Source organism: Periplaneta americana, chromosome 16 (genome assembly GCF_040183065.1).
Source record: "Periplaneta americana isolate PAMFEO1 chromosome 16, P.americana_PAMFEO1_priV1, whole genome shotgun sequence".
NCBI classification, from domain to species: Eukaryota; Metazoa; Arthropoda; class Insecta; order Blattodea; family Blattidae; genus Periplaneta; species Periplaneta americana.
In genome coordinates this window covers 43,970,196-44,114,374 of record NC_091132.1, presented here as the reverse complement: position 1 = coordinate 44,114,374, position 144,179 = coordinate 43,970,196, and the positions used below count along the sequence as shown (strand labels likewise).

Here is a 144,179-nt window from a genome sequence, read left to right as displayed (position 1 = left end):
AGCATTTAATTTCACGTCTCCGCACTCTAACTCGAACCATACTTGATATTTTACCTTTTCCTTCTTCTTGCTTAGGGCGCCCGCACAGTACAGTGAACATATGGGTAACGTTTGCAGTTTTATTCCTGAATCCCTAACCTTTTGAAAAAATTCCAAGCTGCATACATTATTTGTGGAGCCCGAGTCCAACAACACACAACACTTTATCCCAAATATTTTGGCATCTATATAAGGCAATACATAAGTCCCATTATTTTCTAACTCTGGGTTAGTAATCTCGCTCTGTCTCTTCACGCTTACCGCGTTGGTGGATTCTTTTGACAGCGGCTTACTGCACTTAGCTACAGAAATCTCCGAACCCTTGAGACTTCTGTCTAGCAGTTTCCCGAGTGCGATGCAGTCGGTTCCACTGCTACCTCGTCTCTATTTCTACAATTTATAGGCTCCCGGCCCATATTCATTCTGACCGGACTTTGCTGACGTCCGTTCATGTCTCTATTCCTGCTTTGTCCCACGTTACACTGTGTAGGTGGCCTATTGCACCCTTGTGAGGCCATTTCTTGTAGGACGTCTCGCCTATCTCTCTCCTGCTCCTGTCTCCTCCAATCACCTCGATTTTGCGGTCCCCTGCTAAAATTAGGCTGCCAGAATCCCTGTCTGTAATTTCTGTTCCTAAGCCAGTGTGGTTGGGTTCTAAGCCTATTATTTCCATTTTCTTGTCTTCCCGTGTACCATCGTATGTGGTTAACCCTACGCACGGGACCAACACCTCCTCTATCGTTTCTCATCCTGTTATGACTACTCTGGTTATTCCTACTATTATTGTAAGGACCCCCAAAGGGCGGGTCAATCCTTCTCTCCCTGTTGGGACCATTCCCTCCGTTCTGACCGTGATGGTATCGACTATATGCATTGTTGGGGCTCCTATCACAACCCCAGCTACTCTGATTTTGGGCTCCTTTCCTTGGGGATGAAAAGGCTGTACTTGCCCCCTTCCCCGCTTTCTGGTCGGTGAGGCTTGAACCCTTTCCTTTGCCCTGTTCATAATCTGCCTGTCCACTACATTCATAGTGCGTAGCGTCCGAACCATCCAGCGCAGACAATAAATCCATTGTTTCTATTTCCTCGTCTTTCTCGTATTTTCCTAACTACTTTACTCCTATGGCTACGTAGTATCATCTATACGCTACTCTGTCATCTATCCGACGCTTGCTTTCCCAATAATAATCTAACTAGGCCTGTATTTGCACTCGACTCACTTCCAACAAATTACGCAATACACTTATTTCACTCTTTCCCCCAAAATATCACACACAAAAAAAATACATATATATACCCAAAATATCATACCAGAAATTGAAACATATACTCTTTATAATTATTCCCCCAAAATATCATATACATATATACACATATATTCATCTTCTATTCATACTTGCCACCGCCTCTCCGAGTCGCCTTCTCTGGTGGTCCCCGTGTTGTCTTCTCTAGTGTTGTCGTGATGTCGCGATGGCTTGGTTATGTTCCCGCCTTCCAGCGTCGTTCCTCGGCTATGCAGGGTTGAAATGCTCCGTCCGGTCCTCCGCGTTGTTTGGTGCTGTGTTCGCACCCGGGGCCGGTCACTGGAACAGCTGTCTTCCTTCGAGCCCCACGTTGGAAAGCGCCATTTGTGGGTGGAATGTCGTTATTGAGTTCCCACGTTGGACGCCATTTGAGGGTGAGTGGTTATTGTGACCACACGTTGGGCGCCATTTGAGGGTGGGTGCGTCTCGATGTTGCGTGAGATTCACTCAGGGTAGCCGAGGTACGGTTGTGGTATAGGTTGATGTCGGGAATAATACCAAGCCGGCTACTTAAATAAAAGGCAGCGTAAACTTCAAAACTATAAGTTTATTGTCCTATCCACTTGGTAAACCCTAGAATATGTATTTCCGGCTGACATATAATTAAATCGTTGATCGCCTTTTGTCTCGACTCTATGGCGGCTCTGAATAAGCTCTATCCGATACTACAAATACAATACTCTGTCGAGTATACTATGACACGAAGCGAAATAGTAGTCCTGTCGACACCAAACGAAGTAGTTATTCTGCCCTGTATGTAGGGCCGCCGACACGATGTAAAGTTGTTTTGATGATCTCCGCTCCGAAGCGGGATACTCGTCTTCGTCACCAAACGAAGTAGTTATTGTGCCCTGTATGTAGGGCCGCCGACACGATGCGAACTCGTTTTTATGATCTCCGTTCCGCGGCGGAATAGTAGTCGTTTTTGGTCATCTCCGCTCCCCGTCACCCTTATTTATAAAAACCTATCCTACGCTAAAACTAACTATTCTATTGGTTAAAAACTACGTCACTAACTGGCCTAAAATCTATTCCCTATTGGTCCAAAGTGACCTCATAAGCGGGACCAAGATCTCTTCTTATTGGGCGCGAAATATGTCATCTCTAAATTTAAACTTTGGATTTCCCATAACATCTAGTTAGTTTGTATATCTCACAAGAATACCCGTTCTTTGGAAAACCCAAGCTTGGCAGTATCTTTCCCACGGGTCCAGTCTAACTCCGGCTTTATGCTTCATCGAGTCTCTATACGAAAACCCCGCTCAAGGTGGCCCTAAATCTGTCCGATGCTGACAAGTGACGACACACCTGTGTGGGAAGCTAATTCTAACGAAGTCGCCAGAACATCCCCGCGAATACATGTAATAGAAATATGGAGGTATCACTTCGCTAATAAATCGGTCTCTCCCTCTCCTAATTACTGCTTCACCTTCTGTATTTGTAATATTCTTTTACCCTTAAATCTAAAGAAAAAAGGTATTTTACTAACAACTTCAAATTAGTACAACTATGAAAATATTGAGATTAGGACACATGTTTGTATGACTATTTTGCTCAGAATGTCTTCGGAAATAAGCTCCGTAAGTGGCGGTAAATCCTCGTGAATCACCCTGTATAAAGATAAAATAAATGTAACTTCTAATACTCTTGATGTTACTAAGATCTTATAATATTAAAACATAGTAATAAATGAAGAAGCAGAAAACTATATGTGCATTTCTACAGGAAACTCAACAACAAATGAACTTGCAGAATGTCTCCTTTCTCCAAATCGAATAAAATTACATTCATAGAAAACAAAGATAGTAGGCATAGACAAAATTACTAGCTTATCAAATCCAAATATTTCCGAAATTTTACCACCATTCATCATACACGATAGTACTCGTACTAAACTTTGTACGATACCGGTGTCTATTTTTGGTTAGCTCTGTCTTTAGCGCAATGTTAGAGAGACATTGCTGAAAGTAGGCCTTTTAAAGGAGGGATGTGTGAAATTGGTCATTTGAATAAAAAATCTCATTTTCTCTTTTTTTAATGAATAGGCAATCTCTTATTGACATATTTAGCAAGTTTCAATGCTCTGCGGTGCTTGAAAATATAAGAATTACGTCATATTAAAATGGCTGCATTCTTGAATTTTAATGGCATCCATACAGTACTTTACAAGCCGCTTTCTCACACTTTTTTCAGCACAATTCGTCATGTCAAAAGTGTAAATAAAGCCTCTTAAAATTTAGATGGTAGGAGCATTAAATTTTTGCTGAATATTCTATACAATGTGATTAAAAAACAGTAGCTTTTTGATATACTAAATATTTGTGAAATTAAGAAATAGAACATAGCTAATGGAAACTAAAAATTTGAATTGTGATGTTACATATGTATATGTTTTTCTTTAATTCTCTCCATTTACAGATGTGCATTTAAAATTCTGAGTGCTTAGTTATTTTTCTAACCATTTGAGAGATGTTGTAAAGACGAGACATGAATAAAACTTGCATTATTTTGTAAAAAGAGAGAAATTTTGAAAATGTGTAAGTTTTATAAAATTAGGAATGGAATATCTCAAAAACCATTTATCTGACCAAATGAAACTTACATGCAAAAATACTTATAGAAAGGGAGTGAAGTTTATAAAATATGAAGTCTCTAACTATAAAATAGAAAATACAAATTTCATCCATTAACCTCTTTGTAGTATATACACCATCTGAAAAGTTTACTATTATTGGGGAAGCGTGATAAAATTATTATTTTTAATAGCTTTAAAAATTAAAAAATTTTCAACCGTTAAAGATTTGACATATGATTAATTACATAGTTGACTTATTTTTAATCCATTTTATTATATCAATGAAAATTTCGACAGTAATGTAGCTCTAATTACATTTTAAGTGTTATTTTTGCAATAAATGTATTTTAATTGTATTCATTCTATTAATAATGTATTTTAATATTTGTGTAGCTCAGTTGTTAGAGCAGCTGGCTACGGGCTGGAAGGTCCGGGGTTCGATCCCAGGTGGTGACAGGATTTCTTTTTCTCGTTGCCAAACTTTCAGAACGGCCCCGAGGTTCACTCAGCCTCCTATAAATTGAGTACCGGGTCTTTCCGAGGGATAAAAGGCGGTCAGAGCGTGGTGCCGACCACACCACCTCATTCTAGTGCCGAGGTCATGGAAAACATGGGGCTCTACCTCCATGCCACCGAAGTGCCTTCATGGCATGTTACGGGGATACCTTTACTTTTTTTTTACTATTATTTCAATGAACATGCAGGTTTTCCTTGTAAATTTTATATTCGTTATTATATATTGTTACACTTACTACTAATGACAATGTCCATAACAACACTTTGTTTGTTTCATGTCAATAAAGTATCTTGAATCTTGAGGTTATAATTCCGTCTAGAGGAGATATCGGAAACCTTTCAAATATCAACGTGGCATTCTACGAAGTCTTGGGCGGCTGTACTAATTGCTCGTCACTTGACTCTTACTATTCGTTAGTCAAATGTCAGCTATAGTCGTTGGGAAAACCTGATGTTGGTACATAAACTCCTGATTGACAGATAACGGCAATTTGTATCGGCCCTTCCTTTTTCTTAATTTACATGGTCGCGCCCCTTCTTGTATTTAATATACACTTAAACGCCTCCTCCTACCGAATGTACCCATACTCAAACATGGGTTTAACCTCCACGTTAGAAAAATCGTAGCACATGCAACAAGATAGCCGTGATCCCTGGTCTATTGCGCAATTAATCGAACAGAGTGTATCGTAAAGGTAAGTGGCCGCTGCAATTACAGCCCGTCTGATAGTTATCTTGCAGAGGTCACGCATGCCTTTTCACTTTCGTTTGAGTAGTCAAAAAAACGCAATGACGTCTCTTGGTGTAATTAGTCTATTTATTCCCACATTGCGTACAAAACGGAAGAATGACGCTGCGAAAAAAACCTGTGCAGAAATTTTCGATAAAATACGGGTATTCATCATTCTTTATACCAAAAGAATAATATCTAAGGGCCCTATTCATAGACATTCTTAGCGCGGGCTTTCGGTGGATGATCAGCGAACTAACGTTTTTCGTATTCATAAACCAGTGTTACCTATATGATATGAATCCTGTTTAGCACGCTCGTAGCGCGGGCTAGCGAAATGTCTATGAATAGCACCCTAAGTGTGTAGTGCCAGTGGATTTATGAAATTCTTTAGATTGCGTGAAAGGTCTTTATTTTGGTGTGTAATTAAGTTCGCAGGTTTCAGGTCTTGTTCGTAACACAGCCTGTCACAGACATTACAAAATATGTACCAACAAAACTTATTGTCAATAAAATGTTTATTGAAATCTCGGAGAGGTTTTTTTTACAATACAGTACAACTCCGAATCTGTATAAAATCCTTCACAAACCGAACCCACCTCTTTGGGTTCACTAAGATAGCTGTTAAGCAGGCACACTAGGAAATGACCCATAATCACGATAGTACCACAAATAAGTATGCAGTGTTATAATGTAACACTTGCTTTAATACTAAACAAAAATTACATCTTCATCTACAAAATATACAACTATTTTGACTTTATGAGATGTAATAATACACTCAGGGACAAAAAAAACCGGACACTTCTATATTTGCTTGTATTTTGTTGCCAATTATTTCAAAATGAAACAAAACCCATTTAAACAAAATAATGTTTCATTTAGCACCTTATACGACAACATTTGAAAAAAAAATCTCTGATGAGAAAATTTACAAAAAATTACAAAGGGCGTATAACTATGGCATCGTTTGGTCTAACTGTTTTTTTTTTCATTTTATGGTGCCTTAAACATTAAAAACTCTTTTTAGTAACGGGTATAACCCCCTCTGGCTTGAATAACTACATACATACGTCTTGGCATGCTCTCAATTTGGTTAGCAATGTCTTCTTGAGGAATAATTTCCCATTCTTCGCCAAGTGCTCGCCTCAACTCTTGTAACGATGCTGGTCTCGGTCGTCTATTCTTAACACGCCGCCCAGCATGCCCCACACGTGTTCAATTGGGTTCATGTCTGGACTCCTTGCTGGCCATGGAAGAACATGGATTCCCACTTCTTGGAGATAATCTCCGACCGCATGGGCAATATGCGGCTGTGCATTATCATGCATTAAAACAAAATTATCGCCCACAAATTGGCCAAATGGCACAACATGATCAGCCAAACATTCATTTATATACCTATCAGCTGTTAGTCTTCCATTTTCAACAAAAACTAATTCTGTACGAGCATCCGTACACACTCCTGCCAAAACCATCACTCCATCACCTCCATACGGCACATTTTCGGAAATGCAACACTGTGAAAATCGTTCTCCCCTTCTTCTCCAAACTCTTTCACGTCCATCAGGTGAGCACAGATTGAAACGGAACTCATCGGTGAACAGAACACAGCTCCACTGTCCATTTCTCCAATCCCTGTGATCATTTGCAAAACGCAGTCGTTCAACTCGACGCATCCTGAGAAGCCTGGGACCAGTTGCAGGTCTACTTGATATCAGTCCACTTGCTTTCAACCTCCTTCTAACTGTTTTGGCCGAAATTGGGCGTCCATGCAGGTTAACAAAATTGCTGGGCTACACTAGTAACTGGCAGGTTGCGCTCCCATATACCTGTCTTCATTAGGATTTGTAGCTCTTGGACGACCCGAACCTGGTCTTCTGGTATATTCTAGGGTCTCTCTATACCGTTTTATGGCATCATGGGTTGTGCTTCTAGCCATATTCATAACATCTGCAATGTAACGTACACTGCGTCCATCATCGTAAAGGGCTACAGCTCGAGCCACATCTTCAGGTCGCATCTTGTTTTAAGACAAATGTTACAACCCCAACTTAAACTCAGAAAATGTAAAAATAAAGAAATAACGAATGATAACGATAATGAAGCACAAAATGGTTGAGACAAAATTGTTATAGCTGAGACTCCGAAAGCAAAATTGGAATATTTGGTTGTAATGGCTTGTTTATAAAACAAAAAAAACAATCAACAATGTATACACGTCTCCATAACAACAGATGGCTACCACAATATTGCATGAGAAGATAATGTTTTGCAAAATACCAGCAAATATTAAAGTGTCCGGTTTTTTTGTCCCTGAGTGTATTTTTAGACTAAAAGAGTTTTCAACACAGTTACTATTTTTCTGAAAATCCTTGGATGCCAAGCTTCAAAATGATAGGTCATTCACTACAATTCGTTCAACCATTTTTCCGTAATTTCCATTACCAGTTCAAATTATAGGAGTCGGGTAGTATCGGACATCGGGTAGTGTCGAACAGTGCGTTTCTTTCATCTACCACCATATGGTAGTACCTGAATGACATGCTTCCGTTTTTCTATGCGACATCACAGAAACGTAACCATGTCAATCAGGTACTACTATTATCGTGTGGTAGATGAAAAAAACTCACTGTCCAATATTACCCGATGTCCGATACTACCCGACTTTCCCCTATATATAGATATGGGGAAACGTAGAACCCCGAGAAAAACCTCAACTGTGACCTTGTCCGCCACAAGTGTCATTATGGAATTTTCAATGAAAAATTCCAGACCTGATCGGTACTCGAACCCGGACCGCCTGCGTGACAGATCAGAGGTCTGACCACTCAACCACCGCAGGATCGTCAACCCAGAAAGTAGACCGACACATGATGATAGACATTAAGATAAATGGATCATATGCGGAGACAAAGAGGAAAGCAGAAAAAAGGAAATACTGGTGAATGCTGGGTTTGCAGTGAAAGACCTGCCCTCGGGTAGAACACTATGAATGAATGGCTGACAAAGCTGATCGAATGACAAAATTTTACTTGTGACTTGGATTTCGATATGCCACAATATCACTATCACAAAAAGTCAGTGACAAATTATATCCGTGTTACGTTTTGGTTGTGATAAAAAAAAAATCCGGGAATCCTTTCCTGTAGGCTACATTGAACATCAAAACACATATTCTTAGTTTTCTTAGTAAAAATAACCTTACATTTCGAGCAGTGAGTCAATAATGACGACAGAATTGCTGGGCAACTTCCGCCGTTGGACCTCGGCCCACACTGAAATTTTAAGGATCCATTTCTAAAACACGGACGAAATCGTGGTTCCAAACCTTGACTTTTAAACTGCGATCGAGGTCTGAATCCTTATGCGATTTCTAAAACGAAGTCGAGACGCGGCTTGAGAAGAAACCGAGGTTCCTGGGTTTTATATATGGCAAAGCAGCTAAGAATCGATTTTTATTCCTATAAACAGTCGATATTATAAAGAAATGAACATCGGGATTAATATTTTTATTGAATTGCAGTAACTCACATTCTTTTGTTTTCAGCTAACGTATTGTTACATTTACTAATTTACAGATTTATTATGTGCGTTTAAAATTACTTAGTATTTAATAGGGAACGGACTTTTAGGTACCAGAATGATATTGACCAAATAATTAGTACAAGTCGAGCGTTTATATTGTAGTTTATCATTTGTTTATAACTACTACAAACATTAACTACCGGTAACAGAAAACCCGGTTCTAAGGAATTAATAACCTAAATATTAACTGGATTAAAATTTCAATTTAAACTAAAATGTAGTATGGTTCTATTTTCACATATAATAGGCTAGCACTACGTGGAAAGCCCTAGCAGCATAAAACTTAAAATAAGAAGACAAAATCAAGTTTGCTTCATATTCTTCTAGGCCCGCATCATTTTCGAGTATTAAATAAATGTCCAAAATTACTGTAAATACTAATAATTAAGGTATATCGTCTTATAGACATAAAAGTATAATTAATATAAAATATTATATCTTACTTTCCTCAAAGCAACAAGGTGGTGTCAACCCGCCGCCTCTTGCATTCCGTTGCAGATTATTATTTAGCATTCTTGCTAAATTTTGCGTTGATTCCTTCGAAAATCGAAATATTCGCCTGAAATTATCGTCGTTACATAGTTACAAAGGATTATTCCTGACTCTCATCACTCTAATCCGGGGATTTAATACTCGTAGACACAAATTTTCCTTGATAATCATCCAGCTGATCTACTATCTCCATCTTGCATACATGAAGCCGTGGTTTTAAACCTACCCCAGCCGTGGTCTCTGCTTCAGAACATGATTTCGAGCCATGACTCAGAAAAATGAAAAATACCTCGTTTTATAAATCCAAACGCGGTTTAAAGCCATGGCCGTGGTATAGACCTCGTTTTAGAAATCGATACTACGTGTTCAAACAACTGTTTATAAATATTTAACCATTTTAATGAATATTTTATAATCAGGGAAAGGATTTATATGTAAATACATATTTACTTATAAAGCTAATATAATTTATATTTTGCATTATCTTTATGTTTCACAATGTGTAGGGTTGAAAAATCCTACTTTTATTTTCCATATTTTTCCATATTTTAGAGTTTAGTACATATTTTCGTTAATTTCCATATATTTTCCATATTTCATATAAAACAGTCCATATTATATTAGGTTTAACAATAAAACAAAACAAAATTCCATTAACTTTTAAAAATACATTTCAACAATAGAGATTTAAACACATGTTCAGTAATCCCTTTAACATCAGAGTTATTTGAAAATTAGCAGTCCTATCAACAATGGGAAAGTAAGTTACAAAACTGTATTAATTTAATTTAAAATTTTTAACAGACTTCAGTTGTGCAGCTCAACAGTTAAATGCCAGTCAGAGTACACATAGGTTCAGTTTTGTAAATCATACTATAAAGACGGTAAATATGCCAAAAGTACGTCATTCAGTCAATTTAAAATCAAAACTAACAAGTTACATTTCAGAATTTAAAGAAGATGGTTTATCAACTGACAATAAAATATTATTTTGTAATTTGTGTCAGTGTGCAGTATCATCTACACAAAAGTTCCTGGTGCAACAACACATTACAACTAGTAAACATCAGGCCAACAAACAACTAAATTCCAAGCAGAGACAATTGTTTTTAACACAACCAACAACATCGAATGTAAGATCTGAGTTTAACATCGACCTGTGCCGTTCTCTCATCTCTGCTGATATTCCTCTCTACAAACTAAAGAATAAGGTCTTCAGGGAATTCCTTGAAAAATATACTCAACATACAATCCCGGATGAGTCAACACTTAGGAAGACGTATGCTCCATCCATCTACGATGAGACAATACAGAAGATAAGAGATGAAATTAAAGATAGTTCAATTTGGGTTTCCATTGATGAGACTCCCGACAAAGAAGGTAGACTTGTTGGTAATGTAGTTATCGGTTTGTTAAGTGAACAATATTCTGAACGAATTCTTTTACATTGTGATGTTCTAGAAAAGTGCAATAACAAAACTATAGTTAAACTGTTCAACGAAGCTATGGGTATCCTGTGGCCAAAGGGTATTATGTACGATAATGTGTTATTCTTTATTAGCGATGCTGCCCCTTATATGGTCAAAGCTGGACAAGCATTATCTGTTGTATATCCTAAATTGACTCATTTTACTTGTGTGGCGCATGCATTTCATCGTGTGGCAGAAGTGGTCAGAGACAATTTCCCTAAAGTAGATTTGTTGATTTCATCAGTGAAAAAAGTATTTCTCAAAGCTCCCAGTAGAGTTAACGTGTTGAAAGAAATGTACCCTGAAATTCCATTGCCACCAAAGCCAATTTTAACTAGATGGGGTACATGGCTAGAAGCAGTTGAATATTATGCCGAACATATAGACTCTATTAACAATGTTCTCCTTGCATTGGACTCTGAAGATGCAGTCTCAATTGATACTGCGAAAACAGTTACCTGTGACATAAGTGTGAAGAATGACTTAGCTCACATTCAGCATACATTTTCATGCATCATAAAAACGCTCAAAAGTCTCCAAAATAGGCACCTTTCACTATCTGAAAGTTTTGAAATTATAAATAGTACTGTGGAACAACTGAATCGTGGTAGAGGTAAAGTTGCAGATGCAGTAAGAGCTAAGGTGGACACTGTACTTTCAAAAAACCCTGGATATGAAGAACTACAAAAGGTTGTTGCTGTGATGAGTGGTGAATCAACAGTGAAGATTAACTTGGACTTATCCCCAGCAGACATTGTGAAATTGAATTATGTACCAGTTACTTCTTGTGACGTCGAACGCTCTTTTAGTCAGTATAAATCTATCCTCAGAGACAATAGAAGAAGATTCACTTTTCAGCACTTGAAAGAAATGTTTGTAACCTATTGTTATGGTAACAGACAATAAAAATTGTGTTTTGTTGAAACTACATTGGAAGATAAGGTACGTCCATTATATTTTTTGTTTAGTTTGATTAAAATGTACCAATATTTAACGTACATAGTCATTTTTTTATAATTTAAAAGTCCATATTTAATTCCATATTTTGGTAAAAATCCATATTTAATTCCATATTTTGGTAAAAATAACTACATATATATTTACATATTTCATATATTTTTAGTCCATATAAATCCGTTCCCTGTTTATAATATTCTTTTCTTATAGAAAAAGTTAGGAATATTTTACAGGTTTCTAATTTGTTCCTGGATAGAGTATGAGTTTCCTTGAAACCCAAAGACAGACAGTCAGTTACACGTCCCTTTCATTTGTACACGACAGCATGTCCGTGATCTGTAATAGGTATGCAGAGAGCTGTATTACATGTGTTACTGCTCATAATCTCTTGCGACTGTAGAGAACGCCACTCAAGGAGACGCTGCTGCAGAAAAACAGAGCGTGCTTTCATTGAACACTTGGGAGCCATGGCAACCGGATATCGGTTCAGCTGTTTCGGTACCTAATGTATAGTCGGGGCGATATGCAACGAATCAATTTATTAGGAATTATAGGACGTTTTCAGACCCACCTTGGCTCAAATAGGCATGCATTGCATTGAATCGTGGCTATGGCAATTAGAAAATGGAATAGGTTGTCAATTCATAGAAAAATCATGCACTTGTAGACTATTTCTCCACTTAACTCATTCCAGTAACATTACTATTAAACTATCACCATCTTGGTCTTCAACTTAGCGTCGTCATCACCACCACTTTTAGTTCGAGGTTAAATACCACAATCGTTGCCGTTTTCTGTATAATATCTCTGTGTGGCTTATAATCGTCGTGGTATCATCATCATCATCATCATCATCATCATCATCATCATCAGCAGCATCATATAATTCGTTTTCATCATTATTAATCATCACTGTAGACTTCATCAATGTCTTCACATTCACAATATTTCTATCATTGTTTTCACGATCTTCATCACCATGGTAATATTATCACCTTCATCGTAATTGGAGGGTTTAATCGTATCGTTTTCTTTACTACATTATAATTCGCAACGAAAAGTATCATTTCTTCTAAACATAGATATTTGAGGACGTAATGCTTAGATCATTTCATTCATTGCTTACCCCTCTAATATTCTTATTTACTTATGACTTTTAAGAAACCCGGATGTTCACTGCCGCCCTCACATAAGCCCGCCATCGGTCCCTATCCGTGCCTGAGAATCAGTCCCTTTCCGAGGCTTATTTTGGGGTTTCGTAACAAGTTTTTTTAAGGTGATAGGTTGTTAGTCCTTCGCCCAACCTCCAAGCTGGAGGACCGCCCCTTATCAGCTGTCCGCGCCTGCTTATTCAATATATTCACAGCTACCCTCCATATCTGGAGGCCGTCTTCTCTATCCGCAACCTGAGGACGCGCCATGCCGTGGTGATAGGGATCCACAATACATGGCCTCTAATATTCTATCCAACATCTGTCCATCCACATATCTACCCAACCACTCACCTATCCTATCATTCATCCTACACAACATCCTTTATCCATTATATCCACTTATCAATCCATTCATCCACCTATTCAGTTATCCATCATGCTATGTATTTAACTATAATCCGTGGCTCTACAGCCCGTGAAGGGCCTAGACCGACCAACCGGCTGCTGGCCTCACTCCCACTTGCCGAAGCAGAGGTGGAAGATCATCCAACTTTTTTTAGTTGGTTATTTAACGACGCTGTATCAACTACGACGTTATTTAGCGTCGATTCCAGAATTCGCCATAGATTACCTGGCATTCACCTTACGGTTGGGTAAAACCTCGGAAAAAAACCCAACCAGATAATCAACCCAAGCGGGGATCGAACTCGTGCCCGAGCGCAGCTTCAGATCGGCAGGCAAGCGCCTTAACCGACTGAACGACGATCATCCAACCAGAATGGAGGTATCGTGTGGTTAGCACGATGATTCCCCCCCCCCCCAGCCGTTATAGCTGGCATTCGCAACTGGATTTCGCTACCTATCACAGCTCCCCAAGTGCATCACGATGCTGGATGGGCATCGGTCCCATACATTGGCCGAAATTTCATGAGAAAATTTCTTCCCTCATGAAGGCTCGAACCCGCGCGCATTCCGTAATGCGAGTCCTAGGTAGGATGCCGCCACGACGCGGGACTACGTATTCAACTACGCATCCAAAAATGCATCTAATCATCGTATGTAACATTCCTTCGTATCCAGTTATCCATCCTTTCTTCCACCTAGTTAGCTACCCATTATACTAAACATCCATCCATTCAGGTCGACCTGGCTGGCGAGTTGGTATAGCGCTTGCCTTCTATGCCCAAGGTTGCGGGTTCGATCCCGGGCCAGGTCGATGGCATTTAATTGTGCTTAAATGCGACAGGTTCATGTCAGTAGATTTACTGGCATGTAAAAGAACTCCTGCGGGACAAAATTCCGGCACATCCGGCGACGCTGATATAACCTCTGCAGTTGCCAGCGTCGTTAAATAAAATAAAAAAATCCATCCATCCATCCAAACAAGCAATAATCGTATCCAACATCCTTTGTATCCACTTATCCATCCATGCATCCATCCATCCAACCAAGCAAGCAATAATCGTATCCAACATCCTTTATATCCACTTATCCATCCATTCATCCCCGTACTTAGCTACTCATCAAACTATCCAACCATTCATTCATTTAATCATCCACCACATCCACTTAGCTCTCCATTCATCCACCTACCTACCTAACCATCATAATATCCAACGACCCACTAACTAATCTATCCTACATAACATTTTTTTAACCGTAATTTTTTTTTTCATGTAGCAGAAGGACAGTGCTTTACACATACCAACTTTCATTATTGTACAAGATTCAGTAAAGGAGGAAAAAAAAATTAAATATTTCCAACAAATGTTGCTGCTTTAAGCTGTACCTAACCCCATAATGAAAGAAATTATTATAATTTTAGCGTGTTAATGAAAAAACATAATTCAATTAAACCATGTTTCTGTTGATTTTAAACCATCATTTGCTTAGAAATAAGTGTCGTGCCAAGATTTCCCCCAAACAATAATAATGTACAGTAGCGGCAAAAAAAAAAAAAACCGGACCGACTTTTGTAGCTGATTTCAGAGCCTTGTTCACTTCAGAGCACGATAGACTGGTAACTAAGGCTTTCGTGGTTCGAATCCTGCCTGGGAAGGAAACTTTTTTTTTTTGTTTCTTATTCAAATTTATTCCCAATACTTTTCGATTGCAGCGATATTTTATTACTTAATTAACTTATTATTCCCAGAACATGAATTATACCAGCAATAAGGTACAAAAAAAAAGTTTCCTTCCCAGGCAGGATTCGAACCACGACAGTCTTGGGGTGGTATTCATAGACATTTCGCAGCACGCGCTACGAGCGTACTAAGCTAGCCCCGGCTATCCACTGGTTACTAGTACAGAATTCAAAACATATCCTATCGCTAACACTGGTTTATGAATACGAAAAACGCTGATAATCCACCGAAAGCCCGCGCTAAAAATGTCTATGAATACGGCCCTACCAGTCTATCATGCTCTGGAGTGAATAAGGCTCTGAAATCAGCTATTAGGATCGGTCCGGTTTTTTTGCCACTACTGTGCTGTCTACATAGGAATGCAATACGGCGTTATAGTTTTGTAAATAAGTTATTAACATCTAATCCGCCATGATTAAATAAATAATTAAGCAAGCAAGCAAAGCAAGCAAATAAATAAATAAATAAATAAATAAATAAATAAATAAATAAATAAATAAATAAATAAATGGATAAATAAATAAATATATAAATAAATAAAGTTATTAATACAATATTATTAATGTATATCAAAACGAAACAAGACCGAGAACTGTACCCTAAGAATCAACTGTAATTATACTGCAGGGTTCACTAAAACAATAATAAAGTTTTTTGTCATTAGACTACAAATCGAATACCAGACCCATTGAAGAAAATATATCAAGAACTACGAAAGGCAGATAAAAAAAAATGAGACATACCTATTACAAAGCTCCGCTATGCAAATTCTCGCTGACCTCAGCGAAACTTCGTCGGAGAACCTGTCCAGTACTCGTAATCGGTTGACACCCACTGTTCGACATTGTAACTGAAATAGTTGATGAATGAACACAGAGTTCGATATTCTGCAAGAGATAAACAAGACAATGGAGGTGTGTGACCCAGAAGGACAATATGGAAGTTGACGTAGACATAAACAAACCGCAGCTGATGACTGGCCATTCTTGTGGTTTGATTGACTGAAGAGTCTGCAAATTCTTATGAATGGAAAAGACAACTGAAGTAACGGACATTCATGGCTGTGCGAACTGGTCAAGAGTCACTCCCATTCTTCGAAAGGCCAACTGGTGGCGTATCTCTCGTATTTACATATATCGTCAAATAGTAATATCTCAAAAGCTTATATTACAGAGGGGTTTTCAAAAATGAAAAGTAATTTTAAGTCCACATCTGTGGAATAACGGTTAGCATGTCTGATAGTGCAACGACCGGACGTGGGTTCAAATCCTGGTTGGAACAAATTACCTGGTTGAAATTTTTCCGAGGTTTTCCCTAAATCCATTAACAGCAAATGCTGGATAACTTCGGCACTGAACCCTGAACTCATTTCGCCGGCATTATCATCTTATCATTCAGACGCTAGATAACCATAGCAGTTGATATAGCGTCGTAAAATAACACATGAAAAAAAATAATTCTAATTCCTGATATAGACCATACAAACTATGATTATGCCTCGTGACCAGAATATTGCACAAACTGGAAATATAAAAATGGGAAATTTGCCCTTTGAAGAGGTGGAAAAAATTGTAATATCTTGGAGAAAAAGCAACAAATATAAATGACAATCGGGAGGAAATTAAAAGCTGAATACATATGGAAAATGCGTGTTATTATTCGGTTGAGAAGCTTTTGTCATCCATTCTGCTCTAAAAAAGGATGAAAGTTAGAATTTCTACAACAGTTACATTTCTGGATGTTATGTATGGATGTAAAACTTGGACTCTCAATTTGCGAGAGGAACAGAGGTTAAGGGTATTTGGGAATAAGATACTTAGGAAATTATTTGGGGCTAAGAGGGATGGAGTTAAAGAAGACTGGAGAAAGTTACACAACGCAGAAGGCCGAAGGGAAATAAAACCTTTGGGGAGGCTGACACGTGGATATGAGGATAATATTAAAACGATTTTGAGAGAGGTGGGATATGATTGTAGAGACTGGATTAATCTTGCGCAGGATAGGGACCGATGGCGGGCTTATGTGAGGGCGGCAATGAACCTGCGGGTTCCTTAAAAGCCATGAGCATGTCAGATATAGGCCATTCGTCATCTGGTGACATTAAACGCATGCGTGCGCCGTAGCTTACAGTAAGAATGTTATGGTGGGTGTAAGTGAGTTAGCTAGCTGCAGGTAGAAGCTTCTCAATCCGCTTTTTCCTTCTCCTCACGTGCAGGTAGGTTTCACGAGATATCGAATGGCCTATATTTTCTTACACGTTCTTAAAAATTGCGGCACGAGCTTATTATATATTACAATGAACCCAAGGTAAATGGTTAATTTATGGGCGACTCCTGTCTATGAGGCCCTGTACAGTCGAGGACATATCTGGCGTCAGAAATGTGGTGGCAAGCAATCAAATTGCTTATAGATTGCATGCCATCAAATGAAGCTGGACATTGTGCCATTTTCCCCGCCATTGCTGTGTGTGTTGTATTTTTTTTACTGCTATAGTCCTATCAGTGTAGTAATAGTATTGAAAATAGAGTAGTCCAGGATGGCGGTAGAGACTCTAATTAATGTCTATTGTGAAGAGCTTCGTTTATAGGCCTATAATAATATCACCAAATTACCACAATATGCATGTCCGAAAAGAATCTCTGGAAAGAGTTTCGTCTGCATTGAAGGATACCAGGTCTTCAACTGCCAGAGACAAGAAGAGTTTGCAGACTTTGTTTGTGGCTGAAATTAATAAAATAAAAAATTCGAAAAAAAAAGAGCAGCAAAAGGGCGGAGCAAATATATAAGCCCACAATTTAATATTTTAAAAACTGCAGTTTCTGAGAGACCATGTTCTGCCGAGACGAGGAACTTGCAGTGCAGAAGTGATTCTGGTGCCAGATTGTGATGCGATATTTACATTATAACCTAATTTACTACGTTCATACTCATCCACCGGCGAGGCGTAGCTTATTGTTAGTCAGCTGAGGCGCTTAGGCCTACCTGCCGATCCAGAGTTGCGCTCGGGTGGGGGTTCGATTCCCGCTTGGGCTTATCTGGTTGAGTTTTCTTTCGAAGTTTTACCCAACCGTGAAACGAATGTCAGGTAATCTATGGCGAATCCTCGGCCTCATCCCGCCAAATATCATTTCGCTATCATCATTCCCATCGACGCTAAATAACCTAGTAGTTGATACAACGTCGTTAAATAACCAAGTTAAAAAACTACATATTCATCTCAATTTACTATTACGAAAGGCAAAATATGTAGGCACTGGAAACCGCACAGACAATTTGATACGGAAACTTAACCGATCAAAAGCGCAGTAATTAGTGGAATAAGTGTGATAATTTTATTAATCTATTGTAAGTAGTCCTACTCTATTTGCTCGTTTCACTCCCTCACTCCATCTAGAAATAGTGCCAATGTGGTGACTGCTAAAAAGAGGAAAAGGTACGACACAACTGAATAAGATACAAAACTTTTAAACCAAGATTCTTGTCTAAATCACTGCCTTCGTCCTCACTTTATCCTTCAATAGGCTGTGTAGTTCACATCCGCCTTCATCCCTTCTTAATATCCATGGTTTTGTCCATCTTCTATTCCTCCACCGTAATTTTCTTCGGCAACGTCGTAAAATTATGACAGAAAAAATTGCTTGTACGACAGCTATCATCTCTTCGAATTCGCTGTCAGCAATTTTCTTGGCACAATTTGTACCATGCAAGGCGTCGTGTGTTCAAGCGCGACCGTTACATGATATGCAAGTACATTTCGCAGGAATTGCTAACAAGAGATTGTGCCATTTCTGGCGCCAGATGACTGTACAGGGCTTTATTAGACATGAGTCACCTATAAATTGACGATTTGCCTTGGGTTCAGTTGTCAATAGAGACGGAATCCGACGTGTGTCTAGAAATCTTTTCAAAAGATGTGAAATATACAGGGTGGGCACAAAATCACGTTACCCCCATAAATACCTCAAATATGCTCACTATTTATGTAATTCCAGTTTACACTAAGTGTGTGTCCTAGTTGTCTGAAGAGTCAGTATATCCCTCATCATTGCTGGTGTAATCTGTTGGAAAGCGCGTCGCACGGGTATCCTTCAATTCATCAATGGTGTCGTACCGTTCTTGTGTAAAATGCTCTTGATGAAACCCCACCTCAATTAGACGTTTTCACAACGTTGGATTGGGCGTGGGTCACCCATCTTACCAGGTCCTCTAGATTGGCCACCTCGCAGCCCTGACCTCACAACCTGTGACAATGCGCTGTGGGGTTTCATCGAGAGCATTATTGCACAGGAACGGTAGGACACCATTGATGAATTGAAGGACGCCGTGCGATGCGCTTTCAAATAGCAATGCTGAGGCGAATATCACACTGAACCTGGCGACGCATTATTTTGTTGTGAGGAGAATGATGGAGGAGATACTGACGCTTTGCACACTTAAGACACACAGGTGTCTAAAGTGGATGTATGTAGGCCTATGCATTATGACGGGGATTACATAAATAATGTGTTATATTTAAGGTATTTATAAGGGGTAACGGGACTTTGTGCCCACCCTGTATATTAAAGAGAATGGCCTACAGTTTCATAACTTACTGTAAGGTGAGCCACTTGATTACAGTAGCCTAGTAATGTAATCTATAAGTGGCGAGATTTTAGTGTCGAAAGCTGACGAGCTGAATCATCGCAAAGTGGGCTGTTACTGCCCATGTCAGTTTTCAAACGGCTCCGTACTAGGCGAAACCTGTTTCCAGGCGTACACGCGTTACATTCTTTATAGACGCATGTGTTGCATGAAGTAGAATTCCATGCTTTCATGACCTCGACATTTGAATGAAGTGGTGTGGTGGGCACCGCTCCGACTACCTAGGACACCCTGAAAAGATCCTGTACTTAATTTTATAAAAGTCTAAGTTGACCCCGAGGCGGTTTCTGGAAGTTCCGGGAACTGAAAAGTCCGCCACTACCTGGGATTGAATCCCGGATCTTTCAATTTATAGATAGCTAATCCAGACAAAATTTGTGGATCACTTTTCGCCCACGTTAAATTTCAATCCTCAATAATCTCTGCAGTTGAAAGCTTTGTTAAAAATATTGCCAATCTATATATAGGGTGTAATAAAAAAGTGGAACAAACTTTGGGGAGAGTTCTTTACACCTAAACAACGAAAAAAATATTGTATAGACGTATGTCCGGTAATGCCTGGTATATAAATTATTCAGCGACGAAAACAAATAATGATATTTTAATTCCTACTAATGGAACAGATTTATGACACATTTCAAATGTTTTAAATTCTCAATTCATAGTAAATGCTTAAAATGTCTTCCGCCTGCTTCAACGTAAGCATGGACACGTTGAATCATGGACTGTAGCACCCTTCCGAAGACCCCAGAGCAGTGTCAAATGATTTCGCAGGCTTCTGCAATATGCTAATGAAGTGTCCTTTAAACTAGGACTTCTAGGTGTCTTAAAAGATAAAAAAAATTGAAGGATTCAGATCGGGTGAATGTGCAGGCCATATAACTGGTCCTCCCCTAACTACTGTATCTCGAATCACATTGATTGTGGTATTCCAATACTATCTCAGAAAACAGGCAGCGCATTTTCGTTCCCAAACAAGTTACGAAAGTTATCTGTTAGTATATCCTGGAGTTTCAGGGTTCAAACTGTAACCTTAAATAGTTATATCAGGATGCTACGAAAGGTAAAACCTACTTCGGTACATAATAAAAATAATAATAATAATAATAATAATAATAATAATAATAATAATAATAATAATAATAATAATAATGGAGCGTGACAACTGTAAGTGGGATTGCTACTAAAATGAAATGGTCTGTCCAGTTATTTTTTAACCACATAAACGCACTAACATTGCGAAACTAGCACTCTACAAAATATTAGTGTTATATATGACAGGAATTATAATTAGATCGAAGATAGTACTGAACTAGTATATATAATATATATTATAGAACATAATAGTAAACATGATACACATTAACTGTATATACTCTATTAATATAATATATAGGCTACATTAATTCATTTAACAAAATCAGCTCCGTTACGATTAAAAAAAAACATATATTCTGAGATTATGAAATTCGTATCTTTTACCATAATTGTCAAGAAAAATTTGTTTAAGCTAAGAAAATGTTCTTCCTACGTCACAAGACGTTGCAGTGACAATAATAACAAAAATCAATATAAAAATTAACATTATTTACATTTTACACAATATATACAAAATACAGATCAAAAAGAAATACAATATAATATAGATTGATAAGTTAAAATAATATTAACACAAAAGTCTGAATGAAAATTCAACTTACTCAGTTTTAGAATCAGACCAAAACTTGGTGTTTTACATATACAACATTGACTATGGAGCGCCTGTATTGTATTATGATTCATAGTCTATGCGTAACTGCTTATGCATCCATGGCTAACGAGCCACGTTATGCATCGACGTGACGTAATAGATGTAGGCCTACCAGAAGAAACTACTCGATCCGCTGCACGTTTGGGAACAAAAAACAAAACAATAAACAAAGTATTTTCGAACATATGTTTACATGATTTTTTTTTCTTGTTTCTGAGTGGAGAACTGGCTCCTAAAGTTTATCTCAGTATTTTTGTTACGTCTTGTACTTGCGTTGTATTACGTCATATTATTGTATTACATAACTCTATAACGAATTAAGCCATGTAGGCCTGAATGAAATCACAAGCAATAGTGACTGGTGGATGTAAATGACATTAATTGCGCTATCTAAGAAGTATAAATATTTATATTGCTTTCCCTGCCAATAACAAAGAGGAAATGTGTTGTTAAGTTGGACCTCAAGAGATGTCGAACGTACTAATATTATGTTCGGCCTTGTGCAATGTGCTGTATCTATTGTTAGCGTGTAACATTCAATAACCAGCCCTGGTAGGCCATTATCGAATTGATCACGTATTGGACACAGAAACCTAGCTGCCCGTTGTATCTAAAAATGGAGCTGTGATCTTGTGTGGCTTACAGTCTGAGAAAAATCAATTCCGCCACACTCACCAAATCACAGGTTTCAACCCACGAGCTGATCGATATTTACTGGAGCCCGGATATCAAAATTATAGCCATTGGGTACAGCTGAAATTGTGGTCAGAAGTAGCAGTTGAATTGCCATATTGATACGCATTTCACTTCAGGGCAAGAGTGCTACAAATACATTTCAAAGACTGGTCAATTCTAAAAATGTAAAAACCTATAATTATGAACACAAAGTGTGTGTGTTTAGCGTTGCGTAAATGGAGTGCCCAACAGTTCTAATAACACATGGAAAACAGATAATAATCCTGGACGAGACAGCTAGTCTCACATCCACATGTCTCAGCAGAGGTGAACGATCATTCATCGTGTGATTTGGCAATATCATCCCCTAGTCATTACAGCTGGTTTGCGGAACCGAATTTCGTTACCTGTCATAGTAACCCAAATTCATTATGTTGGGTAGGCACCGGTTCCATGCATTGACCGAATTTTAATGAGAAAATTTCTTTCCCATGAGGACACGAACTAGCGCGCAATCAGTAACACGATTTTCTCCATTGATTTAATCCACACACACACACTGGCCCTAGGATTTACTCAGAACTAACAGAAATGAGTACCGGAAACATTCTCTTAGTGGCAAAGGCTGTAAGCACCACCACCACCACCACCACCACCACTTTCTGGATTCGCACGTATGTGCTACATGCCCTGCCCATCTCAAACGTCTGCACTTAATGTTCCTAATTATGTCAGGTGAAGAATATATTGCATGCAGTTCTGTGTTGTGTAACTTTCTCCATTCTCCTGTAACTTCATCCCTTTTAGCCCCAAATATTTTCCTAAGCACCTTATTCTCAAACACTCTTAATCTCTGTTCCTCTCTCAAAATTAGAGTCCAAGTTTTACAACCATAAAGAACAACCAGTAATATAACTGTTTTATAAATTCTAACTTTAAGATTTTTTGATAGCAGATTAGATGACACAAGCTTCTAAACCGAATAATAGCACCATATTTATTCTTCGTTTAATTTCCTCCCGAGTATCATTTATATTTATTACTGTTGTTCCAAGATATTTGAATTTTTCCAGCTCTTCGAAACATTAATCTCCAATTTTTATATTTCCATCTCGTACGATATTCTGGTCACGAGACATGATCATATACTTGCGTCTTTTCGGGGTTTACTTCCAAACCTATCACTTTACTTGCTTCAACTAAAATTTTCGAGTTTTCCCAAATCGTTTGTGGATTTTCTCCTAACATATTCACGTCATCCGCATAGACACGAAGCTGATGTAACCCGTTCAATTCCAAACCCTCTCTGTTATCCTGAACTTTCCTAATAGCATATTCTAGAGCGAAGTTAAAAAGTAAAGGTGATAGTGCATCTCCTTGCTTTAGCCCGTAATGATTTGGAAAATCATCAGACAGAAGCTGGCCTATATTAACTCTGCTGTAAATTTTATTGAGACACATTTTAATTAAACGAACTAGTTTCTTGGGAATACCAAATTCAATAAGAATGTTATATAAACCTTCTCCCTTAACCGAGTCATATGACTTTTTGAGATCTATGAATAACTGATGTACTGTACCCTTATACTCTCATTTTTTCTCTAATATCTGTCGAATACAAAAAATGTGATCAATAGTCGATCTATTACGCCTAAAACCATACTAATGATCCCCAATAATTTCATCTATATATAGAGTTAATCTTCACAAAAGAATATTAGACAAAATTTTGTACGTCAACAAAAGTGATATTCCTCGAATGTTACTACAGTTAGTCTTATCCCCTTTTTTTAAAATAGGTACGGTTATGGATTCCTTCCATTATTATAAGCTTACCAAGTAGTAATGCTCATACAAAGAGGATATTTTATTTCATGAATAATAAATTGAACAAATGTTCGAAACAAGGACACGACACATCTAATCAAATCAGAGCTGCAAACTATAGGCTAATTCAACTGTTGTGTGGGACAAATCTGTCTCAAAATACTTTTATTTTAATGCTAGCTGCCGAAATGTAGAATAATTTGTCCATTTTCTATGCGAAATTTTGTCGATTCCTTAGTCTCCCGTATTTTTTTTAAAGTTGGTAACCCTAATTGCAGGTGACAGATGAAATGAGCGGAAAATGAAGAGTGTTTATGGAATTATAGGCAGAAACGGAAGTACCCCTTGAAAAATCTTCAACGTCTGCTTTGTTCAGCACAAGGTAATATTAATCACGACCTGTCCGGCGATCGAACCCAGGCCACCTGGATTGAAGACCAGCGCTCTAGCATCTGAGCCACAGATGCGACGCTTAATCCTATCTTACGAGCATCCCTAATTTCAAACAGGCGTTAAGCAGAGCGTTACCAGCTCCTTGTTCACTAATGTTGCAAGTCACTATTCCCATCCGGTTTTCAGAAAGGTGTATCGAACTAGTGATTGTCCCGGAAAATCCGTTTAGATATTGTCGTAAAATAAAATATCAAGCCACTTATGATTTCAAGGTCAGTAATAATTCATTAAATTATTGAAATGCGTGCTGTTATAGCAAACAGTACACGCTATACATTGAAACGACTGCCGAGTTTCAGCGTACTCCATTAACGAATACTATACGGTGCATTATGTGGAGTAACACGCCTTGTTTCCAAGGTGACAGCACTTTATTTTCTTCCTTAGTGAAAGTGATTTCTTTTTGTTTTATCTTAGTGACGATAGTGTTTTTTTTTCTAAGCTCTATTCTCATAACCCTTTGTGGTCAGTTACTATTATCCTTGTGCTACACGTGAATGAAAGTCAAGAGTCCTGACTTCTTTTTCTTTTCATTTGTGTTCCCCTCGACGTCTTACATTGTCTTTTTGTACGCCCCGAGGCATTACAGTTCTTGTATTCCGTTTTTAAACTATGAAAACATTTTCCGCAATTGCTTGGTAGGGAATTACATCGGAACGGTATGAGTAATATTGGAACATAAGTTAAGGTCAGATCTAGACCTTGAAAAGTTTACAGCAATGGGTGTAGCAGAGCTATATAAAGGTTTGGACCGTTTTGCATGTCAGCATCAGTCCATAGCAGATCACAGGAGCTGTAACAAGCACCCACAAAGCTAGAAACAATGGCATTCGCTCAGGTAAGTGATATATCTGAGATAGGCTTCATTGGATGAAAAGCACAAACTTTGAATTTTTTTTATTTCTTAAAGGTTTCTCTCAGAAAGTAAGAGAGAATCGATCCAGGGATTTTCTGTATGATTTCTGTAAATAAACAAACTGTAAGACAGGATTCATAATAATACTTCTCTTTCTTCTGTCAGTATGCCGATTATCGTCTTTGAATAGCATCTGTAGCTTAGAAGTCATTATTACATTTACAGTAACTGAAATCACTTGACTGTATTTAAATAAATTACGTAGCCTAAAGTAAAATTTAAAATAATGTCATTCTTTCCAAACAGTTACCGTTCAGTAAATGGGATAATTATGTCTCAACTACATCTAACATCCCATCATGAATTTATTCAGTACTTCAATTACACTTTACAATCATATCATCATCTGTAAAGGGCTTAGGAGGTTTAAAAGAAAGTTAAATAAATTATATTAATTGAAATTATATTATAGTACTGACCGATTCTGAACTGTTTTTTTATTACTAAAAGACATGTTAAATTAATTTTTACGGTTAGAATACAGTCTTCGATTAATTCTGTAATTTAACAGGGATTTTAAGAAGAAAGTTGAAATTAAAATAGTATCGTATATACAGCTGTGTTTCGAAACATATCTTGAATAATAATTAAAATTACAATCACTCAATCGCCTCTGAAAAACTCTGTGCCGAAAACAGGGACGCTAACTAAATAGTTACAATTGAAATCTTATTGTATATGAATAGCCCCTTACACTACAAAGAGAGAGATGACATGTACAGAAGAATTAAAATTACAATCAACTCATTGTCTCTTAAATATCTTACACTCCAAGCAGGTATATCATATTACGTATGAGTTACAATTATAATAATTTCATCGTCTATGAAGGCCTCTATGGTGTGTACATGAATATAGTAAAGATTTAAAATTGCATTATCTCATCGCCTCTCAAAAGCTCCTATTGTACAAACAGTGACGCTAATTACAATGATATCGTTTCTGAATGGCATCTATGGTGTGAGCAGGGACATTAACTAAAGATTTAAAATTTAATTCTCTCATCGTCTCTCGAAAGCTTCTCTTCTACAAACAGTGGCGCTAAATAAAGAATTACATTTACAATGATATAATTTCTGAATGGTCTCTATGGTATCAGCAGGGACATTAAGTAAAGATTTAAATTTATAATTATCTCGTCTCTCAATATCCTCTCTTGTTCAAAGAAAGAAGTTAAATATGTAATTATAATCGCCTCTATGATTAAGGCAGGCTCGATAATAAAGAGTTATGGTACAAATTTCACAGTCCTGAATAACCTATGTGACTGTAACAGGGACGTTAAATAAATAATTATTATAGAAATAATCTCCCTATTTTTTAATATTATCTGTGATTCTAACATGAAAAAATAAAGAATTATAGTTACATTCTCTAAAAAGCCTCTATGAGGCAAAGAGAGACGATAAATAAAATTCAATTACAATCATTTTATCCTTTCTGAATAACTTCAGTGGTTTATAGTCACAGTCTTCTCTTCGTTTCTAAATAGCTTTTTTCAGTATTATAAACCCATTAATTGAAGTGTTTAGTTATAATTGTTATCTAATTGTCCCTTAATCGTAAAAATAATTATATATATATTCTAAGAATAGAAACAAAAGTTTCTGTTATAAAATATTTCTACATGTATTTCAAATGTTTATTTCAAATTTGAAACGCATCGAAAGATGCTATAACATGGTCAAGTACAAATTTATATAATAATACAGAACAGAACATATAATACAGAATAATACATCAGACTACAGAATATAATTACAACAATAGCAATAGAAATAAAATAATACAATCAATATAAAAAGAAGATACAATAATATTAACAAAATTTGAAGACCGAATGAGCAGCGCTCGTGTTCGGTCGCAGTTCAGATATATTATTAATATAAGAGGAATATAGAAAATAAAATAAAAAAGGAACTAAAATTAAAATTACAGCTACAATGAAATTATAAAATATAATATTAACATAGAGAAGAATAATATCGTACATGAATAAAGTAGGACAATTTATGAAAAATTATAATATAGCCTGATTAATTCATATACATAGGCTATAAATTTATTTAATCAAATTGAAGATATTAACACGTTTCTAATTTTCTTGTTATATGTTGGTGGGTTACATGTTAAAAGTTCCGGGTGTAATTTAGCTAAAGAATTATACAACCGGGAGCCAAAATTAATGCTATGCTTTAAGCCAGCAGATGTGAAACATTTAGGTTCTACTAATGTTGAATTATTATTTCATCTTGTGTCATGATTATGTGCCTGTAATATGAACTTATTACGATTTTTATGATAAAATTTTAACAGAGTATATTTATAAATTTTAAATACATTAAATTCAGAATAAATTAATTTAGTTGGATAATCAAAACATTTCTTCAAACAAATTTAATTATTCGTTTATGTAGTAAATTTAACGGACTAAGATTCATTTTTGTACTTCCACCACAAACCATATTCAATAATAGATTGAAAAATGACTAAATAAACATTTCGTAGAACTCTAATGGGTAAGTAGCATCGAAGATTGACGAATTTATAAATTGTTTTACGAAGCCTCTTACAGAGTTAACTTGTTTGAAAATGAAATGTGACAAACAATAATTTTTCAATTTAAACTCACATTTGTTTTAATTTTCGCTACCGTATATATAAATAAACGTACGATTACAAAACTCGATTTTACTACTAAAGATACAATTATTATATTATAGACATAATGCATCCAAAATAATAGGCGAACCTTCAGATCTTGGGCAATACGACCACGTTGAAGGGACCTGGAAGTATTTTCAAAACTTTAGAGACAATAAATCTGAATAGATTTCATTTCAAATTATTACGGTACTTCTCAGAATCTAATTGTGAGAAAAAAATATATATATATATATATAAAAGTATGGTTTGTTATGTACTTTCGTTACTTTATTTTATTTATTTACTTATTTATTTCTTCATTTCTTTACATATTTAATTATTTATTTATTTACATATTTCTTTATTTACACATTTACTTTAAGAATTTATTTATTTATTTTATTTTTATTTATTTATTACCAGTTTAAAATAAAAATGTTCGGAAATTTCAAGCAATAACGAAAAGATAATAACACAGAATAATTGCCTCAAAGTGACAGGCTAAACTGGAGTATTCTAAAAAAAAAAGTCCAGAAATATCTACTTTTCCCATGAGTATCATGGTCTTTGCCGATTAGAATCATGACCTCTTTTGTAAGGGACCATCGTCTTTCTGACTGAGCCACACTTGAGACAGGACTATATCTCAAACTGAAGTCCTGCTTATGATGCACTTGAATAGCTATAAAGGCTGGTTCACAATAAACCGGGAACGGAAACGACAACGAGAACGAGAATGGAAATAATGTTAAAATAGACGAATTCAAAAGTGAGCAATCACAATAGTTAATTGTGAATGCGATCATTTAAAAACACTTTAACAGTATTTCCGTTCTCGTTTTCGTTCCCGGTTTATTGTGAACCAGCATAACCAGAACAGACATGCAGATGAGCCGCGGTGTTTGTTGCAGATCGTTGCTGTCGTGTGTGTAGCCGTGGCCGTTGCCGAAGCCGGTGTCATCGCCGGTTACGGCGGGTACGGCGTCGCCGGCCTGGGACACGCCGGTCTGGGCCATGCTGGACTGGGCTACGGAGTCGCCCCGGTGGCCGCCGTGGCGCCCGTGGCAGCCGTAGCCGCTCCTCATGCCTTGGCTGTTGCTGCTCCCCATGCTGCTGTGGATTACTATGTAAGTCTAACTTTCCAAAGCTGTCACCATGACAACCCTTTTCTTTATACACAAATAAATAGAATTTGGGGTAGTATATAAAATTACACCGTAGCGTCGTGGTCTAAGGCATCCTGCCTAGGACTCGCGTTACGGAATGCGTGCTGGTTCGATTCCTCGTGGGGAAAGAAATTTTCTCATGAAACTTCGGCCAATGTATGGGACTGGTGCCCACCCAGCATCGTGATGCACTTGGGGAGCTACGATAGGTAGCGAAATCCGGTTGCGAATGCCAGCTATAACGGCTGGGGGGATCATCGTGCTAACCACACGATACCTCCATTCTGGTTGGATGATCGTCCACCTCTGCTTCGGCATGTGGGCGTGAGGTCAGCAGCCCTTCACGGGCTGTAGCGCTACGGATTATTATTATTTATATAAAATTACAGAGGAAAAAAAAACAGCCAATATTTTACTTTTTTAACACAAGTTTTGAATAGTATCCACCGCTTATATTTCAACTTGAATATCCTGAGTAGAATGCGATTAAATAGCTATCAGAATGAAGATCCTCTACAATACTTAAGTTAATGGGGACGTTAAAGGATATTACAATTTGCAATAGTCTCACCATGCAAGGGTAGCAATTTCTTCCTACCTTCCTTACTCTACTTAACCTCACTTTCATCCGATTTATCACTATGGGTGGGGACAGATTTATTGTATTTCGTCATACACCAGACATCTAAAAAATTACGGGATCTCCTGATCATGAGATTAGCATTCCTCAGGGCCATAGGTAAGACATCACAGGATGATGTACAACCACCAAACCAAGTGTATAAAAAATCACTTCCACTGCTCCACCCCAGAAATCGAACCTCGGATCTCTTGGTAGGGAAGTGTACGCGCTATCCACATAGTCCTGAGTGACAGTTAAAATAATTTCAAATTGTTATAGTAAAATTGTTAATTTGAAATGAATTACAATTTAAATACGAAGTAAATTCTTTCCACCGAGTTTTCGTAGCATGTCATTAAATTCAATCATTAATTCATAGTTTTCTGCCCAAGCGCAGATCCTTCACTGCAAACCCAGCATTATCCAATCTTCCCTTTTTTCCGTCTTCTTCTTAGTCTCCGCATACGATCAGTATAATTATCATAATGTTGTCTATCATCTGATAGGGCTATGTTCTTCTGCCTCGAACTTTTCTACCGTTCACCGTTCGTTCCAGTGCGTCTTTCAGTAGACAGTTTCTCCTTAGACAGTGACCCAGCCAGTTTCTTTTCCTATTCCTGATCAATTTCAGTATTATTATTTCTCCACTCAATCTTTCTAGCACAGCTTCATGTCATGAAGCGAAAGCACAAGCATTTGCTTCATCGGGAGTGCCAACCAAAACTGTACTATTATTATCTTTCAAATAAAAATATTATTATTTATTATTTTGACTGTCCATTTCACACGCTCCATTCTTCTCCATTCGCATTTCAAATGCTTTCAGTTGTTTCTCTTCACTTCGTTGTAGTGTCCATGTTTCTGCCCAATATAATGCCACATTCCACACAAAGCACTTCACTAGTCTCTACCTAAATTATTTTTCCAAAGGTCAGCACAAGGTAATGACTTTCCTATTAAAAGTTTTTTTCATATTGCTACGCTTCCTGGTGGCATCTCGTGTTGCTACTTACAGAACACTCCAAGTATCTGAAGCTGTTCACTTGTTCTACTGCCTCATTTCGAATTCGCACGTTTACCTTCTTTATTTTTCTTCCGATAACCATGGTCTTTGTTTTCTTTGCATTTATCTTCATCCCATACTGCTCACAGCTGTCATTTATGGTCCAGTAGCATATCTATTAGTACCATCTCCTCTTCTGCTAACAACGCCATATTGTCAGCAAATCTTATACAATTTATTATTTTTCCTTCTCCCATAAACCCTCATGTTCTGAAAACATTTCTTTACTAAGTCTTCCAAGTAAATGTTGAGCAAGGTAGGTAATATATGAATATTAATGAAAATATACTTTAAAATTAATCAATTGCAATTGAAGGATTCAGAACCATAGTGGGCCAAGCGTCATTTACTAAAACCGTAGAAAACAAGGGTTAAAATGAACTTATTAGCATAATTCAATGGAAACATATAACAAGTAATATAAAGTATACATATTAAAACTAAATTATATGTCAATCTTCATTAAACTATGGTATTCACTTAACTTTAACCCTTGCTGTCTCCGTTTTTAATAAATGGCGCTTGGCCCACTATGGCTCTGAACCCGTCAATTACAGTCATCCTATACATTAGAGCAGCGGTTTAGAACCATTTCAACATGTAGCACATCCTTAAATTGGCAAAGCTTCATTTCTCCCAGTAGTTTATTAAACCATGTCGGACCGTAAAGAAAACAACTATCGCAATGTTCATATTTTAAATGTTGTAGCCTTCAATATTATAGTATTGTGGAGTTTTAATTTTCCTACCAATTTTTTTTCTATTGTCTATTAAAATTTTAGCATACAGCCTATTAACCTGTTGTATCCTATAGGATACTGTGTCTATTTAAGGGTTAAAGGAGTAATTTAAAATCCGCGGCACACTCATATAATCTAAATCAGTGGTTCGCAACCAGGGGGGAATTTTGAGGGTTTTAGAGGAAATCTGTTTACTGAAAGTTGACTTGTGCCTCGTTCACTGAATGTTGATTCTTGTGGACTCACTTTTTTACTACTGTTTCACTTTCATGTCTGCAATTTACTACGACAACATTCTCTATTCTCAGTTTCTCGCGTCAATTCGATTGAAAATGGCTTCCTTAGAGGGATATCATAGAATAGATATGTTAATAGTACATTATGCAACGAGCCTATAATGATAGTAATTAAGAAGCGAGTATGGATGTTTATGAAACGAGCGCAAGCGAGTTTCATAATTTTCATACGAGCTTCTTAATTACCATTATAGGCGAGTTTCATACGACTTTTTATGCTCGACCATATTTATAACTTGAAATTACCGGTATTCAGATGTATACATTTTATTTGTATCTGACAAGATCGGAAGTGACCTTGTTCTAGGTATTGAATTTTGAGATGCGCGCAGACGCGAAAGTATTGATTTTTTTCCGAGGAACAATAATGGCATTGACCTTGATGTAATCCCGTTAAACTTGATATAACCTTGATTATTGAAGTCGACATTGAAAAACGAGATGACAAATTGAATTTATTTGAATATTATTTACAATTAACGCCAATTATTATAGTAATAGAACATAACCTTCTGCGACAGTATTGGATTTCCAGCCTCCGTGACTTTTCGCTAATTCTCTTTCGATTGCATATCCGAGAATAATCGATACTTGCGGTTTTATAACGGTACAAAGCTGACTTGTCATTGGCTTAACACCTGCAAGCAGAGTTGTCATTGGCTGAACACCTGTACTTTAATGAGTAGGTGTACTTTAATGACATGCATTAAAGGACTGCTACCAGGTGTGTAATTACTACATTTCGGCATGGTCGAGCATAAAATTAATTGCTCTTACAGTCATCCTATACCTGAATATTCTCTGCAGTTCAAAACCAACTATGCAGAATTACTATTACAGCCTCATTCTCCTGTAAACAGCAGCGTCTCCAGTAGGCGTACAAGAGTCGTTAAACATAGTAATGCATGAACAACGGCACGGTGCTTTCTCTCTGCAGGCCTACCCCAAGTACTCTTACAACTATGGAGTCGCTGACGCCCTGACCGGTGACGTCAAGAGCCAGGCCGAACACCGTGACGGAGACCTCGTCAAGGGTCAGTACAGCCTCGTCGAGCCCGACGGCACCCTCCGCGTCGTCGACTACACCGCCGACGCCATCAACGGATTCAACGCCGTAGTGTCCAAGCACGGCCATGCTGTCCACCCCGCCCCCGCCGTGGCCGTCCACCCCGGAGTCGCCCACCTCGGCTACCACCACGGAAAGTAAGAGGGGCCCAAGCGTCAAGCATCCATCCTCCCTTACGACGACTCGACGGCCGCGCACGTGTACCATAACATACCCACCCCTCGCTTTTTATAACAAGAAATTCTGAATCCATCCTAATTTTATTATATATTTAAATGTCCTGTATAGTGCAATATTTTATCAAATAAAAAGCGTCTTTTTTTTACTTGGTGTTCAATGCTTTCCCAGTTTATACCTATCGATCCTAAGACAATTCACAAAATAAGATAATGTTGGAGATAAAATTCCAAGTAATTTGAGAAATAGTGCGTACAAAAACACACACACGTATGTACATTACTGCTGTACCTACATCTTATAAGCATAGCTAGGAACTTCGTACCGATCGCTTTCGCCCTATGCAGAGTACGTCCAGCAGTTGATAAAACTTCGTAAAATAACCGATTAAAAATAACATTGTACATACTAGTAATGGTATCTCTTAATTTATCTCTTCACTAATATTGCAAATGAAAGGTCATGGGGGGGGGGAACAAAACGTCGATGTCCACCTTTTGGCATTTTTAGTTAAGTAGTAGGCCTACACTCTGTTGTTCTTCAGAAGTACTACGAGCCTGTCGAGTCAACACGCGCTAATAAGCAACGTAGTCCTTTTAAAACAGATTTGAGTCGCCCTGGGTAGCGTAGTCGGTATGGCGCTGGCTTTCTGTGCCCGAGGTTACGGGTTCGATCCCGGTCCAGGTCGATGGCATTTAAGTGTGTTTAAAAGCGACAGGCTCATATCAGTAAATCTACTGCATGTAAAAGAAACCTGCGGGACAAAATTCCGGCACTCCGACGACGATGATATGACCTCTGCAGTCGCGAGCGTCGTTAAATAAACCCAAACTTTAAAAACAGATTTGAAGATATGTACTGTAGGTAAAGAACAATCGATGTCAACGCGTTAAAACGTCATTTTCTCAAAAGAACTTATTATTGACATCGACATTTCTTTCCCCTAGTCCTTCAAATTCTCAAATTCGGGGCTTGGATATCTTCAGATTAGCTCTGGGACAACGTTAAACCACAGTGAGAAGTATGAAGTGACGTCCTTGGATTACGACATCACGTCACTTCCTGCAGGCGTCGGAAACAAACTCACACACACACACACATACATACACACAATGTCTCCGCGGTGAAAGTGGCCTTATATCGTAACAAAGGCCTCTTGTACAGCTGAGAGAGTTTTTAATGCTTGTTACTTCATGTCGTGTTTCATTTTTATTACACATGCAATCGTAATACTTTATTAAATTACAGAACATTTGCGAGAAGAAAACTCACACACATACACACACACACTACCTCGGCAAAGAAAGTTTTGCAAAAAAAAAAAAAAACAGCAACAACAACGACAATAACACAACGTACTCTTTGTCTCATGTACAATTCGACAATACTGTCTACTTAGCAAAACTTAAAATATCTCACTGGCCAGTATCTCTTTACATTTGTGTATCAAAATGACTATGACAATGACCACTGCCTTGTTGGAATTGTTGACGACAATGATGGAGATGATGACAGTGATGAAGAAGGTTACAACAAATGATGACAACAAATGGTGAGAATGGTAGCAGTTATAGACAATGATGATGCTCACAAATGATGGAATGACAAGAGTTGCGAGCTCGAGAGGTGGCGCATGCGTTCCGCATTGGGGAGGACCGTGATTCGATTCCCGGACCCACCAATCTGACTGTGGTTTTTCCGTGGTTTTCTACAGTTACTTAGGCAAATACCGAGTTGGAATTTTTATTTCCACAGTCCATTTACCTTCCCCTCCCGTGTAGAAAAAGAATTTAGATTTCATATTACTCATCTTCTTCATCTCATTTTATACAAATATTCAGGTCAAGACGCATGTCTTCGCCCACTTACGGGGGGCGTCCTCTTTGTAACTATCCCTGGGTTCCCAGCCTTCCGCAATATCTCTCCCAGGATTCATTTCTTAAGAACACTTTCAAGGGCGCTTCGACACCTTGGAAGGGCCGTTGAAATGGATCCTGTGCTGCTTGATAACCTTGGCGGATATGAACTTAGGACAGGGGGAAACGGGGGAAAGCAGAGAGGTAGGGGCCCCCATTGGGTTAGCGGGTGAGGGGTCACATGCTACAGGTGGGCTGGTACACCTCATCCTCATTCATCCCATAAATTCGGGGTGCACAATAGGCCTCAGTATGGCCGACGTAGAAAGAGTCGTCTCTAACCCGACCCTAGCCACCATTACCTTATCTAACCTAATCTAATCTACGCGAGATGATGATGATGATGTTTATGATGATGATGGAGACGAGACGACAACAAATTATGGGGATAACAGCAGTTATGGGGATGATGGTGATAATTAATGGAGTGTACAGTAGTTATGGGCAATGAGATGATGCTAACAAATTTTTGATGACAACAGTTATGGAGATGGTGGTGAAATTCATTGCTGGTAAACGTCTTCCGAGAAAACATTCCAAAATCAGAGGATGAACGAAAGAGATCGTAGCGTGAAAGAAAGCAAACAGTGAACCGCAAAAAAATTAAAACTCGAAGGAGTTAGAAAATGTTGAACAAATAAAAAGGCATTTTCTAAACTTTCTTTTGCAGTTCAGTTACAAAGTGCCAACGATTTAGTGAATGTTTCAACATAGCCAAAAATTAACAATCAGCGACGGCAATGTCCAATTCCAGCCTGTCTTCGGGCAGTTGACTAACCAACTACACATTGACAGCATAAAAATTTTCACTTCTGCTAAGCGTACAAACTACAAATTTTACTGTTGTATTTATATAAAACCTGCTAGCCTAATATCTTTCAAGAATAAAATCTCACAATTTAAGTTCCATTCAATTAAGTGAATCGTCATATTTGACAGCCTTCCTTCTTCTTGTCTGTTTCTTGGAACGTTTTCTCTTCGCAAAATACGAAGGTTTATGATCCAACGTAAGACATTTTATGAGGCGGGATATCCATCCGGGATACAGTAACATCACAAGCTATTTCCTTCCGCAAACATGTCATATCTCAATGCCATCGTTCTCATTTTAAGGTTTTGATGTTCCTTGATAAGTACATAACGTTACAACATTGTGTTGGAAAGATTCACGTACAGAATACGTACTCACGCAACGCGTTCTGGATAGTACACAACAACATTCGTGCATCCGATATCACTTCAATATATTGTCAATCATAAGGAATCAATTAATGGCAATGGAAAATATTACAACAAATTGTGTACTACTTAATTTACTGCCGAAAATGAATGTCACTTGATTTACATAACCAAAAAATTGTCATTTTATGCACGAGTTCTCTTCTTCTTCTTCTTCTTTCTTCTAAAATTAGGATAAAATCCTGTTCAATCCACTATTCTTCCATCTTCTTTTTGACGGCCCAAGCTTCTCGTCCCACATGGAGAGTTCTCTCTTGCGATTTTTACAAGCTTTCCATCTTCCATTCGGTTAATATGGCCATTCCAGTCTTGTCTGCGTCGAATTACCCACTGGCCGATCTGTTGGATGTTACAAGTTTCACGAATTACCTCACTTCGTTCCCGATGGAATAGTGTTTTACCAGTTATTCTTCTCAACAACTTCATTTTTGTTGTCTCGAGTAGTTTTTCTGTTCTTTTAGTGTCAGGTCGTGATTCACAAGCATATGTTAAAATTGGCCTTATAACTGACTTATAAACTCTACACTTTACCTCTTGACGTAGATATTTATTATTCCATATATTATTATTTAGTGCCCCTGCTATTCTTAAGGCTTTATTTGTTTGTTCTTTCACTTCCTTGTATAAATCTCCATATTAGGTGATACATATGTCCAGGTAAGTAAATGAATTGACTTGTTCAATTATTTTATTTTCTATTTCCAATTTACAGGTAAATAAGAGTCTTTGTAGGTCATCTTCATTTTCAGCAATCAGAACTATATCATCAGCGTAACACACAACTGAAATATTTGATTGGCCCATTTTATACCCTCTTCTATTCACTTCGTATATAATTTCCTATGCTGACATTTTACTGACTGACCTTTCCAGCGACAACAAAACGAAACTTCAACGTGCTCATAATTTGTTTGTAAGCAATGTTCGTAAATATGATCATATTACTCCATCCCTTGAAACAACAGGTTGGCTTAAACTGGATAAAAAAAGAAATTTACATTCACTTCTCCTTCTCTTCGAAATCTCGAACTCTTCTATTCCTTCGTACCTGTCGTCTCGCTTCACTTACCTTTCTTCCCACCACAATCTGAACACACGCTCTCGCCATGAAACAATACTAACAATACCATCCCATCGCACCTCCTCATACTCATCCTCTTTCACAATAACAATAGCCCTGCCAAGACTCTAGAATTCGTTACCTGCTAGCATCAGGGACTGTCGAAATAAAATTTAATTCAAACGCAAACTTGCTAGGCACTTGGTCAGTAATTGAGACTCGTTCAGACATTGTTTCTTGTAAATAGTTCTCTTAATCTATCACAAAATATCTCAATATATGGTAATTTCATCACTATAGAATTTTGTTATTCTAGGTTTAATTTGTAATTCAGTAAATACAAAAATATTCTTTGTTATTAATTTCTATGATAAATTGTATAAATTAATACTAAATAACTAAATTTCAACTATTATTAGGGGAAAAAGTAACGGGCTTAATGAGTCTCCCTGTCTTATTCCATTTCCTGCATTTATAGGCCTACTACCAGCCGTTGTTTTATTCACTTTGAAGTTAATTTCATTATCTGTATATATATATATATATATATATATATATATAATTAATTTTATTAGAGATTCGGGGACATTCCTTTTATATAAAATATGCACTAAATCAATGCACGAGTGTTTATGTAAAAGACGAGAGTATTTTCCCTGAACCAAAATACAAAAAAAAAAAAAAAAATGGAATAAAATTACATTACATCTTGATTACACAATTTTTAACACTACTGTATATCACTTAGAAACAATATATATAGGCCTATATAATATTAATTTCACATGTTAATTTGAACTAATTCAATTTTCGCCAGAAGCACGGACAGACTTCAGTGACATATCACCACAGTCTAGTATATACAGTCACGAAGCTCAATATGTAGTAAATATGCATCCATAGATAGTTGCTAACCACTAGGATCACTAATATCGCCTCGTTACAGACAATGCGAAATAGTACTGGCACAGTCTAACGTTCCTAGCATCCTCACAACTCAAGCTTCGTGACTGTATATACTAGAGTGTGATATCACCTAGATCGTGCTGCAACACTCGCTTGTCTGGTTTTAAATAAATGCATCGATTTCAGGTTCCCACCGAGTAATATAGGCTTGATCAATCTCGAAGGAAAGTTGGCATCCCGTTCCTATTCACATCGCTGGAAAGCAGCTCGACTAATACTCTTGCTTTCTACTGACAGGACCCGACCTAACCTAATCTTAATGAAGCCTGTTTTGTTACTGCATGTAACAGAGTTACCTGAGAGAACAAGACATTCTAATTGCATATGTTAATTATGGAGTAAGCTTCCACACATGACAAGAGACCAGCTACATCATACTCGTATTCACATGAACACAATTATGAAGATTTTTAAGAATTTTACTGAGGATCATATAACGGTTGGTATGAAGGGAAATCGTGGGAAATTTATCATGCTGAGAAGTACAATAGTTAAATTGGAATGTGGTAGGAAAAAAAAAAAGGTGTTTCATTTCACTTTCTTATAGACAACAATGAATCAATGATGCAAGGCATTTCATACCCAGCCAGAAGTTCATAAAATATATTTTCTCTCTAATTGGATATAAATAAGAATACATGGAAAGCCCAGGATTCTTGTAAATTACTAATTTTAATGAGGAAAATGAAATTATCTCACGAGTGTCTAGAGCTCTCACCTATGCAGGCAATGGGCATTAATAGCAGTAGGAATGTTAGCTCTACGTACTTCCCTCGTTTATTCCTAAGGAAAATTCTGACGCTCAGTCGAGCCCAAGACTTTAACGTAACTGGAAGGATTAGGCCAGCAGTCATCAGAACACTGCACGCTCGGGCTAGTGTCCCTTACCCGCGAACATGACAGTCCTAGCGTGCAATCGTCGTCGCTGGCGGGGGTATGCTGTATCTCTATCTCTTGTGCACGACGGAGCAGACTTCCTTACCCTCTGTGCATTCTACCCATTTCAGCGAGTGCTGACGACCACTGGATTAGGCAATTGAAAATATCCACTGCCCCATCAGAAATCGAATCCGCGATTTTAAGCTTTGTAGAATAGCGCTTTATATTATTATTATTATTATTATTATTATTATTATTATTATTATTATTATTATTAACTTCATCTCCTTGCTTAGGCCTCATAACTGGTGCCTTGTTGGTATAATTTTTTTCTGCTAATGTTGGACAAATAGAGAATTTCCACTTTCTAAAAACCGGAGGCTCAATAAAAGCAATTTCTCAGAACACTACATCAAGTAATTTGCGGAGATTAAATTTCCAACATAAAGATTTGAGAAGATTTGGATAGAGTAAAGGTTGGTAATATTGCGATACAAGTAATATTGCGGTAGTAAAATTGTAATAAATTATCAAAAAGAACCGAATAAGAGAAGGATCAGTTTTGTGCTGAAACTTGTGCGTCAACGTATTAATGGAATATTCGTGAAGAAGTTTCTGCAAAAAACTGATCCTTCTCCACGAATATTTCATTAATACGTTGACGCAAAAAACCGATCTTCCTCTCGCTCAGTAAAATTGTAATAAATTGCCAAAAGGAACCATCTCAATATTACTCACATCACAATATTATCAACCTTTACCTTACAAGTAATATAATAGGTGGTCCACAACTGTGGAGTAAAGATTAGCATATCTGACCGTGAAACATGCTGGCCAAGTTACCTGGTTTTTCCGAGGTTTTTCCTCTCAACTAATTGAAGCAGAATCGCTCGGTTACATTTTCGGCGTTGGACCTCGGACTCATTTAAATTTCATTAAATTAAACTTCATCTATCACCTTTCAATAATTTCAGGTCAGCCAAGGAAGCAGCAGGATGTTGTATCGCAATTTACATGTATATTATGGCATCTAAATGAAAAAGCTGCAGAAGTCCCAAGGGAACGGAGGAAATTTCGTAATTGGAATCCGTGATGTCCAAATGAATCGATATATGGCACCAAAGAGTGAATCATGATACCTAGACTAACACGATCTCCAGGTCAAGATAGGATACAGCAGGATGTAGTAAGTTTATACAGTATGAACTGTAAGTAATGTATTAATTTCAGGGGGTTGTTCTTTGGGATATTTCAAACAAAAATGTTTAATAAAATTTTACTCGTTTTTGCTTCCTTTTCGAGATAAAAATTGTTTTATATGAAACATTTCATAGCGCGTTTTGGGAAACTCATTCATTTAATTCCCAAAATACTAAGTAAATTTAAGAGAGTAGTGTATTGTGATAATAAATTATTGAAATAATTTTATTTCTGTCTTTTAAATGCACTACAGAAATTTAACCCGAACAAATTTAACATTGAAAAATTTCTTTGCAGAACGAAAATATATATTATTGTTGCGATCAAATTTTTTCAAATTTAAAGGAAATTACTAAAATTCTTCAATGATTTATTATTATAATACACTGTTTTCTTAAACCGACTGAGCATATTGGGAATTAAATCAGTGACTTTATCAAAATAAGTTAAGAAATGGTTTACGTAAAACAATTTTTATCTCGAATAGGAAGCAAAAACGATCAAAATTGTATTAAATTTTTTATTTCAAATATCTCAAAGAATAACCTCATGAAATTAAATACATTACTTACGCTTCATTCTGTCATTCATTCATTTAGTGTTTTGCCCAAGGGTAGGTCTTTCATTGCAAACCCAGCTTTCTCCAATCTTTCCTATTTTCTGCCTTCTTCGTTTCCTCATATGATACATATATCTTAATGTTGTCTATGATCTGATATCTTCTTCTACACCGAACTCTTCTCCCGTTCACCATTCCTTCCAGTGCAACCTTCAGTAGGCAGTTTCTTCTCAGACAGTGACCCAAACAATTCCTTTTTCTTTTCCTTGTCAGTTTCAGTCAATCTGTGTATGAAGTTGTCAGTTGAAATGAAAAAATCATGTTCAAAAAATAAGTTGGGCTTCCCAAACCAGCACTTTATTACAAACCAAAGGGCATGAAAGAAGTGCGGATACTTAAGATTCAATGGTTGCATCAATTCTGAGTCTTGGAACAGGAGATTTCGCTTCGGGATTTTCTGATATTCGTCTTGAGAGTTGGGGATAACCTCAGAAAAAAAAACACAACTAGATTAATCAGTCCAAGCGGGAATCGAACTCACAACTGCGCGCAGTCTCATAACACTAGTCTCTCTCACTATCCTAGGTGCGCCGGCGACTGCAAGAGTACGTATAAATATGCCTATACCAAATCAAGAGTTCGAAAAGTGTCCAGAAGAGTCCGGCCTGGAAAGCTTCTTAAAATGTACAATTCATAAACTCTATATAATACTTCAATGTGGTCGAAATTCCTTGCAGAATCCAAGCATTATTCCACATAATACCTGAATTATGTGCAGGCCTTTATGAATACATAAATTATAACCTTCATACCTTCCGTTTCTTTAAACGCGAATGTTTTATTACCCATGCGGTATCTCACACGTGTTGAAATGTGTTTTTATTCTGCAACAATTGTACGCAATCCGACATTGTTTTGTTTATTACGTTACGGATCAGAACGATGAGAATTGTGTCGGTTGCGGGTACTGCTAATAGAGGAATGAGAAGATGTGGGGTGAAGTAGGGGCAATGAATGGAGAACAGATAGGCGCAAAAAGAACGCAAAACTGTGGGCGGAAACGCCCGGCTTGACGAAACTGTAGTAAAAGAAGACTGGAAACATATTCAGAGAGCAGGGGGTAACCAAAGTAACACGCTTTGAAAGCTGTGAAGTGAGTATGTTGCAGTAAATGGTTTAAAAGTTTTTAAAAGTCAGGAGTTCTCAAAATATCTGAAACCTCATCTCCCTTCACATGCCACATTTTCCTTCCGAAAAAAAAAACTGAAATTCGATTTGGTGATTTTTTTTTTTTTTACAAAATAGTATTTTATGCTCGACCATGCCGAAATGTAGTAATTATACACCTAATAGTAGCCCTTTAATGCACCTCATTAAAGTACACCTATTCATTATAATTCAGTTGTTCAGCCAATGACAAATCACCTTTGTACCGTTATAAACCGGCCAGTATCGATTATTCTCGGATATGCAATCGAAAGACAATTAGCGAAAAGTCACGGAGGCTGGAAATCCAATACTGTCGCGGAAGGTTATGTTCTATTACTATAATAATTAGCGTTAATTGTAAATAATATTCAAATAATTTCAATTTGTCATCTCGTTTTTCAATTCTAAATCAATTTCCAGGTTATATCAAGACTAATGTTCTCTAGGTTATATCAAGGTCAGTGATATTCGTGCCTCGGAAAAAATCAATACCTTCGCGTCTGCGCACATCTCACAATTCAGGTCAGTTCCGTTCGTCACTACATAACCATAACATGAAAACTTATTAATAATATCAAGTTAGAAATACTGTCGAGCATAAAAAGTCGTGTGAAACTTGGCTATAATGGTAATTAATACGCTCGTATGAAAATTATGAAACTCGCTTGCGCTCGTTTTATAAACAAATATACTCACGTCTTAATTACTGCCATTATAGGCTCGTTGCATAATGTACTATTACATAACTAGCCTGTAATCTTTTAAATTTAAAGATACAAGATGTCAGGGACTGCCGGACTTTATCACAATTCAAAATTAAATTGGAAAATTTTGTCTTGTTTAATGCTTTTTAGATATTGCTAGAAGTGTCGATTTGTGTTTTTTTTACTCCAGATTAAAATCGCAAGTTTCTTGTTTATGTTAGTTAATTAGGATACAATTAATTATACTTAATCACTCATTTAAAGTTTGTGTGACTGCAACCTGTGTATATTTTTGTGTGACTTTACTTCGTTTATAGTGTTTTTTTTTTCCTTTTTATTTCTGTTATTGTATTTGTATTCCTGGTGTTGTGGAAGAGAAGGCCTTATGGCCTTAACTACACCAGAATAAATAAATAAATAAATAAATAAATAAATAAATAAATAAATAAAATACAACATTAAAATGAAATAAATATGTACAGTAGTGGTAAAAAAACCGGACCGACACTTGTAGTTGATTTCAGAACCTTTTTCACTCCAGAGCACGATAGACTGGTAACTAAGGCTTTCGTGGTTCGAATCCAGCATGGGAAGGAAACTTTCTTTAGTTCCTTATTCAAATTTATTCCCAATACTTTTCGATAGCTGGTAAAATTCATGTTCTGGGAATAATAAGTTAATTAAGTAGTAAAATGTAGCTGCAATCGAAAAGTATTGTATTCCCAATTTGAATAAGGAACAAAAAAAAACAGTTTCCTTCCCAGGCAGGAATCGAACCACGAAAGTCTTAGTTATCAGTCTGTTGTGCTCTGGAGTGAACAAGGCTCTGAAATCAGCTACAAGGGTCGGTCCGGTTTTTTTTTTTTTTGCCACTACTGCAGACATATTGAAATTTTGCATGTTGCACTTCATTATAGCTACATTATAGCCTACTCTTAGATTTTAGTTTCCCCATACAGCCGCACTAGGGCGTCACGACTCACAGTTTGAGAACCCCTGTATAGGTTTATGTAATTTAAAACAACATAAAACGTCATAAAAGCGATTCAAAGCATACTAGCCTACTATCTTTTTTTTGCCTTAATTTAAAATAGGGTTGCCTGGTTTTACGTTTTTCCCGTATTCTTACGTTTCCTGCATGCTAATGTGGCCTTACGTTTTTCATTCCCCTGTACAACATTTTTTTCCTTTATTTCGAATTTGGAGCTGGGTAATTCTAAGATATAATATAACAGTTTCTATTACTTTTCTTATTTTATCACTGGGATCTAGATTTTGAAAATACTTTTACTTTAGTACTATTGCAGAGATCACTCCATTGCTTACAATCGATAGTCGCAGAGATCACTCATTGCTACAATTGATACTGCTATCAATGGATGTAGTACCGATAGTTGATTACTGACTGTATTGCTAAAGATGGGATGATGTGTCTAAGTGGATCAAATTCTTCACATTTATGCCTCAGCAGGAGTGCCAAATATTTCCCGACTCATATGTTTCATACTGAGCATACCTGAATCGAATGCGTTTGTGGAACGAGTGTTTTCAATGATGAAGAACAAATCACTGATGTGAGGAACAGATCCTCACCAGAACTGATAAATTCAGAGCTTCAAATTGTTATAAATTTTTACATGCACTGCAAAGAGCTCTTTTAATGTATTCAAAAATGACAGTATCCTAAATTGCTAAATGAAGCTAAATCAGTTTTAAAATATGAATGTGTCGTTAAAAATTAGATACAAGGGCACAAAAATTTGAGTCTGTGTACAATGGTTGTATGTTTAATCCTTTAATATGTAATTTCAAATAGAAATTATGAAAGCATGAATTAGGCCTACAGAAATGTGTAGATGAAATCTTCCTTTTTTATTATGAAAAGTTGGCTAATCTAATTGAAAATTTGAAACAAAAATAAATATTTATTAAAAACATGATATTATTAGTAATATTATTATTGTCATTATTATTATTATTGTTGTTGTTATATAAATTCGAAATTTCTTTCACCAGTCTCCAGATGCATTAAAAATTCCAACATGCCTGGCTGCGAATTCGATCCATTCAATTTATAGACTTAGTTTGCTCTTGGCAATGATTTATCTTTTATGTATTCTTTCAGACATAATTAATTATCATTGTATCATCACTATTATTCTCATAGTGTTCTTAGTTATGTTTTAAAGTCATCCATTATTCTGTCCATTCATCGTCATTATTATCATTTATTGAAATTGTCTTTATGTGTAATAATTATTTTTGTGCACTTTTATTATTTTGTCATTATCAATTTTGTCATATTGTAATCATGATTTGTGCTGAACTGTTATTGGCTTCTGGCTGTTGTACAGAACAATAAATAATAGTAAATAAATAAATACATAAACAAAATAAATAAATAAAATAAATAAATAAACAAAATAAATAAATAATTAAACAAAATAAATAAACAAATAAATAAGTAAATAAATAAATAAACAAAATAAATAAACAAGTAAAATTTTTATTATATTTTTATTTTTATTATTATTATTATTATTATTATTATTATTATTATTATTATTATTATTACTACTACTACTACTCAATATGCAAATTTTTGAACCTTACTTAACCATAAGGAATATTACGGTAAATGATTCAATGATGAACATGGATATTCAATATTATCTGATTATATCCGTGTTTTAAGAAAAATTACTCGACACTTACGGATGGACAGATGAACATATGCATGGAGAAAATATAGATGAAATGCTAGATACAACTTTATCAGTATCTGGAATGCTGAAAATGTGTGTCTTCATTAAATATCAAACTCGATCAGAATAGAAGAAATAACACTATCTCTTTACATTTCGAGTGATAAAAGACTAGAATTTATTATATATTATTCATCTGTGGGAAAATCTCTAAATTAATGTGCTAAATATACACTTGAGTCGAACCTATTGGCTAAAGGATGTAGCAAAGTGCATGATTTTTAGAGATATATTAATAAAATAAAAATGTACTATTCCACTAACTTCCGCAGGATAATAATGACTACCTATTTGTGACATTACACAAGACATCGTCCATACAAAAGGTGACAGTGCTAGATTGCTAGATAGTAATTATATTTATAATGATTATGAAATTAGCATCAATTACTGAGGCACTGGAAACTTTTTTAAAATGTAAAGTCATCGACGCATATGAGATGTATTAGTAAGTACAATAAAAACATTAATTCGTTGTTTAAGTCTCTTAAAATAATATGTCTCCTCCTATTACCGAAGTAGCGAAAAGAATTAATTGCGGATAGAGAATTAAAAGTCATGAATTAAGGATCTGTAGAAGACTTACTTTCTTAATTAATAATGTTTTCATATTTGATTTAATTGCGGACGTTGTTTACTTCAGGAAAATAAACTTAACAGATAACCATCCGCGGTAAGGTTCATGGGATGCACAGTCAAGGTTCCACAACGTTTTCTTGATTGACACCCCTGGACACGTCTATTGCAATCGCACGATTGAAAGAAATGTCAGAAGGAAGAGAGAAAAGGGGAAAAGAAAATGCATAATTACTGTTGCCTGTGTACGTGTAACTCTTTCACACAGAACAATGAAATGCTGGCGTAACCTCACTTAACCTTGGTTTCAGTTAGCGAAAGACAAGGGTCATTCTTCCCACAGATCGCTAGTAGGACGTATAAAAACGTACTGAAGATCTCAATTTTTCACATTTATTTGTGAACAGCGTCGAGGAGAGCGCGTACCACCACGTTAGTGTTAGTGAACATGTCTTTGTTGCAGGTAAGTTAGTGCAGTGAAGTGATCTTCATATGAAAATTAGACAGAGCGCGTCGATTTTTGCAAATGCGATAATCTAGGAGCAAGATTCGACCTTGTGTAAATTCATTTTCGTGTGACCAAAGTTTGTGCAGCCACGATACTTCGAAGAGCATCTGTGACAGTCACAATTTTAAAGGATTTATACATTACTGGAGAAAATTGCACAATAACTTAATACTGGCACAAATTCTGATGAATAATTTTGGATTATCATCCGTGGTTTCAAATGTATTTTCTCGAGCGCTTCGAAAATACAGTATTTACAAGTTCTATCACCTGAATTCTTTAGTTTAAGACCTAAAGAATAGCTTTATTTTGTTGTAACACATACACATTTGGCCTTAACAATTAGAGTATGCGTTATTTTTGTCTGTTGGGAGGATGTTATTATTTTAGACAATCTTAAGCTTGCAACGATGAAAGAGTAATGGAACGGAGAAAAATTCTCTCTGGCGCCGGGATTTGAACCCGGGTTTTCAGCTTTACGTGCTGATGCTTTATCCACTAAGCCACACCGGATACCACCCCGGCGTCGGACAGAATTGTCTCTGATTAAGTTCCAAATCTTGGGTTCCCTCTAGTGGCCGCCCTCTGCACTACGTCATAGATGTCTATGAACATAGGACCGAAGTCCACACATGTGCTGAGGTGCACTCGTTATGAGTGACTTGTTGGCCGGGATCCGACGGAATAAGCGCCGTCTTAAATCACGAAGTGATTTACGCATATCATATATATATATATATATATATATATATATATATATATATATTAAGCTAGCAAGTTTCTTTTATTAAGTCTGGTGATCATGGTGGCCAGATGTTACGAAAGCGCCTGGTTTTACTATTACTAAAAGTGTTCTACATTTGGAAGTTTTTCTGATTTATTCTTATTCTTTTTCTTCTTCTCCATAAGAAAGATTATACCTCATGACCCGTTCCGCTCTCAAGATAAATCATCTTTGCATATTGTTTTAGGTTCGTGAATGCTTCTGGTTTCTTGAGACAGTAAAACCATTAGTCTAAAATGTTCAAACCAATCTTTCTTCTGTTTAATTTGATTTAAGTTATAGATTATGTATTGAATTGTTTTTTTATATCAGTCCTTTTCTGATAACTACAAAGAGTAAAGCAAGCCTTCCCTGCAGGTTGTTTCCCTTTGTCGAATCTGTTCATTATCCAGTTTTCACAGACGTATTTTAACATAGGCACTGCCATTACATTATAACATTTAGTTTCTTTTAAACTTTTGTTTCTTAGTATTCTCCTCTTTGTTCCACATATTTATCCAAATCTGTTTAGTTTCAAATTAATTTCTTCATATTGAAAATAAGAAGCTATTAAAACCTAGATAGTTAAAATAAAACACCTGTTAAACTACCTCATTATGAGCCACCGTCTTATCTCAAGTGGGAGCCACCGGCGTAGCTCAGTCGGCTGACGCCTTTGCCTCCCGTTCCGGAGTTGCATTGAATTATTGTATTTACATGTAAAATTATTTATTTATAAGAAACTTTTAGCCATTTCAGAAGTATCCTGACTTTCTAATTATTCTACAATTACGTCAATTTCAGAGTACTACTCCGTATACAGTAATAGGCCTATGTATTATAATCAATAGAGATATTCGTATATTTACGGCAATTCACCCTGAATTATAACTTGTGTTGACATATGTACAAAAATAATTAAGTCATTTGTGACACTTTATATAACGAATTAAATACGAGAAAACATTTACAATTGCAGTAGGCATATTCACATTTAAACTTCAGTGTGAGGGTTAAAGTAGCGAGTGGTAGGCAATCCGCAGATCGATGGAGTAATATCTGTCACAGTGATATCGAAGAAATATTGGTCTGATAACTAGTGCACGAAAATCATGAATGCATTCTTTCATTAAAAGTCGTATATAAAGTTAAGTAGTCATCTGCATTTAAAAAACAGGCAATAAATATTTATCCAATACGTTTTTATTAGTTATTAAGTTTAATCTATAATTCCATATTATATATATCTATCAGAAAAATTGAAATTTATAAGCGAAATAATAATAATAATAATAATAATAATAATAATAATAATAATAATAATAATAATAATAATAATAATCTTAAGATTTTCACATCAGTTGAATATTTCTAGAGATTTCAACGCATGATAAAGACACTAATCTCCATAATAAAAATTGCGCTCTTATCTCATTTCTCACTCAAAGTTTTTTTTTCCCCCACCAAAATGTACAGTAAATAGTAACATTTTTATCTCTTCCTTAATTATTTTAAGAGATTTTAATGCGTACTTAAGACACGAACATCAGACATTATTTTCTTCCCTGTTTACACTCGATGTATATATTTCTCCACCGTGATTAAAATATTAGAATTTTAGCTTTAGTTTACAGTTTCTTAACAAAAGAAAACGTAACAGAATATTGTGACAATGATAAATTAGAGATTGAGATTCTAGCGGAAATTTAAAAGTTTTTAATATCACTGATAAGAAAAAGTGGTTTTCAGCATTCTGTCTCTATCTGTACAGCGATTTTTACGGCACTCTGGACATTTTTTTTTATATTCAGTACCTACGAGTCCATTCATCCGTGATGCACATGAAATGTAAGTTTTTGTAAATATTAACAGGCCTTTCCTATACTGTACTCCAATCACGAGAAAGTCTCTCGGGAATGAGACGCAAAGGGGCAATGCTGTGAATGAATGTTGATGTCATAAGGTCACACGTGGGTACACGCATCTCTATTGGCTAACTCTCACAGCACAAACGATAACACTGATACACACATACTTATACTATCCTAGTTACAAAATTAGATCACTGTTAATCTCCTGGTCTTTTAATTCCTCCATACAGGAAATAGCATATGCAGGAGAGCGCATGTTTTTTTTAAACTGACGTTATAACGGTAATATTATCTGTCTACTTCGCTCCAATAGATGACGCAATTGTAAGCACACTCCTTTCACGGTTAATCTCCTGGTTGGAGAACAATATGTGTCTTAGACTTTTATGGTGAATGTGACATAAGTAGAATTCTGACTATTCCACTGTGTCTTGGAACTTAATGTTAAGTTCCAGGAGGAAAAAGTCTGCATCTTAATTGCCCTTTATTTCTAACGAAAAAAATAAACTGGTCACCAACTCTAAATGTATTTAAATTACTTTATATGCAAACAAGCAACCTCGTATATATTCAGACCTGCATATTTAAGAGAAATTTTATATCAAATGCAGAATTACAGAATTAAATCAAATGTTTTCTTTTTTAATAATAACATAATTTCCTGACTTTTTCATACAATCCTCATTCTTCCTTATTTACTTTATTTCTCATATGAATAGCTGAGTTTCATGTGATTTATAAGTCTGTGCGTGAGTTCTGAATTCTATCGGCGTGTATGTACCTGTCGAGCGAGGTAACGGAGATAAAATGTAAAGTATGATCTAAGAATAAGGTTATTTATCGTAGACAAGAATTTAACTGACAATACGAAAAAGTGAACTGTTCCTGACTTCACGAAATGTATAATGTATAGAAAAATGTGCCACATTCGTAACACTTTTTGTTTTTGTTTTTAAGATTTCAACTTTTTTTCTCCATTTCTCACTCAATTTTTTTTATCCACTGTATTTTATCTAATAGCAGTTTAAGAGGTCTAGCTTTATTTCTTTTAGAGAATTCAATGTAGACTTTTTAACAAGAACTTACATGAAATTGAAGTTTTCCTACAATGCTTTTCATTCAACGTATTTCGAAGTCTAGCTTTATTTCTTTTAGAGATTTCAATGTAGGCCTTTTAACAAGGACTTACATGAAATTGAAGGTTTCCTTCACTGGTTTTCATTCAACGTGTTTCCTTCTTCATCGTGTTTCAAACAGACTTTTAGGTTAGGCTTCAATTTTTAAAGTGATTTTAACGCATGATTAAGACTGAAGCATTTCTCTATTACATGCTTCATGTATTTTCTCCTCCGCTGCTTTTCAAATATAATTTTATTTTCAGCTCAAGTTTTTTTTTAATAATTACAATGCATGATTAAGATATTAACTACTTCACTATTTCTCACTCAACGCACTTTCTGCTTCACCATGTTCCAAATACAATTTTAGCGTTCAGTTGAATTTTAAGAGACTTCAATGCATTATTAAGACATGGACCGAGTACAGTACTTCTCTATTTCTCATTAGAAGTGTTTCAAATAGAACTTGAGCTTCAACTTTTCATTTTCCTTCATAAGAAGAAGTGACCCGATGCCTAGCACCACAGTCTGAGGTTTATTGTTTTACCACTCCTGTTTTGTGAATGGTATTTGTCGCCGAACGGTCATGCTTTTGTACGTATACAATAAAGCTGCACAGTGAATTTAATCCATGCTATAGTAATGATGGTGACATGTGAATTAATGATGGTGAAATGAGTTCGAGGTCCAACGCCGAAAGTTATCTAGCATTTCTGCTTCAACTGGTTGAGGGAAAACCTCGGAAACCCCCACCTAGGTAACCTGTATCAACCATGATTTTAACCCGGAACCGCTCATTTCATAGACATGCTAACCATTACTTTACACGGCGAACATGAGCTTTAGTTAAAATTTTTAAAGTGATATAAATGCGTGATTAAGACAGGAACTGCTTCTCTATTTCTCACTCCACGTATTTTCCCATCCGCCGTAATACAAATAAGTAGAACTTGAGCTTTAGTTTTAGATTTTTTAGTGATTTCAACGAGTGATTAAGATATGAACTACTACTCTATTTCTCAGTTTGACATACTACCTCTTCTGCAGTGTTAAAAATTAAATTTTATACATAAGTTTTATATTAAGTGATTTGAACGCAGATTAAAATATAAATTACATCTTTATTTTTCACTATATTTCCTCTTCTATCATGTTTCAAATATAATTTTAACTTTAGCTCCAGTACATTACTAGTGAATTTAATGCCTGTTTAAGATATGGGCTACTTTTACTTTATATTTCTCACTCGACGTATTTAATTCTATCCTGTGATTTAAATGCAATAATTATTTTAGCTTCACTTTAACTTCAGTTTTTTAGTGACTTCAACGCATGTTTAAGACATGAACTACTTTTTTATTTTTCACTTAACGTATTTCATACTTCACCATGTTTCAGACAGAATTTTAATTTTTTTAGCAACTTCAACGCATGTTTAAGATATGGACTACTTTTTTATTTGTTACTTGACGTATTTCATACTTCACATGTTCCAGACAGAATTTTAATTTTTTTAGCAACTTCAACGCATTTTTAAGATATGGACTACTTTTTTTATTTGTCACTTGAAGTATTTCATACTTCACCATGTTTCAGACAGAATTTTAATTTTTTAGCGACTTCAATGCATGTTTAAGGCAGGGACTACTTTTTTATTTGTCACTTGTATTTCACACTCCACCGTGTTTCAGACAGAATTTTAACTTTTTTAGCGACTTCAATGCATATTTAAGACATGGACTAATTTTTTATTTGTCACATGACGTATTTCCTACTTCACCGTGTTTCAGTCAGAATTTTAAGTTTTTTAGCGACTTCAATGCATGTTTAAGATATGGATTACTTTTTTTATTTGTCACTACGTATTTCCTACTCTACTGTGTTTCAGACAGAATTTTAAGTTTTTAGCGACTTCAACGCAAGTTTAAGACATGGACTGCTTTTTTATTTGTCACTTGACGTATTTCCTACTCCACCGTGTTTCAGACAGAATTTTAATTTTTTTAGCGACTTCAACGCATGTTTAAAACATGAACTACTTTTTTATTTGTCACTAAACATATTTCCTACTCCACCGTGTTTCAAACAGAATTTTAATATTTTTTTAGCTACTTCAACGCATGTTTAAGACATGGACTGCTTCTTTGTCACTTGACGTATTTCCTACTCCACTGTGTTTCAGACAGAATTTTAATTTTTTTAGCGACTTCAACGCATGTTTAAGACATGGACTACTTTTTTATTTGTCAATTGACGTATTTCCTACTCCACCGTGTTTCAGACAGAATTTTAGCTTTAACACTAGTTTCTTTTAAGTGATTTCAAAGCATGACTAACAAGAAAAGGTTTTCAGTAGGGCACAATAGATTTAACTGGAAGAGTTAATGTAGACCGATTTATGGTTCCTGAAGATCTCTTGTTTCGGAATTGCATGTTTGTGAAAATACATAAACTTTTTAAATCTTGGATTGAATGTCGTTCTTGCACGCAGCTTGCTCATAAGCTACTTACAGAGAGCATTAGAGGCGAGAAAACATTGATTACTATGGTGCATCCTGGGCAACGTCTCTTTCAGTAAATTGGTCTATATAACTGCTTCATATGAGTGAATAACTTAAGTCAAGTAATCACCATTAGTAAAGAAAATATTATACTTCTCAATCATGGAGATATGGAACTAAATAAATACAGGCTGCCTGCTAATGAATAAGTTAGAAGTCAGGAGTCCTGAAAGTCTGTTATTCAAAGGAAAGTCCAAGACAACACGCAACGAAATCTCACCGTCATATTGCAAATAGTTTGGGAGAATCAAAGCACATTAAAACACTTTTATCATATCTCACATGTGTTATAATGCATGTAATGGGAAATAGTTTCTATAATTCTCTTTTACAGATTGTTGTTTTGGCTGGAGCCATCACTTCCAGGATGGTCCTTGCGAAGCCAGGATATGTTCCAGCACATGCAATTGATTATTATGTAAGTAAAATCCCATTTATTTACTATTTCCGTCCGTTTCTGACATTATTATGAATATTCAGTCGGTAGCAGTTGTTAATAAAATTATGACGTACCAGTACAGACTGAAAATTCGTGAAAACCAACGCATTTTGTTCAAATCCCGTAATCTCAATCCTTCACCTATGTCATAACCTGTGTTGTCTCAACTAATGTTCTGCTTATCACACTTCACGGATTTCTACAATGTCAGCCCATGATGTACATTTACGAAAAGCAAAAAAAAATATCCCTTACAAAGATCTGCGGTAAAAATTTATCAGCCATTCATGGCCTACGCTGAATTTCTACGCCCAATAACTTCTGTACCTTACAGCATCATCGTTAAATAAACCACTACTACTCCAGGAGCTGCTGCTACTGCTACTTAGGGAGTTGATATATTTTCCTGAACATGTTGATTTCGAATTTAGTTAAACATTCTAAATATTGCGTCTGATATGTCAATTTCGTAATTTTCTTTGTCAAATAGTTTACTTTTAATTATTTATTTTACACTAGTCGGACTTAAACTGAAAAACGAAACTGTGGTTGTGAATTTCCGTTACTATCAAGGACTATGTGAACTGGGATAGCATATAATCTAAATCATATCCATTTCTACGTACAGATTCTTGCGAAACAATATCAATATTTGTTTTAAAAATTGCCACAATTCATATCTCTGATTATATTAACTAGTTTTTTCTGTCTCCTTATGCGTTTTAAATAAAATACGTTCCATTAAGCATACAAAATAATGTTGACTTTCGTTTCTAGGAAAGGTATGAGAAGTCATGATATTTTTATATATAAGTTTCTACGTTTCTTTCCTCGGTTACATCACAATTGAATGAAACTTACCAGTAAAAAGAAATTACAAGATCTTTATAAAAATATTTCATATATGTAAAAAGAATAATTTTATAAGCTATCAATGACATAACATTATGAAACAGTATGGTTTAACAATTTCAATAGAAAAGTCTACAATCTGGCGTTTCGAGCTAAAGAAAAAAATTATCGCGCAAGTTAATACATTCAATTATTTAGGAAGTAAACTCTTGTATGAAAATGGAAAATATATTGGTAGGAACATTTCAAAGTTAAAAAAAAAATATCAGCAATTAGCAATATCTTGAAATCTAAAGAGCATGAAAGAGTGCAATATTAATATTATAGAACGAAATAAAAGAAGAGAACTTGGCAGCCAATGAAAAGCAGATGGGTGAATTCTGAATCCAGAATACGTGAACTGTTTTCTATAACCATAAATTATGATTATAGGTCTAATGATTAGTGTTATTTATGATATTGTATCTGTGTTTTTATGCATCTACGCTATAAATTTGTGTATATTTTTATGCTAAGGCATTACTGACAATATGTTGTTTATTGGCTCCTTAATAAGGTAAGTAAACGTACGAAAATGGAATAAAATATATTTCCATTACAACATAAAAGCTTATTAATTTATTTGAAGTGTTATTGGATAAAGTACTAGCTATTGGCCAGGACATTAACAAAAATGATTAAATCAACAAATATATTTTATTTTATCCATTTGCAATTTTTTAAATAGAAGGAAGTTTTTATTCCAAAATTAAATAAAAGGATTAATATGTATCGTTATTTCCTGCTATTAGGAAATCTGGCAAAACTATTTCAGTGACAAAGGGATGGAAAGCTGATTTTCAGACCGAGTGCGTGTGTGTATTCATACGTGAGCCGGGAATGCGATTTTTCCATATTACGCAGAATTGTTGCTTAACTTTATATTGAACCATGCACTTAATTAAAAAACACGTAATTGTTTTTATTCATTTTAATGTAGTCATCAATTGCCCCCTTCAATCTGCACAGTTAGATCACTTACAGTGTGTGTGTGTGTGTGTGTGTGTGTGTGTGTTGTTGTTGTTGTTGTTGTTGTTGTTGTTTCAATGTCAATCACATCTTCTGCTAGCCCATCTCCATTCTTCTTTGATATTAATATAAATAAAAATGTGTCGTAATAAAGCTGATTCGCAAGCTTTTATTATTCCCTTATTGACATAATTACGTTCTTCTTAACCCTTAAATTGTCGAAGTATCCTATAGGATACAACAGGTTAATAGGCTACATGCTATAATGTTAATAGAACAATAGAAAAAATTGGTAGGAAAATTAAAATTTCACAATACTAGGCCTATAATATTGTACAACATATAAAATATGGACATTGCGATAGTTGTTTTCTTTACAGTCCGACAAGGTTTAATAAACTAGTGTGAGATATGAAGCTTTGCCAATTAAAGGGTTAAGAACCAAACATTTAATTTTGTTGGTTCATGTAGAAACAAAAGCCGCCCTAAATAAGGGTTCGATAGATCGGCCTACTAATCAATTCATAAAGAATAACAAGTAAACAAAACAATTTTGTGACACTTGGAAAGAAAAAGAAAAAACATTAAGATAAGAAAACGTAGGAAATCATTTACAATAAAAATTTTGTTGGGTACAAATGATTACTAATTATAGCTAAGGATGATTTTAACACGTGAAATGCCGTAACTTTTCCTCGCAGTCGTCCCCTCGTTACGCGTTTAACTACGGAGTGAACGATCAGCATACTGGCGACGTCAAGCAGCAATCAGAGCAACGAGAAGGAGACGTGGTCAAGGGACAGTACAGCCTGGTGGAGCCAGATGGCAGCATTCGTACAGTCGACTACACTGCCGACCCAGTCAACGGCTTCAACGCGGTGGTAAGCAAGAGTGGGCCCGGGATCCACGCCACTCCAATCGTGAAGCAAGTCGCTGTGCCAGTGGCGGCTCCCGTCGTCAAGCCCATTGTTGCGCCAGTAGCTGCGATCCCAGCCCATGTTAGTTACGCCCACGCCCCCATCGCAGCCCCTGTTGGTAAGCTACACTTCCATACAATTTTACTATATTGTTTTGTAATTATTTTAACGACATTTCAGCGTAAAGGAAAAATGAAGCTTTCACTTTCTCATTAAAGAAATTAAGATTCTGCGAAAAAATATTTCGAAATGTTCGCTGATGTAACACATTTTGGCCATCGGCGTAGCTCAGTCGCTTGCCTTCCGATCCGGAGTTGCGCTAGGGCGCGGGTTCGATTCCCGCTTGGGCTGATTATCTGGTTGGGTCTTTTCCGAGGTTTTCCCAACTATAAGGCAAATGTCAGGTAATGTATGGCGAATCCTCGGCCTCACCTCGCTAAAATACTATTCTGCTATCCCAATCACATCGACGCGTCAGTAAATTTTATTTTATATTTATTTATTTATTTATTTATTTTGCTAATAATTGTAACATAAAATATAATAGATACAGAAAAACTTTAGCTTACCTCTGATAGAGTAGAACTCGTGCTCAGGAGCGGATTCCTGAATTGAAATTAAGAAGTATATAATACAATTTGTCTTATATCTACCATGCAATTAGAATATATAAATTTAAATTTACAATTTTTCAATTTTTATAAAATCCAAACATAACTTTTTAAATTTAATACTAGAACTATTAGAATTGGCAAGATTAGGGTATTTAAATATAAATTTGTTAATATATTCTTGGGCCTAAATTACTACTATGATTAAATACTGTAGCAGTGTTGCATTTTGGTTCAAACAATCTTAAAGAATTCATACCTTTTGTTTCATAACTATGAGCATACAATTTCGATTTTTATGTATGAATTTCATTAATACAATATAATAACCTAGTAGTTGATACAGCGTCATTAAATAATCGACTAAAAGAAAAAAGAAACACATTTTCAGCATCTCGGTTTTCGACATACTGTCTGTCTGTTCTTTCGTGAGTGAAAACAAGATTTCTCCCAACTTTTTGGTGGACTTTATTAATATTCAATATCTACGAATCATTTTATCCGTTAATGGTGCACAAAAAGTACTCAAATTTAACAAAAAAAAAAAATACTATAATAAAAGGTCCTCAAAAGAGTTATGAATTTCGAAATGTATTCTAAAGACTTTTTACGTGAAACGTCTATACTCGAGCTACAAGGAGAGAAAAATTGTAACGTTTTGACATGAAAGGTTTTTATGTAAACTCTGACATCACTCGTGATTCCATACAAATAGAAGATTATTGTTATTTTGTTGCATGGCCTATTATATTGCACTAAACTCTGATGTCACTCCAGGTCGCATACACGTACATGATGTATTGATGTAATGAGATAAGCTCCATCAGCCTGAACGAGTCAGGTATTACTCATAAGCTAGATGTCTGAATATGTACCTATAAGCTATCTGGACGAGTCAATTAATATAAAGCGGTGTTTACATCATTTCGAAAGGGAAATGTGTGTTAGTAATGCCATGTCATGAAAGCTAAATGTACGTATTAAATAAAATACACTGCAGTATTAAAGAAAGTTGGCTAAGTATTATATTTTATTACTTTAATTCGAGTATAGATGTTTCATGAAATCATCGAGATTTCCCTTAATTCCCTGTCAATTTATTTTAACTTGATTCTTGCATAAGAGGATTAGATGAAGGAAAGACTCCTAAATTTCGAAGAAATTAATTACTTTATGAAGATTTATTTATATTTTTCGTTTCGTATTCTCTAAACCAACAAATTCCAAGAGTACAAGAGCAAAATAGTCACCATTCTTTCCGGAGATAGAAAACGTGAAAATGATTCGTCGAAAATTGAATCCAAAATTGAAAAAGAATAGAATGGAAAGAGTGCTAGAGCGCAGAGCATTTTCTAGTCTCTTCTGAAGTTCAGTTACAAAGTGCCAATGATGTTCCTACACCACCAACAATCAACGAGTGCAATGATTGATCAAACTGGTGTCAGTGATATAGAATTAAATCGCAACTTACTATAATAGTACCTACATGAAGAATTTAAGTGAAAAGTGCTCGTTAAATATTTGAACATCAATTTACACTCCATAAGCAATTAAATTCATTATGTGTGCTTCATTTTTCCATATTTTATTTTAGTATCATAAACGAAATTCTGAAGATTATTGAATATAATAGTGTTATAGGCCTATTTTAACATTAAATTGTCGTCTCTCATTGTAGGAACATTTGAAAACATTACCGCACATTTATATCTTAAGAAAATTCACTTCTGCCACGCGTAGAGGCCATACAGTTATTACTTTTAAATAAAATATTGCATTTAATTTAATTTCAAAGATGTACAATATAAATTAGGTTTAGATTGGGCTGTGCATGTATTGTAATTATTTCCTTTATTATTTTTGTATTTATGAAAACCGACATTTAAAATTTATATGAATTTTTGAAGTTCACTTGTTATTTTTTGCGAAACTTCGAAGAAATTCTTCCCATTTCAATCTAAATCATTCTAATCTTGTTTCAATGGTAAAAACACATATAACAAATGTTTTTACAACGTAGTGATAATCTTTTTCAACTACAAGGGGCTTTTCGTGCGTCCTTTACCTGTTCGCAGCCTGACGACTCTCAAATTCTTAACAAAAAATAGGATATGATACATTTCATACGTGCTGTAAAATGCAAAATCACGAATTGTACTCGTATAACAATACAGTTGACTCCCGTAAGTTCGACTGAACAGAATTGAAAGTTCAGTTCAATAAGGGTAGTGGGTGTGGCAGGTGAAATGAATACAAATTCTTATTGGTTAGCCGTCAACGAATACAATACTGTACTTGCATTTCCTGCCCGCCCCGAGACTTGTGTATGAGCTTCTAGTACCACAGTGGGTTTCGACAGTTCCGTCTCACTAACGGCACAATTTTCAAATAGAGAAAGAAGAGTTCATTAATTAAAAATTAGTAATTTAATATGGATGTCTTAATCAATAAAATATTCTGTTTTCCTTTAACAAAAGTGCCACTACAAGACACAGAACCAATTCCCATTCAAATGGCAAACCTATTTCTTAGTGCCCGTATAGGGGCGTGTCTAATTCTCCTACTTCAGCAGTCGAACTATAGGATATCGAACTTGATTTCTGTCGAACTTAAGAGCTTCCACTGTACTTCTTTTGAGCGTTGTGGTTTGGCTTTAATTTCAGATGAAAATTAATTAGGTATAATAAACATTATTATATTCCATATTCATGATTTCTACGACGCCCGTCAAGAAGATACGTTTCCCTAGGGCAGTTTACAGTGAAAACACGGTTTCATTGAAAGATTTACTGGAGCAGATACAGCAATTGTGAGCTGTTTTTCAACATATTCCCCACCGGAGTTGAGACATTTGCCACAATATGAGACTAACGTTTGTATCCCTGTGTCACAGAAGTCTGCCGCCTGGGATCGGAACCAGCGTGCTTGACAATCATCTGTAACTCTCTATCGCTGCGAAAATACTGATCGGATAGGAATTTCTTGAGGAATATTTTTGAAAATAGTTCGAGAATTGTTGTATCTATTCCAATAATTCTTTCCATAAAATAGAGTATTTAAAATGCTTATTTTGTAAATAATGTACAAATGCTTCAAATGCTTTAGGAAATAAGATATTTAGCACTGAATTATTTACTTCATATTTTGAAAAAATCATATGAAATTTATTTTGGTAAAATTTTATTTATCTTGTGCCGGTCTCTAAACATTTCATATATCTGTTCCCGCGGACGTTTCTGGAACTAACCCACAGCTCTGCATAAGGACATGTGGTTGCTGTAGAAACAAATTGCTGGCGTCCCCTTAAGTAAAGTGTACTCATAACAAATGACTAATGCTGTACAGTTCTAATTAACCTACAGCCACTAGCACTGTTTTCATTAACTGACGTTTCCTTGACAACGCTACTCTTGCTAACTTCATTTAGATTTCCATATCTCACGAATCTCGAATCGTTACTGTTAGTAGGTCAGTGAAGTTGTCACGGTGAGTAGAGCGCTGAAGCCGACGACTACTGGCGTCCCGCTCTGAGATTCTCTTCTCTGCACACGGGAACCAGAGTGAAAACTTGATATTCACGGATGACGTACGTCCCAACTTCAAATGAAGAATATGCTTCTTGTAACAAGAATGCATTTTACCACTATTACAGAAAAAAAAGAGTATTATAAATATTGTAGGCCTAGACATAATTTTGAGTAGAATGTGTCTTTGTTCACATTCCGAATAGGGAGTAAAATTCACTAACAGTGTCACGAAATTAGAAAAGATAAGAAACTCCGACTATGAGAAGACTAACAGAGATTTATAGAGACGATCGTTTCAGACATGCGCGAACCGAGCGATGAGTCATAGCTGTAGGAGTGGTAGAAGTAGTGACAATATAATGTAATGGTCACACTGTACCCGTATTTGACAGGTTCTTTACACTGGTATACATGGCGGACTCATTGGGCGGTCAAGCTCTACCGAGCTTATGAGTACACTGCACACGATCTAGACCGAGATCTCTCACCAGTATTTAATTATATTTCATGTGGTGTGCATTACAATGGTTGAGCAATTGTTATAGTTAGAAACCCCCATGAAAATATTATTGGAGGATGGAAAGAGGCGTTGGGGTGAACAGAATTTTGGAACCAAGAGAAAAATATCGCGAGTTTCATCCTCTGTTCTAAAGAATGACGGCGCAATTATTTAAATTTTGTCAGTATTTTAGAATGGGACCCAAGACGTTCTGGTACAGCTAGCACCAGCGTTTTTGGTGTGTGACGTAGATATATAGTATCCGTTTGTGAGCATGTTGCTAGTGCAGCTGAGAATGGTACCACTTCCTATACACGACACATCAGCCATTTGTCAAACACAGTTGTCAGACTGACTGCGGCAAATGTAAAACACTCGCATTTAACGTTCCCATTACTTATTTCACACGCCAAAAACGATGACGCGGACTGTATAAAAGAAATCAGTTTATCATACGATGGAACTATGGACATGTCAGGTTTTGAAAGTTTGCTCGTCATACATACAGTATAAACAATACAGACATAACTTAAGCACTTTCAGTATTATTCAAGATTTGGTTTTAGTAACTCATCTACATTCGTCTGTTAAATTAACTATATTCCCCTGAAAAATCTCTTTGTCAGGTACTCCAGAACACTGAAAAACTTGACATTTCATAAAAAAGTTATCAAATGACAAAAACTATAGGCCTACCAAAATTAAACCGCTCTCGATTTTCATATGGTAATAAATACATCTTGCAGAAATTTTCATTAAGTAAGTTCATACCATGCTGAATATTTCATTATATGTTTTGGCGAGGCCTAATTTTTTAGGAGGTACTGAAGGGTTATAATTTAAGAAATTATTATCATATGATGGATGAGATATTTAAAGATGCTTAAATAATTCTGAGGTGGACGGACGGCATTGTTCGTGTTATTTTCTCGCAGGAGATAAAATTAGTGTAACCTCTGATGTGTGTTCATCTTGCAGGCCATTGTTTAACTTCAGGCATAGGACGTAGGGGGAAGGGGTCGTTTACAGAATGATTAATTGTTACGACGTTTTCATGGGATACAAAGACGTCAACTTGTTTCGTATGTAATTTATTGGTTTTTAATCGCATTATAATAATGGTAAAATGTGTTGCTAAAGTACCTCTTTATTACATTCTTCCGAATAACAATTTATGTCTCAATTTAATATACCAAGCTTATTTATGTTCTTTTTTCCTCTGTTTCTTCACCTGACCACTACTAAAACCATTCTCCTGTAACTTTTTCTTATTTATTTTCGTTTCCACATATTTCAATATTATTCTTCTCGTCGTCATCTTCCATTTCCACTCCTTCCTCTTCCTACTCATTCTTAATTTCTTTCTCCTTCTGATCCTCCATTTTTTATTTTCTACTTCTCTTTGGATGCTATTCATAGACACTTCGCTAGCCCGCGCTACGAGCGTGCTAAACTAGCCCCGGCTATCGACTGATTACTTGTACAGGATTCATATCATATCATACCGCTAACACTGGTTTATGAATACGAAAAATGTTAGTTCGCTGATTATCCACCGGACGCCCGCGCTAAGAATGTCTATGAATACGGCCCTTTCTGATTAATGAGCGTCTAAAATCTTCTGCCACGCACATTTTATTCCTTAGCGGCCGCGAGCCGATGTAGCCCGCTATACACTCCCGCACTTTCTTTTATTTTTTTATTTTAGTTGGTTATTTAACGACGCTATATAAACTACTAGCTTATTTAGCGTCGATGAGATTGGTGATAGCGAGATGATATTTGGCGAGCTGAGGCCGAGGATTCGCCATAGATTACCTGGCATTCACATTACGGTTGGGGAAACCCTCGGAAAAAACCCAGCTAGGTAATCAGCCCAAGCGGAGATCGAACCCTCGCCCAAACGCAACTTCAGACCGGTAGACAAGCGCCTTAACCGACTGAGTCACGCCGGTGCTTTTTTTATGTTCTCCTATCAAATAATCAGGTAAGCTTCACGAGCTTCAAATTAAAATGCTACTCTTTTTTAGTCTTAAATCATAAATTAAGTATCGTACGTAAATATGTCTCATGTTCGCATTTGCCACAACGAAATATAATGTATAAGTAATCTACAAACACCATAAAGATGTGACATTATCAACTTGTATTAATCACACCTTATTTAGGACATCAATTGCAATAGGAATATTTTTCCTTGCAACAAGTGGTCAGTTTACACAGTTTCGAAACAAACTCAGACATGCTTCGAATAAATTAATATCCTAGTATTATTGTAAATTTTGTTTGTGCATCGTTTCTACATTATAAACTACATTGCCTCGTAATTAATCCAAATAGTAGATCCAATTTCACAACCAACCCCTACTCACGTACACCACAATCCATTCCTTCAATATGGCTGACTCTCATAGGCTCCGTCCATTCGCTTCTCATCGGCTCCACCCAAATGCGTCGATTTACTTTACAGATTCCAGAAACGGATGTAGTCAAAATACTCACGCTGGCTGCCTCAAGTGCATAATGACACGGTACGTGACATTAACATTTCACCCGTTTATTTCTTTCAGCCGTTACCAAGCAACATTATGCTCAGTACCAGGCTTATCCCGCCCACACCACGGCGCAGCTCGTTCCAGACTATGACGCCTATGACGCAGGATACATTGACGCCGTGTCCGGAGCCCACGGAGGACACTACCCCAACTACGGATATTACTGATGGAAACACGCGACAACAACGATAAAGGTTTTACTTCTGTTGCATTGGACTCGACATGCCAAAACGTAGCACAATGTCTGGTATTTTAAATGCATTCCAAGACATAAAAAATATACTGAAGATACGCCTAGGGCACTATATTTAGATAAGTATGACACCAAAGGAAATGTTACCAAAGAATATAAAAATAAATTATCTACTGAAATATCAATGAAATTTTATTAAAGTGTTATTGATGAAGGTATCGAAGTTTCACATGAAAGTGATTTTAAAACTATTCTCCGTCTTCTTTGCAGAAAGGTCGTGCAATCCTGTGCAATATCAAATATAAATTTCGGTTTATATTGATGTATTTTAAATTATTTAATACACTAGAAGACTATATAACTTGTTGCACGTTTTTCGATAGAAGTTGAAAGAAAATTACAGCGAAATATCTGTAACAGAGAGTGACAAAAAGTTGTGTCAAAAGCTTAGGGAAACATCCCTCACAAGTTAGAGGATGAATATATGTTACGTGAAAATGGATCCGGAAACGCCTCATTTCCTTGTTAACTGCATTTTTCCTATAAATCTATTGGCAATGTATGATGCGCAAGCTATTTAATGCGGAATGCCATCATAGCTATCTCGTAACACTAATGCCACATGGTTACATGTTTACTCTGGTTAGAATATAACAACAAAAGGGATGGGGTGGAGTGGGGATGATGTAGCGTACATTCAATTTCTGTGTGTTTCTCACAGTTATGATGTTCAGTATTCTGGTATCGGATATAATGTACAAGAAAGCTGTGATAACATTCCACACAAAAAAATAACTTGCCCATCGTACAAAGTAAGCAGGATTTACAAAAAAAACTGTGACAAGCAAATAAGGAGTTTGTGGACCCACATTCATGTAACATATTTCCATCCTTTACATGTGAGAAAAGTGTCCCTGAAGTTTCAACATAACCTTTTTGTTACAGCTCATAAACCAGGATGGAGTACTAAAATAATCTTATATTAATATGTCCTAGGAGACTAAGGCAATTTCGCATTTTGGTCTTAACAGGTTTAGATCTGAAACCTGAAATAGAAATTACGATACTCCAAATCCAAGCGAAATTTCTTTAATTTCAAATATGTGTTGTTTTTTTTAAGAAAGTATACCATAAACCTCTTACTTCAGTATTATTTTCGTACAATTATACGAATCAATGAGTTTTTATTCTCGTTTCTTTTTCTTGTTATTGATATGAGGTCCTCTACAAAGAGGTGAAATGTATAATCAGATTCATGTGGTCTTAAAAATTTAAGTGGATAACTACTTCTGTAAAATCCTGAAACAGTACAACAATAGAAAACATATTATTAGATACTATAAATTGCATACAAGTTTTCAAAATATAAATATTACAGCGAAATAATTAAATTTGTAAGCCTATATTTATTAATATAATATACAGATTATGTTTTATCAAATATTTGCTATTCCTAACTTGCAGTTTGCGAGCAAACAAACTTTTACAACATTTCAACGTTAAGTCAACATTAAAGAAAATAGACCTACGTATGTTTATGATAAGCTTGTACGCAATTACTTCAAATTTTAAAAATATATTGGTGTTGAAAAAATATTAGTCAGTATTAATTTAATGACTTGCTAAAAAGAGAAGGCACAATTATTTAGCTATAGTCTTATAATTATTATTCCGTTGCTAAGGTGCAGTTTGAAATGTATTTCATATGAAACTAGTGAATACTATGTTTAAAATTATAACGAAAAGTATGTTTAAGATTAAGGATGCTGGTGTTTGGTGAGGTTATTTTTTTAAATAAAATTTAAGAATTATAAAGAAGAGAGTCTAGAAATTAATTCTAATGCATTCCATCAAAATGAATTGCTGATATAAAATAATACACAACATAGAATTAACAATTTTGTGAATTACTTGATTCGAATTTTATCATGTAAATATTGTTATGATAAAAGATGTCATCAAAGAAAATTTCTCTCTTAAATTATTGTAATTAAATGTCTGTAGATACAACGCGGGTATACTTATAGACAAGAGCTTTAATTCCAAATAAATTTTACTGTATATACTTTAATATATTTATTACAATGTTTGTAATAAAGTATAATATACAGGGACATCATTTTATTTTTACTTCAATTTTTATTGTATCTGAGTTTTTGAATGTACTTCACTCCCACCCCTTCTACTAATGAAGTTTCAACTGTTCTCCAGACAGAATCAAGGCCGCATATAGTAAACAGCACTGAGTTATTGAGTATAGTACGTTCCAGAAATATGTTCGTGTATTCCAGTGACGAAAGAACTTTCAATATTGAATCATATTTTCGCACAGGTACTGTCCGTTTGCCTACGTCGCATCCCGATTTCCCCCACCTGCTTCTGCACGCCCCTCTGTAAAAGCAGGGCTGTCTTAGCTCTTTTCTGAAAACATTAATTTCTGTTAGGAATTGGACGTTTACGTAATATTATACAACTGTTTAAAATAACTTAAATAAAAGGGCCTCGTTAAGTAATTAACTGTCACGTGATTTCCCCCCTTTCTACGATCCTGCGGCATAACCACTTGGACGGACAGTAGATAGCATGTCTGAGTAATTTTATCTGTGCGGGTCGGGCAGAAGTGAAGATTGAATTTACAGTACATAAGGTCTCTTTTATAGAGTAGGTACAGAATTATTTCAACATGAGTTACTAGTACGAAGGACGAAACTGGCAATTGGAATTAGATGCAATAGTCTATAGTGCGATAATATACACAAAAGAACTGAAGCCTGTATCGAAATGAACGGCCACTATTTTCAAAAATGTGTTTAAATATCCATGTTATGATTATTTTTAAATTGAACTTCATTCTCTATATTGTACGCTAATGTGCTGTAGACAGTATAATATACACTGCATAATGAATACGTTCGCAAGAATAGCTCAGTTCGTGAGTAAAAACACTTATTCTTAATACTGTACTGCATTTTGATTAAACAAAAACCTAATGAAAATTATCGAACTCAAAATCGCGATATTTCCTCATTTACGTAAATGGATGAAGTACTTTTCTTCCCTCCTATACCTAGTAAAGTGATTTGTTTGTGTTTTACGCCGGTATCATCGAACTCCAGTCGTGGAAAGGGTAGCAAACGGTGTTTCCGGTCCTCTAAAGGTATAGCCAGATTAATATTAAAAATGTTAGTAAAAATAAAATGATGTCCCTGTAGAATAGATATGTAAGACCTTTCTCACTATGAATTATGCTAATCAATTATCATTACCAGTTCCCCAGAGGAAGAATTTCCAAAACGAATCTGTAAACATAAAATCGACTCCTAGCATACAGATTATGATTTTATTCCCTTTCTTGAGGACTCGGAGGCTATCCCTTTATGTGTGTTCAATTTGACTTAAATTAAACGTAGTTCTATGTGTACTGCATATACAGTACTACACACTTACTAATTTATCTCATATAAATACATATTTCTGTACAGAATACTGTCCAAGATCAGTTGGAACATCAAGGGCCGGATTTTTACAGAAAGGGAATTTTCATGCTAGCGCCACGATGCGATAAACCTAGGAAATCATGTGGGAAAGTATTAATCAGTTTCTAGTTCAAAATTGTAAACGTAATTTGAGTATTAAGTTGGACTTAAAACCCTTAGCAAAACAGGGAACCTTACATAATAAAAACTTCATTTTATTTCATTTGTCAATTATTTTTCCTGTCTTTAATCGCACCTCTTTTTACGGGTTCCTTCTTCACTTTCAGCCTCCAATTTCTCTTTTTTTTCCTTCATTTTTTCCTCCTCATTCTTTCTTCCTCTAAATCTATTTTCTTTGTATGATAGTCTTAATCTGCATTACACGGGTCTGAAATTAGTGTTTCTGAATCAGAATTTTATACTGATTGCAACAATGACAACTGTTTTCGTGTACCACGTCAGAAGTTTTCACAATTCTGAATTTTATGTTCCTAATGTTTTTCATAGTATATTAAATCATTATTTCTCTGCGCTTGACATTTGTTAAAAATTATTTGAAAGGGACGACAGTTTATAATTTCAACTTTATTACTTAAAATGTGGAAAAATATTCTTCCTTTTATATTGAGTTAAGCTTAGTCTTACTATTTCCGTACTTTTTGTAGCTTAAAATGAACTGCGGATAAGATATCCATTATTTATTCTCGAGGATTCTTTTATGTCTCCAAGTGTTTTCAGGTCATAAAAATTTACCGAAAGAAATATATATTCTTTTAAGAGGTTACTATTGAAACAAACCATGAGGGAATTAATTTACATAGAGTCAGATATACAGATTTATGAGTGGTGCGATCCAGCCTGTGAGACTACACATTTAAAAACTTTCATAGATAATCTCCCTACATTTAAAAGTTGCTGTTTTAAACTTGGAGATTCAGTCTTGTGTTCTTCATTATCATGTGAAAGTGAAGTCTATCAGCAATTCTCATTTTCCCGCTAAGAATGCAGATTAATAGCGTTGTTTCATAGAAATGTTGAAACATGGAAATTAGGTTCAATAAAACAATTTGTGAAAGCTCTAAAGACAGTGAGTGCTTTAAATAGCTTTGTGTTAAATTTCCCTCCTTAACCTATAACAAAATTAAAGCTTGTATATTCATTTGCCCACAAATTCTAAAATTGATGAGAGACAGGCTATTCGATAATACTGTGAGTGGAAATGTAAAGGATGTCTGGAATTCGTTAAAAATAAAAAGGTCCAGATAAATTATGTTAATACAGTGAAAGTGATGTTATAAATTTTCCAACAGATTGGTTGCAACATGAGTGATCTTAACTCCCATCTAAATTATTTTCCTGATAAGTTAGAAGATTTTAGTTAGGGATGCAAGATCTTAGTTAGGGATAAGGTGAACGATTTTACCAAGGTATCAAAAAATAGAAATAAGTTATTCAGGGAAAGTGGAGTGATAATATGGTGGCTGATTGCTGGATGTTGAAAAGAGACTGCTCTGAACAACATTCGAGGAGGTCAAAAAGGAGGAAATTTGAAGTAAAATACTGAAGTAAGGCTATGAATATGATCGATAATAATAATAATAATAATAATAATAATAATAATAAATTTAATATTAATAATTTATTTATTTAACCTGGCAGAGCTAAGGCCAATAGGCCTTCTCTTCCGCCCAGCCGGACTATAATTCTAATTGAATGCAATATTGGTTACATAGTTATTACATTAATATATAGACCATAAAACAACATGAAAGTAAATAATGAAAGTTGGATAAGTAATGTTAATGAGACAATAATAAACATTCGTAAGAAATAATAATAATAATAACAATAATAATAATAATAATAATAATAATGAGATAATTTAGATATTTATGTCATATATATATACAGTATATATATAACCATTAAACATTGAGAAACCTGAAACAGCTATTATTGTTAACAAGAATTGTTAGAAAAATATTTCGTTAGCCTATTCTTAAATTGGTTTGATGTCTGACAGTCCCTGACATTATTCGGTAGGGAATTCCAAAGCCGAGGAACAGCTACAGTGAAAGAATATGAATATGAGGATGTTCGGTGGGAAGGAATGGATAATATTGAGGAGTGTTGTGATCTTGTGTCTAGGTTATGATGGGCGGATAAATTTTGAAAACGAGACACAAGACAGACAGGAGTGGAGAAATGCAATATGTGAAAGAGAAGGGAAAGACAGTGGATTTTCCTACGATGGTTAATGGTTAATAGCAAATTTTATTCCAGTTTTTTTCTCACAATGTGTTTGCTGAATATAATTTTCATTACGTTACACGACGCTACAATTTCATTTCTAGGTAGTAATTAATTCATTAGCGTTTATTCACATTTTTATGATATGTATGAAAATCTGACGTATTGGAAGAAATTGGAGATTATTTTCAAATTCAGCACAATAAATCCGTTAAGAATCGCATATCAGAAGCAAAACAACATTAGAAAAGTTTCAAAATGATTGTTTAGACTATTTTCTCATATTAAAATCTCGTTTCTCATCTTTCATCTTAATTTCTATTTGGCCCAAATTTAGCCTTTCCTCATCCACAAATAAGTAGGTATATGCTCTTCGGCTATTTAACAATATTCAGGCTCTCAACATCCCTGGCTTGGTGATCACCGATTCACTCCGAAAGACTTGCAAGTATGAATTAGCGCTGTCATTAAAATAGCAGAGCCATTACAATAACATTAACCAAATGGCAATACGCATTTCACACCATATGCTTCTAATAGACACTTACAGAAGCAAGGATCGTGTAATGAGATGAAAGAATACAAGACGAAGTTAAATAGACCTATATTACAATTAATTTAATATCGCATTTAGATACGCTTGAAACTATGCGGCTGCTTCCGAGTCACTGAGAAGTATGTTCGTGTAACAACTACTACGATGTACGAAATTATTTTCAGAAAGATTTTTCTGACATTGACAGAAGTTTAGCCAAATGACTACAGCGACATTTTTCAACGGTGGTAATACAGGTTCGAATTTCGTTGGGTCCAGGGCTAACCGTTACGTCACATCCTCCCCGGGCTCTGCAAGAATGGTCCCATCATCTACTAACGAGCCAGAACCCAAAGCCCGAAGACCCAAGCCCTTAGAGCAGCGGTGACCAAACCTCGAGCTGCAGTGATTACATGCGATAGACAGACAGCCTATGAAGTAAGAAGATGGAGAAAAGGTACTTGGCATAAAAACTACAACCAGTGGTGGTTCCTGTACTAACATCTTGATCAATTCCTCGGATAAAAATCTCAAGCTTTGCTGTATTAGTAATGTCACTGCTGTCATCAAGAGCCAGTGAATATTACACGATTTTTCTTGCTTCTTTTTTTAACCTCTCTTTTGAATATAATCAGGAATTTTCTAAATTATTCTCTCGATACTTGGTCGAGAAATTCTTAGTTTTTCAAAATTAAAAACTTCTTATGGACAAATTATTTAAGCTATTTTAATCATTACTCTTTTGAGAAATTCTGTTCTTTTAAAAGGCTTTAGAGCACGAGATATTTCAAATCCCATTAGGTAGCGGACTTCCTTACATTTATTTATAGCATGTTTCTCTTCCTGGCTATGATTTAAGACATGTCAATTCCTGGCCTTTAACAGTTCGTTGGCACATAATATTGAATCAGTTTTTCTATAATATTATTATTAAATGAATAACTAATAAAATACCAGATAGGATAATTGTATAAGTTAGCTTCTTTCAGGTTCATCACCCATGTTTCATGATCTACCACTGCCGTAAAGCCCAGTAATAAATAGTTACCGTCATCTAAAGATTAAGAAGATTAACCCTTAAATTGGCAATGTATCCTCTAGGTTAGTAGGCTGTATGTTACAATTTTAATAGGACAATAGAAAAAAATTGATAGGAAAATTAAATTTCACAGTACTGTACAATACTAATACTGTTTATAAAAAAATGATAAAAAAAATTATAAAGTAGTGTACAACATATAAAATATGGACATTACGATAGTTGTTTTCTTTACAGTCCGACACGGTTTAAGTTATTTTGAATTTTATTCAGCTTCCTCCAAGTGAAGGCTGCCTAGAAGACAAAGCTTACCACAAAATGGTATATAATGAAAAAAAAAAAACATTGGAAAAGGAAAAGAAAAAGAAATAACACAATTATAAATAATTGAAGACGACTAAACAAAAGATCATTAATTCCAGAAGGAACATAAAATTTCCTAGTACGGTATCTATTTGCTATCAGGTGATCACAGTCGTCTATTTAGCACTAGTTGCAAGACCCAACTTAAGGAGCAGATCGCCATAGAAGAGAGATTAATCTAGTGTGAGAAATTAAGTTTTCCCAATTTAAGGGTTAAAAATTAGATAAAAATAAATAATTTTATCCTTCTAGGGAGAAGATCTAAAAATATCAATATTCATGCACGTACAGATTGGTTCAGATATTGAGAAATCATTTGTATGGGAGTGATAATGGACATTTCAAGTTATCTTAACCTATGGCTGTTAATTGGTTTAGATATCAATCCCAATAAATCCGTATTATTATTTTTCTCGCGGTATATCTGATGGTTTTTTCCCCCCTTTCTTAACTGTAAATGAGCACAAACGCTACTTAGGTGTAAATTTTTCTGACATTTTGTATATTCGATTCCCTAACCGTTTCAAATGTATATCATTTTACCTTTTAGGTGTGTTTCCAAATTATATGTAACACGCTTTGTCAAATAGGGCAACCTTTTCATAAGGGAAGCTAAATTTATTTATATTTATATAGAAACACATACTTAGTGGTCAGTAATATTAATAATAATAATAATAATAATAATAATAATAATACATGATTTAGCGTGGCAATTAATGTTTCTGTATACTCATAATTGAACCGTTGAGCAAAGTAAACATATTACATTCTGTCTGACAGAACAACAAAAAAGTTCTCCTTCTCATTCTTTACCAAACCACTCTTACTGCTTGATTACACAATGTAATCACGACACACGCTTTAGTCACCGCTGCCTTAGAACCTAAATCATCATCAGAAACCCATACTATCCTCAGACATCACTCCAACCTATTTTTACTATTATAGATGAAATAAGGGGAAAGTGGAGAATGCTGGTGGAATGAGAGACGGGGCACCCCTCTGTGCCCTCTGTCTTGTCTACCACAAATTTCACTCAAGACCTGACAAGGGCGCTTGCACTGAAGTCAAACACGGCAGCCGGTCTCTCTACTTCTTAGCCAGATTATTATTGGAGGCTTACTAATTATGGCTTCAAACTGAGTAAGTAATCACACAGCACCTTGAACACACGACCCACAGAGAAAGTTATTGTGCATTAGCACTGCTGCCAATTAAAATACGTTGTACGTGCCCTTGGTACACTTTCTAACGGAATGTTATAATTTTACATTGTTTTTTCGTGAGCAATAAGGAGGTAAAAATTCACACATTTTCATGGAACAATGACTTGACTTTCTCGACGCAGCGTCAGCTTTTTGTAGCCGTAGATATGTGGGTCCAGTGAAAACAGCCTCTGCGATAATGCTCACGAATTATGTTAAGTAATCGAAGCGAGGGGGCCCAAGTCACTGGTTTTATGACTTGCAAGCTGATCTTACTGGAATTTAATGTATTACTTAATGTTCCTTACCTAGCCGCAGCTTGGTCAAAATATGACGTTTTCCTTGCAGAGGATGTGAGGATCAGCTCCGAACAAAGGCAGATCATGTTATCTTCAATGAGTGGAAAGTAAATACTTTGCACCTTCTTTAGAGTACAGTACTTTAGTTTTATTATAATTAGGAACGGCAGATTTTCGCAGTCACGATAAATGCGAAATGTGCAAAAATTCTGTTAAAAAATTAATTTTTATGTTTAAAAGCATGTTAAGTATATTAATATAGTTTTTAAATCATTGATCACAATTAAAAATTGAGTGAAAAATTCGAGAAAAGTATGTGTCTTTACGAAACAAGAGTGAAATAACGTTTTATGAGACATCTATCCAAAGGCCCCGTCAAATACAGGTTTTTACATTTTTTCAATAGTTTGGTCACCCCTCCAAGTGAGCATTACAGTGTGAATAGCATAGGAATGTGGCCCACTTGATACTAAAGTTTTCAACTAATCTGTCTGGACCTAGTTGTAGAATATATGCATTTTCGACCTTTTTTTTACTACAGATTTTATTCTTTTATAAATTAAAAATCCTGTTTCTAATTAGTAATTATTGTTTCCTACCCCATAGTACAAGAAATAATTTCCTATTGAAGATATTGATATGCCATTCCCATCTAACTTAATCTCCTGAACTGAGGCTTATATTGGGGTTTCGTAACAAGCTCTTTCTACGGTGAACGGAATATTAGCCCGTTGCCCAATCCCCAAGCAGGAGGACCAACCCTTATAGGTTATCCGCGACTGTCTATTCAATATATTTGCAGGTAGGCTATAATAATAATAATAATAATAATAATAATAATAATAATAATAATAATAATAATAATAATAATAATAATAATAAATTTCTAGATAGACAATAACACTGTTAGTAATCAAAGTGGTGTTGACTATGGTTTCGACAGAAGTAATATACTTTTTCGTGAAGTTCTATGATGGCTAATCGTTTAATCAATAGATGATATCATAGAAATATGTATATACACAAAGGTGATTTTGGAAAAATAGTAAATATTTTAGGGGTGTGGTTGTATGGACTATTTTCAGTAAAAAAATGTATTATGCATGTGTCAAATTTTCAATGTTATGCATAACAAGCCTTACAAATGATATATGAAGGAATAACAAATAACTACGTACTATTGACTTCATGCAAAGGAAAAGTACGTGTCACACTTCTGAGATCGTCTGGCGATCTTGCTGGCCATAGCATGGGGCCTTGATTACCAATTCATCTGTTGCCAAATATTGGTGTCGGATGTTGTCTTGTCGCAAGATATAAGTGCTGGTACAATATCCTGGTGAGCACTTCTAATAAAATGGGTAGGGTGTTTTCCAAAAAGTTTCTGTAATTTCCTCTCCTTAAGCGATTTGGCATGACATGTGGACCGGGTAGTGTGCCGTTAGTAACACTGACACTAAATCGCACCCGATGACATCTGACTGCAATGGAATATGGATTTACTAGCTCCCAATATCATCCCGTGTGAAGCTACTTTATCAGTGAACAACACACAACTTGCGAACTATCACTGCGTATTAAGCAAAAACCAAATGCGTGACGGCTAGTTCTCTCAGGCTGTAACGCTCCATTTATCGAACGAAGTGACTGCGTTCCGCATGGCACTCGCATTCGGGACGTCCGTGGTTCGATTCCCGGACCGACCAACCTGACAGAGGTTTTACCTTGGCTTTCCACAGTTACTTAGGCAAATGTCGAGTTGGAATTTTCATTGCCATTGCCCATTTCCCTTCCCCTTCCATGTAGAAGAATAATTCAGATTTCATATTACTCATCTTCTTTATCTCATTTCATAGACATATTCAGGTCAAGACGCAGGTCTTCTTCCGCTTACGGGAGGTCATCTCCGCAACCGTTCCTGAGTTCCCAGCCTTCCGCAATATCTCTGCCAGGATTCATTCCTTAAGAGCACTTCCAAGGGCGCTTCGACTCTTTAGAAGGGTCGATAGAATGGATGCTGTGCTGCTTCGTCACCTAGACGGGATGAATTTAGGACGGGAGAGTAGAGCGCCCCATTGGGTGAACAGGTGAGGGGTCACGTGCGGCCGGTGGGCTGGTACACCTCATCCTCATTCATATCATAAATTTGGGGTGCACAATAGGTCTGAGTGTGGCCGACGTGCAAAGGGTCGTCCCTATCCCGCCCCAAGGCACCGTTACCTAACCTAACATAACGCAACGCTCCATTTTTTTTTTAATATTTAGTCCCTGATGACAGAGATTTCAATCAATGTACCTAAAAGCAACAGCCAGTGACACTTGAACGCGTATAACAACAACAAACAAACACAACACTAAAACAAGTGTAGCGCCGTACGGGTGCAAGATAGGACTACCGGTGCAAAATAGGACAGACCTCTATCTACAATATCGTCGTTGTTCCTGCAATAACTCCTATGTGACATATTTATAGATTTTAAGATTTTTTCTCTATTAGGCCTAAATAACTTAAATATGATATGATATGATATGATATGATATGATATGATATGACATGATATGATATGATATATGATGATATGATGATATGATATGATATGATATGATATGATATGATATGATATGATATGATATGATATGATATGATATGATATGATATGATATATTTGATGTCAACATTTACAATCATGTAATGTAGACACCTCAATTTTTGTATCCGGTGCCACAATTACTTCGTAACAAATATAGGCTACCTTTTGTAGAAGCTCTTGTACTTGATTCGACCCCATTTAAATTGATCAGCATTCTCCCATTAAATCCTAACAACTTCATTTAGATCATTCAAAATTTACACTTTTACGACTCTGTTCTTGATTTTCAGTGCACTTATATCGTACACACCCTGTTTCAATAATACTTGTTACTAAAACGTACTACACCACTGTCCAATAAGTTCGTTATTATGTCTGTTTCTTGTGTACATTACATTTTCAGATCTCACTATTTTCTACATGTTATACTTCACTATCCTAGCTAGCCTCCCCCGCCATACTCCTCATCTATTTTCATTATCTCTATCGCTTTACTTAATTCCTATTACACTTCTCTAGTTCATTCACAATTGACACTTTATCACTCTGTTCTTGATTTTCAGATCACTTAGACTATATCGAGGACAAACTGTTTCTAATAATACTTGTTATAACTTAAATAGTGATACAGCAAATAACAAAATATCATATATGTTATTATATTTCTTTCTTTCGAAAATGTAAGAATTCACAGTCTCCTATGTACCACTGCCATAGAATGATAAGTGTTTTTTTCTTCCTAATGAACAATTTTATATTTTATATTTATTGCAGGAACAACGTTATTCTTCTGTAATATCAATTTTGATTCACCCTGTATATTTCACCCAGGATTCTTTGAGTATAATAATCGGGCCCAACTAATAGTCGTTTAACGGTCACTGACAAGCTACGCGAAGCGTCAACAGTGAAACTGCACTCCAGTAATTATACATCCAGGTGGATGGATGAATCATAAGCCGTCATAATTGGCTGCAGTCAATGCTCAGCTTACAGTGGACTGTAATAAGAGAGTTTTCTAATCTTTAATGCCTCTAGAGAAAATATTATTTTCAGTCTTAATGTTAAACGATTAGAAAAATTACTGCACCAGAAGTTCTTAATCTCATAATATGCATTCGAAACGGTTGGATAAGAATCGAGTGTTATGGTCAATAACACAATCTGGCCATAAAACTGAAGAAAAACTCTTGTATCACGAGAAGTAAGAAATTACCTCTGGGGTTCCCTTAAAATGTCGAGACAATTCAGAGCTGAAGCACTGATTGGAATTCTGTTTACTTTTCGTCCTTTTACTTTCTTTTCAGAGAGAGTAGCGATGCTGCATAGATTATATTTAGAGTACAACTTTTCGGCACCCCTAAAGCAGAAAAGTTTGGTTACGAGATTCCGCGTCACAATTTTTCCTTTAAATTCACACAACTCAAATGGGCTGACAAGATACTAGAACCCAACTTTGAACGCACACAAATTCTGTGTGACTTAAATTGTGGCTTCCTGTTAACGTAACTCCAGTAAAGAAATATATTGTACTATATTAACGTTAACGTACGTCCAGTAACGAAATGTATTATAATATATTAACGTTAACGTACCTCCAGTAACGAAATGTATTATTAGTACATTTTAGTACATTATGCAACGAGCCTATAATGATAGTAATTAAGACGCGAGTATGTTTGTTTATGAAACGAGCGCAAGCGAGTTTCATAATTTTCATACGAGCGTCTTAATTACCATTATAGGCAAGTTTCATACGACTTTTTATGCTCGACCATATTTCTAACTTGAAATTATTCAGAAGTATTCATTTTATTTGTATCTGACAGAAGATCGGAAGTGACCTTGTTCATAGCTCTTAAATTGTGAGATGTGCGCAGACTCGAGAGTATTGATTTTTTCCGAGGAACAATAATGTCACTGACCTTGATGTAATGTAACATGAAATAATTTTGATATAACCTGGAAATTGATTTAGAATTGAAAAACGAGATGACAAATTGAATTTATTTGAATATTATTTACAATTAACGCTAATTATTATAGTAACAGAACATAACCTTCTGCGACAGTATTGGATTTCCAGCCTCCGTGACGTTTCCCTCGTATTTCGATTGCATATCCGAGAATAATCGAAAATCTGAACTTTAATGAATAAGTGTACTTTAATGACATGCATTAAAGGACTGCTACCAGGTGTATAATTACGACATTTCGGCATGGTCGAGCATAAAATATATTAACGTTAACGTACCTCCAGTAACGAAATGTATTATAATATATTAACGTTAACGTACCTCCAGTAACGAAATGTATTATAATATATTAACGTTAACGTACCCTTAGTAACGAAATATATTATAATACCCCTAGTAACGAAATATATTATAATATATTAACGTTAACATACCTCCAGTAACGAAATATATTATAATATATTTCGTTACTGGAGGTACGTTAACAGGAGGCCACAATTTAAGTCACACAGAATTTGTGTGCACTCAAAGTTGGGTTCTGGCATCTTGTCAGCTCATTTGAGTTGTGTGGATTTAAAGGAAAAATTGTGATGGTGTCGTATATAGTTCCTGGAGTAGCTCAGTCGGGAAAGCATTCGTACGCTAAACGAAGGGTCCCGGGATCGATACCCTGCCCCGGAACAGTTTTTCCTTGAAATTATTCAAACCTGCTTTACAGGGAGCTACTACCTATATATATTGTTTACAAAATGCGTCCCGTTGCTCGGTGTATCTACTCTATATAAGGAGCAGATAGAGTGAACATTCAACACTCCTCAACAGTAGACCTACTTAAGTGACGTGAGGTTATATCAGAATGACGAAACAAAAATCCAACAAATAACAGGTACTAAGATGACTGAATTCAGAACATGAGGAAAATGTGTTTAACTTAATTGATATTAATGATATTTGTTGTAAATTGAATATTTGTTCCGAGTTAATCAATATAAAACACAAGTAATCCTGTAATAGTAATATACGTTACAAGAGCGGTATGTTGACGTTTTCATGGTCGAGGAAAAGATTGAAAAAGCGAAACGTAGAAAGACGAATTTCTAATTAGTTGCAATGAAATCTCCATCTTGGTTTCTGTTTAATGACGCCAACTTCGGAACACCAAAATATCTATCTTCAACATTGTTGCTGTAAAATGTTTTCTGTGTTTACTATACTCCAGCAGGCCGTGATATACGTCTGTCTTTCCCCCCCCCCCAGTCTATAAATGCGAACTTAAAACAAACGGTAAGGTTATGTAATGATTTATTTTTCATTTTAATATTTTAACATTATTATTTATATAACATATTGCAGTAATAACATCGGCATCTGGAATCTCGTTGATTTTTTCACGACTTCTTTAATGTTACTTGTATCAGGAATGCAAATAAGTTTCGTGGAGTAGTAGACTTTACTTAATTTTTGCAAATATTTAAAAACAATAATTAACAGTGCAATTTACGTGAAATTGCAGTGGTAAGTTTCCAATTTATAATTATTACTATGTTAAACGTCTCTAAAAATAATATGTTAAAATCCTAAAGCAGTAAAATGAATGTCGCGCTTAAGCGGTAAGAAGAGGGAAATTGTTATGTGTGTTACGTTGGGAATACTGAATGTGGTATTTCACACTTACCGCGTATTGGTTCTGTGCGGACAACAAGCAAATACGCACGATCTCGCACAAAAGTAAATTGTATATATTACGAGTTCATTCATACGGAGCGGACTGTACAAGCAACTGCTACTGTAACTAGTCGAGTGTGCACACAAGCATTTTGTAAACACAGAGCTCTATGTACGATGCAGCGTAACCTATAATTTATTTTATTTTATTGGGTTATTTTACGACGCTGTATCAACATCTAGGTTATTTAGCGTCTGAATGAAATGAAGGTGATAATGCCGGTGAAATGAGTCCGGGGTTACCGAAAGTTACCCAGCATTTTCTCGTATTGGGTTGAGGAAAAACCCCGGAAAAAAACATCAACCAGGTAACTTGCTCCGACCGGAATTCAAACCCGGACCAACTGGTTTCGCGGCCAGACGCTCTGACCGTTACTCCACAGGTGTGGACCGTAACCTATAATCAATACTTTTTTCAGCCCTATTGATTACACTAAGGTTAGCTGCGTATCCAGGTTACATCCACTCGTCCTTAAGCCAGATCACCAGCCGGCGTTCAGAGATTGCTATGGAATGATGAAGGAATGGAGAAATGTTGACGAAATTATATACAGTAGATGCTTAATATGAGGAAAGGGAGAACCTCGAGAAAAAACCAAACTGCGACCTTGTCCGCCAGAGTGGGGATATTAGTTCTGTCTCCAGAATTCTAGTATACTTTCACTGCATCAGCTCCAACACAGAGGCGTTTGAAATGCACTAAATATACAGAGTGATTCACGAGGAAAGGTAAAAAATTTAGGATACGATATCTTAGGCCATTTTGAGTGAAAAGGTTCATATGAAAATGTGCTGTATCAACATCCGTTTTCGAACGATGGCGGAGCTAGATGCATTTTTTTTTTTTTTGATAAAACGTCTCGCCCCAATGTGAATCAGACGTTACCATACACTACTGACGTGAGACAATATCACCGATGAATGACGTAACATCGGAATCTGCATTGTGAGCGATGTAGATAAGAGAAGAGAAACAAACCGGGTGGTGGGGCATTACAACTGTCACAACAAATATGCTATCACTTATCGGTTCACAGCAGTTCAGTCAGCTACCTACAGTACAGTAGTTATACAGGTACGGTTATCGGAAATGTTAAGTTGTGTTTTTCAAGATGCCTTATAAATTTTCGACTGCAGAATACGCCGATATTGTGTATGTTTATGGTTTGTGCGATGGAAGTACCTTGCATGCCGTCGCTGAATATGAACGACGCTTTCCGAACTGAAGGGTACCATATCGAAGAGTATTTACTGTCTATGGGGTTGGGTGAAAGACTTGGTATAGCAAAGGAACGGGGAAACGAGAGAAGCGCTAATCGATCGTATTTTGGATGCGGCATAAAGACAGCCACGTGCAACTCTCCCGAGCGATGAGCGCGATTCAAGCCCGAGCGCAACAGTGCGTTGAAGCAGAAGGAGGTACCTTTGAAAATGTGCGAAAACGTCGACCCCGACTTCTAGAACATTAGGTATGTATGCATATGTGAATATAAACTTTAAATTTGTCCGTTATCTGTCTCTAAATGTGAGTTAGTACAATGGAATCTCAGAAGTTTTTGTGAAATCAAAGAGTCATATCTCCGTAACCGTTCGAAAATGGATCTATATTCATATGAAATTTTTCACTCAGAATGACTTCAGAATTTGTATCCAAAATGTTTTACCTTTCCTCGTGAATCACCCTGTATAGGCCTACTAAAGATAAGATAGACTCTACCAAAGGCCATTATGAACCTAATTTAAATATGTCCACTAAACCTAATTTGCACTTGCAGAGATTTTGCTTGTGATAGCATTTCTTTTGTACTTTCTTTTACGTGTTGGAAACGATGCTCATATGGGTGTGAAATGGTACTCACTGTATCGTAGCAACGCTCGTCTCCTTGCGTGCGGATGGCACATTCGTTTCTGCAGATAAGTTGCAGTATATAAGCGGAGCATGTCTCCGTTACAGCATATCATTCACACACAAGATACAACTGCGAGAACATCTCTCTAGTTTAATTGATCCTGCTGCTCATCTCTTACTCTACTATGCTTAATTTACAGGTATGTGTGCTTCGGGATGCGTGATCGCAATAGACACAGAAAGGAAAGAGGAAGGAAGTGTGGAAGAATGGGTAGATGGAAGGAGCTATTCGAAGTTCAGGTTAGGACTCTCAGGCCGGTATTCATAGTTGAATTAAGTCATACTTTAGGCCCAAAAAAGTTTCACTTAATGATGATTCTGAAATATTTACTATACAAAGTCTGACTTCATAAATTATAACTTTTTTCAGTTCATACTCGTAGTCACTCATGTGACGAAATAAGTTCACCTTTATCAAGCCAATGACACCCTTGACTTATTTCAGTTTTAATCTAAAAATAAATAAGTTGAAATTACTGAAACGCAGAGAATTCGCGCCCCAAAAATCTTTACTTGCGAAATGTGATGGATGCCTTTTAATTTTACAATAATCTATCATTCAAAAGAAGTTCTGCTTTTCACAAAAGGACGATTTTAGAATCAATACTTCCGAAAATGGAACAAATTCTTGCAATACCAAATGAGCGAGGTTGGTAAATTTCTCCATTATCATAACTTCTCGCTTGATTGAGATTTTATGTCCCTGGAAGCTTTCAAGTACAGTAGTGGCAAAAAAAAAAACCGGACCGACCTTTTAGCTAATTTCAGTGTCACAGATTCAAATTTTGCTAGTCACAAAACACATCCATCTTGTATAATTAATTGTAACAATGAAATTTATTGTATTTGTTCGATTCTTATCGTCTTTTGTTTCCTTCAGTGCCTCAAACTTGCAGACGAAAAAACCTTTGAGAGTTTTATTTTCATCTGGCATCAATATTACATTTCTACCTCTATTCGGCAAAGATAACTGCGTATTTTTACATTAAATAGCAGTACATACTTCTGGCTTCACTATCCATATTGAAATTACCACAATTTGACACAATACACAGCACAGGATTCTTTTGTATCAGCTACAAGGGTCGGTCCGGTTTTTTTTCCAATACTATACAGTAAGTTTCATGTTGTTAATTTTTTAGTATTTTATTTTACGACGCTTTATCAACATCTCAGGTTATTTAGCGCCTGAACGAGATGAAAGTGATAATGCTGGTGAAGTGAGTCCGGGGTCCAGCACCGAAACTTACCCAGTATTTGCTCATATTGGATTGAGGGAAAACCCCGGAAAAATCTCAACCAGGTAACTTGCTCCGACCGGGAATCGAACCCGGGCCACCTGGTTTCGCGACCAGACGTGGTAGCCGTTACTCCACAGGTCTGGACTTCATGTTGTTAAAATATAGCAATAACTGTAATATATAAGGCTTCCTATATATCGATGAGGTTTGTTTTCTTTAATGTGCATGAAATTTGAATATTAGTAAGGTTAAATTTCCTGATCCGGTTATTTTACATTAAATCATTAAACATTAAAGCAATTAATGGAAAACAAGAAGTAAATAAATTGTCAATATATAAGGGATTGTACAAATATTTTCAAGACACTTCTTTTTGTATTATTTATAGATCTCTGTTCTGTTGTTAAACATAAGTAAAAATTCTTACTTTTCTTCTTTTCATTATTTCAATAAAAATTTTCATTTTATGGGCGTATGTACGTGAATGACCACAAATATTATCAGAAAATGTAGGCTCAATTTCTAAAATTTTATAAGGAAATTAACTTACAATTGGACAAAAATTACAAGGTACTACAACAAGACTTATCAGAACTTAAATATCTTATAAAAGTATAGAAAAAGGTTATTAATAATATTTTTAAGAATTCACTTTTTACTTTAAATTAAATTTTCCAAAATTTTAAAATTTCGTAACTCCACAACCATTAGAATTCTGAAATTTTGTACACTGATTTAAGCCACCGGCGTGGCTCAGTCGGCTAAGGCGCTTGCCTGCCGGTCTGAAGTTGCGTTCGGGCGCGGGTTCGATCCCCGCTTGGGCTGATTACCTGGTTGTGTTTTTTCCGAGGTTTTCCCCAACCGTAATGGGAATGCAAGGTAATCTATGGCGAATACTCGGCCTCAGCTCGCCAAATATCATCTCGCTATCACCAATCTCATCGACGCTAAATAACCTAGTAGTTGATACAGCGTCGTTAAATAACCAACTAAAATAAAATAAAAAAAATACACTGATTTAACATGCATTTCTGCAAAAGGCAAAGTACAATAATGCCCATTTCTTTGAAAATAGAAAAAATAGGTCACAAAATTATGTAAATTTTAATATATTTTATATAGAACAAATAAAGAATTAATTGTATTAAAATAAACAACTCTACATGTCTCAGAATAGTCCACTTTTCAGAAATAAGTTTTTATTACATGCAGGAAAAAGTTTTAAATGTCACTGTAGTTATAATGATCAATATTGAATACAACAGAAATTGGTAAACATGAGCTTGTATAAGAAAAACAAAACTTTCTTATAAGAATATACAATAATAAGAACGCTGTGGCTGCTCTTTGTGAATACTGCAGCATAACAAGGCTACTGGGAGATCCTCTTTCCATAGCAGATTTGAGGATCATCATCATCATCATCATCATCATCATCATCATCATCACTCTTCCCCAAGCCACTCAAAAGCTTGACATTAAGTTTCAAGTTCTCCCAAATAACAATTTTTCCGACCAGAAGTGATTAAGTACCGGTAGGTACTCACTGTTTAAATCTAACATCTATTATTTATTATATTTCTCACAGATGAGGAAATATCTCAAACTAAAGTGTGTTGAAAATTGTTCTCAGGCGGTTGCTGCCGTAGCCATGATGGCTGTACTCTCTGCCTATGTACATTCCTATCCGCAGCATGGCGGATACGGAGGCCAGGGTGGTTACAACGTTCAAGGAGGCCATGGTGGACATGGTGGTGGACATGAACATAACATCGTTAAGGAAGTCGTCGATTATCACGTAAGTCCGTAAGTCTACAAAGGATTTTTAAAAGTAGGCAAAGCTACACTTAAAATTCAATAAAGGGATTGTGAATAAAAAGCTCAGGAACATCAAACCTTCTGTATAGAATTTAAAAGACATATTTCTCCGAAAACTTAGCATATAAATAAAATAATTGTAAAAATCCTTCAAATAACCGTCTTAAAAGTTACGACGTCATCGAGAGAATTTTCAAATGTCACTTTATAGATTAATCTCATCTTTAGGTAAGATCAAAGGCCCTATATTAGCAATGTTAAATTATTCATATGACCTTCACGTCAGAAAGTATTATAAACATCTCTATGCAAATTTTATTGCTGATCAGTATCTTAAAATTGCTGAAATCTTATTTAGAAAGAGTACCTTGTGAAAATAGTAACTTATGATTAACTATAGTAATCTTACTAGAGATTTTGATTTATCTAGAGAAAATCAAAACTCGAGTGGGAATTATTGACTATTACACGATCAGAAGAAATAAAGTACTCTAATACAATAAAATATTAACTGACTTACAAAAATACTATACTATCTTGAAAATGTATTGTTGTACTATCTCATCATTATAAATATTCCGCTGGATGGCAGTAGTGCGTTAAGATCGGCTGTTCTATTTTTACCAGTTGAACCAACTATATAATCTTCATTGAACTCTATATACGATTACCAATCAAGAAGGCCCTGTTGATTCAGTTTCATTTTTATTAAAACAGTTACATTCCACTTCGATTATCAATATACTCGTATGATATTAAACAATCTCTGATACGTGACATCCATAATCTCATACAGCAGAAGCTATAACATAACCTACATAGTATAAACAAAATAAATGATAGAAAAGTTTTAATTACAGATGATGAAATAAACAAATTATTTTAAAAGACACAATTATTGAAAGTACAATGTTGGCAAACAAAGGAACAAAAGCTAGGGAGGATATAAAAACAAATACATGCTAGGGAGGTGATAAAAGACAGATGCTAGGGAGATGACAAAAGTCATACGGTAAGCAGCCATGATTGGTTGAAACATATCGTTTCGTACCGTTTTATTGGTCAAAAGTAATATCACGTAGTCCAGTGCCGAGGTCATGGAAAGCATGGGGCTCTACCTCCATGCCCCCCAAGTGCCTTCATGGCATGTTACGGGGATACCTTTACCTTTTACTTTTTACCGTTTACGTAGTCATTGTAACAGACTTATTTAAAAATGAAATTATGTTAATATTCAAGCACATCAAATGTTTTATCTAAATTAACTGAAACTAGAACTTAGCAATCAATGTAATACTGCAGATAAGCTATAAAACTTAATGCTTCTAGTTACCTTAGTTTTTGAGTAAAAGGTATGGAATGGAACTGGAATGGCATTTAACTGAGCGAGACACGGATGGCCCAGCACTGCGACCTTTTGATATCTATTGATCCAACCCTCGATATGGAATGAGTTGCGTGCCACAGATCCCCTACGCGCATCGCCCTAACCACATGACTCCCTAACAACCAGTCCCTACAGCCGACAGAATCCATATACCATTCCTGCTTCAGCAAATTCCCCCAAGGCCCCCCTGTCGGTCCGAGGCGAAACTCCTCCTCCGAGTAGGTCCGCCTCGGGTGCCATTACAGAAGCCATCCAACATCGCTGAGCTACATTCCACAGAGGCCAGTCGAGAGAGTCAGCAGCTTCAGGAGGCCGCCGGTAGAGTGATCTGATAAACCAGAAACGGGATGATAAGGAAAGGATGATGGGAAAGGAAAGGAAGTGGCGAAGATGTGTGGGAATCCAATCGCCTGATAAAAGTTACCTGATATTTACCCATAAGAGTGAGGGAAAAGCCCCGAAAAAGCCTCACGCAGGCAACTCGTCCTGACCGAGAATTGAACCCGGGACCGCTGGCCCTCAGCCACAATGGTAGACGAGTAAAAGGCATGTTGTGGATTTTGGACTTCGGAGAAAATGGGCGAAAAAGTAAACAATAGAAAAACATTTCCAAAAACGCACGACACTGACCATGTTTTGAACATTCACAACAAACCCAGCCATTACAGTCTTCTACAATGCCGCCAACTTATAAAACTAACATTCAGCTATAAAACATTCCAAATCACAACCTTTTAACCAAATAATTTCATAAATATTTATATTTTATGCAATATTTCGGATGAGGAAAAAGTAGTTTGACACATAAAAAGTATTATGTGATTAAAAGCACTTATAGTAATAGAATATTTCAGTTAATTATTTATCAAATTACGTAGAACATTTTTAAATAAATACTTTGGACAAAAAAAAAATATTTGTATCTCCAAATTTTTATCTCTGATATTACTTATAAATGCATGCTTTATGCACTACACTACTTTTTTATACAGAATCACTATGATTATGGTTATTATGGTAACAATTAAATTATTAATATATTTTGTTAGTCCTTAAGTTACGAAAATATTTTTGTTGATGGAAATCAACATGAATCAAGGTGTTCTTAACAGAAAATAAGATATTTGAGAAACAGATGACCGGTTTAAATTACCTTCGTTAAAAACTATACATGTATTTTGTTGTGTACCTCTTCTGTCACCAAATAATATCATCAACTCTCCCATTTTCTGTGAAGAACATTTGTTTCATGTTGATTTCGCCAATATGACTGCTTTCATACTTTCACAATAAGACAAATAAGTTTTTTTCAAAAATGTAATTGTTACCATAGTGACCATAAGCATGGTGCTTCTGTATAAAAAGAATGAAGTGTTTGCATACCGATACAAAATATATTTTTTTAGATGATATTAAGAAACTATAGTGTATCACCTAAAAACAAACTTTCTATGACGTAATAAATAACACAAAAATAATCGCAAAAATATTTCGTTTCTATAAAAATATTTATTTCTAATTAGGCTATAAGGTCTGACGTATATGAACTTTTTGTTCAAAATCTCTTTCTTTCAATTTTGAATTGCAATTATGAGATACTTTTGACAAAAATATGTAGTAAATGTTTTATATTAATCAATTTCAGATTATAAAGCCGTGATCGGGGTGCCACAATTACATGGGATTCTAAATCAAGCATAACTTTCAGATTTTTCAAATGCAGTTCATCTTTAGCGGGGAGTGTAAAAGGCTTTATGTTCAATTTAAGTTTGCGATGGAAAATTATGGTGTAAAGAACTGGTAATTTTATTTTGCCATGAAAGGAGAATTGAACTACGGACATTTTGTAGATAATCGGACAACGGAACCATGAGTCAATCAAATGAGGAAAGTGATAGGAATAACAATTAAAAAGCAGGGAAGCGCTCCTCCTTACAAGTGAATTTGGAACTGCGGTAAGAATCTATGTGAGCTGCAAGCTTGTAGGCCACTTGTCTCACACTGTTTTTGGCCGTTTCATTGAAGGAACTTTGAGAAATTTTGTAGAGGGAGCCGAAAATGGACGTAACGTACTCGGTACCACATAAAGGGAAGCGGTATCGTAGACCACCGTTCAAAACATTGCTCAACAGTAGCAGGGTAGAATCGTTTAAGAAGTTAAAAGCCTGGGCAGAGTGGTTGAAGGTAGACGCCGCTATCCTCGAAGAAAAGGATATTAACTTCTTGGACTAAGCGAGGGATGTCCCAGTAAGTTGACACAGAAGTATCCAAGTCGCTGATTTGTGAAAGAATTCATTTAAAAATTGCCATAATTTATGACGGGAAATATTCATATGTAAATCCGTGACCAATTTATTTTAGAGCTCATCCTAACATTTGTCTTCGAGAACAAGAATGAATTTGATTATAATTTTCAATATGTCCGTTATAGAAGTAGGAAATATGTTACATTTTGAACAAGGATGAATTTGATAGGATGCGAAAACTTTTTGATTTTTCCCGTTTCAAAGGCTAGAAGCGCTAATATAGAAATTGGACGGAGTTGCGAAATAAGAGACCAAGCGCCAAAAATCTGTTTCGAAATATTGGTCATTGAAATATATCTGTTTTCTTTTTAATAAAACATTTTATGCAAAAAGTATTAGGCTATAACATTCATACTATTACAAAACGTAGCACAAATAATACCAAAAAAGGCTAACCGATTTTTAATAAGAGACCAGCAGTTGAATTAATATTTCAAAGCAAAGTAAATAAATGAATTTTATGCAATAAACGAATTTTTGTTTATAAATAGCAAAATGCAGATATCGCATTCTTGATATTTTCCGAGTTAAATTAGTCTACCATCAACAGATTTGTGCAAATATCTCATTTTTCCCAAATTGTCGGTTGGTCTATTATTGCGTAATTTGGTCCAATTGATCTTGCTGTCACCTGTTTTTGGCCGGGAGAATTAATTAATTACTCCATTCATGTAGTTGCACACCAGGTAGCGCAATAAACAAATAAATAAATACTCCAAGCATTTAGGAGCGCACCAAGTGGCCAAAAGTATAATTACAAGAATAAAACATTCCCCGCCCCTTCTAAGAACAACTAATTTAAAATAAACCATTAATATTTTCATTTCTCCCATCTTCTACTGAAAATTCATATTATAGCCAACAGCAAGATGAAAGAGACAGTCTATTTTAAACCACCTTCTAATACAACTTATTAAAATGTAACCAAAAACGGACAAAAATTAAGCTAAAAGTTTGATAATTGAAATTGTATTTTGTGTACAGTGGATTGGAAAGATCTACAAAAACTAGTTAGTAATATAATAATTTCAATTAACTGTCTAATATTTTACAATACATTCAAAAATATTATTTTAACAAGGTTCATGTATGTCACTGTTTAACATAGACTGTATATACACAAACGTACCACTTACATTCACGCACAGAACATTTGTCTCAATTTTATTTGCACATTTCTGGCTTCCATCTTGTATTCTCATCTAGCTGTCCAACACTAACGGATAAGTGGAGAACTCTGGAGGTTCTACCCAGCACGTAGTTCTAATGTTCACCACCTACAACAGTGGACGCTAGACTTATTACTTCGGCCGGGCAAAATTAGATAGCGCTGACAGTTTCGCATTCTACTATATGCATCCATGCTTTCAATATAAATGCTTTCCATTCATTTGAATCATACGAAAATAAAATCGCTGTAAGACGGTTGTGGGAAAATTAGATATTCGCATAAGCTTCCGAGTTCGAGCAATTTTGTCACAAATATTTTGGTCTCCATTTCCGTTCATGATTAATATTACGTAATTCTTGTTGGTGAATTCTGAGACATATACTGTATGGGTTTTCAAAATTAAGGGGTAACTTCAATTGAAGGGTGGGTCAAGCGTCATTTATTAAAAACGGAGAAAGTAAGAGTTAAAGTTAAGTGAATACCATAGTTTAATGAAGATTAAGATATCATTCAGTTTTAATGTGTATACAGTGGACTCTCCTAAGTTCGACTGAATAGAATTGAAAGTTCAGTCCAATAAGGGTAGTGAGTGTGGCAGGTAAAATGAATACAAATTCTTATTGGTATCCATCAACGAATGCAGTACTGTACTTGCATTTCCTGTCCGCCCCGGGACTTGTGTATGCGCTTCTAGTACCACAGTGGGTTTCTATAGTTCCATCTCACAAACAGCACAATTCTCAAATAAAAGAAGAAGAGTTCATTAATTTAAAATCAATGTTTAAATATGGATGTCCTAATCAATACAATATTCTGTTTTCGTTTAACAAAAGTATCACTACAAGACACAGAACCAATTCTATTCAAATGGAAAACCCATTTCTTAGTGCCTGTATATGGGGGTGTCTAATTCTCCTATGTAAGCAGTCGAACTATGGGATGTCGAACTTGTTTTCTGTCGAACTTAAGAGCTTCCATTGTACTTTATATTACTTCTTATATGTTTCCATTGACTTATGGTAATAGCTTCATTTTAACTCTTGTTTTCTACGGTTTTAGTAAATGGCGCTTGGCCCACTATGGTTCTGAACCCTTCAATTGCTTGTATTTTCTTCAATTCCTAAACAGTCTAAAAATTCTAACACTGGCATAACACTCAAGAAATGGGATTTTTGGCATCACCACCCATTGAGGTAACTTCATTGTAGATGTTGTATGTGTCTACCATTTTGTTCTTGTACAAGTATAACAGTCTCTCTTGAACGCTGTATACAGCAGGTGTGAATTCGTTTTCTGGAATATATGTAATAGTGTGTGCGATGGAATCCTTCAACTCATCAATTATAGTGGGTTTGCTCAAGAACACTTTTTCCTTCAGATAGTGCCACAACCAATAAAATCTGCTAAGTTAATATCTGGCCATCTTGCAGGTCAATTTAGAAGGAAATGTCTACTGATAACACGACCACCAGAACAAACAAACAAACTCATTTTCATGGTTTTATGTGTCATACACCAGTGCCAGAAATTTTAAGATTGTGTAGAAAATAAAGAATATACTAGTAACTAAAGTTACCTCTTACTTTCGGAAAACTCCAATTTAAATCATTCTTTCTCTGCATTATTTTTATATACAGTATAAGTTATTCGCTCGAAGACGAATTTTGACATGGTGCGGAAATTTTCTGTAGTAATGCGACATTTATTAGGACTATTTCGTGAATAAAATAACCATGTAAAAATATATCCCTAAAATTCGATCACAAAATGTTAATAATTGTATATTAATAATACTTAACCTATTCAGACATTGTGAAGTTGAAATACTCGTAGATGAATATCGATTACTGCAATAAAGAAATTCGATTATTATAATTCAGTAATGCCAATTGCGAAAAGCGAAATATAGGTTTAACAATGTTAATTACATGTACTGCACTTTTCTCTTATTTTTATAACATAAATACATTTTCATTATCTCCTGAAATCATAATTTAATTTAACAGTAACAGTGGGGACAGCTATATACCAATACTTATGTATTCACAGCGAGGCATGTTGTTACACAGTGAAGCCATCTCTGTATAGAAAGGCCTAATTAAAACATGAATTTTATTACGCCATATGGAAGGCAGTTTGATCAAAGACCTTACTATTACTATGCAAGGTCTTTGGGTTTGATATGCGATGATGTTACATAAATTTGAACATCTGACTTTCTATTAATTGTTTCATTTTATTCACAAAATACAAATTTTATAGGCTACAATTGTAGATTAAGTTACCTGTGGGAGGAGGACCAATGTCAGCTGTGTCTTATTTCGACCGTTACAATTAGTGCTACACGAAAACATTTTTTATAGCTCGACAAACGCATTCTCGCTGTAGTGTGTAACGGAACTAAAGCTGCATCTACACCGTTCAATATTCCAATCGCGTATGCGTGCAATCCGGGAAGAATATTGAAAGAACCAAGTTTAAAAGGTACGTTCAATTAAGATGCATGAAGATTTTGTGTCTATATGGTGCGCCGTTTTGAACGTCGTCTTCACTGCGTAAATATATTAATTAATATTAAATATCAATCTTGCATTCATTGCTTTAAAGTTGAAAGAAAAGTTTAACCGTGTAGTTGCATCTTAATGTATTCATGATCATCAATTTACGGGGAAATAGTTGGCGACAACGACTAAACAAAAGAACGACCATGCGACAAATTGATAGCGATAAATCTAGCTGCAAAAATTATCGCAAAGTGTGATTGTGATTAGTTGGAATTCAAAATTTCATTACACTTCATTGGTCGAAAATGGAATGACGTCATATAAACGAAATAGTCTGTAATACACCTATAAAACAGCATCGTCCCTTAACTCTGTTTCAGGCCCATCCCAAGTACAAGTTCGACTACGCTGTACACGACCCCCACACCGGAGACGTTAAGAACCAGTGGGAGACCAGGGACGGCGACGTGGTCAAGGGCTCCTACAGCGTGATGGACGCCGACGGCACCATCCGGACGGTGGAGTACACAGCTGACAAGCACAACGGATTCAACGCGGTGGTCAAGCGATCGGGCCACGCCCATCATCCGCAGCTCAAACACGAGCCTGTGCAGGAGCACGGCGGTCATTACTAGTTCCTCTTCTAAGTCATTGTTATACGTACCTCGTTTGTTTTGAGTCATCTTCATTGAATGCAGCACTTGTTGTTTTCGCATGATTGTGCAAGTTATTATAAACTTATGTCATAACATTATTTGTAAATATGTTAAAGAATTTAAATTTATTAAATATAAAATAAATATGTTTTCATTGTTCTAATTTTATTGCAATTCGTTGTTGGGTACATCATTAAATAAGGAAGCCTTCTACCAAATCTTTGAACAAAATGCAAGGAATACTTATTCTATCAGACGATTCAGCGTCACGCAAACACAGGAGATGGCTTATTTTAAAAGTCAGAAATAATAATAATAAAAGGGTAATAAATATGGACAGTGTTGGTGAAATCACGAGTAAAGAAAGAGAGAATTTAGACACTGAATGTCTCCTTCTAATTGGCTGAAACTAGTTATAATGAAATCCATTGACTTAATACATATAAGTATAATAATAGTTCTGTCGATGAAACAATAAATCCTTCTTCTTCTTTTTCTTTAAAAAAAAGTGTGTCCATTTTGCATAAAAACAAGAAATATCTGTCTGATCGTAACACCAATTAAAACATCATCTATTGGCTTGATAGCTTGAATGACTAATAGTTAAATACCATTTTAATCACATGACGAGTCTTTGGTCTCATCTTCCCAATTCCCATCTCGCTATCAACAATTCCATCAACTCTAAATAATCCTGTAGTTGATACAGCGTCGTTAAGTGACCCAATATATAGGCCTACTGTATGCACAGAAAATAGGCTACTCGATATTAGCCAAATTATTAGAGTAATTTATTATCTTCTTCTTCATTTGCGAATATTAATCCGGCGAGGTAACTAGTTTTGTATTATTTGTAAGGGATTGATTACATATTTTGGTCTTGTCTAACTTTCAAATTACCTGTGGCAAAACAATAGATATTTAGAACTACTTATTTAAAATGGGAACATTTGTTTTTCTTTGTTTCCTTCTGTTACGATGATATTACTAACAAGAAAGGCTCACCAAGTGGTAATGGATTTTCACAACAATTCTTCGCCTATACTTTCAATTTGAAATAAGAAACCTCCTTATAAATTTCTACTTCGGAAAGGGTCTAGTTTTCAAGCTACGATTTTTTCAAATTTTTCAATCCAGAGCCATAACAGCTAATGCAAACAGTGCTATGTGCTAGACATATATCAGGCAACAAATCTCATCTAGCTGCATACCGCACTGTCAAAATCTCTTTTTAAATAAGTTATGAAAATGACATGTCAGATACATGCCATTATGCATTGTGACTATAGAATAGTCTGTGAAGAAATGATAAGGAAATGTAAGCATAGGCCTACTTGAAATTACTCACTGTACTGATTAATGTCGTGAATTTCAAGCTCTATGTTCGGTTCAAGTTTGTCGAGCGTGACAATAACCGAAGTCTGCTTTGAAGAAGTGGATGTGTCTCGGTCTTGCCTCTTGTATGATCCGTGCCCTTGAAGTTTGCTGGCTCCTCCTACCCTCCCTTCCCATCTTATCATGCCTTTAGCTGAGTATGGACTTTAGAACAATTCTTGTGAAATTTTATTTAGATATGATAGGTAATTTTATAATAAAAATATGATTAAAGAGCGACACAAATATACGTAGATATAAGTACAGTAGAACTTGGTTATAACGACATCCAAGGGACCTTAAAAATTATGTTGTTATAAACGAGTGTCGTAGTAACCGAGATTCACATTATCAATCTAGTGAGGTGGAAAAGAAAAATAACAAACTTAATTAGACTTCTTTTAGATTTATGTATTGACGTTTAAGCCTACAATGACCACATAATAAAATACACATAGGCCTACAATTATAAATACAGTATTCTGTATTAAAACAGTTTGTTCAGTACTCACCAAACTACTTTACTTAGGAGTGAAGTAATCAGTCATTTTACTCTGTTGTATTCTACATGCCCAATACACACGTTCTAGAACTAAATTAAGTTATATGTTCATAATTTCAGTTGCAATTTCACTGCTCCCTTCCCTAGCTTCATAGAACATGTTCATAATTCTGATGACTTCTAAAGCGTCACTCACTTCTTTTAGTGGCCATACTGCGTTAAAATGCGTGCACTTAGTGAAAACTTCCTGTCGAAACTGATCTAATACCGCATGAATTCGGGCAGGTTACAATGGGGTGGGGAATCCGCCTGCATTCCAGAGGTCTATGACAGAAGGAGACTGTAAAGTATTTGTCAGGGTCAGATTTCAACAAAATACTTCTTAAAATACTTTGGTTGTTAGAAAATCTTATTCCAAACTGAGGTTGAAAATGACGTTATATGCGAGGTAGACGAATATGCGTTTGTCATATTAAGTAAGGTAGGAAAGCATATGTCTTATGGGGAATTAGTTGGGACCACAGAATATTTGACGTTATAGGCGAGGTGTCTCACAAAACGAGGTCGCTATAACCAAGTTCTACTGTACATCACATTATATTTAAAAATACATGACAGCTGTTACTCCGACAGAAAAGTTATAATTACATTCTTAACATAATATTCAAATTAATCACAGTTGCTCGGACACAATATTTGTGTAACTATACGGATGAGGAAAGCATTAGCGACGTGCATTATAAGCACTATGTTATATTCAAGTTAGTATAGTATTAGGAAATTCGTCGAAGCTCGCTCTGTAAAAGGAGACCTGTCGTGTTTGTTCCACTGTTATAAAAATATTCGGTGTTCTCCATTCCCACCCCTTCATGTTTTAGCATAGATCTTCCTATTAGTTTTTCATATTAAATACAACGTAAGACGAAGTTTATAATGTCTTGGTTGTCTTTGTTATATTCGACCATTACAGGACACTATTTTAAACCGCTTAAGGATTTGAGCACATATCCTGCGATTAGTTCTTCATATTGAAAAAAGACGAAATTTGCAATTTCTTGGTTTCCTCTCTCATGTTTGAACTTTGCACAATATTAATGCGTACTATGAACATACGCGTTTTGTAAATGTAATTTGTTTAATTTATTTATGCTCGACCATGCCGAAATGAAGTAATTATACACCTGGTAGTAGCCCTTTAATGCACCTCATTAAAGTACACCTATTCATTAAAGTTCAGGTGTTCAGCCAATGACAAGTCACCTTTGTATTGTTATAAAACCGCAAGTATCGATTATTCTCGGATATGCAATCGAAAGACAATTAGCGAAAAGTCACGGAGGCTGGAAATTCAATGCTATTGCAGAAGGTTATGTTCTGTTACTATAATAATTAGCGTTAATTGTAAATAATATTCAAATAAATTCAATTTGTCATCTCGTTTTTCAATTCTAAATCAATTTCCAGGTTATATCAGATTAATGTTCATCTTATTCTCTATCAAGGTCAGTGACATTCGGCCTCGGAAAAAAATCAATACTTTCGCGTCTGCGCACATCTCACAATTCAGGTCAGTTCGCACATAACTATAACATGACCTAATTTTGGATAATTTCAAGTTAGAAATATGGTCGAGCATAAAAAGTCGTATGAAACTTGCCTATAATGGTAATTAAGACACTCGTATGAAAATTATGAAACGAGCCCAAGTGTTTCATAAACAAACATACTTGCGTCTTAATTACTACCATTATAGTCTCGTTGCATAATGTACTATTATATGTACATTTCTTTTAGTACTTATTCGTATTAATAACAAGAAAAGTTACCTATAATCCTTACTATGCGTAAGTTCGCAAGATATGCAGCTAAAGCATAAAGGCAAAAGGAGAAGATGAACTACAGAGGAAGGCACCGAACATATGTAAGGAGAGGGGGAGATTGAACAAACTCAAAGGGAGCTTCGCTTCTACAGAGACTTGGCAAACATGAATCGGTTATTTCATTTTATATGCTTCACTTCCACGTATTGTTGGGATGCCTATGAAGTACGGAGAAGTTTGTAGTATCTTGACATTCCCTTACATGTTCGAAAAATGTACGACACTACTGGGTGTTCATTTCAAAGTGTGTCATGACGTCACTGTTGTGAGTCAGCAATTTGAAGCGAGTTTCAACTTTTATGTCAGAGAAGTTGCCTATTAATCAAGGCGTTCAATCTGAACTTGAGAACGTGTACGGTAAAACTTGAACGTCGTAGCAACAGATGGCGGTTTGTACGGTCTGTGTGCTACCATAACCTATTTCGAACTGTGTTTTGCGCGAGCAAGTCGTACGCAGGGTATTTGTTATCATCGGTTGCGTACGGCAACATTCCACAATACAAATCAAATGCTCCGTGTCAATGTTGACCGTCGAAGTTAATGTCAACAAATACTGTACATAAGTAATTGTCTTAACCCTCTCCCTATATCCCGACAATAAGGAAAAAACTCACCTCCGTACGTGTTTCCAAACAGTTCACATTCCTGCCACTACTGGCGTTACCGTACGTATCGGTAAGTACTCTTCAGAATGAACGCCGTACTTGCTAGGCAACTTCTCTAGCACATAGGTAATACGCCTCTGCGGAAGTGTAGGAAGATTGAATTCTCTAGGCTCATCGGCTAGCCACATGACGGCATACAGCGAGCCATGACACACTGAACTGAACACGCAGTAGTACTGATCACAGTAGTGGAAGTCGTTGTAAGAATACTCAAAACATAGTGGAACTTTGCGCCACGAACATTTCGGAAAAATAAGTTTCTCACAGTCAGCTTTAGAGCAATTCTGCATATCAGCGTGAAAACAGAATTCTACAGGGATGACGAATTTGCCAAGTTTGTTGTCAAGGTACCCGGTACATGCCAGCCATATTTAAACATATTTGTGCGAGATCGTGCGTATTTGCTTGGTTTCCGCACAAAACCAATCCGCGGAAAGTCTAAAACTCCACATTCAGTATTCCCAACCTAACACACATAACAATTTCCCTCTTCTTACCGCTTAAGTGACATATTGATTTTACTGCTTTAGGCTTTTAACATATTATTTTTTAGAGACGTTCAATATAGTAATAATTATAAATTGGAAACTTACCACTGCAATTTCACCTAAATTGCACTGTTAAATATTGTTTTTAAATATTTTCAAAAATTAAGTAAACTCTACAACTCCACTAAAGCTACTGCATTCGTGAATTAGGTGTCAAAGATATTTTCCATTTCTAAACATCTCCTTGGCCGGCAAAATTAAACTTGCCGATGTTATTACTGCAATATGTTATATAAATAATATTGTTGAAATATTAAAATGAAAAATAAATCATTACATAACCTTACCGTTTGTTTTAAGTTCGCATTTATAGACTGGGGAAAAAATACAGACGTATATCACGGCCTGCTGGAGTATAGTAAACACAGAAAACATTTTATAGCAACAATGTTGAAGATAGATATTTTGGTATTCCAAAATTGCCGTCATTAAACAGAAACCAAGATGGAGATTTCATTGCAACTAATTAGAAATTCGTCTTTCAGGTATGTAATAAACGATCTTCGCACAAAATAATGTACGATACACGAGCGGTATGTTTTCTTTCAATTCTTGGAAATTAAAAAAGCTCAACTACGTTTCGCTTTTTAAAACTTTTCCTCGAACATGAAAACTTCAACATACCGCTCTTGTACCGCATATTACTATTACATATCTAGGAGATGAAAACTGATTATGTGTTAAAGACTGCGATTTTATTACGTTATCTCTCTGATGCAATATAATATTCGTGCCAAGTTTAAAAACACTATCAGTGAACTTACGAATGAAATTTTTCCAGGGCCAAAGGCCGTTCACGTTAAGAGGCTTAACAATCCGAGTCGTGTGCTTTGGAATTGTTAACACTTCCACCGTAACTTCTGGAGTTATTCTTCCTATAGCCTGTCTACCTCGGTAACTGGTCCACTAGTCTAAGATAAGAATACTATGATCGCCGACAGATGGAAAGTATACTTCTTGAAACCAATTAAAGAGGTGAGTTTTTATAGTTTTCTTTATCATTAGGGACCGTACTTTGTCCCAGGAAATTATTTACATTATGCACACTAGTACAAGCTATTTTTACTGTTTACGTAAACTATAATAAAGAATGTAGTAGTAGTAGTAGTAGTAGTAGTAGTAGTAGTGATAGTAGTAGTGGTAGTAGTAGTAGTAGTAGTGGTAGTAGTAGTAGTAATAGTGGTAGTGGTAGTGGTAGTAGTAGTACTAGTAGTAGTAGTGGTAGTAGTAGTAGTGGTAGTAGTAGTGGTAGTGGTAGTAGTAGTAGTAGTGGCAATGGTAGTAGTAGTAGTAGTGGTAGTAGTAGCGGTAGTAGTAGTAGTAGTAGCGGTAGTAGTAGTAGTAGTAGTAGTGGTAGTAGTAGGTTTATTTTGCCTGGCAGAGTTAAGGCCATGAGGCCTTCTCTTCCACTCAACCAGGTTTCAATAATATACATGAAATACAAAATTAGATTACAAAACAACACAAAAGAAAATACCTTAGAAATTACATAAAATATAGTAGATAATTACAAGTAGTCAAGATCAGTTACATAATATAAAATTACAAATAGTCGAGATCAGTTACATAATATATAAAATAAAGTAGAAAATTACACATAATCAAAATCAGTTACATAACATAAAGGGAATATACACACTCACACACACACACACACACACACAAACACAATTTATAAGACCTAAAATGCCCGAGATAAATTCGACGATTAATTCACTTGAGATATATTATACAGTTAATATACTAATAGGAGAATACATGTGGGTTACAAGACATAAAATGTTGATTAGCAAAGTCGTACTAAATGGCATACAAACACAAATGATTAATATATCAAGGTAATAAAAAAAGAAAAGAAAAGACAAAAAAAAGAAGAAGAAGAGAGAGGAGAAAAAATTAACAACTTGGTCATTTGAGACTATTTAGAAACTTCCGCAAGAGTCTAGTTCTGTTCAATAAAAACATTTCTAAGTAGGATGTACTTAAAAGATTTAAGACTCCGACTACTCCTGATTTCCTGTGACAAGGAATTCCAGGAACGGGCTGTGTGTATTGTGAAGGAAGCAGAGTAGAGAGATGTTTAATGGAATGGGATTGATAGAACAAGGTTATGCTGTGAATGTGTATCACGGTTGTGGTGGGATGCTAAAAGTGTGAAGCGAGAAACTAGGTAAATAGGTGTAGAATTATTTAAAATCTGATACAGCAAACAGAGTGAATGAACTGACAATGACAAAAAATTCTGTACTCTATTAAGTTAATGTACAGTGTTATGAATTGTAATGCAAGGTGTTTTATTTCATAGTACTATAGCCTACTTATTTTGTAAATTGTATATAATATTGTAAATAATGTTTGATCAATATAAGCCTTCATTCTTTATGATAGTTTATTTTTAGTGTGTATTGTGTAAAGGACTACCAGACAATGACTACTTTAAAAAGTCTGTTGAGAGAAAGATTGCTTTTCGTCTCTAGAATATGATCTTTCTTCAAATATTACTTTCGTAGAATATTTATTTTTAACTAGCCGTACCCGTGCGCTCCGCTGTACCCGTTACAAATAAATATAAAGTAATTACATATTTAAAATAGGACGTTTGATCCAGGGAACATTCGTGTTTGATAGAAGGATAAATCGTTTAATATGTTACTTAATTTAAATTGCATCCAAATAATTAATTAATAATTTTGGTCCAGAGACACTCATTTGGTGCAATGACAATTCCTTTAACCTGTTTCTTAATTTTTATTACAAGCAACCATAGTTTAATGAAGATTGACATCATTTAGATTTAATGTGTATATTTTATTTTACTTGTTATAGGTTTCCATTGAATTATGGTAATAACTTAATTTTAACCCTTGTTTTCCACATATTCAGTAAATGGCGCTTGGCCCACTATGGTTGTGAACCCTTCAAATAACTTAAATTATATTATATAATATTACATATTATAATATATATTATATTATATTATATTATATTATATTATATTATATTATATTATATCATATCAGAAGTTACTGTAATAACATTATAGCATTATGTCCATCTAGAGAAACTACACTTTCCAATGGTGAAATAATAATTCATTATACAAATCGGTTAATTTAGCTTCCGATATTACTTCATACAAACACAGAAACATTCTCTGTAGGCTGTCTTTCATAGCTTTCGATTGTTGCTGTCCAAGGCCCGTTATAGACGAAGTCATTTGTTTAATTCATTACACGGCTTTAGATGGCAGTTATTTTAATTTTAAAACTCGTTTACCTCATTAAATATCAGTCCTATCAAATTTTTCAAGCAATAAAACTTATCACAAATTATTTTTAAAGAAACTTTTGTTATGTAACATTGTTCACAAAAATCAATAATAAGCGAGATATTTCGATTTGTTTAATTCATGCCCCCTTATAACCCGCCTTTTAAATAATGTATTTTGAATGCCATATAGCCTAAAATCTAAGTTACAACGAACTTAATTTATATTCCAATTTTCATCGAAATCCGTTCAGCCATTATCGCGTGAAAAGGTAACAAAAATACAGACAGACAGACAGACAGACAGACAGACAGACATACAAACAAAAATTTCAAAAAAGCGATTTCGGTTTCAGGGTGGTTAATTATATATGTTAGGACCAATTATTTTTGGAAAATCGAAAATTACCAGAAAAATTTCGGCTACAGATTTATTATTAGTATAGATGTATCAATTTTCATTCATTAATAATAATATTTTCTAATCAAATGTTGTCTTCTTTAACACTAAATTGTAATTGTTTAACTCTTAGAATTACATGCAACTAAATATCTATATTTCGCTATTATTATTATTATTATTATTATTATTATTATTATTATTATTATTATTATTATTATTACATTCCTTTCTGAATTGATGCTATTTATACTGGGTGTTCATTTCAAAGTGTGTCATGACGTCACTGTTGTTGGGTCACCGATTTGAAGCGAGTTTCAGCTTATATGTTAGAGAAGTTGCCTATTATATAAGGCGTTCTTCAATCTGAACTTGAGAACGTGTACGGTATAACTTGAATGTCGTAGCAACAGATGGCGGTCTGTAAAGTCTGTGTGCTACCATAACCTATTTCGAATTGTGTTTTGCGCGGGCAAGTCGCACGCAGGGTATTTTTTATCATCGATTGCGTACGGCAACATTCCACAACACAAATCAAAATGCTCCGTGTCCATGTTGACCGTCCAAGTTAATGTCAACAAATACGTAAGTAATCGTCTTAACCCTCTCCCCATATCCCGACAGTAAGAAAAAAAAAACTCACTTCAATACGTGTTTCCAAACAGTTCACATTCTTGCCACTACTGGCGTTACCGTACGTATCGGTAAGTAATCTTCAGAATGAACGCCGTACTTGCTAGGCAACTTCTTTCGCATTTAGGTAATACACCTCTGCGGAAGTGTAGGAAGATTGAATTCTCTAGGCTCATCGGCTAGCCACATGACGACATACAGCGAGCCATGACACATTTTGAACTGAACACTCAGTATATTCTAGCGTTTATGTTTATTTCCAAATCAAATCAATTTAAATTCAAATATAGTTTCCATAAGTTTACAACATTCACAAGTCACCACTCAACCGACACATTGAGTGACTGTCTCTACAATGACGTTACAAGGATAATGTTTATTGGCTTAACTAGCTTTGAGCCAGTCGCCGTTTTAGGGTCTTATACGCGAAGGACGCCCTCTCCAGCCATTGTACATAAATAATTATAAAAAATATATTTACATATATGACACTATTTCTGGCATAAGTGCCAGTAGATGGTGAGTGCAATGATTGGTTCCTTTTATTTTGGTGTAGGCCTAATTTGTTAATTTGCGATACTTAAGGAATGGCGAACGGGACAAGAGCTCGGGGTAAAAGATATCAGTTGATAGACAGCATTAAGGTATTAAATGGGAAGATTAAGAGGAAAGCAAGAAAATTGTACATACATACATACATGCATACTTTTTTTTAAGCTTCCCCTTCCGGTGGCAGAAGCGTCTGAATGGTTCTGGAGACTTTCATGGTGTGGTGTTATGTTATTGATCTGCCTCTCTGTTGCTGTCGTGTGTCCTCTCAGACAGCATTCAAATTTCCAACACGTGTATGCGGTTTTGTTTGTGTGTTTTAGTTTGGTGGTTAGGGCTGGTGGTAGTTGTAGAGGAGTTTATCCAGTGTTGTTCTGTTGTTTGTGTTCGGCGGATTTGCGAAGATGTGTTGTGTATATACGCGATTTACTGCCGTATGTGTGTATTTCCTGTTTATGTTGTTTAGGTGTGTGAAGAGTGGCAGAGAAGCAATGCATATATAAGTGAATGTTATTGTCATTGGCGGCAAAATTCGGAATTACATCGCATGCTATACAGCCCGGTCGGCATTGCAGGTAATCATTATATCGGCAACAAATTTATGATCATGAGTATATAATAATTTATTTATTTATTTATTTATTTATTTATTTATTTATTTATTATTAATATTTGTGTGCTGAACAACAGCCAGAGGCCAATTATAGTTCAGCACAATACACAAACAGAAGATACAAAGGTGCAAAACAAAAATAAATAATATCATAAATAACAAAAACATACATGAATACAATTCAGTACAAACAGTAAAAACTAATAATCAAAACGAAACTAAACCTTAAAAGGATCTAAATTGTGCCCATGCAAATTGGCATATTTTATGCATCTACAGACTGGAGAAAGAGATTTTGAATTTCGGTTATAAAATTTTTTTTGAAATCTTAAACCTTTTGTAGGAATACGAAGGCTGATATTGTTTATGATAGACTCACAATCAATATCACCCTTGATAACTTTGCAAAAAAATTGATAATCAAGATTTAGACGTCTAGCATAAAGGCTACAACAGTTAAAATATTTACAGGTAATATCATAGTTAAAGTCAGTGGAATTGAGTATATATCGAAAAGCACATAAGGAAATAAATTTTCTTTGAATATTTTCCAATTTAACCGAATCGGTTGAAGTAATGGAATTCCAGGCTACAGATGCATATTCAAGTTTAGAGCGAACCAAAGTAAAGTATAGAATTAATAGTGACTCAGGAGTAGAAAAAGAATAAGTTATAGACCTTATTAAACCAAGCATTCTTATTGAATGATTATAAATATATTGAACATGATCGTGAAAGTATAATTTAGAATCGAGCAGTACACCAAGATCTTTTATAGAATTTTTCCTAATAATACAGGCGTTATTAAGAGAATAATTAAATTTTATGGAAGTAGTTTTTCGAGAGTACGAAATGACAATAATAATAATAATAATAATAATAATAATAATAATAATAATAATAATACTTCCCAAAAGTAGAGCGCGCAATGATTTATCAACAGTAGGTAAACTTACTAGAGGTTTTGATTTATCTATGAAAAATTAAAACTCGAGTGGGATTTAATTCACTATTACACGATTAGAAGAAATGCAATAAAGATTAGAAATAAAGTACTCTAATACAATAAAATATTAATTCACTTACTATAATTCTATTTCACTAATGTTAGTTTCACCAAACGTTTAAACGGAGCCGCCATTTTCTATGCGGGAAACAAATGACGATCGCAAATCACGTTTTATAGTACCGTAAATAATTTGCATTTTGAAATGTTTGTAAACAAAGAAGCAAATGCCTGGAAGTGATAAAAAACAAATGCTATGAGAGTGATAAAAACAAACAAATACTAGGGAAGTGATAAAATTGTAGCGATAAACAGTCATGATAGGTTGAAACACGTGTTTGCGTACCGTTGTATTGGTCAAAAGTATTATGACTTAGTAGAATTTAATAATTTTAATTAAATGTTTAATCACAATATGCATATCACATGTGGTTTTTGGTTTAAAAACCATTTGTAAGTATTATTATTATTATTATTATTATTATTATTATTATTATTATTATTATTATACTTATTAACATCATCAATATCCTTATTGTTACACTATTATTTACACGCTTTCCTGATGTTCAAATGTAATCAAGACTTCTTTATGTGTGTTTATTCTTAATCCTTAAATTAGCAAAGTATCCTGTAGGATGCAACAGGTTAATAAGCTATATGCTTTAATTTTAATAGAACAATAGAAAAAAATTGGTAGGAAAATTAAAATTTCACAATACTATAATATTATACAAAAATTTTATTGAATATTCTTAAGGATTCAATCCAAATATTACATTACCATTTATATTTTGGCCATTGATGATTCTATTGGGTTTGCATTTCCCTGGATTTTTTACCAAACAATTCCTGTATTTAATCTTTTTGTCTTTCTACGTTATTCTTTAGTGCTTTTATTCTGGGCCTTTATGGTCACCCTCATGAAAGGCAGATTATTTTGTTAAAAATTATATATTCAATATGGACATTGCGATAGTTGTTTTCTTTACAGTCCGACACGGTTTAATAAACTAGTGTGAGAAATGAAGTGTTGCCAATTTAAGGGTTAAATCTTAAAGTAATGGAATTTTCTTACGCGACACATAAATTAAATGAATATGAAATGCAATATTCTCAGAAAATGCTTGGACGTACCAAAATTTACATTTAAAATAAATATTTTTATGGAAACAAAATGGTTTTGCGACCAATGTCGTTCTAGTTATGTCGTTATCTATAATTTTGAACGACACACTATATTTTTTCATGGTATCTGATAGAGAATGTAATTTTTGTACCGTTTTGTAATACGGAATTTGTTTTATACTAAATCGTTGCTATTAACGTAAGCAGTTTTATTGTTAAAATCAACACAAATTAAAGAGAAATAAGATGATTATGATGATGATGATGATGATGATGATGATGATGATGGAATACATGACAGAACACATGCGTAATAAGAGGAAAGCAGATGTGACCAGTAGCCTAGATCATATATGTAACAGATAAATCATCGCTATGTTAAAATCGGCAGCACTTTGAAGACAACAACCGCCAGGATCGCCACCCGTCCGCCATAAACGAACACGAGATGGCAGTACAGTCGCTAATGCAATTAAGTGGGAATTATGACGTGACTCCTTATGTAACGACTAGATGGCAGCGTAGTAAACCTGACAAAAGTTGTTAAGGTCAAAGCCTATAAGGCCGACCTATCTGTTACATATATGATCTAGGCCAGTAGGTTGTTTTGAAAAAGATTGTTTTAATGTCCAGCTTTACATACTGCTGCTATCTGAAATCCACACGTGTCTACGTAACACCGACATACAAAATGAATTGCTAAGGAGATTCCCTGCCCGTATTGTGAAACATGGCCAATGTGTGTGACGCATTTACTTCCGCCACAGCGTTTCACTAATTTACACGCAACCAGAAATAGAAATCACGAGTGAAATCTGAGAAAGAAGACGGGACAGTCACTTGATGTATTAAATGTTTCAACGTCAAGTAAAAAAAGAAGCGATACGATAAAATTGTTATTTTATACTTACTTCGAAATAGTAATATTTATGAATTATATGTTACTGTTACAAATAATTTGTAAGCAAAAAATAATAAATGAACTAATTAGTACATCATGAGCGAAGGAACGTTTGAATGAGTCAATTAGGAAAGGAGAGCAAGAATAAATGCAAGAATAAGTTAAATAATAAATTAATACAATGGAAATGAATTATTTGAAACGTTCCGCAAGACATGGTAGACTGCAAAGAATAAAAAAAAAAATGAGGTCACCAGAAAGGAAACGAAGGTTCAAAATTTCTTTTCAGACCTCATAAAATACAATTATAAATACGGAAAACTAAGACGAATGTCAGAGAAATAGCTACCAATAAAGATCTTATAGTGAGCTGTTTTATGGAAAGGCATAGATAATAAAGGGTCATTTTTAGAACGAGTACCTTGGCTGTGGTAAGAGCAGAAGAAATTAAAACTCACCGAGAGATAGTTAGGCCAGGGCTGGGCGGCAAGAGCGGATTCTACTCTCTCTCTTTCATATGATTTCTCTTCATCCCCTTACTTCCCCGCCGAACACCGCGCAGCGTTGATTTAGTAATGGATGAATATTAAGCTTCCCCGTTTAGAGTCTGGATCCGCTCCCGATGCCCAGCCCTGAGTTAGGCGAAGAGGTATTGATGTTGCGATATAGGAAAATTTGTGAATGGATATATGTTCGGTCCTGTAATCTTGCCCATACCTCATGGACTTGTCACAAATAACATAAAAGTTATAGCTTATAACGAAATGTAACAAATTTCAACAATAAACAGAACACTGGTCGAGCTAACTCCTAATTTCTTGTCACTATTCATTTGTCAGAGCCATTATTTTGTCTCTGTGTTTAGGAAAAATAAAGCCTGATAATTTTGTACTTATCACTTTTATCATATGACTAGTGGTCGAATGTAAGATGATGATGATGATGATGTTTGCCATATCTTTTTCAGTTCTTGGAATTTGTTCCGTCAGATGCTTACAAATACCTTCATTTTCAACGGAATAATAGATAGTAAAAACAATTCTTATTCCACGTGCTGCAATTAATATTTGCTTGAGGCAAGCGGTATGTACCGAATCATTACTTAATTAGAGACGGTGTTACTGTCCACAGTATGAATGGAGAAATTATTTTCATGTCGGTAATGAACAAATGAATTATATGACACCTTGGAGCTTGTAAAATATGAGCGAGATAACGTCAAGAATGCTGAAAATAATAGGATTTATAGTGACATACACGCAGTACAGACATCAAGGTTTCAACGCTGCTTCTTGTAATTCGAAAGCTCCAAGGAAACAATCGTGAATTTCTCTGGAAAAGAGACCTGACTGATAATTACGAGAAATGGTCATCTACATTCTCAGGAAACAACTGGATTCATTATAGTAAAGTCTTTCCCTCTTTAACAATGGAGAAGAATTTTGAGGTATGTCCCTATAATTAATTTTTAGTCAGTTATTTAAGGACGTATAACGTAACAGAGGACAATGGAATAAAGTTCAAGTGAGAAATAAAAATCATTAGCTCTTAAAGGACAAGATTCAATAAAGAGCAAATTAGCAATAATAAAATTATTGACAAAATTAGGATTACCTAGGATGTTTACTGACCTCTAACAAATCATAATAAAATAGTTCGATATTTTTAAAATTAATAGACATTATTAATAAGTAGTTATTACTTGTTCAATAATTTACCAGTTCATCAGAAATTATATTCTATTTTGTCTTGGAGTAGATACGTCGTTATAACGAATTCCAGCATAACAAAATATTCAATATTACGAAATTATTTTCTGTCCTCTGCTTTTTAACCCCATACCATTTAATGTTTCGGTTTGGAAGTAAATCCCGAAAAGACAAAGTGTATGATTAAGTCTCCTCACCAGAACATTCTACGAAATGGAAATATAAAAAAGGAAATTTATCGTTTGAAAAGGTGGAAAAATTCAATTATCTTGGAGCAACAGTAACCTTTTTCCGGCAGGAGGTTAATACACCCATTTAACGTACAGTTGTTAGGATCACTTTATACACAGTTTCACTGCAGTCAAACATTTATATTCAGATGTAATTGTATGTTTATATATATTAGTACATTCTCTGTGGTTATTGTGGATAGATAATAGGCTAAATTTAGAAAAGGAATGGATCGAAAGTGAACTGTTACTATGGGCATTGCCACTCCCTAAATGAGTCGCCTGAAGAATGAATTTGATTATGGGATATCAGAGTTCCTTGGGCAGAAAACAATGAAACGCTAAGTGATCTCGTACAATTCCATTTACAATATTTAACGTAATATCAGGAGGAAGGACGGTGCTGTTTATGTTTCTAGCCTTATTGTCACTAAGCAACGCAACACGTGCCAAATAAAATAAAATAATGTGTATTAAATTGCTGAACTCGTAGCAAAGGAATAAATTAGATTTCGAGAAAAGAGAAAGCTATGCGTAAATAAAGTGATTTCAATCATTATTCTGTGGAATGCATAACAAATTTAACTCCAAGAATATTAGGAGAACACAATATGTATGTTTACAAATTAAAAATTCAAACCTAATTATTTATTTAGCATTAGTCCTAACTACAGAGACACAGTAGTGTGATTGTAATTTATTCATTGAACAACTGAAGTTATTCAGAAACATCGCCATGATCAAAATTGTCCTTTACTTATTTATTTTTTTGACGAAGAATGAGTCTATTCCAGCACCGAGTATGGATACCAGTTCCGGGATCCATGGTGAAAGAAAAAAATGGACATAATTTTAATTACTGTAACAATATGAGCTGAATGCTAATGCTATTAGTCGTTAAACCATGAAACAATGTAACTTATTTGATCGCGCCCAATAACACCACCTTCACTTGCTAAGGTCATGAGGGCGCTGAAGATATACCTACATATAAAATTAACTGTGCCGCACAGCCTCTCTCAGTAATATCTCGGCATCGAGGGCAACCACAAACCTGTACGAAAGCTCTTTGATTATTAATCGCGAATTCTGAAATATATAATATACAGGTACCATACACTTCGAGTAAACCATAGAAAAATGTGTTGTGAGATGGAACTTATTGCGGAATAGGCTATCGCTTTATGTGAAGAGGAAATGTCGCATTGATTGACGAGTGTGATCCCAAAACTCGCTCAGTACATTTGGAAATTTTTAATATATGTATATATATATATATATATACACACACTTACATATATATACACACACACACATATACATGCAGTATTATTATTATTATTGTTTTGAAGAGCTCTATCAAATGGTACCATATTTGGCCCCGACTCCCACTCGAAATTTCAAAGTACTACGCCACTGACCTTACTTCCCGTTAAGACTGATTGATGAAATCAAGCTCAAGTGAAAGTTCGCATGTGCTTTAGTGAAAAATATTTTTGTCTCGAAAATTTTAATGCACTAGTTTCCGAAATAAATGACAGGGTTAGCCTGAATCACCCATTGTTTTTTCGCACGCTTTCTCATTGAAAGAGTAGGAATTAATAAAAACGTTTCCTACAAAAGTTGTTTGTTTTGAAAAGCTCTATCAAATGGTATCATATTTGACCTCGACACCCATTTGAAATTTTAAAGTAATACGCCACTGACGCTACTCCCTGTTAAGGCTGATTGATGAAATTAAGCTCAAGTGAAAGTTCACATGTGTTTTAGTAATAAATATTTTTGTCTCGAAAATTTTAATGCACTAGTTTCCGAAAGAAATTACTGTTACGGGTGGTGTCAATCACCCTGTAAATTGGAGCGTGTGAAATGGTGAAGAAAGAAAGATGCTGAAACTGATCAGAAAGAGAAAAAGGAATTGGTTAGGTCACTGACTGAGAAGAAACTGCCTACTGAAGGATGCACTGGAAGGAAAGGTGAACTGGAGAAGAGTTCGAAGCAGAATAAGATATAAAATGATAGACGACATTAAGATATACCTACGGATCAGATGCGGAAACTAAGAAGAAGGCAGGAGATAAGAAAGATTGGAGAATACTGGGTTTGCAGTGAAAGACCTGCCCTAGCGCACAACAGTTATGTATGTGTGTGTTTTAACGTGTCTCAGCTTTCTGTACAAAACTCAGTCGTCCAACTTTAATCGCAATTTTATTATGTATTACTTTCCGAAAACCTGGATTTACTTGAAAGAGAAATTTTATTACTATCGAAATTCCTACATGTAACGATATTATAAAATCATTAATCACTTATGTGTACATTTATAGGCTGAAATTAAAAAAATTAAACTTCTTTAGAAAGTACAGTAATTAAAGAGATTACGATTACATCAAGGAATTAGTATTTGCTATTATCTACGTGTTTATTATGATCCATTTAATTAAGTAGGCTACCTTATCTGATTACATTCTATAAAGGTATCAAGTGTTTTGCATAACCTAATGTTGCACACTTCTATTGTTACACATTTACGTAACACAGTATTTTTAATTATTTTATAATTGCATATGCAATCATCATACGATCACTAACCGATTAAAGTCCAATTTGTTTATCTAAAGAGGATTTATGTAACACACCTTCAAGATCAATTGGTATAACTCTTTAACGAGTAGACCGATTTTATTGAATAAAAGTTTTACGAGTTCATCTTCTAGCATTCTACCATATGAGCAAAAAAGAAAAAAAAAAAACAACTATTAGTATTTTTTTTTTCAAATTAGCACAACAGATACCACACTGCGGTGCATTTACCATCAACATACATCAACATACAGGCACGCTGTATCACTGTTTATTTAACCTGGGCCCACCCCATCCAAATCCACAGCCAAGAGTGCATCGCAGCAGGCATTATTGATTTCTGAAGACAACATGTCCCCGACGTGGGACGTGGGACAGTTTTTTTTGGGTTATTTTACGACGCTGTATCAACATCTAGGTTATTTAGCGTGTGAATGATATGAAGGTGATAATGCTGGTGAAATGAGTCCGGGGTCCAGCACCGAAAGTTACCCAGCATTTGCTCCTATTGGGTTGAGGGAAAACCCCGGAAAAAACCTCAACCAGGTAACTTGCCCCGACCGGGATTCGAACCCGGGCCACCTGGTTTCGCAGCCAGACGCGCTGACCGTTACTCCACAGGTGTGGACCGCGGGACAGTTCAGCACGGACTCAATTTCAATGTTGTTCTTCTTATATACAGAATGAACCGTAAGTAATGTGATTAATTCTGATGGATGATTCCTTTAGGAAATAGCAACAAAAAATGCAAATACCATTTTGCTGTGTTTTGAGTAGTTTTCCAGAAAAAAATATGTATTTTAAAATATATTAATTACGAGACAGTGCAACGCTGTGTAATCACTAATCAGTAGGAAGTGCACATAAGACTGTGTTGCTCTGAATAACCCCTTCGCTTGGTTTGTTATGAACATTGAAGTGGAAGGTCATTGCCACAAGCAATATTTTTAAACTTGTAAAAAAAAATATAGATGATATAATGTTCAATTTTAACGTCTTCAGGCTTTGTTGGAGAGCGGAGAATGAACAATGTTCATTTCACGTTAAATAACACCTTGCAAATTTTAAAAATAAACTGTGCGGTCTAATTTTAAATAAGTGTACAAAGAACGCAGAAACAAAAGATACGTTTATTTAAGTAAATTGGAAAGATTAAGAAATATTTGTACTCTCCTGTTTCAATTGAATATTCCAGAGAATGTAAACAATAATGATGCTTATGTCACGTTATAATAACAAAATTTTAATGCATCTAAAATGATTATTGTAATACAGTAAACTCTATGTAAACTGTAAGAATTGTTTATGTATTGTCGCGATATGACTTCCTAAGTTAAAGCGACATAAAATAAATAAATTAAAAAAAAGTAACAAAATTTTAAAACATTTGAAATTCTGAAGCAAAAAATGAAAATACGATATGCTTCTTTTACATTAAACAAACTAATTTATAAATACTACTTTTAAATTTTTCAATTTAATTTTAGTTAAATAGTAGGTTATTTTACGACGCTTTATCAACAGCTTAGGTTATTTAGCGTCTGAATGAGATGAAGGTGATAATGCCGGTGAAATGAGTCCGGGGTCCAGCACCGAAAGTTACCCAGTATTTGCTCATATTGGGTTGAGGGAAAACCCCGGAAAAAACCTCAACCAGGTAACTTGCCCCGACCGGGAATCGAATCCGGGCAACCTGGTTTCGCGGCCAGACGCGCTAGCCGTTACTCCACAGGTGTGAACTTTAGTTCAATATTCGGTGAACACAGACAATAAGAAAAACTTATTTTACGTTATACAAATGTAATTATTAGCGATTAAAAAATCTCCGTTTGTCGTACAAGAATTTCCCTCCCACTTTAATTTTTAAAGTAGTAATCGGTAAACTTACATACAATAAATCAAATTTCTCGTTAAAGGAATTGTGTATCATGTTTACATTTCTCGCTCCCTCATCCATCTCTTGCATTACACGAGCTGCATCTCTCCAGGCAATAACCTTTCCAGGGTTGTCATAGTGCGTCAAGATTTAAAATTCCTTTGCAGAAGGAACATTTGTTGGGATCAAATTTCTGCACATTAAATGACGAAACTAAAATTCTTTCAATCCTTTATCACAATATATTGCTTTCTTAAATTGACTGAGCATATCGGGAATTAATTCAATAGCTTTCCCAAAACGCGCTATGAAATGTTTTATATAAAATTTTTTTTTCTCGAAAAGGAAGTAAAAACGAGCAAAATTATATGAAACATTTTTTTTAATATCTCAAAGAATAATCCCCTGGAAATAATGTTATTACTTACGGTTTACCCTGTAGATATACGTACGATTATCGAGCGAAAATTACATGTAATTATGCGTTACTTTCCGAAGATCCTTATGTACTTCAAGAAGTAATTTCATAACAATAAAAATTCCTACATACAACAGTATTATACTAATAATCACTTATGTACGCCTATATATTATATATGAAAATAAATTACAGCCAACAAAATTAAACGTCTCTGAAACGTTCACTAGGATTACATTAGGGGTTTTTTTATTTGTAATTCTCCAAGTATTTACTATGATGCGTTTAATATTATCATCATCATCATACTTCACGAATTAGGCCTCTGTAGACCTGTTACGGCCCCATCTAGCAGTCTTCTAAAAGGTCTTCCTGGTCGACGATGTCTTCTAGGTTTATACTGCATCATAATTTTTGGGATTCTTGAATTTTCCATTCTTCTTACATGATCTAGCCATTTTAATTTGTATCTGCTGATTTTTTCTTCTACTGACTCTACTTCTAATTGTTCTAAAATTTCTCCATTCCTTTTTCGGTCTAAAAGAGTATATCCTGCTGTTCTCCTGAAAAATTTCATTTCCGTTGCTTTGTATCTGTTCATGTCTTTTTTCTTTAATGTCCAAATCTAGCTTCCATATAAAAGGGCGGGTAATGCTAGCATATTATATATTTTTATTCTTGTAGATTTTTGTACTAATTTATCTTTTAATGTATTGTTTATTATTCCTAGAATTTGTGTAAATTTGGTAATTTTCTTGTTCACATCTTTTTCATTTTGGTAAGATATTTCACAACCCAGATAATTGTCATTTTATACTTGTTCGAGGCATTGGTTATTGTGTATTATCTTACTTCTGACTGGGTCTTGTCCTAAAAATGCCATTACTTTTGATTGTTGTGCTGAAATTTCCATCCCAAAATCTTTTAATATTTTATTTAATGTATATAATTCTCTTTGTAAATTATCTTATGGTATTTAATGTTAGAGCACTGGTTATTTTGATTCCTGATGTGTAGATTTGGTTCCATTTTAAAATAAGCATTTAATTATAAAGTACCTTATCTTCTACATCTATAAAGGCATTAAGTTCTTTACATAACCTAAAGTTACTCGCTGTAATTGTTACACTCTTACGTAACATATCGTAAAGGAATTTCTAATTACAATTGCGGCCATCATAGTGATCATTAAATTACAAATTCCGATCCTCATGTATCCTCTTTCCTGATTCCTGCCTCACTTCCCACATGTTAACTGCACGTGAAGCTAAGATTCTTGAACAAGGCAGGGCGTAAACTATTGTTTTCACAACATTCGGTGCCTAGCTCACTCATCACCGAGTAGCGTAACAATTAGAATCACTTTAGTGTATAAAAGGGAACAGCATCTCTGCTACCATCAGCATTCACACCTTCGCTTCTCAAAGACAGCACAACAACGCACTCACAATGCAGGGACTTCAGGTACGATTCAGAGATTCCTTATTGTGAGGCACACTTCTTCATAATCTAGAAAACTAATCAAGATTTCATTATAATTAGTTACAGTGATTAAGTTTGGATATCAACAAGTGACCATTACTAAACTAATTTAAATAAATTTAATCTCAACAAACAAACAATAATAAAATCGTATTTGTAAATAAAATCTCAACCGTAACGCATCTTTTCAATGTGGAAAAGCTACTCCAGACGTTTTGGAGCAGCAAAAAAATGAGTGTAATCTTACAATCATACATTTACATACATGGATTATTCAGAAACTATGAGATGGTTTTAAAGATGCTTATTTATTAAATATTACTGTTGAATCAAACAGAGCAGTCGTAGTTGTTTAAACGATTATTTTGTTTTTGAGGTCTTTTTTGAAACTAAAGAGAAATTACAGGGATGGAAAGCTCATTTCACCTATGATTCGTTATTTAACGTCCCTATACGTGCATACTAGCTTCTTAGGAACGATGAAAAGATTGTAATTATGTTTATATTATATTAGACCTACGTATTTAACTTCTCTTTGAACTAGGGACACTACTGAGAGGGAGGAAAGACAATTTTAAATCACTTTTTCATGCAATCTGCTATTAAATTATATAAATTAACAAATAATCCCGTTATTGCAATTCTTTTAATTATTATATAGGCTATAGCCTATTCCATGCTCTTAGTACAATGAACTAATATTAAAAGGACATTATTCTAATGTGTCTCTATTAACTATTCACACAGTATATAAAATGATTTCAATGTTACTCTCTACACAAATGTAAGTCAACCTTTCAAAATATGACTACATTCAGTTCATACTGAAGTCCAGTCTTTTATATCTCTATTAGAATGTAGTGGATATTCACGGGTAATATATGTTTTTTAATTTTAAAGCTTTATTTAACTTTGACTTTAAATTATAAAGGAATAATAGTACTAGCCTATATTACGTTACGAGGTTGGGAATTGCTTTTAAAAAATCAAGAAAAAGTTTGAAAAACAAGCAGAGTGACTTTTTCAATTTCCGAGATTTTGTTATGTACTTCACAAACGTGTATTGTACAATATTTTTTGCACGATCATATTTTTAAAACTGCAAGGCAAAATATTTTGCATTGAAAATTTAGAGCAATATTATTCCAAAGCCATCGAAAAAGTGTACTGTAATGGTAAGTAAGTAACAATAAGTTCACTGTAATGGGTCTATTTCAGTACAGTTTTATTTTATGAAGAATGGTTTCTCTAGCAACAAATTTGTGTGTGGGAATTCTAACTTTCAAGGCCTAAGAATAATAGCTGTAAATGCAACACAAAACACGAACGTGCAAAAAATAATTTAAATTAAAATCCTTTATATAGTATCACTTTCAAACTGCACAGAATATTTGTAGACCAAAATACTGTAGTATTACAATGTTAAAAGTTTGCTTAATGTCCTTCGGAATCTATATGAGGAATGAATTTATCTTAAATTTAATTTTATATAGTATGTCTATTAAATATTCGAAGATATTTACAAGCGATTACAAGATTACTGCTGTATTTATTCATTCAGTGACTCATCCTCGTTTATTCACTTGTTCCTTCTTTCATTTACTTATTCATTTGTTTATTTGTTTAATGATTCTTCTAAATTCAATATAGAGTATTCAGAGGCGTTTGTTCCAAACCGAATTGTAATAATTATTATTTATTTTAAGTCCCCTTCTAATTACAATGACTGTTTACAGATAGTTACAGTTGTAATTCCCTACTGAACGTCGTTTTACTACTATACGTAATATTCAGACACGATAGGCTATATGACTGTAGGCTTATTTCTTCAGTTAATGTCTCTCCTAATTTACAGAAATTATTTATGATATTACGAATATTGGAATAAGTAATTATTTATTTGACGACCCTCTTAATCTTCAGATATTGTTCAAGAACGATGTAAATTTGTGATTTTGATTTTACGTTTTAGTGTAACGTATTCTTCTAAAAATTGAAAATAGTCAGTTGGAACTAAGTTTTTATTTCATGTTACTCCTAGAACTATAGATATTATGAAAGGAGAACAGATTATTGTAATTTTTATTTCTCATTTAAATATATTTTTAAAATATTCATACGTCTTACCTCTAATTCATATTTTTTAAGCTACTGACAAAATGACTAATTTAATCACTCATTTAAAGTTTGTGTGACTGCAACCTATGTATATTTTTGTGTGGCTTTACTTTGTTTAAAGTGTTTTTTTTTCTCTCTCTCTCTCTCTATCTCTCTCTCTTTATTTCTTGTGTAGCTTTATTTTGTATATAGTGTATTTTTTCTGTTTATTCCTATTATTGTATTTGTATTCCGGGTGTTGTGGAAGGGAAGGCCTGATGGCCGTAACTACACCAGAATAAATAAATAAATAAATAAATAAATAAATAAATAAATAAATAAATAAATAAATAAATAAATAAATAAATAAATAAATAAAATGACTTCATTGCAAACAGCAAACGTTTTACACTTAACTGCATACTCTAACCACGACATAAATACCAGATCACTTATCTGTGTCACACTAAGTATACCTCTTCATAGAACATCTTGTTATTCATCATCTTTTACAATATCCACCTCGCGTCAATGGAATTCCTTGTCACAAAGTATTAGGGGCTGCAAGACAACAAACACCTTTAAGAACAGCTTAAAAGATAACCTTATTAGCATTTCACTCCAATCATATTGATTTAAACTATCACTGACTACATTGTTACTTTTTTTCTTTAGACATCATCCTGTTTGTGCTGTATTTTCAAAATTGTCTCATAATAATGTCTTTCTATTATCTAATATTATTTGAAATATATTAACATTCTATGTATTTTAGTTTAATTCTGCTACACAGTTTATTTCAGTGTTTAATTAATATTTCATAGTATTTTGTAGTTTAATTCGTAAATAACTCTTGTATACATGTAACTCTCATCTAAATCAAATTGTTGAATTCTTTGTAAGTTCATGCATATGTATATACACTTTTTGCTGGTTGAGTGGAAGAGAAGGCCTTACGGCCTTAACTCTGCCAGCTAAAATAAATTATTATTATTATTATTATTATTATTATTATTATTATTATTATTATTATTATTATTATTATTTTTAGAAAGGCTCAAGAGATACTACACTGATGCAGTATAATTAATATTAATTGTGAAGGAAACCTAATTACACAAAATATATGTAATTGCAGTCTAGTTTCGCATAAAACACTCAAAGGATTTCTTTGAAATCGATTACAGTAGTTTCCATTCGTTCCAACAATCATTAGATTATTGATTGAAACTATTTTGAAACTTCTCTAACGGCACAAAAAATCCATACTTTCGAACGTATTTAATAAAATGAGTGATCCAACACAAAATATATCTACATATAAAACAGATACTAATAACACAAGAATAAAAATGTATTAAAATCATTTATTACAACTAATAGCATACATCAAGAGGAGTAGAACTCCTATTGCGTACATTTATAAAAATCAGAGTCTATACAGGATGTAAACGACATAAACTGCAAAAAGAATACTGATGATAGAGCATAAATCACTGAACAAAAAAGTCTAATACAATATTTTTGTGTAACTTTTATGGTTTCTCTAAAAAAAAAAAATTATCTGTTAGTCTAATGTTTTCGGAAATGATAGTAGACCGTCATTATTTACTTCAGCTCGCCACGTACAGCTTGATTCAGGGATTTCGGTCCCTGCAAAAAGTAGATAGACTGTGAGCGAGTTACTCGTCACAACTGGCGGACTGGGTCACACAGGTCAGGCCGCGCAGTCATAACACCTCACACTTCCTTCTTATCATGTCGCGGTACACTCCGTCTTAAAACACAATATTCTTCCACACGTCCCGTTACTAACCAATACGTCTGTTGACTAAGCAATGTCATGATGATTTATATTTTCTTGACATGAGTGTCCCTCAGCTATGAGCATAGATATTATCTTCATTCTTCCTTTTTCCTCTTCCCGCCTATGCACATTTGTGATTAAATTTCTTTCTTATGACGCAACACAAAGCTCGCTCACTAGCTGAACAACCAATGACAGGGGCCAATAACGTTGATCGAGCTGTACAGTGCAACTGTGGTGATATCCTTTTTTACAGATCAGGGTAGCCTACTTTGTTGTCTCTCTATTGTGGTGGTGTTAGCTTGTGTTGGACGGAAGGTTATTGGCAATGACGTTCACATTTACTCTAACAGTAAATATTAGACTACTATCAATCCTAAAAACATGATATTTTAGGTATTACAACAAAAATAGAAGAAATAACAAAATTTCACTACACATCATATTTAGCAGACCGCGATGTACATTCCGTACAGTTTTGATAGTTTATATCGTTTACATTCTGTATATTATTATGTAATTGGCTAGTTTTGAGTGTATATTGTATTTTTGTTGCAGATCACCGTTTGCTTTGTAGTAGCACTTTTCGCCACTGCAATTGCTTACCCCGGGTTCTACGGACATGGAGGTTACGGGCATATAACTCTGGACGCTAAGGAAGAGGACCATCACGTAAGTAAAGCAGCAAGTCGTAAAAAGTATTTAATGTTCATGTAAATTGAGGGCAGAAATATTTATCGTGATAAATATCTGGTATAAATATAGGCCTAACAACCTAAAGCACTCTTCTATATACATGGAACGTATATTAAACTGTTCCAATTGCAAGTGAAATATAAAAAATAGTGATCCTAAGATTACGCATACGTTCTTCCTGTTAGCCTTTTACAAATGTTCGAAATGTTCTCCTCTTGCTTCCACACACACACACGCATGCACTCGTCGGATCATGGACTGTCGCACCTTTTCAAATACTCTCACACTGTATCGACTTGTATTGATAACATCATTCGATTATCTAACAAAATTAATATTATTATCGGTCTAGATCATATATGTAACAGATAACTCCTCGCTACGTTAAAATCGGCAGCACTTTGAAAAGAACAACCGCCAGGATCGCCACCTGTCCGCCGTAAACGAACACAAGATGGCAGCACAGTCGCTAATGCAATTCAAATGGGTATTATGACGTGACTTCTTATGTAACAACTAGATGGCAGCGTAGTAAACCTGACAAAAGTTGTTAACCTCAAAGTCTATAACCCCGACATATCTGTTACATCTATGATGATCTAGTTTATCGGTTACAAACTTAAATTAAACTATTGAAGTGTTCATTGTTATTAGTTTCTGAATTGATTAAAGTTGCAACGCTTGCTACAGAGCTGACAATATCTAATAGATGTTTCATTATGTTCTCTCATTAATAACTTAAAAAACTAAGGATTTCGGACATATGTTTATATGAACTTTTTTTTCTTGTTTTGTTGTAAGGAACATGCCCCCAAGTTTTGTCAAAGCATTTCTGAAACACCCTGTATATACATAAAGTTCTTGAAAGCATGGTTTGGTATATGTTAACAAACTTAAGCGCATATGCTATGCATAGACATTTGTTGTTGTTGTTGTTTATTGATATTTCTAGCTTTGAACCAGAGGCCGATTTAGGGTCTTATACGCGAAGAATGCTCTCTCCAGCCATTGTACATAAATAACCATATAAATATATTTACACATATGAAATTATTTCTGGCATAAGTGCCAGTAGGTGTGTGAATGCAGTGACTGATTCTTTTTTATTTTGTGTAGGCCTAATTTGTTGATTTGCTATGTTAGTAGGGGACTAGTTAGTATTAATATAATATACATATGGTACATATCAGGAATGGTGAACGGGAGAAGAGTTCGGGGTAAAAGATATCACCTGATAAGACAACGTTAATGTATTATTATGGGGAGATTAAGAGGAAAGAAAGAATTTGGGAAGAATGAAAAATGCTGGGTTTGCAGTTAAAGACCTGCTCTTGGGCAGAACACTATGTATGCATGCATATTTTTTGTTGAGATTTTAAAGTTTCTCCTTCCGGTGCCAGAAGCGTCTGAATGGTTATGGAGACTTTCATGGGGTAGAGTTATTTCATTGATCTGCCTCTCTGTTGCTGTCGTGTGTCCTCTCAGACAGTATTCAAATTTCCAACACGTGTTTGCGGTTTTGTTTGTGTGTTTTAGTTTGGTGGTTGGCACAGACATTTCGCTAGCCCGCGCTACGAGCGTGCTAAACTAGCCCCGGCTATCGACTGATTACTTGTACAGGATTCATATCAGATCGTATCGCTAACACTGGTTAATGAATACGAAAAACGTTAGTTCGCTGATGATTCACCAGAAGCCCGCGCTAAAAATGTCTATGATTATGGCCCATGTGGATTACTGGTATGGGACCATCAAATTTCTTCTTCGGAAAGAAAATTGTCGACAATATTTCTTTCTTTTTTTGGAATCCTCCACCAGGAATCGGGTTCTTTTACGAGTCTCCTCGCTTGTCCACAAACGAAGCCATTCCTAAGATTTTACTACCCCTTTAAAATTAATTTTTCTTGGCTATGTATGAACCCACGAATTTTAAATGACTATCATGATAACAGCTAAACTAACGACGAGGAAATTCTACTGAACAAAGAATCAAGGGGAATCCTGGAGCGACAGTCTGAGTCTTCGTGTGTGGCATCTAAGGGTAAGCAAGCAAGCGTAACATTATCATAAAGATCTTTTGTTGTAAACAGTGGTAGGAGTTTAGAAAGGTGATGTCAGAATGATCAGATATCTCCAGTCCGATGAAAACTTTATGGAAGTGAAAGTGCTTTACTCTCTGTCAAGCACACATGAGGCTGTCAGTTCCGCCACTGTGCCCCCGGATAATGGCTCTCGGATTACATGATCATGTGAGATCCAACTTTGATAACGGAATGTTTGTTTCACAGTACGGTAACCGAAGAAAGACAGCGAGATATCGTTGATAGGGACTTTCAGAACAGACACAAAATCTCGGAAGCACAGAAATTACAATAGAAACCATTAGGACAGACGTTTTAAGGTTAAATATCACCTCTACAGGGAAACACTTATGCCAGATTTTTTGCTTTGTAAAAAGCGTAGACTCTAAGTCTAATATTGTCTTAATTCTTATTTCGTCTGCCAATTTCACACGATCCATTCTTCTCCACATTAATATTTAACTTCCTCGTAATGTTCAATTTTCCTCCCCCATACAATGCCACACTCCACACAAAGCACTTCACTAGCCTCTTCCTTGGTTATTTTTCTGGAGGTCCGCAGAAGATTCTTATTTTTTTGTTAAAAGCTTTCTTTACCATTGCTACACATCTTTTGACTTCTTGGCAACATGATGAAGGATGGATAGAACAGCTCATTGTACTGCTTACAGTAAATCCCAAGTATTTTACAGTCTCATTACGAATTCGCACGTTTACCTTCTTTATTCTTCTTTCGATAACCACTGTCTCCGTCTTGTTTGCATTTATCTTCATCTCATACAGCTCAATGTTGTCATTTGGCTCCAGTAGCATATTCCTTAATATCATCTCCTCTTCTGCTAACAACGCCATGTCAACATTACATCTTATGCACTTTATTCTTCTTTCTCCTACTATCACCCCTCTCATGTTCCGAAAACAGTTGCTCTCCTAGTCCTCCAAGTAGTAGAGTAGACGATAAAGAGTATGATTGTCGTACTCCTTTCCCTATTCCACTTGTCTCTAACATTTCTTTTCCTAACCTCACTTTGAATCGTGTTCTCATAATAGATATTAAGTACCATCATTTCCCATAACTATGGTCCACGATACAACTATTCAAAGAACATTGTAAAAGTAACATAGACCGTTCGTAGATAGCAGTGACTTAACTTCAAACTACAGTACAGCAAAAATATAGATAATCGAGGTACTACGTTATGGAGTACAAAATTTGAATGGACCATAGTTGTGTTCCAGGACCATAGTTATGGGAAATGGCGGTACTTAATAGCGCCCTCTCATATTATATTATTATAAATGACGAGAAATAGACATTACTATTTCTTCAGGGGCCAGTCATAAATAAAACGTAAACAGCGCTAAGTTTATATCGTCACCACCACCACCACCTTCATGGTAGACATTAGAGGGCTGTTCCGATTTAAAGAAAATCCATCTATCTGGTTTTAAAACGGCCAACATCTCTACGTCTCTGTGTTGTATATTTAAAATCTATTTCGCTATTCTATTAGGATCCATATTTTAATATGAAGAATACAGAGGAAAAGCTTGATAAGTCACGTTTTACTGTTTTACAGGAGAGCAAGTTTAAATTTCAAGATCCATTACAGTGTACTGTCTTTGGGTTATCATTCTTCAAATTTCTTTATTTTCTGTACAGTTAAATTGCAGAAATCTACACTACCTGAGCTATTACTGTACATGACATCTAAAAAAGAAAATCGTTAATTTTGGACTTATCAGTTTTTTCTTCTGTGCTCTACATAGGCCTATATGATCGTGCTAATTAGGCCAACTATTATTTATAATATTTATTTTCATCTACTTTAACTACTTTCAATCTGCCTCTATTTACTTTATTATCGACTTGATCGAAGAAGGCAAGACTAGCAACTCTTCTTAGAAATTTTGTTTTAATCTTCCTTCTATCAGATTTATTCAAGGTCCTAGTTTGTGTCCAATGTCTTTAAAGTCATTACAATATGTCAAATGTGTTTATTTTCGCAGGCCCATCCCAAGTACAAGTTCGAATACGCCGTGCACGACCCCCACAGCGGCGACGTCAAGAACCAGTGGGAGACCAGGGATGGTGACGTGGTCAAGGGGTCCTACAGTCTCAAGGAATCTGACGGCTCCACCCGCGTGGTGGAGTACACCGCTGACAAGCACAACGGCTTCATCGCCGTCGTCAAGAAGGCCGGAGGCCACACCAAGCCCGAGATCACATACCACGGAGCCAAAGGTCCCTACTGACACAGCTTTTTATTGATGGTTGTATATAAGTATTTATTGCACAATAAACTTTTCAAAACTTGAATATACCTAATTTATTACTTTTCAACTCTGACTTCATCGAAGGTAGGAGTGCTGATACTTAGCAATTTGAAATTAGGAACTTAGCATTTTGCAGTACTTATATTTCCTCTTCACCATTCAGTAAAAACATTAGTTCAATTTTAAATTGCAGACGTGTTTAGTATGAATAATATATTATAATCCACGGGTCAACTTACCATTAGTGGACGGAGTCCTATTCTTCTACGTGCCAATATCATCAAGGTCAGGTTCTCCGAATGTAAAGCCTGCAATAAGAACAAATCATCAGTATTATTATTGTTCTTTGTTTATTACAATAAAAAATGGTGACCCAGTTTCTTTGTATTTTTTTAAGTGCAGTAGTAAAATTTTTACAGATTATTTCATTGAACCATCTATCAACCAATGGAGTTTAAGAATCCATTTAATTTCTAGTAATGAGGGTCACCTATCACTACAATATTACAGTTTTATATTACTGATATTTTATCGCTATTGTCTATCACTTGTTTGATTCTACGTAGACAATTAAGAAGTCCATGGATGCATATATGTAAAAATTAGTGTTGTGGGATTTAATCAATCAATTTCTGTTGTAAGTTAATCGATCAAAAATATTTAATCCAATAATCGAGTCGATTAAAATTAGTCGGTTGTAGTTGATATTAATTATTAAAAAATTCGACAATATTTCTCTCTCTGAAATTGCTTACTTAAAAGTACAATAGTACTGTTATTTTCTAACTGTAAATCAGGTAGTGTAGTGAAAATCTTTGCATAAACACTTCAGAAAGAGATGGAGATATGGGGACAGTCACCTAGTCTACCTCTATTGAAAGTTGAAAAACAGTGCGAAAACCTTATTAAGTTTTATGGTTTTCCAAGAAAACTTCCACCTTGTCAGCTCATCTTCCTTGCAAATTAAATAATACTTTTCTGGGATTCGTCCCATTCGTCCCTTATAAAATAGCCATGTCTACACTGTGTGCAAGTAAGAGCGTAACTATCTTCTTCTCTTTCTAAAATCTGGTAATTCCATTACAATAGGACCCAGTCTTCTGTTTCGACCGCTGTATTTTTGGAGTTGCAATTTCTGTACTGAGTTTGTATATATGAAGGTTGTGTGTTTAGTTTGATAAAAAAAAATCTGTTTTTTTTTTTTTTGTGGTTTGTGAAAATTGTAAACTCCATTATGTCATATGAGAATTTGATAGGTAAACTCGATTAAACGTTTGGATTTAAATTGAACGATCGTGGAGAAGTGGTTGACAGAAAAAAAGTTTTTTTCGTGTTTAATGATGCAGGAAACATTGTTACTAAACGTAGAGCGGCACTTAATTCGGAGCATGTGAATGCACTCACATGTTTAAAATCATGGATGAAGCAGTATTAACTAGGTGAGTCTTCATACTTTTTGTTATTTATGTTTGTTTAAAAAATTTCCGGAGAAATTGAGACAATAAATTATAAGCCTCATAATAAATATGTTAGTAAGTAATTAAAATAGTTGTTTTGTAATATAATGATACAACATATACAGATATAGCGTACTGTACAATATTTAATACTTATGCTTATCACCGAACACAAGTTAAATTTAACAATAATTGTGTATTACAATATATTAAAACATTTTTTCAACTCGATCAAAACTCAATTAATCTATCGATTAATCGATTAAATATTTTGATCGATCAACACCACTAGTAAAAATGAATATTTTCACAATTGTGGAAGCTAAAATACACGTATCATGATACTACATTAGTAAATTATTGTAATTATATTTTCAATAGTAATATGCGTTTTGACGTAGAATATGTCTTTCCTCGCAAAGAATATGGTCATCCGTTCTGGGATCCAAGGTGAATAATGAAATGCCGGAATTTCACATGATTATTCTGACAAGATTGTCAACCTCAGCAGAGTCTTAATTTTATTAGCAGGCCTACTTAGACCATAAAATAATGTAATTTGTGTGACCACGGCCAGTGATGTCATCTCCCCTCGCAATGAGCTTGAAGGCGCCAAAGTCGAGTATAAAATTAGCAGTGCCGTGCGGACTCACTCAGTAATATCTCGGCATCGAGAGTAGCTACAGACTTATGCTACCATTCGTTTGATTTATAATCGCAAGTTCTGCAATACATAATTTAAAGTGATAATAGATACGTATGGAGAAGAATGGAATGTGTGAAGTGAACGGACAGAATAAGAAATTAAGCTGTGTTCAAAAGAGTGTGTGAAGAAAGAATGATGCTCAACTGATCAGGAAGAGGAAAAGGAATTGGTTAGGTCACTGACTGAGAAGAAACTGCCTACTGAAGGATGCACTAGAAGGAATTGTGAACGGGAGAAGAGTTCGGGGCAGAAGAAAATATAATAATAATAATAATAATAATAATAATAATAATAATAATAATAATAATAATAGCATAACAAAATCGACACTAAACAACATGAAAATAATACCATATAATAAAAAAGAAAGTAAAAAACATTGGAATATAATAAAAGCAACTCATTTAGTACAAATAGTTAATATGTAAAACGTAAGGAAGAATATAACAAAATGGAATATAGTAAAATAATAATAAAAAAGAAAATAAATACGAAAATTAAATAAAATTCACAATAAAAAGGGTATGATAATAAATTCATCTAGTGATCAAGAGAACAGAAAAGGGGAAAGGAAGGAATCACATGATAGACGACATTAAGATATATGAATCACATGCGGAGACTAAGAGGAAAGCAGAAAATAGGAAAGACTGGAGAATGATGGGTTTGCAATAAAAAACCTGCTCTTGGGCAAAACACATAAATCAATCAATATATATGTACACTTTAAATGAAACGTAATAAAACAAGTGTTATGTGCTGGGACTAATTTCAAATGTCCCTTGTATTGTATTTATTTACATCCCATGGTATTCATAGGCCTAGATCGCTTCACAGCTAGAATGTGGAACATCATAAAAAATCTTATTAGTACTACAAAGTCTTAATTTATAGCCACATTTTGGTTGAAATACGAATGAATTAATTAATTAAGTGCAATTATTGATACACAATTATACAAACTCATGTACACAAGACCCTTCGCACGAGCCTGTATGGCCATTCCTGTTGTAACTATGCACAGTTTAGTTGAAATATAATATCCAGAAGTGTATTGCAATATACCGAAGGATTTTGCAATATGCTAGTACAATGCAAGGGGTTAGTATTGATACTTAATAGAAAACAGAATTATTCATGTAGCGTTATTGAATGTCATAAATTCATGCACAGAATAGAAGGCTTGACAAAATTAGGTACTCCTTTAATTTGTCCCTACATAATTTTATATTTTGAGTTTGAATTTTTATATCGTATAGGAAGGCTATTAAAAATTGTTACTGTCATAAAACGTACCTTTTTTGATAGTACGATAGACTTGACTAGTATATATATATACTGTGAACTGTTGAATTAATCGCAAAGTTTTCACTATTACGTGGGACAAAGTTTATTAATGAAAAAATATAGTGACAAGTCTTGGGCATTATTTGTAGTTTTCTTTAAAATGGTCCTACACGATTTCCTAGATTTAATACCTACTATTATTCTAATTACTCTTTTTTTGTAGTAGGAATATACTGTTACTATGTACAGAATTTCCCCAGAATATTATTCCAAAACTCATTACCGAGTGGAGATATATAAAGTATATTGTTTTTAAGGTATCGATATTTAATATCTCTTCCATATATTTAATAGCAAAACATGATGAATTTAGTTTAGCTTTAATTAATTTAATATAATTTCTTAATTGAATATATTATAGATTTGTAAGCCAATAAATTTGTTTGTTGTTGGTTCTATTAGGGGCCTGTTGTTAATTATTGCATTTGAAAATTGCGAGGTTGGCTTTGGCCAGGATTTAAATTTGATTATGTTAGTTTTGTTAGAGTTTAATACTAAATCCTTGGCTGACAACCAACCACATAAATGAAAAGAAAATACACAGCATGTTCTTCTTTAATTACTTCTCTTATCAAAGACTTATATTCTCCATTTGAAAACCGGAACAAAAATAGAATAATGCAAACCAGCATAACTTTAGTTTCTTTCTTGAAACTGGGCGACATATTATGTGTCGGTGTATCCCTGGTACAGAGAAGAATTTTTTTAGGTTGCTTTTAGAGTGATGAAGGATCGGTGGTGCGGAGAGTCAGTTACATTAATTACACTTCAAGAACTTTGGTTTTATATATCTTGGTAGAAATATGTCCGAAAATGGAGAAACAAAATATGCTGAAAAATATGTTTAAATCTTCATAAAACTAACAAGAAATAAATGACGAAGTGCATATTTCATCATCTTCTCCTTTATGTAAATTAACTCAATTATTAATTTATTTATTTATGTATACTTGTTTCTGTATTTGTGTATACTTATTTATATATTTATTTAAATATTTATTTATTTATTTATTTATTTATTTATTTATTTATTTCTGAACGTAACAGGCGAATCTCAATTACAATGTTAATGACTTGCAATTTCCATAATTTATAAAACAAAAATAATAAAAACGAAACATACTCTTATTAAAAACAAAAACAAAATAGAAAAGGAAAAAAAAAAGAAAAAAAAGGAAATTGGAAATAAGGTCTGAGAGTAGCTTCAAATTAACTAACAACAATATTGTGCAAAATAGACAGCAAATTATTCTGTATTTTAGAAAATTTCATATCGAAAATGTCACCCATCGATCAGCAGAAAAAGTGAGTAAAAAGAATTATACCTGTTCAATTATAAAACTTGGCGAAGTCAATACACTAAAAATTTTCTTAATTGGAGGACCATTTTTAGAAAAGTGCAAATTATAATAATTCAATTATACAACTTAGCAAAATTAATTAGCTAAAAACATTTGTTTAAAAGGGACATTTTTTCAACATATTTTGTAATTGCAACAGTAAACTTACATTATAAAACTTACTTAACTGAATAAGCTAAAAAAAATGCTTAATTAGAGCAATATTTTAGGAATGTTTATAATTTTATCAATAAAATTTTGGAGTTTGGCAAAATCAATGAGCGAAACAAATTGATTAAGAAGGGAAAAGTTTTCAACAAAAGTTTTAATTTGACAGTAAAATTATAGGCCTTAGTAAAATCAATATAAGCTAAAAGCCTGATAAGGGGAAAATTTTCTTCAAAATTTATAATTATAGAAGAAAAATTATAAAACTTTGCAAATCCAGTAAGCTAAAGAATTTGCTTAATAAGGGGGAAAATCGTCAAGAAAATGTATACGTAATTGTATCAGTACAATTTTATTACAAACCTTAGCAAAATCAGTAAACTGAAAAATTCCTGAATAAGGAATAAGCTGTCAGAAAAGTTTATATTTAAATAATAAAACGAATAAGTTAAATGAGGCGTGTAGTTGCAAAATCAGATACATCACTTTTTTTTTTTTTAATGAGTTAATGTTATATTTCATATCTTCATATGATTCTACAACTGCTAGAGCACTGTAATGCTCCAAAGCCTGATACATCACATGGATTTGTATGATGAAAAATAGTATTGGTTGCAAATCCTTGGTTCCTTGCAAACGTTTTTCCTTTATATTGAAAAATTATGTTTTAGTGATGTATCTGATATTGCAACTAAATGCATCAAATAATGGCTTAATAAAAATAAAAATTTGAAAGAAATTTATAACTATTTAAGTGAAAGTTATTATAAAACTCGGAAAAATCGACAAACTATAAAATGTTTAGTAAGGGAAAAATTTTCAGGAAATGCTTACGACTTAAAATTTCCGGAAATGTTTCATCACTAGATGTACTTAATAAAATCCGTACAACTTATGAACGAATATTTTAACTTCTGGATTACAAAGTTTTTTTTTTTTTTTTTGCAACTGGAGAAGTGATCATCTTTTTGCATGGTTGTACGTGAAATTCTTATTTATGAGTTTTTGGAATAATAGTTCAAAAATAAAACAGTAGTAGTCACTTTAAATCAACTTAACAGTTTTGCAACTCGTAAAACATATAAGAAAGTATATGCCATCTTCAATCTTTGAGATTGTGGCTGATATGTAGGCCTGCAGCTATTATCAGTCAGTACATCTCACTTGACGATATGTGTCAGAGAAAGAACAATTGTTTCTTTAATACATAGGCTATGAAGTCTGATTACTGTAATATGTAGCTAGTCGGCGATGTATGCAATGGAGGGGGAAAGAAACTGGCCACCTTATCCCATTATCTCCTGGCCTAGTTGCCTCATAAGTGATGTCATGTTGGTATCACTTGTGACGATTACATCTGTATTCGGACAGTTGACTAAACTACAATGCCATCTTCGTGTAATTCAATTGTTTTACAAAATATATAACAACAAACGTCTAGCTTATTCTGCCAAGATGCGTACATCATTGAAGACTTTCCCAGAAAAAAATATGTAACATCAGATTTCTGAAATAAGTTATGTGGAAAAAAATCATTATAAAGCATTTATTTATAACAGTAAATTATTGCGTTCAATGGCTGAATAAACTCGTATCCTTGTTTAGTCAAATGGTTGTGACAGTAAATGCAAACCTAATGAAATACGCCCCCGAAATTATTTTCGTTTCTCTGAAACACAAATTACAGTTTTTTTGGCTACATCCTTATTCCGGGGACGTCTACAATTCTGAGCTGTGACTGGAAGTTGCACACTAATTGAGATTTTATATATAGCTTCTTTCACGAATGAATGGCACCCGCCGATACGATTCCTTTCTTTTTCTGGAATGAAGAGAAGATTAAATTCAATGCCGAAGGAAAGAAAAACCTTAATTGGAGCGTAAAGACTCAATTGGCAAGAGGAAGTTACAATAGCGAAGTCTTGCATCTGAATACGGTAGATTCTGAAGATCGCCATGCTTACAAAGTGAAACCACTTAAGTATAGGATTGATACGATATAAAAAGCATTATGTGGGTAACATTTCATAACAGCCATCATTACTGGCCAGTAAAAACAAAGGCAATCGCTATTTGAGTGTGACAGCGGCGTCCACGTGCCTGTTACGTAAGCAAGAAACTTTTACGGTTCGGTAATGTTCCGGCGTTAGGACCACGGCACCCGAACTTCGGTACGTACCCCTTTCCTGCATTCCAGCGCAAGTATCAATTAACGTTTCCTATATTGCCTATGAAAGCCTTACAAAACACACACATTCTGAAAGACTACGTGTCACCATGGCGAACAAGAGACGGTAACATCAGTATAAAAGTGACAGAGACTTCAGCGGTAGGCACAGTTCAACATAACCAGTGCAAACACACAGGTGCTCTTCCAAAGGGACAAATTCACAAAAGGAAAATGCAGAGTTTTCAGGTGGGAATACTATAGTGTTACAAAATGTGATTGTGACAATTATTATTATTTTTATTATTATTATTATTATTATTATTATTATTATTATTATTATTATTATTATTATTATTAGCCTATTATATTATTATAAACAAAGACAACAACAAACACGCAGACAACATCATATAATGGCACAGATACGTAGATGGCATACTAATAAAAGGAAAAAAAAGTCAGATCCAAAACTTGCATCAACATAAAATAAACCCAAAGCTACACTACATTTTAAAAATTGAAAACAACAAATCCATAAATTTTCTAGACATCACAATAACAAAAGTCAACTATAAACAAATTTTCAAAATCTACAGAAAACCCACAACAACAACAACAACAACAACATCAGCACACACAACCATCCAACCACTAAACACAACACAAAAAAGCTGCATTCCGAACAATGCAATGGTACACAGACTACTCAACATACCAATGAACCAACATGATTACAAAGAAGAGCTAAACACAATCAAATACATAGCACAAGAAAACGGGTACAATCCCAACATAATAGACAACATAATACGAAAGACAAAACATAATCACAAAAATCGTAAGAATACAACACAAACACAAGAACACAAAAAATACATCACACTAACATACGAAAACAAAAACACACACAATATTGCAACCTCATTCAAGAAATTAAATTACAACATCATATACGGAACAAATAATACTCTAGAAAAACATCTCAACACACAAACAACACAAACAAACAAATACAACCACACAGGCTTATACAAACTCAAATGTAACACCTTCAACAATTTCTACATAGGACAGACAGGCAGATCATTTCAAACACGTTACAAAGAACACATCACAGCCATAACAAAATTACAAAACACATTCACATATGCAGAACACATGCTAATCACACCTGCAAAGACACCAACACAGATATGGAAATTCTACACATCCAACCAAAAAGCCAGAAACTAAACACACTAGAACAATACGAAATATACAGACACACAAAAACACATCCAAATGAAATTCTCAACACAAAACTCAATTTCAGAACACACACACTCTTTGACTCCATATTACACTACACAAACACACTCCCCACAGGAAACAAAACAAAAGGCGCCAATACCAGCAACAACTAGTTCTGAAGAAGGCCCATACAAGGCCGGAACTTGTTAACCAGGTACTTAGAATTTAACACGAGAAAGATATATAATACACATTCCCAAGTGACATAATGATAAAAGTTGTCTAATCAATTATTATTATTATTATTATCATTATCATTATTATTATTATTATTAATTTTGTACGGGTAAGTGTAAATTCCCCTAAATTACCATAAAAAGTACATTCCCCTACATTTACACCAAGCTCTAGTAACTGAGGTTTAAGAATGAACTAAAACAGATACCAGTGTAGAAGCAGTCACAGCAGCAGGAAGTCAAGAAAAAAATGGAATTTGAGCTCTTTTTACCTGCCAGTGGTAAATTCCCGTAATCGAGTAATGCTGTAAAATGAAGTTGATCGAAGACACACAGTACAACCAGAAGAACATGTTACAATCTTTGTTCAACAATGACAACAGCGCCGGGAAACATTCTACTTAAAAAACGAAACAATAAGAAAAGATTGTAATAATGTTGGTAACCCCGCTAATCGATTTAGATTATCGACAGTGAAAGAGAAATTAAAATGCTAAAAAGAAAACAATTTTTAGAAATTCCAACAGTGAGTGAAGAAAATTGGCGATCCACCAAGAAAACATGTCCTTTATTTTTTAAAGTTACAGGTCCTGTAAAGAATTTGATTTCATATAATGAGAATCATAATTATTAACCAAACAGTGAACGAGTCTTACAGCTCGATAAATAACTGGTGAGGGAAAACGATTTTGTGAGATTTACACGGCCAACATTTTATCTGTTTAGGCTTTAGAGGAATTTAAATTGACGGAATTTTAAACCCTTTCAAATTAAAGGAATTTACAATACCCCTTCTGTACATCAAATAACTTGCAAAATTCCTCTAAGTGAAAGCGAGATTATGGAAAAATGAAAATAAAATAATTTTAAAATATTAAGAAAATATTACTACTTTCCATGTAATTATTTTCTAGAATGTAAAAGGCTAGAATCCGATAAATGTATGTCAAAATCTGTTAATATAGATTGAAAATATGTGATCGCCATATTTTATTTCACCATTGGCACTTTTCTCAGTCTAAGTTATTTATATCAGTGGTGTAGAAAGGGGGGCTCACCGTACTGAAGCCTCCTTCCATTTTTTTTTCTAGAAATGTTTTAAAATGTTATTAAATTTAAATCATGAAGAAACAACCCATTATTCAAAGTGCGAGTACGACACTGAAAAAAAAAATACATATCGTTTGACTCTCTCTACCTACAATCACCAATATTTATAAATTTCTGCTAAAAGGTTGTTTTCAATTGACCGATGATTTTCAAAGAGATTTCGAAGCTACCGTTACGATTTTAGGAATTTGATTCCTTATAGTTTAATTATGCATCCTAATGTACAGTCTTAAAGAATTTATAAGAGTGGCGTGATTTGTAACAATTGTTGTGATAAATGCGTAAGAAAATGTAATTTTGTAGTTAAAAATCGAAAAAAAAAATCTGTACGAAGCAACTATGGAATTCACAACACATTTCAGCTTCAGCATATTAGCTAATTAAAGAAATTATATTCCTGGATAGTTCATTCTATATCTGTAATATTTTTTTACCCTTAAAAAGAAAGAATAATGGTATTTTACAAATAATTTCAAATTAGTGTAACTCTGAAAATATTCAGATTAGGACAAATGTTTAAATGACATTTTTTGCTCAGAATGTCTTCGGAAATAAGCTCCGTAAGGGATGGTAAATCCTCATGAATCACTCTGTATATGACGACACTTTCAATATCAACTCTAAAGTAGGTTTCATAATCCGCCGTTTTAAGTAGAATTTTACCGGATGATACTCGACCTGTCGCCCGGGAGTCAGATCCCGTGCTACGGCAGCCGTATATATTATTCAGGAACTTGTATAATAAAAAATGATACTGCCTACCTTATATAAAGGTCTTGTAAACATCCTAAGTTATATATATTTTTTTTTTCATAATACAATGGATATAATTAACGTGTCAATGAAGAGTCCATAACAGTGCTTACCTTGTGGCCTTGGTACAATCAATTTCAGCTGTAAGGAAACAGTCATTCCCTTTTACGCAGAAATCCAATATGAATCAACCAACCCATGTTCTACTCGTATTATTACTATTATTATTATTATTATTATTATTATTATTATTATTATTAATACCACTAATACTATTATCATTGATATCATATAAACTGACTAGATTAATGGCAGTCCTTTCGTGAACAGAGCTAAAAGTGTTGTTAATGTCGCACGTTATTTTCGAACAAAATATGCTTTCAGAACTCATTTCTCTGAGAGGTAAAAAATAAATCATAATGGATAACCGATGTTATTTTGTTTGTTTTTTTTTTTTTTTTGTGAAACAAAATACGGTGGTTGTATTTCAGGTTATCTCCGCCATTGTTGTGCTGGCTTTGGCCGCAGTAGTCAACGCCTATCCAGGTTACGTTCACCATGGATACCACCACCTGGCAGCGCCATCTCACGAACACGAACATTATGTAAGTATTGCTATATGTACATATACACAAGGACACAAACACAAAGCCTCACAACCACACATGTTCGAAAGATGTAAGCAAAATCTAAGCTGTACATATACTCGTAGTTCCCGACCGTTGACTCCCGGCAAGTGGTAGCTCAAGAGTATACGCCATGCACTCGCCAGGAGAAATATGCCCTGACAAACTGGGCAACTCAATTGTATTCTGGCTTAGTTGCCTCATGAGTGATTCCTTATTGGCGTCACTTATGAGATTCCAACCTGTATCAGTACAGTTGATTGAACAACATATAGGCTAAGTATTCACACATTTAAATCTGGATATAGTGAACATTCGGCTATAGTGAAGCTTATCTTTGGTCCCGACCACCGCATACATTAAAAAGTACATTAATATGTGCGTTTATAGTGAACCCTCTATTCGGTTATAGTGAACCTAAAAACTAGAAATTCCAAGAAAATGTTGTAATTTAAAAATGGCAAACATTTTTATTTACGAAAGAATAAAGAATAAAACCTGCTACTCCTTGAGTGCATTGAAAGACAAAGAAAGGATTTATTCAGCTTCCTAGACAACTCGAAAGATATTAAAAAGAATCGTGTAAGCAGTGAAGGATAAAGGAAGGATTAGTTCTGACTCCTTTAAAAGACAGTGTTTTCCTTTGTAAAAGGGAGTAAAATTATGACCAAACAATTAAGTTCAAGAAGAATTACAATCTAATGTTTCTGAACCCTCCCTCCCGCGTCTTTGTAAAAGTGAACCGGGGAAATTCCAAGGCCGAGTACACAGTAAGCTTCTCTTCCTAATTAGTGGGAGAGGGTGTGAGGTTGGTCAGTGCCTACTGCCTACATGGTTAGATTAGATTCAAGTTTGAACCGAGAACATCAGGATGTCGAAGCGTAAAGTGTTTATGTTGAAGGATAAAACGAACATTATTGCTGATATTGAACTTGGTCTATCTCAAGAGGACATTAATACTGTATGTTATATCGTCAATAGTATAATAGCAGACTCTTCAGTTTTATCGAACTTCAAGTTGGGATGAAACCTAAAAGAAATAGACCACGGACCTTCTCCCTTCCCTCTAATTTTACCCACATGCTTGGCCATTTACTCCCATGCTCTTCTTCTATCCATAAACAAATCGTCAATATTTTAGTGAGAGCTAAATATTTTAACAGGGGAATTAAATATACTGTGAGTTCACAAAGTTAACGGCTTTAAAGCTAGGTAACTGGTTCAAATAAAGTGCACTGGTACAATAATTAACATGGAGGCATGAGATAATTACTCTGCCTGCCATTAAAATTTCACTTTAATTCATATGTCGCCAATTAAAAAAATAGTGAACTTAGGATATAATGAGTGAAATATGATGGTCAGCAGAAGTTCTCTATAGCCGAAGTTGACTGTATAACTAAATACAATAGACAAGATATTAAATTCTATGAGTACCCTAACCAACGTAATATTAATTAATGAATTTTTCGTCCAAAGGCCCCAGCGCACTACAAGTTCAACTACGCCGTACACGACCCCCACACCGGCGACGTGAAGAACCAGTGGGAGACCCGTGATGGCGATGCAGTCAAGGGATCCTACAGCCTGGTGCAGCCCGATGGCTCCACCCGAGTCGTCGAGTACACCGCCGACAAGCACAACGGATTCAACGCCATCGTCAAGACTGCCGGAGGTCACGCCAAGCCTGAGATTACGTTCCACGGCGCCGGGGCTGGAGCCGGCGGTGCTGGAGGCTTCTTCTGAACTGGACCTCGTTGAGGGCGCTCTGGGGGGCCTCGGATATCACAGAGGCTCCACAGACGCGCCACAACCGCATATCACACGAACACGACCGCCATCACATAATAGTACATCGATACATCGAGACAAATGAATCGCCAGAATGAATGTTGTTTGCTATAGATATTTGTATTAATTTTGACTGTCTTTTGTTGAACACACACAGCTGTACATTGTTACGTTATAATTTTCATGTTATTGTATTTATGTTTCACTTCATACGCTTCCTATAAAGTAATAAAATATTTACAAACCTGAATAATTTCTTATTATTCTTTAGGTTAGTTACCAAAAAGAGAAAAAACCTATCTTGGTTCTTTCCATATTTGATCTCTATCATTGCTATCTCTGTTTTTCTTTCTTTTTCTTGTATTAGCTCGATGAGAGCTCTATAGTGTTCTTTTGACCCTGTTGACCCTCTATAGAGCTTTAATTTAATTTGTATTATTTTAATTAGTGTTTGTACTTATGTTTTGTATTTATATGTGCTATGTGGCAGTATGTCAGATTAAATAAATAAATAAGTAAATAAATAATTAATTAATAGGGGAGACTCGGCTAATTCCGCAATATTAAGAAGTAAATCTATCATATTTCTATCAAAATGTTTATTGAAAAATATTATCAAGGTATGTAGACATGGACGAAACCTTTCATTACCAAATGAGATAAAGAGACCTATTAAAATGCAAATATATTTAGTTGTACATACATTACAGTTAAAAAAAGAACTCGGGTAATTCCGCAACAGTGCGGATAAATCCGCAATAGGATTTGGCTAATTCCGCAGTAGTAAATAATTATGAAATACATTATGAAAGTAACATAAAAGGAACAATTTATATGTAACAATGCTCACTTTCTTCACAGCTGTGTAGCACAACACGAAAAACAGCCAACTGTCGATGTTTCACTGTATTGCCGACAGAGGTGTCGACCAATATCCTTGATTTTTTTTCTATAGCACTGCAGAGGACATGCCTCCTGTGGACAGCCTCTCAAAACATACGTTCACGCTATTGTAAATCCGCAGTAAAATCATACATGCACTACTGCGGAATTAGCCGAGTTTCCCCTAAATAAAGATCCTATCAACGATTGTTACATATATAGCAAGGCAACAAACGTTTCTAAGAGTGCAGAAACCAATTCTGTCGTCGATTTGCAAAAGGGGACAGTTCAAAATAACAAACTGTAAGGAAATCGCAAAAAATTATAACTGACTTAAAAAATTAAAATGTTCAGGAATCCTGAATGTATGTGTCCATAGTGATCTATTTAGAAAAAAAGTGAACATTTTAATTTTTAAGTCAGTTATAGTTTTCGCGATTTCCCAACATTTTGTTATTTTGAAAGTGTTTCCTTTTGCAGATCGACGATAGAATTAATGGTACTACCGGTCAAACTGGAGTGGGGAATAAGTCATTAATTGTGCTGAGTCTAGGGAAGAGTTCGAATCTGCTTCTGTGAAGTACCGTTTACTAGACATAATGTAAAATACCATTGTTCCATTCCTAGTATGTTAGAATATTTTTGGGATAATCTTAAAGTGTAAAATGGCTTACCTCTCTGTCACGCCTCGCGTTATCAGTTACTGGAAATGAAAGAATAACATCATGCGCAACGCAAGAACGAAAGCGCTGTGTTGTTTAGTCTATTGTCACATTATACAAATTCACTTCCATTCCTAGTATGTTAGAATATTTTTGGGATAATCTTAAAGTGTAAAATGGCTTACCTCTCTGTCACGCCTCGCGTTATCAGTTACTGGAAATGAAAGAATAACATCATGCGCAACGCAAGAACGAAAGCGCTGTGTTGTTTAGTCTATTGTCACATTATACAAATTCACTTCCAACAAATTTTTATGCAGCTGTGATAAAGAAACAGGGGTGTCATGGGTCATAGTACTGCAAATTTTTAAGTAGAATTTCGTCTTATGTGGTATGGTCAAAGTAATGATATTACGGTACCCAGTATGGACAAGGTGTTGCAATAAAACGTTTGTGTAAAACCTTAGCCAGACCTGTAAGTACTATGTTACGGAAATGAAGCGCGGACAATGAGAAGTACGGATATCAGCGTGTGAAATGTTATTTATGAGAGCAGGCTATAGCTATGGGATGTCAAAACGCCTGAATTACGTGCTCATACTACAAGCAATACAAATCCAACAAGGTTCACTTATCAGCAAGATAAAGTGCAATCATCGCTCTTAAGGAAATGTGCGGGTTCTTGAGAGCACGCAGTGCAGGCGTTTTGACATTCCTGCATAGCTACTCGCTTAGACCGCTAAAGAAATGAGAATATGATGCAATAACTTCTACAACCAGCCTCTCACTTTATAAACAAGTACCAGCTGCAGTGGAAAAACTATGTCCAATGAATGAATCGTAATATACTTCCAAAAGCCATGCTTCAATATCGTCCCCAGGGGAAGAGCTCTTTAAGCCGCCCAAAAAAAAGTTGGACCGAGAGTGACTCATTCAGACCGTAACGGGTCTTTTTTGAATCATTATTATTATTATTATTATTATTATTATTATTATTATTATTATTATGGTTTTATTTTTCCTAATAACTTTACTTGAAAATAAAGGGTACTATGCATAGACATTTCGCTAGCCCGCACTACGAGCGTGCTAAACTAGCTCCGGCTATCGACTGATTACTTGTACAGGATTCATATCATATCATATCATATCATATCATATCATATCATATCATATCATATCATATCATATATCATATCATATCATATCGCTAACACTAATTTATGAATACGAAAAACGTTAGTTCGCTAATCATCTACCAGACGCCCGCGCTAAGAATGTGTATGAATATGGCCCAAAATTGCTTGTGTATTAAATTTAGGCTACAAGTAAAATCTAAACCTCGTATGATAATATAGCAGAGCCTTAATCCTTCACTTCGAATATTATAACATCTGTCCGAAATAAAAGAGAGTCTGCGAAGTGACTGTACAATAGTTGACATAGGAGTTTCAACGCGGCTCCTTCACATCGGATGGAAGACAAGTGGTGGAATACGACGGACATGATGTGCCCTGGGTGTAGCAGGCCTCAGCAGACCGTGGCAGCTGTCCGATGATGATATCGGGTTCCTACTGCATAATGTATTCAGCAAGAACTGTAATAACATGCCGAGGAAGCGGCTATGTAGAGCGCGACAAATTGCGGTCTTCTGCCTTCCTGCACGACTGGAAAGTGAAAAAACGAAAACAATCCTCCAAGCAACACATGAAGTAACGTGCGTCACTTCCCCTCCGGCGCCTTATCATTCCGCGAAACTGAAGTTCGATACCCGGCGTTAAATGAGGGATAAGTGTGGATTGCGGTGGTAAGTAACTGTTCTTCTGATAGGAAGCTAATCTTGCGCGTAACTTGGAATTTCACTAGGACTGATCACTTGGTTTGGTTTTGAAGAGATTTCCCATTGTAAGGCAAATGGCAGGTAATTCATGGAGAATGCTTAGACCTACAGGCATATAGCAAAAAATCCATCTTCATATCACCAATTCCAGCGATGCTGGATAAGCTTGCAGTTGATGTGATGTTGATAAATAACAGACTAACAACTTGTGAATATTTTTAATAATAATTTCGAAATTATTGTCGCATTTTTTAAGTAAAAATTACAAAAGAGTGACAGGGAATTCATAGAAGCTCTGAATAAATTGTTACGACTATTTCCTTTATATGACGTCATTCCATTTTCGGCCAATGAAGTGTAATGACATTTTGAATTCCAACCAATCACACTCATACATCGCGATAATTTCTGCAGCTCGATTTATCGCTATCAATTTATCGCATGGTCATTCTTTTGTTTAGTCAGTGTCGCCAACTGTTTCCACGTAAATCGATGAGCGTGAATCCATTGTACTAAACAAAGTGCGAAATCCTACTTCCACATCTACATCTTCATATTCTAATTCCATGTCCATGCACCTAAAGAAAATGACACTCCTTCATAACAATTGTTCATTTAATTAATGTATTAATCACATTATTTGTAATTATACCATAAAATGTTAAAATTATATTATGATTTCAGCAGATAATGACGTATTTCTGTTATAATAACAAGAGAAAAGCACAGTACAGTATATGTAATTAACATTTTTAAACCTGTATTTCGCTTTTCTCATTTGGCATTACTGAATAACATCCAATTTCTTTATTGCAGTAATCGATATTATTTAAACTTCACAATCTCTGAATAGGTTAAGTATTCGTAAATATACAATTATTAACATTTTCTGAGCATATTTTAGGCATATATTTACATTTTTATTTTATTCACGAAATAGTCCTAATAAATGTCGCTCGAGGTCTGAGATTTCTCAAATAAATCAGACCTCTGATGACATTACTATAGACAATTTCAACATCTGACGTCAGTTGCTTAGCATAGGTTATGTGTTACGTCACTCTTTTCTGAAATAATTTGTATAGCAATGTATTGTTCAGTTAAAGCGCAATAATTCCATTCTAAATACTTGTACAGCTATAAATAGTATATATTCAATAAAAATGAAGAAAACAGTAATTCTGCAGCTCTGAAATGTTGGCATACATAGCAAACCAGTTCTACTGTCCGTGTGCCAGCTCTGAAACCGCGGCAGGAATGCGGCGTGGAACCGATAAGGGGGTTGATGACGTAAGACTGTACTATACTAGGCTAAAAACATACACCGCGGCAGGAATGCGGCTTCGAAACGATAAGCTGGTAATGGCATAAGACTCAAGAAGTAATGTTTATTTTACGGAGGGAACACCCACACTTACTCTCTAGCTGGTCGTGTTGAGTCACATCACCCCGCTGCCCACTTCAGCATACCGCTTGGTTTGAGAGCTGGCGCTCAGACAGTAATTATGTAGCTACTACTCTAGCATGAATACCACTGAAAACCGGAATACAAAATACAGGCGAGTCAACCTGCACGTACATAATAGGGATGGAAGTACTGGGTGTTCATTTCAAAGTGTGTCATGACGTCACTGTTGTTGGGTCACCGATTTGAAGCGAGTTTCAGTTTATATGTTAGAGAAGTTGCCTATCATTTAAGGCGTTCTTCAATCTGAACTTGAGAACGTGTACGGTATAACTTGAACGTCGTAGCAACAGATGGCGGTCTGTACGGTCTGTGTGCTACCATAACCTCTTTCGAACTGTGTTTTGCGCCGGCAAGTCGTACGCAGGTTATTTGTTATCATCGGTTGCGTACGGTAACATTCCACAACACAAATCAAATGCTCCGTGTCCATGTTGACCGTCGAAGTTAATGTCAACAAATACGTAAGTAATCGTCTTAACCCTCTCCCCATATCCCGACAGTACGTATTTCCAAACAGTTCACATTCCTGCCACTACCGGCGTTACCGTACGTATCGGCACGTACTCTTCAGAATGAACGCCGTACTTGCTAGCCAACTTCTCTGCCTCTTAGATTATACACCTGAGCTGCGGAAGTGTAGGAAGATTGAATTCTCTAGGCTCATCAGCTAGCCACATGACGGCATACAGCGAGCCAAGACACATTTTGAACTGAACACCCAGTATAATAAGCAATTTTCGTTGTGACAAGACTAAGAAACAAGACGGAATTAATTAAATCCATTGTACGCACATAATGATAATGCAGTATGTTGTCATCTCTCTTCTATCCGACGTGAATACTTGGACCTACAAAACAGTCACATAAGGGGGATGATAAATAAAAGATTTGGATCGACATTCATAACTAGAGTGCGCATTTTTCCTCCCGAAATCAAGAACTAAAGTGAACATACACTGTAGTGAACTGAAATAATACTGACGGTGCAGCAACCAATATGCAACTATGTTGCAGGTACAGCCGGCTTAATGAACGGTTGCATTTGGCTAAAAAAAACTACTTGGAAAGGTAAAAAACTAAAATATTATTCTTGCTGAAAATGTATGTAAGTATAGTCCTAAGTATAATTATTTGCAATGTACACAATTTACAAGGAATTATGAAATAATTATACTGTTATATATAATTTACAATATGCACTGACTATTTTATATTTTTGCCTGTAGAATGAGATGCAAATATCCATATAACATTTGCGACAAACCTTATACAGCAATCTTTACTTTCGTTTGTTAATATGCAATTTATTTGTATCTGCTATTATTTCCCTCTTATTACTCAGTAGCTTTCCTACAAAGTAATTTTTAATTATTTCCATACAATTGTTTCTCGAGTATTCCTCTATTAATGTAAACTGTAGTAAAGGAATTTTCCAGTTTTTAAGAGGAGTATTAGTATGCATTAATATGAGACAGATCATGTTCAAATTTTCGATTGACTCCTTAGAACTGATGACATTGAGGGCGTATTTTTCTGTTCTTTGAGTCTTAACAATTTAACCTGTTCATTGTGTTTTCTTGTATTGCGGTATCGTTGTACGAGTATAAAGCTTCATTTACTTTTTCTAATCTCTAATAATGTAGATAGGTACCTTAGATAAGATTTTTGCACCACTAGTTCAAAAGTAGTAGACTTCGAACTCCTTTATAAGCAATGCTTTTATGGAACTGTGAGAGTTCTTTTTTGGGCACGTTTAGACTAAATTCAATGTCGATTAAACTGCAATATGACCGAGATGTTTGTGTGCGGTAAAATTTCAAGCATTTATTATCATAATACACTGCTCTCTTAAATTTAACATTCTGTAGCTTTCCCAAAATACGGTATGATATATTTCATATAATTTTTCTTTTCGAAAAGGAAGCAAAAACGAGCAAAACTGTATTAATTTTCTTGTTAGAAATAACTCAAAGAATAATCCCTTCAAATTAATAACATTATTTACGGTTAACTCGATATATAATACTCTGCATACAATAAGGGGAGCGCTTACGAGAACATACAATTGCATTTCAAATGTAATTACTAGCCCATAAAACAGCTAAATATATTCAACTGAACGTCACATTGTTAACATTCATATTTGTTCTCGAGAAATTAACATAATCACATCACTTCAGGGCTTAATTAAGGAAGGAGGTTAAACTTTTTCGTGAATTCATAAATTAACTTTCTATGCAAATAAAGATAACATCTTACATAACCTTCCAAGGATAGGCAGTTTGTATTACAATCAAATGACATGATTATCTTATTTAAGATTTTATAACAACAAATTGTCCACAGTTTGCGTGACTTGAGCCCTGTACTCTCATCATTTACATTTACCTACCTTCTCTTATGAGATAATTATTATATTATAATTCATATTCATTACTAAAATTTCCCTAATTATCGTATAACTTTAACGGCCAGCAAAAAAGAACCAGAATAAAATTAACAAAATTGCTCTATGCTCATACTTTCTATTTTAACTGACGAACTGTTTATGCTAGTAAGTTGAATTAATCTGCTTACTATGTATTACATATTTTTGTTTCTTTCTTTTATATTTTACTTCCTTCACATTTCAAAGCTACCTCACAAGGTAACATCCATGGAATGCCATAAATGAAATAATAATAATAATAATAATAATAATAATAATAATAATAATAATAATAATAACAATAGTAATAATAATAATAACAATAATAATAATAATAATAATAATAATAATAATAATAATAATAATAATGTTTATTACCAGAAAAATACTATACAAAGAAACTGTAAATTTACAAAATTCTAGCCACTCCCCTGAAAGAGAGTGTTCTCGTACTCTAGGGATAATTCGATACATAATACATTTACATGCATAAATTACAATGAAATAACATCTAAAAATTCATAATTACTCATAACAAATTGTTTACATGCATTTATGTCAAACTGTTGGAGGTAGATACATGTGGGTATTTCTTTACTAATTTATTGTAAATTCTAGGGCCGATATTAGTAGGCCTACTATGGTTGAAAGCAGTGCTCATTAAACACTTGGGTTAAAACAAACATATTGTATCCATACCTTTGGTTTTGTGTTTGTGAGTATATGATCTAAAATATGTGTGATTTTTATGCATAAAATTTAATAATGCAATAAATTTGTATTTTCAAGACTTTAAATTCTAAAAACAATTTTTCTGTAGGATAATCAGTAGATTTTTTAGGCATATTTTAATTATTCTTCTCTGTAATAAATCTAGTACATTAAGGTTAGTTTTATAAGTACTACCCCATCATAATATTCCATATTGGGATATAGACTGAAATACGGCAAGGTAAATGAAATCAAATATCACCACAGTAGAAAATAAATAACTAAATAATATTTCGAATGAAATTTTAACGAACTAAAATTCATAGTTATCATAAGAACAAAAATAAAAGCAATTAAAATATAAGAATATAGGAATTCCTAAATGTCACCTTGGACGTAACAGAATTATTACACTTCAGTTATTCACTGTTTAAACAATTTTAAATAAGTGAGTTATTAAGAGACAATGGGACGATTGCAATTATATGTCCTTACTTAAACTTCTTTTGAAACGGCATGAATATTCAGAAAAAATTAAGAAAATATAGAATAGAGGCATTCCCCAGAATAAAAATTT

General features: G+C 34.9%; 5 protein-coding genes across 5 annotated transcripts; all 5 read left to right on the top strand.

Annotated features, from left to right (window-relative positions):
* The first annotated feature begins 25,023 nt into the window (after window positions 1-25,023).
* Window positions 25,024-33,154, top strand: LOC138716160 (cuticle protein 19-like). The gene is made up of 3 exons (XM_069848991.1): window positions 25,024-25,152; window positions 28,788-29,003; window positions 32,701-33,154. Exons 1-3 carry the CDS (start codon window positions 25,138-25,140, stop codon window positions 32,968-32,970), a joined length of 501 nt encoding a protein of 166 aa, XP_069705092.1. The 5' UTR covers window positions 25,024-25,137; the 3' UTR covers window positions 32,971-33,154.
* A 13,267-nt stretch (window positions 33,155-46,421) lies between these two features.
* Window positions 46,422-63,691, top strand: LOC138716159 (cuticle protein 7-like). The gene is made up of 4 exons (XM_069848990.1): window positions 46,422-46,542; window positions 53,235-53,318; window positions 55,901-56,234; window positions 63,324-63,691. The coding sequence occupies exons 1-4, from the start codon at window positions 46,528-46,530 to the stop codon at window positions 63,473-63,475; spliced, it is 585 nt and encodes a 194-aa protein (XP_069705091.1). The 5' UTR covers window positions 46,422-46,527; the 3' UTR covers window positions 63,476-63,691.
* A 17,166-nt stretch (window positions 63,692-80,857) lies between these two features.
* On the top strand, window positions 80,858-92,060 carry LOC138691000 (cuticle protein 19-like). Its single transcript, XM_069812631.1, has 3 exons — window positions 80,858-81,012; window positions 83,747-83,911; window positions 91,680-92,060. Exons 1-3 carry the CDS (start codon window positions 80,998-81,000, stop codon window positions 91,932-91,934), a joined length of 435 nt encoding a protein of 144 aa, XP_069668732.1. The 5' UTR covers window positions 80,858-80,997; the 3' UTR covers window positions 91,935-92,060.
* Window positions 92,061-113,643: 21,583 nt separating this feature from the next.
* On the top strand, window positions 113,644-122,720 carry LOC138690998 (cuticle protein 19-like). Its single transcript, XM_069812628.1, has 3 exons — window positions 113,644-113,701; window positions 118,182-118,295; window positions 122,411-122,720. The coding sequence occupies exons 1-3, from the start codon at window positions 113,687-113,689 to the stop codon at window positions 122,654-122,656; spliced, it is 375 nt and encodes a 124-aa protein (XP_069668729.1). The 5' UTR covers window positions 113,644-113,686; the 3' UTR covers window positions 122,657-122,720.
* A 7,303-nt stretch (window positions 122,721-130,023) lies between these two features.
* LOC138716158 (cuticle protein 19-like) lies at window positions 130,024-135,854 on the top strand. The gene is made up of 3 exons (XM_069848989.1): window positions 130,024-130,111; window positions 133,686-133,799; window positions 135,300-135,854. The coding sequence occupies exons 1-3, from the start codon at window positions 130,097-130,099 to the stop codon at window positions 135,564-135,566; spliced, it is 396 nt and encodes a 131-aa protein (XP_069705090.1). The 5' UTR covers window positions 130,024-130,096; the 3' UTR covers window positions 135,567-135,854.
* The last annotated feature ends 8,325 nt before the right edge of the window (window positions 135,855-144,179 follow it).

What these genes read in the sequence shown, in the direction of transcription:
- LOC138690998 (XM_069812628.1), top strand. An exon ending in CTAAGGAAGAGGACCATCAC is followed by an intron (nt 118,296 to 122,410) that starts GTAAGTAAAGCA and finishes TTATTTTCGCAG; the next exon opens with GCCCATCCCAAGTACAAGTT.
- LOC138716158 (XM_069848989.1), top strand. An exon ending in CTCACGAACACGAACATTAT is followed by an intron (nt 133,800 to 135,299) that starts GTAAGTATTGCT and finishes TTTCGTCCAAAG; the next exon opens with GCCCCAGCGCACTACAAGTT.
- LOC138716160 (XM_069848991.1), top strand. An exon ending in ATGCTGCTGTGGATTACTAT is followed by an intron (nt 29,004 to 32,700) that starts GTAAGTCTAACT and finishes TTCTCTCTGCAG; the next exon opens with GCCTACCCCAAGTACTCTTA.
- LOC138716159 (XM_069848990.1), top strand. An exon ending in CACATGCAATTGATTATTAT is followed by an intron (nt 53,319 to 55,900) that starts GTAAGTAAAATC and finishes TTTTCCTCGCAG; the next exon opens with TCGTCCCCTCGTTACGCGTT. An exon ending in CCCCATCGCAGCCCCTGTTG is followed by an intron (nt 56,235 to 63,323) that starts GTAAGCTACACT and finishes TATTTCTTTCAG; the next exon opens with CCGTTACCAAGCAACATTAT.
- LOC138691000 (XM_069812631.1), top strand. An exon ending in AGGAAGTCGTCGATTATCAC is followed by an intron (nt 83,912 to 91,679) that starts GTAAGTCCGTAA and finishes ACTCTGTTTCAG; the next exon opens with GCCCATCCCAAGTACAAGTT.